Source organism: Oncorhynchus keta, chromosome 1, assembly GCF_023373465.1.
Source record: "Oncorhynchus keta strain PuntledgeMale-10-30-2019 chromosome 1, Oket_V2, whole genome shotgun sequence".
NCBI lineage: Eukaryota > Metazoa > Chordata > Actinopteri > Salmoniformes > Salmonidae > Oncorhynchus > Oncorhynchus keta.
The window spans coordinates 43,632,811-43,776,989 of NC_068421.1; the positions used below are offsets into that span (position 1 = coordinate 43,632,811).

Here is a 144,179-nt window from a genome sequence, read left to right on the forward strand (position 1 = left end):
AATTCACTGATCTTCTGAAGCCTTCATTTCTGTAAACTTGAAGGAGAATGTGTAGTGTTTCCTCTTATGAACATTTTTTTACAGCTAACCATATCATAGCGGAGTCCTCCGATGACTGGTCATTTTTTCCAAAACATTTTTAAATGAAATCTACACTGAAAGGTGCAGTCAGTTGTGTAGTAAAGTATTGTTAAACCATCTCAGTGCACACTTGTTCATTGGGAAGATTTGAAATTGACAAAGAAAGGGATTAGGATCAGATAGAATGGCCGACAATGTTTTTACAAGTTCCATGTTACCTGGAATTTAAGTAGACGTTAAAACATAGTCAATTCTCGAGAAAGTCTTAAATCTCGCAGAAAATGCGAGTTATCTGTTATCCAAGCCTGAGACTGGGTTTGGTCATTTGGAAATTGAATTAATGAGAAATACATAGGAAGTTTATGCTTCGTAGATTATTTGGAGATAACAGCATTTTCTTGTGTATCTCCTGAGGTACAAAGAGGCCCAACCTACTTTTTGACACGAAACATACCGGAGTAAAAGGAAAGACACCTTAATAGAAAATGACTAACGGAAAAGTGAAAGTCATCCAGTAAAATACTACCTGAGTAAAAGTCTTAACAGTATATGTATATATACACACTTAAGTATCAAAACTAAATGGAATTGCTAAAATATACTTAAGTATCGAAAGTAGGGGCTGTGGGGCGACGCACAATTGGCCTAGCGTCGTCCGGGTCAGAGAGGGGTTGGCCGGTAGGGATGTCCTTGTCTCATCCCGTACCAGCGACTCCTGTGGCGGGCCGGGTGCAGTGCGTGCTAACCAAGGTTGCCAGGTGCACGGTGTTTCCTCCGACACATTGGTGCGGCTGGCTTCCGGGTTGGATGCGCGCTGTGTTAAGAAGCAGTGCGGCTTGGTAAGGTTGTGTAGCGATGAGACAAGATAGTAGCTACTAAAAACAATTGGATACCACGAAATTGGGGAGAAAACGGGGTAAATTATTTAAGACATCATTTACAAACTAAGCATGTGTGTTTAGTTAGCCCGCCAGATCAGAGGCAGTAGGGATGACCAGGAATGTTCTCTTGACAAGTGCGTGAATTAGACCATGTTCCTGTCCAGCTAAACATTCAAAATGTAACAAGTACTTTTGGGTGTCAGGGAAAATGTATGTAAAAAGTACATTTTCTTTACAGATACTACTTAAGTACTTTAATCTCTAGCTCTTTCAGTGGTGTACAGTAACATGTAGCAAATCATTACTCGAAGTAAAGCTATTCTAATGTTCTAGGCAGTTTTCGTTGGGAAAAGTCACTTGACAACACTAAACGTTAACTCTTGTCTTTTTAGAATATAATGATGAGAAACACCTGTCAACTGTAGAAAAGTACTTAGGCCCATCGCCCCATGGTGCACAGGTCATTAATGACGGCAGCCTCTAGTGAACTCAACATTGGGCAGTTTTCTCCACTTGGTTCCAGGAGTAGCCGATCTTTCTGTGGAAATAAGTTATTCAATTCCGTTCATTCATTTCCAGTCAATGAAATATGGCCGAATGTATGAATCCATAGTTTAATATTTGACACCTTTTCTCACAGTACACACTGATAATACTACATGTATATGCAGAGCTGTGTGTGGTGAGCCAGGGGATGAGTCAGTGGGTTTTGCACAGACAGACAGACAGACAGACAGGAGGCAGGCTTTACAAGATTGATTTATTAACTAGAATACAGGTCCACGTAAGGCCTTGCTGTATACACCATTCCTATTGAGACAAATTACCATACTCTTAGCAAATAATGACAGCATTTTTTTTGTGTTGACAGATTTTTTTTTAGTTTACTTCCATTTTATCTTTTATACAGGTTAACTTTTTCCCCATTATTTCATTGTTTTTTAATCTTCTTGTCTTAAATACTGAAGAGTGGTCGAGCCACCTCCCTTGCCTGGGCAAATATCATGCACTATACCGGGCTGGTCTCTTCACCATTCACAAAATTGTTTCAAAAAAACATAGTTTTTTTTTTATTATTAAAAAGAAAAAAGAAAAACAATTCTATCACCATTGACTAAAGGGCAAAGTGTTAGACCCCCTAACATACAAATAAACAACCATTTGAATATAGTTTGCTTGTTTCTCATTTTAACTTAACAGACCATCTCTCACCATTGTTGCAAAAAATAAAGAAAAAAGAAAAGCCACAAGATCGCAGAACCAAAGTCACATTTTTAATACCATAGTTTTTTTCCTCTCCACGTGTCGCTTTGCTTCCTCTCTCCCCCACCTTTTGTGTTTTTTAGTTGTTGCACAGTCTTTGGCTGCCTCACAGTCTGTTCAGTATTAACACATTGATATACACAGGGAATGCCACTGGCCGGCATTCAAAAGTACCAGAGTTTGCACAACCCCCCTTCCTCCCTCCATCTCCCAAATAATGATCCCATTCACCTCTCCCTCTCTGACTCACTCTCCATCTGTGAAAAGTAAACCTATAGGTAACTAAGAGGATAACTGTGGTCAGGTCCAGTTTACATTATGTGGGGTAATGACCGTGAGGATAAATACATTCTCCACTATAAGCGACATGGTCTTAAGTGTCGAGTTTACACTGATGTCTGGCTACTGTTGACAGCTCAAATGACATCAGTCCTTCACACAGACAAAACAAACGTCATATAGGTAGTGTATGATAGGTCATTGGGTTGGCGTCAAGGTGTAACTCCAGTGATCGGAAGGGAGGCCTGTCAGTCAAGACAAATGGGAACTGGAGAGAGGTGGAGACAAGCATGAGTGTGTAAGCAGAGGGTCAAAATGAAACAAATTACATGACCTTGGATTCACTCAACGTGCGCGAGTGCGCACGCACACACACACACACACTCTAGCGATCAAACAGGTTTCTATGACAACCACAGACAGAACCATTGGAATTCCGCAGTCATCAACACAGATGAATAGATGGTCTGTTCTGCTCCATCCCGGAGCGCCTCTCTGGACTAGGGAACGGTGCCGTTTCAAAAGAGGGCAGGGGTACCAAGTGGTGCCAACCAGGAAGTGGGACACCAATAAACACAGGATGGCATTGAGGGACTATCAACACCACTGGCTGCGTTTCAATACTCTGAACGAGCTTCCTCATCTCCTTTCCTTTGTGTCCTTCCCGGTCATAGTCAGCTGAATGGATCTGAACCGCTATCCTGAGCCAGCCTCGGTACAAAAACACATGACTAAACATCACCACATACCGCCAACTAGCAGAGCCCAGATGGACACTGGACTAGTCACTGGACTGTCTGCATCATGGACAGCTGACATGAAATGTCATCATACGCTCCTTCAACACCACACTCTGGAGAGTATATACATCTGTAGCAAAGTGCTGGCACCCTAGCAACACAACAGATATGAGCCTCATCCACAGGCTAATCTCAATGCAGTTTATATGGCTTTCATAGTATAGACTCTCCATTTACGTTATATACAAAGAATTCCTATTGGGCTCAATATGTCCCATTTGACTTGACATTCAATAGGTAAATATGGGGGATTACGCATGTAGAAAGATCTAATATTACACCCAGGGGGGGAATGGTGTTCCGCCCATGCAGTGGTGGGTGAGGTCATAGCTGCAGTAACTATGTCATCCACCAGATGGCAATGGCGTGTTCTCAGTGAGGTGACTACACAACTTCACAACGCATTAGACGTGGTGAGAAAGTGTTGGCGCACTTTGCACTAAAGAGGATCCCAAAAGTGCTCTGCAGTCTCTCAATCTCAATAAACTTCAGAGATCTCTACACTAATGATTCTCCCGCTCTCTACCATATTAGAAGCATGTGCACACATGTACGCAGACACACACACACACACACACACAAAGGTCATGCCCCCCATGTCTCTCCAGGATTCCAAACCCTTCATTGGTAACAGGAGGAAGTATGAATTCCCTGCCACCACTTCCCAATGCCTCCTGGGATCCTTATGGAAATCGTTATGGTTGTTCCTCTTGGCATTCCGTGTCTAATTGCCTAAATGCTTTTCAGAGTCCGTAAAGTGCATCCCTGAATCCCACCCCTTCCAAATCCCAATCCATATCTCAGTCCTTCCTACCTCTCCCTGACAGTTATTCCCACCCTTCACAGAAAGCACATGGGCCAATAAGAAGTAAGCATTGATATCTGACAGGAGGGACTTGCTGTGTGAGAGTGCATTCTGATTGGTCAGTCATCAACGGAACACTCCAAAACTGATCCACAGTTTGAAAATCAAAAAATGGAAGCATAGGGGGGGGGGGGACTAAAGAGGAAAGGTGGAACAACAAACATCAGGAAGAAACAGGGAGGGTAAAATATATCCTCTTTAATCAAAAGAAAAACAACAGTCTTCCAGCGTTGCCTGGAGGCTCAGGGGCATGTGTCAGAGGAGAGAGAGCGGAACGGAAGGAGCTCTCCCAAGATGCCGAGGGTGTGAGACCACCCAAAGTTCCGTGCTCTAGCCTCCCTGCAGATCCAGTTAGTTGAGACTTTTGTTCTTGGCATTATCTCTGGCTGTAGCAGACACTGAAGCGAAGGGGGTGGGGTGGGGTGGGGGGGTTTAGGAATGAGTCTATTGAAGTGGAAGCTGGTCCATGGGGGAGAGGTGAAGCATGCCTCTAGTCCATTTCCTGGTAACAGTGGTCAAATAAACATAGAGAAGCTACTGGTCAGGTCCTCCCTCCACCTGGACCCAGGATCAACCTGGGAGGACAGGGCAGTCGCTGGCAAACCACAGCCCCATCGCGGTGAGGAGTGGGGGCGAGGAAAGTGGGACACTGGGCAGTGGTTTTAGAGTCCAGCTAGGAGGTCCATATAGTTCAATGTCCTCCCACACTTCCCCCACAGATACCCTGCCTGGCTACAGTCAGCAGTTCTGAGGTCCCTTATGGTTGGGGAGGGACATGTACACGTGGTGTTTGTGTGTGTTGGATGGGGAAAGAGGGAGGTACTCTCTAAGGCAGTGGAGAAGGGGGCAGAAGAAATGGTAGCGGGAGAAGAGTCAATAGACTACAGTGGTACGGGAAGACACATGTTGTACTAGTGGCTCAATAGTTCCTCTTTCCCACCCCTTCCGTGCGTAGTGTGTGTGTGTGTGTGTGTGTGTGCGTATATCTTTAAAATGCAAATGGGGTTGGATAACCCCCTCTCCCAACAGTTTTCCCCTATATGTACTGCATCTCACTCACAACCTCATCTTCTCGTTCGCTTTCCCTCTCTCAAACCCACTCTCCTCTCGTTCCCTCCATACTTCTCACCACCCCTTCAAAATCTCGTCCACTTACAATCTTCTCTCACCGCTCCCTCATACCTCTGAATCTCAAACTCTTTCCATCTCGCTCTCAAATCTCTCTTTCCTTCCATCACTGGTTCACAGCATGTGTTGTTCCGTGGGGGTGTGATGGGGATGCAGGGGGGGCAGTAGGGCCTGGATGGGGGACTGGGGGGTGTGGGGCGGGGAATGCTGGATCTGGGTATGGGGCGGCCCGTAGTGTGGGATGACGGGCGGCGTGGCGGGCATAACGTAAGGGGCCGGGGCCGGTGTGAGTGAGGGAGAGTTGTACGCCAAGGAGGAGTAGGCAGAGGTTCCCCCGTGGGAGGAGAGGGTGGCTGTGGGGGAGGCGTGCCCGCCAGGGGTGTCAGACAGGGGCTGGTTGTAGAAGAAGAAAGCACACTGGTGGATGAAGGACTCGATGATTGTCTGGTAGGTTCGTGTGGCCGTCAGGGCGTCCATGGTGGTGAAGTCGGGCCGCATCAGAGTGGGCCAGAAACAGATGGACAGGTTCTCACTGGTCATCAGGTTCAAACGGTTATTCTGACTCACCCTGAGAAAGGGAGGGAGGGTTAAGGGAGAGATAGAGAGAAAACAATGTAAGTTGTTCAAGAAATCCTAAAGTAACAATCTAGAAATCTAAACTCCCCAGTGTTTGTGCTATGACTCAACTGACTGAATATAAAGCTGACTCTAAATAGAGCCAGGGGTGTAGCTGACAGGGTGGAAGGTCAAAGGTTGCGGGGTGGACGACTGTTACTGTGGTCAGCATGACTGTCACCGCCCCGTCACTGAGCCACTCACTTGTTCAAGTGATTGATGACGTATTTGAAGACGTCATAGTTCTCCCTGGGGAAGCGGCGCAGGATGTCCTTCATGGCGTGAACTCGCTGATCCCGATCGTTGATCTCTGATCGGGGCGAAAGGAGACAGGAGAGGTTAGAGAGAAAGAACGAAAGCGCACACATGTGCAGGGGCAGGGGACGCATGGCACACACTGAGACAAACTGAAATCACAGCTGAGAGCCAGAGATGACTCAATGCATAGCAGTGATCACACACACAGAGTGAGAGTGGGTTGTGCTGAGCCCAATGATAGGAGTGAGTCAGACAAGCTGATATCAGCACTCCCAACACAGCCAGTCTTATGTTTCCATGTGAGCGAGGCAGATGGAGCCACACACACACACACCATTTCACATGTTATCCAGCTCCTTCTTCAAACCATGTGTTCACTTCTTCTGCAGTCTACAGGGTCATAGGCAGAGTTCTGCAATCCATCCTGGAAGCGTTTATTTTCTAACTAGTCTTTAAACGGTGTGTGTAGAGTCTCTCTCCTGCTGCAGGGTTTCATCAGGGTTTCGTCACGGCTCAGGGGCCTCGCGCACACACACACACACACACACACACACACTGAATGATGACCGCCCTCCAGAGTAGAGGTAAATCTCTGGGCCGCGACGCTACACCTTAAATCTCCACGACAACAGATTACAAAACGCAATGGGAGTGAAAGAACAGAAAGGAAAGAAGTGTACTTGATATTCTAACATTCTGTATGACTTTTGTTTGTCTTGCTTCACAGCAAATTTGTGCATCTTCCATTGGAGGAGGAGGAGGGGGACCATACTCGTTGAATTTCATAACACTATACTAACTATATTGCACCATGGTGTAGCTGGAGGACAGGTAGCTTCCGTCCTCATTTTTTTCACACCTTTATTTAACCAGGTAGGCCAGTTGAGAACAAGTTCTCATTTACAACTGCGACCTGGCCAAGATAAAGCAAAGCAGTGGGACAAAAACAACAAGAGTTACACATGGGATAAACAAACGTACAGTCAATAACACAATAGAAAAATGTGTATACAGTGTGTGCAAATGAAGTAAGGAGGTAAAGGCAATAAATAGGCCAATAGTGGCAAAGTAATAACAATTTAGCAATTTACACTGGAGTGATATATGTGCAGATGAGGATGTGCAAGTAGAAATACTGGTGTGCAAAATAGCAGAAAAAAATGAAGAAATATGGGGATGAGGTAGGCAGTTGGTTGGATGGGATATTTACAAATGGGCTGTGTACAGCTGCAGCGATCGGTAAACTGCTCTGACAGCTGACGCTTAATGTTAGTGAGGGAGATATGTCTCCAACTTCAGTGTTTTTTGCAATTTGTTCCAGTCACTGGCAGCAGAGAACTGGAAGGAAAGGCAGCCAAAGCAGGTGTTGGCTTTGGGGATGACCAGTGAAATATACCTGCTGGAGCGAGTGCAAGGGATGGGTGTTGATATGGTGACCAGTGAGCTGAGATAACGCGGAGCTTTACCTAGCAAAGACTTGGAGCCAGTGGGTTTGGCGACGAATATGTAGCGAGGACCAGCCAACGAGAGCATACAGGTCGCAGTGGTGGGTAGTATATTGGGCATTGGTGACAAAATGGATGGCACTGTGATAGACTGCATCCAATTTGCTGAGTAGAGTGTTGGAGGCTATTTTGTAAATTACGTCGCCGAAGTCAAGGATCGGTAGGATAGTCAGTTTTACAAAGATATGTTTGGCAGCATGTGTTGAGGAGGCTTTGTTGCAAAATAGGAAGCCGATTCTAGATTTAACTTTGGATTGGAGATGCTTAATGTGAGAGTCTGGAAGGAGAGTTTACAGTCTAAACAGACACCTAGGTATTTATAGTTGTCCACATATTCTAAGTCAGAACCGTCCAGAGTAGTAATGCTAGTCGGACGGGCGGGTGAGGGCAGCGATCAGTTGAAGAGCATGCATTTTGTTTTACTAGCATTTAAAAGCAGTTGGAGGCCAGGGAAGGAGTGTAGTATGGAGTTGAAGCTCGTTTGGATGTTAACACAGTGTCCAAAGAAGGGTCAGAGGTATACAGAATGGTGTCGTCTGCGCAGAGGTGGATCAGAGACTCACCAGCAGCAAGAGCGACATCATTGCTGTATACAGAGAAGAGTGTCAGCCCGAGAATTGAACCCTGTGGCACCCCCATAGAGACTGCCAGAGGTCCGGACAACAGGCCATCCGATTTGACACACTGAACTCTATCTGAGAAGTAGTTAGTGAACCAGACAAGGCAGTCATTAGAGAAATCAAGGCTGTTGAGTATGCCGATAACAATACGGTGATTGACAAGAGTCTAAAGCCTTTGCCAGGTCGATGAAGACGGCTACACAGTACTGTCTTTTATCAATGGCAGTATTGATATAATTTTGGACCTTGAGCGTGGCTGAGGTGCACTTGTGACCAGCTCGGAAACCAGATTGCATAGCAGTGGGATTTCAAATGGTCGGTGATCTGTTTGTTCACTTGGCTTTCGAAGACTTAAGAAAGGCAGGGCAGGATGGATATAGGTCTAACAGTTTGGGTCTAGAAGGTCTCCCCCTTTGAAGAGGGGGATGACCTTGGCCGCTTTCTCAGACGCTTTCTCAGAATCTCAGACGATACGAAAGATGTTGAACAGACTAGTAATAGGGGTTGCAACAATGGCGGCAGATAATCTTAGGAAGAAAGGGTCCAGATTGTCTAGCCCAGCTGATTTGTAGGGATCCAGATTTTACAGCTCTTCCAGAACAGAAGCTGTCTGGATTTGGGTGAAGTAGAAGCGCGGGGGGGGTCCTTGGGCCAGTTGCTGAAGGGGGTGTGGAGCTGTTGGCCGATGTTGGGGTAGCCAGGTGGAAAGCATGGCCAGCTGTAGAGGAATGCTTATTGAAATTCTCAATTCTCAATCAATTTATCAGTGATGACCGTGTTTCCTAGTCTCAGTGCAATGGGCAGCTGGGAGGAGGTACTCTTATTCTCCATGTACTTTACAGTGTCCCAAAACCTTTTGGAATTAGTGCTGCAGGATGCAAATTTCTGTTTGAAAAAGCTAGCCTTTGCTCTCCTAACTGACTGTTTGTATTAGTTCCTGACTTCCCTGAAAAGTTGCATATCGCGGTGACGATTCGAAGCTAGTGCAGTACGCCACAGGGTTTTTTTGTGCTGGTCAAGGGCAGTCAAGTCTGGAGTGAACCGAGGGCTATATCTGTTCTGAGTTCAACATTTTTTGAAAGGGGCATGCTTATTTAAGAAGGTGAGGAAAGTACTTTAAAAGAACAACCAGGCATCCTCTACTGATGAAATCAATATCCTTCCAGGATACCCGGGCCAGGTCGATTAGAAAGGCCTGCTAGCAGAAGTGTTTTAGGGAGCGTTTGACAGTGATGAGGGACCCATTACAGACCCATTACGCAGTGATCGCTGAGATCCTGGTTGAAAACAGCAGAGGTGTATTTAGAGGGCAAGTTGGTCAGGATGATATCTATGAGGGTGCCCGTGTTTACGGATTTGGGATTGTACCTGGTAGGTTCCTTGATCATTTCTGATTGTAGGACGACCGGGGTGTAAAGCATATCCCAATTTAGGTCACCTAGACGATAGATGGGGGGAAATCAATTCACATATGGTGTCCAGGGCACAGCTGGGAGCTGAGGGGGGTCTATAACAAGCGGCAACAGTGAGGGACTTATTTCTGGAGAGATGGCTCTTTAAAAGTAGAAGCTCAAACTGTTTGGGCATAGACCTGGATAGTATGACAGAACTCTGCAGGCTCTCTCTACAGTAGACTGCAATTCCGCCCCCTTTAGCAGTTCTATCTTGACGGAAAATGTTGTAATTGGAGATGGAAATTTCAGAATTTTTGGTGGCCTTCCTAAACCCGGATTCAGACACCGCTAGGACATCGGGGTTGGCGGAGTGTGCTGAAACAGTGAATAAAGCACATTTAGGGAGGAGGCTTCAGATGTTAACATGCATGAAACCAAGACTTTTGTGGTTGCAGAAATAAAAAAACGAGTGTGCCTAGGGACACACAGGGCCTGGGTTAACCGCTACATCACCAGAGGAACAGAGGAGGAGTAGGATGAGGGTATTGCTAAAGGCTATAAGAAATAGTTGCATAGTGCAGTGGGGGTAAACCTAGGCATTGAGTGACGATGAGAGAGGTTGCATCTCTGAGGCACCAGTTAAGCTAGGTGCAGTCAGACCAGTCGTGATGGATCGGCGGGGCTCCGTGTTGACAAAGGGTCCAGGCCAAATGGCAAGAGAGGTATTGTAGTTGGTGTACTTTGTTTGCTAGACGGGAGATGGGCCTAGTTCGAGGCTAGCTCGAGGCTAACTGGTGCATGCTTTTCGACAAGGGCGTTAGCCACAGTAGCCACAGTAGCCACTAGCTGCGAAGATCTAGTGTAATGGTCCAGAGCTTGTGGCAGGATTCCGGTGATGTAGTGGGGAAAAAAACAAGTCCGATATGCTCAGGGCTGATATCGCTCTGTGCTGACTGGCAGGTGTTTTCCGGGCTAAAGCAGCTTGTGGAGAAGCTAAAGGTAAAGTCCACTAGCAGTGGCTAACAATGACTAAATAGCTAGTAGCTAATTAGCTGGCTAGCTTCTGATGGAGGTTACAGTTATAAGGTCTAAAAAATAGCAGATCCGTACCACATTGGGTGAGGCGGGTTGCAGGAAGGTATATTTAATTCGAAAATGGAAAAAAAAGAGATCGAAATAAAATGAAATGTATACAAAAAATACAATATTTACATGGGACGAAAAAAAACATGTCTTACTGCTGCGCCATCTTGGATGGGTGCATTGACTTCAATACGAAACCCAGGAGGCTCATGTTTCTCACCCCTTCCATAGATTTACAGCAATTATGACAACTTCCGGAGGACGTCCTCCAACCATTCAGAGCTCTTGCAGCATGAACTGACATGTTGACCACCCAATCACATTATCAGTGAATGAATCTGGTACTGAAAGCATAAGATACAGCTAGCTAGCACTGCAGTGCATAAAATGTGGTGAGTAGTTGACTCAGAGACAGAAAGACAATAGTTGAACAGTTAAATTAAATTCTTCAAAAATGAAAAGCAAAAGAGCTTTATAGTTGTCTTTTTTTCACTTTCACTTACTTTGCTAGTGAATGCAGCGAGCTAGTTTAGCCTATTCAAACACCCGGCTCAAACAGAGAGGGATGCTGTTAGCTAGCTGGATATCCAACACTGGAACACTTCCAAGTCAAGGTAAGCTTTTGTTTTATTCATTTATTGGAACAAGGGCCCACCGGTGTAACTGATAAACTGCTTGCTGTTGACTGTACTGCATGATTGTAACGGGTTTACTAACGCGTTAGTTCTCGTAGCTATGTTGACCATGGCGTTAATATGGTGACAATGTAGGCTGTGAAGTTTTGGCCTGCAAAGTTTTTTTGTCTGGTCACAGAAAACTGATGTGTTGTACACTGAAGTCCACAAGCGAAGGGAAAAGGTGAGAAGAGGAGAGCAGGTAGATGCGAGAAGGAATTATACAATGATCAAAAGGATCATGCTGTTTGTATGTGGCTGCTATGAAAGTGAATTGTTTTTGCGTGTGATCAGGGGTGTATTCATTCCGCCGATTCAGTTTAAAAAAAAACATCTTAAACGGAAGCAAACGTAAACGAAACTTGGATAAACATACTTGCTTATGTCCAATAGAAACTCTTGTTTGCAACTGTTGGACTAATGTTTACACCCTAGATCAGCTAGATGCAGGCAAGAGAGTGCAAGGCGGTATTGAACGTGTCAATGTCTGTCACCTTGATTCCTCACATTTCGCTTGACCTGTGCACCTAAGTTGTAAACTTTCATTCATAGGTTGTAGCAACCTCATGATGGGTATAGGGAGAATTTGACTATCATGTAGTGGCTTAAACCTATTGATGTTACATTGAGCTGGGTGAATGGAATATGAATGGCAGACATCCAACATGCTGTATTAGAAATAAGGCCATGATCAGAAATTAAATGTAAAAAAAAAAAGAAAAAGTGTCCTCCCTTATCTTAAACAGCACCGACCACCACTGGCTTCTTCATAGAGCAAGGACAACCCTAATAACAGCCCAAGCACTCCCCCAAGCCTCTTCCCAGCCCAGCACCCCTTTCTCTACCCCCCCTCCTCGACCCCACATTTCCCCCAGCCCCCTCTGTCCCCTCTCCCCAGACCCATGTCTTACTGAAAGCCTCCACCAGTTCGATCTGATGGCTGTAGGGCACCAAGGGTTCTGGCAGCTCAGAGAAGAAGGCCTTCATGGCCCCGGCCACCGTGTTGATAGTGAAGTCCTTCTCCACCAGGTCCAGGTTATGGTCTAGCAGAGAGACAGAGAGCGAGGGAGAGACAGAGGTTCATGAGAATAAGACACGGAAGAGACACCTAATTTAGAACATGATCTACAAGAGACAACAATATGAAACGCACACACAAAAAGGCCCGCCTTAAACTCGTTCGTTTCACTGCTATAGTATCACCCCACCTGGTGATGGACTAAAATACCTGACTAAACAAACCACAACACCAGCACACAATAAAAGTTCCGTATATCTTAGTCCCGTATATCACTGCTTATCCCGTTAGAAGGAACTGCACCCAATTGGCTCCAGCTCCTCGGTGAGTCTCTTTTATCCAGTGTGGCAGGTCAGCACAAGGGACCACATGGGAGAGAATGGGAATGAGGTCAGCAGCACCAGAAGCACAACTGCTGATTAAAAACTATAAACCAAGAGTAATCACAGGCGACGCCCGTCCCACTTGACACGGGGCTTGTTGATCAAAACACAGAGAAAAGAGTGTGAGAGAAGGAAGGGGTGAAGGAGGGGAGGAGAGAAGGATACAAATATATAGACTGTTAAAAACCCTTCTGATTACTCTCTCCGATCTATGACAAATGTGGAGGAAGAGAGGCGAGGAGATGGGGGGAGGAATAGAAAGTAGGGGGATTGATTGTGGAAGAGTTTAGACAGATAGCAATGGTTGGGGAGAGGGGATAAACGAGGAAGGATGAAAATAGGACCTGTTGTGTGCATAACAGAGCAGCTTCAGTGATGACACTGGTCCCAAGTCAGTTCTCACCCAGTAATGCCTAGTGCTTCTGATTCAGACCTGTTCTCAGACCAGGCCTCAGAGTGAGCTCCAGATCTCAGTGCTCCGGTTTAGATAAAAACAGCCGACATAAGGAGAGACGAGACGAAACTAGACCGTTTTAGAATTTTGTGTGGAAGAATAGCTGACTAAAGACAGGGCATTCAGATCAAGAAGACGAGATGGGCAGTTGAGACCGTTTCCACGGTAACAGTGAATCTTCACAATGACTTGGATAACAACTTTGATACAAAGTTGCCACTTGTTATATATAGCACGGTGTTGTAGTGAACAAGTATCATAAAATACATGCACCAGAAACAGGGCACACAGACTTGTCAGATAAATATCAGCAAGCTAGGCTTGCTAACGGCATTAAAACAGCTAGCCAGCGGTTTGCTTGGCTAAACACAGAACGTCAGGGCACTGCTCTCTAATTGGCTAAACAAATCCGTCTCATGCCAAGTCTTTAGCTAAGATTTGACATGTTGAACCTTGGAAACTCCAGCAGCTGACATGAGAAGTTCTAAAACTAGTCTGGTCTCGGCTGTTGTATCTGAACTGGGTGTGTGGTTCTATCGCCATGGGTTACCTTTGCTGTAAAGGGTGGCTAGGTGATAGCTGATTGGGTGCTATGGTCTACCGGTGCCGTAATTTCACTTGTAATTGTATTGTCACCTTGGTCTAGGGTCCTGTTCGACTGGACACAGGATTTCGCTTCTGATTACCTCAGGCGGATTCAGCCTCACCGATTTCTCACACACACACACACACACACACACACACACACACACACACACACACACAAGCAAGCATGCTTCATTAACCAAACCAATCTGGGAGGAAATTAACGGCCCACACCACACATATGCATGTACACACACACACGCTACGGTGTTAGGAAGGCCTCTCCTTCCTGCATATCCATGATACAGATGCTCCCAGGTTAATTAGGTGAATCCATTGGACAACAGGCTTCTGGACAGATACAACACACTAACACTGCACCTCCATGGCCTGTTTGTGCCTAGGTATACGTGTGTGTGTGTGTGTATTGGTGAGTGTGTGTGTGTATTCGTGAGTGTGTGTGTGTGTGCCTGTATGTGCATAGGTCAGTACGTGTACATAGGCATTGGCCACGGGTGGCACGGGGTCTGACGACCCTACAATAATTACACTCAGTCTGACCAGGCAATGTTTTTCCACTCCTCAATTGTCCAGTGTTGGTAAGCACGTGCCCACCGCAGCCGGTTCTCGTTTTTAGCTGATAGGAGTGGAACCCGGTGTGGTCGCCTGCTGCAATAGTCCATCCATGACAAGGACTGACGAGTTGTGCTTCATCAAATGACGTTCTGCACACCACTGTTGTGCTGCGCTGTTATTTGCACGATTCGTGCCATTCTCCTTCGATCTCTCATCTACGAGCTGTTTTCACCCACAGGACTGTCACTGACTGGATGTTCTCTGTGTGTCGCCCCATTCTGAGTGAACACTTGACCAGCGTGCAGGGGTGCACGTCCAGGTTTTTTACCCTTACACGACACAGCGGATTCCAACTATCAAAGCTTGATGATTAGTTGATTATTTGAATCAGCTGTGTAGTGCTAGGGTTTAAAACTAAAACGTGCACTCCTTGGGGTCCCGAGGACAGTTTGGGAAAGCTTGCCATTGACACTCGTGGGTTTTTAAAAAAGCCCAGGAAGCCGGCCGTTTCTGAGATACTGGAAACGGCATGCCTGGCACCGATGATCACACCACACTCAGTTGCCTAGGTCACTTGTTTTGCCCATGCTAATGTTCAATCGAACAGTAACTGAATGCCTCGATGCCTGTCTGCCTGCCTGCTTTATATAGCAACCCACAGCCACATGACTGTAGGAGTGGAGCTTTTTCGTGAACCTAATAAACTGGCCACTGAGTGTAAGGCATATTGTTGACAATTCATATTGTTGGTGTGTTGAATGTCTACGGTCAAAAAGAGAGGGTCTGGTAACTCACCCTGGTCAAACTGCCTCTGCATGCTCTCCATCTCTGACTTGTTCCCACTCACCCTGTAGATCCCTTCTGTAGTGATACCTGAGAGAGAGAGCGGAGAGAGAAGCAAGAGAGAGAGAGGGAGGGATTCAGTACACTTTATCCACTTGATGCATTCAACATGACATTTTATCATCAATCCAACTCACAGTCTGAACACACACACACACACCGATAAGTACCCCTATATATCCTCTGCATAAGCAGCTCCAATAGAGTGCTGTTAGAAGCCGTGTTCTATGCAGAGATTGTGTGGTAATGAAACAACAGACACATTGGAGAGTCTATTAGTGGCCTCCCACCGAGACAGATCATAAGCGCCATCAATGAGACTCATAAAGCACCAGGGCAGGCTTGCAGAAAGTGTTCCGGTGCTTTCTGTCCTTCTGGGGCTACTAGAGTTCAAGATCCATAAAAATGACTTAATGAACTCTGGTCCCATGTGTTCTATCATCTCGCTCTTTCTCCTCTCTCCTTATCATCCTCTCCTCTCTCTGCAATCCATGCCTTTACCACAGTCATGGAGAGGACAAGGGTGTGGAAAGGTGGTGAGTGAGAGCGCTAGAGAGAGGGAGGCGGGAGGGAGACAAAGACAAAATCCCGAGACAGGGAGAGGCGGGAGGAAATGAGTCTCTCAGTCAAGACGAGCAGCATCGATCCCCTCCTTCTGCCGATCAATTATCCACAAAAGCTTTTCTAGCCAGACTCCAGGGGAACAGGGGATGGAAAGCGAGATGGAGAGGGGAGGAGGGAGACATGGAGGGAGTGGAGGGAGAGAAATAGAAGAGAATAGCAAAAGGAGAGGAAGAGACATACTATATAATAATACATGCCATTTAGCAGAGGCTTTTATTCAAAGTGCAAACCCTTTCCCATTAGTGGCCCCAGCAGGAATCAAACCCATGACCCTGGCGTAGGGCTGTTATGGTGACCGTATTACCGCCACTCACGAGTCATGACCACAGTCAAATTGCACGTGACCGCTGAGTCATAGCAACCAGGCTTCTCCAAAACCGCTGATGGTCATTAGTAGCCTACCAAACATGCTAACGGCCAGTCGCTAATGGCCTGTCGCTAATGGCCTGGTACTCAGCGCTCCATTGTCCCTCTAATCACTCCGACATCAATGCAAATTCAATAGAAAATCAAATCAAACACTTCACGAGAGCCCTGGCATTCAGAGTTTGAGTGGAATGGGATCACCTGTTGCTCAGCGAGAGACAGCTCCTCATAGCCGGTTGAGGCACGGGATTGTGTTCCTATAAACCCACGTTGCGCAACATTTCTATAAACTATGCTAGGCAATTGTGTGAGAAAAAAAAGAAAGAAGAGTTTTGATCGCCTCTATTAAAAAAGAGGATCTCATCAGCTTTCTGTAAGCTATATAACTATATTTATTGAGAAACTTTCCTAATATTAAGCACATTGCTTCACTTTAAAAATCGGTGTAGACTATCTGGCTGGCATGAACATGAACGGCAGGAAAAGTGTCCTCCATTGGAGAGGCTCCGGGATGCTGGCCTTCTAGGTAGAACTGCAAAGAAAAAGCCATATCTCAGACTGGCCAATAAAAAGATTAAGATGGGTGAAAGAAAACAGACACTGGACAGAGGAACTCTGCCTAGAATACCAGCATCCCTGAGTTGCCTCTTCACTGTTGATGTTGAGACTGGTGTTTTGTGGGTACTATTTAATGAAGCTGCCGGTTGAGGACTTGTGAGGCGTCTGTTTCTCAGGGGCAGGGACTGGGAGACTAGTCAAGTTTGAGGGAAAGATGAACGGAGCAAAGTAGAGCGATTGAGGACCTCAGACTGGGGTGAAGGTTCATCGTCCAACAGGACAACGACCCTAAGCACACAGCCAAGACACAGGAGTGGCTTCTGAATGTCCTTGAACCCGATCGAACATCTCTGGAGAAAACTGAAAATATCTGTGCAGCGACTCCCCCCCATCCAACCTGGCGGCACTTGAGAGGATCTGCAGAGAAGAATGGGAGAAACTCCCTAAATACAGGTCTGCCAAGATTGTAGCGTCATACCCAAGAAGACGAGGCTGTAAACGCTGGCAAAGCTGCTCCAACAATGTACTGAGTAAAGGATCTGAATACTTATATAAATGTGATGTCTGTTTTTTATTTTTAATAAATTCGCACAAAAAAAACAAACATTTTAAAATCTTTTTTACCCCCTTTTTCTCCCCAATTTCGTGGTATCCAATTGTTAGTAGTTACTCATCGCTACAACTAGTGCACGGACTCGGGAGAGCGAAGGTCGAGAGCCATGTGTCTTCCGAAACACAACCCAACCAAGCCGCACTGCTTCTTAACACAGCGCGCATCCAACCCGGAAGCCAGCAGCACCAATGTGTCGGAGGAAACACTGTACACCTAGCTGCCTGGTCAGTGTGCACTGCGCCCGACCCACCACAGGAGTCGCTAGTGCGCGATGAGACAAGGGTATCCCTGCTGGCCAAACCCTCCCTAACCCGGACGACTCTAGGCCAATTGTGCGCCACCCCATGGGCCTCCCGGTCGCGACAGTCTCTGGTGGCACAGTTTTAATTAATTAATTTTAGAATAAGGATGTAACATAAATGTGTAAACAGTCAATGGGTCTGAATACTTTCCAAATGTACTGTATGTCTATCTACATACAGTGGTGGTTCCTCCTCTAAAAGTGTGTCATACTGCGGCACACCCAGCATTCTGTGGCAGGTCATTTAGTTCTCAGCAATTTCTTCTGTTACTGCAAGTTATTGCTAGTTTGACCACCAGAGGGCATCTTTGAGAAGCATTTGATAATATTCCGTATTGGCATTACCAGAGAATTTAAAACCTTTTTTGTAATAACATAGTACATGGGATTGATTAAGAAATTTGGTTTAATTAATTTGATTCATATTATGGTGTTTCCATTCAGAGAAAATAGTCAGTTTGTAAATTTGGGCGGTTTCGCTCTCGGAGTGCAAACTGGACGTTCGGGCCAAGGAGAAAGGTTGATTTGAGCGATCTGGCATTAACGGCAGTCATCACCCAAGCTAATGTTGGCTAGCTACTTCCAGACACAAATGAGACAACTTTTTTTACAACCATTTTACTCGCCCTAGCAGAGCTGGTAAGGCCGTCGTTTTGAAGTCATCGCAACAAAACAAAAATAGCAATCCTAATAGCATTTCAAATCGGTGGCTTTTGTCGAGCGATGGGCAACAATGCTTCGAGGGTGGCTGTTGTCTGTGTGTGCAGAGGGTCCCTGGTTCGGGTCCAGGTAGGGGCGAGGAGCGGGACAGAAGCAAAACTGTTACACGGGCATAATTTCAAAATCAGGATAATCTCCTCTTTGTAATTATGTAAGTTTGGGCAGCGTGCTCATTTGTCATCGATCGCCAGACCAGAAATAGTCAAACGTTTATTTTTCCCATACTTTTTCATTACGCAGACATAAGCACAGTTGACACCATCGAGGTGCGGATGTTTACTTTTACACAAGTTGTTTCTTTCCAGTTTCGTCTGACGAACAGGAAGGATTGTAGTGGTAAAATAAAAAGGGATACATTTTTTTTTATGGAATTCTAAGCATCACTCCAGTCAAAACGGGCTCTGCGAACGTTCGATTCCATTTAAGCCGTTTTTCAGCCTTGGGTGAATTTTGACTTGTTCGATTGTAGCCAGATAGCCAGAGTGAATTTACAAAAGCACCCAAATGTCCATTGAGAAAGCACAACGACCATACCATTTAGCTAAGCTAAGAATGGCGAGAATAATCAAGTCAATAAACATTGGGTAGTTAGATAGCCTATAGGCTAATATACTGGTAAGTTTGATGTATAACTACTAACGTTAGGCAGCTAGCTAACATACCGGTACATACTGCTGTAATGATATGCTATGTGGTTCATTCATAATGATAGCTAACAAATTGTCAGCCAACGTTATTTGAAAAGTCATTACATTATTACATTGTAACACCCCTTGGTCATTGGGCAAATCTGGTCAGTGATAAAGGGGGGTTTTCAAACCTAGCTCGGCTATTAGACTATTCTTTAGTAAAGGTTGAATAGTCAGTCTGTTGTTCAGCTATTAGCCCTCCTCCCCAACTTGCAACAAATTGCTGTTCCCATCTCATTCCTTTCCCTTTTCCACACATCATCATTCTGCTCCGGAGTGGCTTGCCTGTGGGCGTGCTGGCAGGATATGGCAGCATCTTCGGTTGTGCGTCAAGAATTCTGCATACAGTAGCACGTTTCTATGAAGGTGTGGTTACTCACGGGCAAATTGTTATATGCAATGGAGGTACATTTGTGTCTTTTGTCAAGAGGAAAACCTTTTTCATTTTCAATCAAAAATAAATTGTTCTGAAAGCAACTTTTTTCACAACACAAATTAAGTCAAAGCGGACACCTACGAAGATGGCATCTCAGGTAAACAGCACTGGGCTGTATTGAAGATGGCATCTCAGGTAAACAGCACTGGGCTGTATTGAAGATGGCATCTCAGGTAAACAGCACTGGGCTGTATTGAAGATGGCATCTCAGGTAAACAGCACTGGGCTGTATTGAAGATGGCATCTCAGGTAAACAGCACTGGGCTGTATTGAAGATGGCATCTCAGGTAAACAGCACTGGGCTGTATTGAAGATGGCATCTCAGGTAAACAGCACTGGGCTGTATTGAAGATGGCATCTCAGGTAAACAGCACTGGGCTGTATTGAAGATGGCATCTCAGGTAAACAGCACTGGGCTGTATTGACGGATCCTGAAATTACATCTGCTGCTTTAGATTGAATGGTCATATCTCAGTTATTGTTTTTCATATCTATAAAAAAATCATCTGTTTTCTTTACTTTCAGAGAGCGAGTTGACAAAGGGGTCGAAAATGTATATATTGCCAGATGTTCACTCTCTGAGGAACAGGCAGTGGAAGCTTTATTGCTGGCAAGTGTCCATAACCAGAACTAATTCAACTGTTCTGTGTTCTTTTTCTCCACCTCTGCCTGTCTTGTTGTACATGGAACCGGTCTCACATGCGTTAATTAAAAAACCCTTTAGATGTCAGCTGCTAATTTTCAGATTTACACCACATAAACACAGCCATTTTCACTATCTGTTGCTGCCAAGTCCTGATTTCCCTGGGGGTTAGCCTTGCAATAACCAAGTGGTGAGACACATAGCCCTCTATATTTAAGTGTTTCAGGTACACTCCGATAGGTGTCAGCGTCACATACAGTATCTTCTATTGTTTGTCCCCAAGTGTCTGTTTTTCAGCATAAAGCTCTCCGTAGCCACTTAGTGTGGACACCAGGTGAGACCACACGCAATAACAGTCTCTTCTTCACTTCCTCCCTGTCTCTAAACCCTCTAGGTTATATCAGCTGTTTTGGTGAACCCCTCCCGCATCTGAACTGGCTGACACAGAGGGCACAGCATGATCATAGGTGAGATGTCACTTGGTCGGGTCAACAGGAACTATTATTAAAGAGATGCTTTACATTGAAATACAGACAGATGTAGGAGTCCCAGAGTTAATGATCCAAGGTCAGTTTTTGCATTTCACCTCCTGATTTAAGATGACTGACCGTGTAAGAATAAAAAAACAAAACTAGGCTTAATCATGCTCTCTCGTCTGCAGGTATGTTTTGATGTGAAAGAGGAAGGCAGTCCCGTCCGTCATTGCCACCTCACCCGCTCTTAAGATAACCCTCGGGACAAACTGGGTGCCCAAGGCTGGTTAGGAGACACCACAACTGTGATGAACAGAGAGAATATTAGGGTAGCACTGAATCATACGCTGTCTGCCACTGTTCTTACCGCTTTCCCTTTGTCTGCTACACCGCTCTCCCCTTCTAGTCTTTCTTCCTCCTTTTATAATGCACACCATATGTGCAATGAAGTACATATTGAACTTGTATTTATAATATTACAATTATTATAATTACAATGCATTCGTAACACCTGGATAATTTCCCCCTTCTGATGACCAGGTGGCGAATCGCATCTCTGCATGTCTGGCAGACATATCAGTGTGGATGACGGATCACCACCTCAAGCTGAACCTCGGCAAGACGGAGCTGCTCTTCCTCCCGGGGAAGGACTGCCCGTTCCATGATCTCGCCATCACGGTTGACAACTCCATTGTGTCCTCCTCCCAGAGCGCTAAGAACCTTGGCGTGATCCTGGACAACACCCTGTCATTCTCAACTAACATCAAGGCGGTGGCCCGTTCCTGTAGGTTCATGCTCTACAACATCCGCAGAGTACGACCCTGCCTCACACAGGAAGCGGCGCAGGTCCTAATCCAGGCACTTGTCATCTCCCGTCTGGATTACTGCAACTCGCTGTTGGCTGGGCTCCCTGCCTGTGCCATTAAACCCCTACAACTCATCCAGAATGCCGCAGCCCGTCTGGTGTTCAACCTTCCCAAGTTCTCTCACGTCACCCCGCTCCTCCGCTCTCTCCACTGGCTTCCAGTTGAAGCTCGCATCCGCTACAAGACCATGGTGCTTGCCTACGGAGCTGTGAGGGGAACGGCACCTCAGTACCTCCAGGCTCTGATCAGGCCCTACACCCAAACAAGGGCACTGCGTTCATCCACCTCTGGCCTGCTCGCCTCCCTACCACTGAGGAAGTACAGTTCCCGCTCAGCCCAGTCAAAACTGTTCGCTGCTCTGGCTCCCCAATGGTGGAACACACTCCCTCACGACGCCAGGACAGCGGAGTCAATCACCACCTTCCGGAGACACCTGAAACCCCACCTCTTTAAGGAATACCTAGGATAGGATAAAGTAATCCTTCTCACCCCCCCCCCCCTAAAAGATTTAGATGCACTATTGTAAAGTGGCTGTTCCACTGGATGTCATAAGGTGAATGCACCAATTTGTAAGTCGCTCTGGATAAGAGCGTCGGCTAAATGACTTAAATGTAAATGTATAATGAACTTCTTTCAATAAAAGCGTTTCACATTCTCCACTGGTTGAAATTAAGTATCCCATTGAAATACTATCCCGTGTCCTCAGATTAATGCAGATGTAGGGAGTTAAATATGCACAGTTTTTTTCTCTGTAGATCTAAATTACAAATCAATCATGCTTCTAGTCTATTGCATCGTTACAATGTGTAATCATTGATGTCCCAGGCGCAGACGTGGTTAACACCGTTGAAGAGTATAATTGTAATACATACATGCAGACACAGCATCACTCAAATAATGGAGTTTGAAAAATAATGTCTCCGAAATTTATACCCGAATTTGCCATTCGCACCTTTATTTGCCAAGGAAGAGTACATGATCAGTGAATATATTCAATGTACAGGCTACAATGTGCGAATGTGGGCTACAATGTACAGGCTACATACAATGCGTGGTAATAACTGCAGCATATGTGTATATAGGACGTACATCCTTGGCACAATAAAGTTATTATATTCTACTCTATCCATAGGCTTCATTAATGCCATTCAGACTTGAAGTTGATACAACAACTGTGATAGCTGAGGTTCATAGATAAGTTCTGAACTAATATTCATACCAAACGTTTCAGGGTCCATATAGAGATCGGCTACATACTGTAGCTAACTACACATCCATAGGCATACAGTTATTTTTATCCTCCACTACACAATAAGCAAGTAAATAGTTAGCAGGCTGTTACTTCAGCTGCATTGCAAGGCAAGCTCACACAATTGTACATTCAATTTGCAGTAAATGCTTTAGCTAGCTAGATTCTTTACATCCACTATTTCACAAGACAACAGGCTGGTTTGCTGGTTTTCTCAGGAGTCCCTAAAACATTAAACAACACAAATTACAAATTCATTCTCCTAACACTAGATAGCTGGCTAATGTTAGCTAGTCAGATAACTTGCTAAATAGCGATTTTCGTAAATGAACTTTATGACAAAAAAATATGCAAACGTTTATCTCTACATTAAGTAACATATTCCTCTCAATTGTACATTTTTTTCCTTGACTAGTTATGACGTTATAACAACTTACATCTGGTTCCACCGCAATGTTTTATCAGCCATCTTTGTTGAAGAACGCCACATGGCAAGGGTGGCTTGATCCAAAATGTGTCATTGGAACCATGCGATATGATTGGTCATATAAAAACCTTGGGACCCAAATGCATAATGAGTGCTCTAACTCCCCCTTGTGGTGGTCTGGAGCAATGAGGCTGTGACGCTGGGTACCTCTAAGTCCCGCGGTGCAAGCTCACAACTTTTAAAGGAAGAACCACCGTAGGGTAGCAGGCTCTAAGGTGCAGGATTGAGTAACCGGGTGGTAGCCGGCTAGTGACAGTGACTAAGTCCAGGGCAGGGTACTGGGTGGAGGCCGGCTAGTACCGGCTATTTAACATTCTGATGGCCTTGAGATAGAAACCGTCTCTCGGTCCCAGCTTTATTTCGTTTGTGTAAAGATAAGATAAAAGTGAGAATATTCAGTTGAGTGAGAATATTATCACTTGTGAATGATGCCCAGCTCGAGCAGTCTAAAACCAAGAAAAAGTGAAAGCCCTATTTGTGACTTTTTCAAAAAGCATAGTTGCGTGCAACATGTAGCCCAGCCCATAGGCCTATATGTTTTGTTAAGGTTTGTATCACAAAAGTGGCCAAATAACTCAAACGTAACTTATAGGCCTAGGACCCCTGGAACATATTTGGAGAGCCCATAGCCTACAGAGTGCCTAGTGAAATGTGTTCTTATAAGAGGATCCCAGCTTTCGTGATGCTATATTTATTGCTAAACAACCGATGTAGCCTGCTTGGGATTTTAAAATCGTAACCACACGTAACCTCCATTTGCTATTCGAGTGCAGGCTACGGATTCATTTGGTTTTTTGTGGGCCGTATTCGACACATACACTGAGTCTACAAAACATTAAAGGGATAATCCACCCAAAACTACAAATTCCTATTGTTAAGAGTGTTAAACCGTGTTAAATAGCACTAATACGTGACAACAATATTTTTTGGTGAACAAATGTTTAATTTTGTTGTTCTAACAAGGTTGGTAGAAACATGTGAATATCATTTTGGATAAATTTGATGCAGCTCAAGTCTACTACAAAAACCCACACTTCTACTGTATGTTCACTCGCTCCCTGGAATGGCTGGCTGGCTAGCTAGAAAATATAGCTACATACAATAATACCAAACTCAACATGAGCATGTGAAGTAGCTAATTAGCTGTAAAATTGCCTAAGCAAACTGCTCTATCAATTTAGGAGTCCAACTTACCAAGTTCAACTTGCAGTTTGTCTCTGCCACAGAGCTATAAAACAGGGTCTCTGCCCTGAGCGAGAACAACATTACCTTGCTTTCCCACAGAGATCATTTTGAGGGGATGGCAACCCCATTAGGAACGGATCGCGTGATGATTACTTTGGCAACAGCGTGACGCAGCATGACAACGTGAATGTGTTGGGTCGACAGTCAGTCGGGTGAGCCGCTTCTCCATTCATTTCAGAATTTGATTCCCATCTCCTCCTTTCTATAATATCTCCATTTCCTACAGACACGGCCCATTGCGACAGAGGCGAATTAGCTACGGTGTGTTCCTACGCGATATCCTGATTTTCACAGGCGGACCACTTCAAAGTTAAATCACGCCAAAAATTAGTAGCCTGCCAAACTTGCTAACTGCCTGGTACTCAGCATTGTATTGTCCTTTTAATCACGCTAGACATCAATGCAAATGTGTTAGAAAATCTAATCAAACACTTCATGAGCGCAACGTTCATAGGCTATGCAATTGCGGGAGAAAACGGAGGGATGGCCTCTTAAAAAAAGGATCATCCCATCAGATTTCTATAGGCTAGGCCTACTATATTTACTTCACTAAGATTAAGCATATTGCTTATCTTTACAACAGGAGTATAGCCTACTTGGCTGGCATGAAAATGAACCAAGGGAAAAGCATCCTCCATTTGCTTTTTAGGTACATAGATGACATGTATTTCTTTCCCACTGCCCCTGTTGAGACAGGTGCATGATAATGGTCCCTTCTAAATCGAAATTTCACAAATATTATTTCGTATACGTAAAGACAAGATTAAATCAAGAATAGTCTGATGGGTGGCAATATTAGCCCATCACTTGTGAAGCACTTGTGAAGCTCAAAAAAATAAAGGGAACACTAAAATAACATCCTAGATCTGAATGAATGAAATATTCTTAATAAAAACGTTTTTCTTTACATAGTTGAATGTGCTGACAACAAAATCACACAAAAATTATCAATGGAAATCAAATTTATCAACCCATGGAGGTCTGGATTTGGAGTCACACTCAAAATTAAAGTGGAATACCACACTACAGGCTGATTCAACTTTGATGTAATGTCCTTAAAAGTAAAAATGAGGCTCAGTAGTGTGTGTGGCCTCCACGTGCCTGTATGACCTCCCTACAACGCCTGGGCATGCTCCTGATGAGGTGGCGGATGGTCTCCTGAGGGATCTCCTCCCAGACCTGGACTAAAGCATCCGCCAACTCCTGGACAGTCTGTGGTGCAATGTGGCGTTGGTGGATGGAGCGAGACATGATGTCCCAGATGTGCTCAATTGGATTCAGGTCTGGGAAACGGGCGGGCCAGTCCATAGCATCAATGCCTTCCTCTTGCAGGAACTGCTGACACACTCCAGCCACATGAGGTCTAGCATTGCTAATTGCCTATAATTTCCACCTGTTGTCTATTCCATTTGCACAACAGCATGTGACATTTATTGTCAATCAGTGTTGCTTCCTAAGTGGACAGTTTGATTTCACAGAAGTGTGATTGACTTGGAGTTACATTGTGTTGTTTAAGTGTTCCCTTTATTTCTTTGAGCAGTGTATTACCACTTGTGAAGCATATAATTATCACATGTGAATGATGCTCAGCATAAGAAACTGCCTTTTCAAAATAGTCGCACACCTCATGTAGCCTAGCCCATAGGCATATATATTTTGATACGGTTTGTATCATAATGAAAGAGACCAAATAACATCTTGACATTAAGCATTAAGAGGTGTAGAGACTAACTGGCATGCATAAGCAGCGCGTGCATTTCAAGTTTGGGGAAGATCATTTTCATTATAAAAATGCACCTTTACAATAAAAGCATTATATTCATAATCACATTTGTGGTCACTTTTGATAATGTTGTTTTCCCGCTAATGGAACATTTGTGCTTATAGCCTACTGCCATGTGCGCATTGATGTGCTTATAATTTGAAGAAATAGCCTAATAGTTTATCAACATGAAACTAAATGTTCTGATCTGTTGCACCAGCCACATTGCATAAAGAAGTTTGATGGGCTTTATTGCATCCCATAATTGTCCGAGACTGTTTGGAATATTTATTTCTCACACAGAATAGGTCAACTTTTGTACTATGTGGTATAATAGATTGACATAAGCTAGTGCTTTCGCTGATCGTTAGGCCTCCTCATTTTGTGGCTGACAAAAGTAAATGTGGACAGTTCTTCCAATATCTTCAATATGCACCTCAGAACTGGATAAGGACGCGTGCAGTTGCGTCCCCGATGTGTCATTCTTCACTTGTAGCCTTTGAGAAAGACCTGATCACGTGATGAGAGCCATGTGAGTGAGATGCTTAGGAGCACGCATCACTCAGGGAGAAGGGCACAACACAGCACTCCGGGCACAACGGCCACTGGTGCATTAAGGCCAAAAAGGGGATGCCGCTGTGAAATTCGAGGCATTATCAAGTGCTTGTCAAATTGTGAATGAGAGACTGATGAAGTGTGTACAGGCTGCGCAAAAACCCCCAAAGCAGAGCTCATGCCTTTCAAGCAACTTTTTCAAACCATCATTAGAGTCGCATCATGAAGCCTTATAATGTATTAAAAATCAAAACATATAGCCCAACGTTTGTAGAACAACTAAAGTTAGATTAATAACTAAATTAAGCATATAGGAATACCTATTTCTTTGTTAACAGCTCAAAACAGAATAGCCGCATGCCTCGGGAAATGGTTTAGGAAAAATAGCTAAATAAAATAGAAAGGATATGTTCAATTGTATTCTTCTTACTTTAAAATAATGCCACAGAAATTATAGTGTAGCCCACAGCCATATCGCATAGTCAGATCAGGACCTAACATAAGGACGACTCAGAGTACGCTATCCTGTTCTTCTGAAATAGACTACATTTTCTTCATATCATGTTTCCTTAGACCTGACTAAAATAAATAGATTTACTGTTGTGATGTAGGCATGACAATCACCTGCTTACAAAATGCAATGACCGCCACTGCCCTACTTTGGTATGCTACCGCCACGCTCTTACCATACAGAGCCAGAGTGAGGTAACAAGGACAGGGGAGGAAGGGGGAGAGAGATATAGACAGAGGGAGGATGGTAGTGGAAATGCAGAGGTCAGAGAGCGTGATGTCGAGATCAACTTCCATCACCTTATTTGTTCTGAGAGCAGCTCTGGACCAGTTTCCTTTCCTCTGCAGCGACCGGGGTCAAACCAAACACTAGCACTTCCTGTGAACAGCTCATCTACATCCTGTCTTGAGCGACCATCTCCTGCTTCTACAGGACTATCCCATCTCATAATCATGACATATTTTTATGACATTTTCTTCCCCTCATCTCTCCCAGTCTTTTTCCACCTACAGTATATCAGACACCATCAAGTGATGTCCCAAACACAAACATGCCAACGATAAGCATTAAACTGAGAATGTGTGAACAGCTCTCGCTCTCTTCCGATCACTCATTCATCATGACAAACACACACACAGAAGAGAGTGGCAGTTGGCTCCGGAGGCGTGTTGGCAAAGCATCTCCGACACGGGTCAGACTGATCCTCAGCCCAGATGTGGGGTTTGTATCAGGGTCTCATTGCCGCTGGCAACAAGCAGCCGTTTTTCCATAGGCCATCACTGGCTGCTGCCCTTTATGTCGCTATGGAGCTCGCTAGAACAAGGAGACGTGCCCACGCATGCTAACGCGCATTCATCATCTCAATACACACAACTCACTGGGCGGGAACAGAAACCTTACTCTGTATGGAGAGAGAGAGAGAGAGAGAGCGAGAGAGGGTGGAAGAGAGAGTCATATCAGAGGAAAAGAAGTAGGGGTGCAAAAGGAGAGTAGTAGGGGAAAATGGATCGAAAGGGAATAGGAGTGTCAAAGGGGTGAGAGGGATGGAGGTAAAGAGGGAGGACAGAGGGAGAGACTGTTGGAAGACGAGTGGGGGTGGTGGGAGCGCCCTTACACAGACATTGAGAGGGGGGTGGAGGAAGGATAAGAGGATATGAGAGGAGTGGGCAGCTCGGACAATAACGTAAGGCGGGTATGTATTTTTGGTATAGGGTGAGGATGTAGGTCTGATCCATAACGTCATTTATCCCCCTAACGCCCTGGACACCTTTAGTGTTACAATCATAGGGCCGTCCTCTGCCTCTCCTCCGTCACACTCAACAAAAGAGGGGGGCACAAGGAAGTCACAGGCCCATGTACACATACAGACTAGAGGTTGACCAATTAATCGGCATGGCCGATTAGTTAGGGCCGATTCAAAGTTTCATAACAAATTGGTAATCTGCATTTTTAGATGCCGATTATGGCCGATTACATTGCACTCCATGAGGAGACTGCGTGGCAGGCTGACCACCTGTTATGCGAGTGCAGCAAGTTGCTAGCTAGCATTAAACTTATCTTATAAAAAAACAATCAATCTTAACATAATCACTAAGTTTACTTCACAGAAATAATAAGTAATACCTTAATAAGTCAATTGGAGCTCATCGCAGTAAAAGTGTTGGTACGTGATGAACAACAGGCTCTGGACACTAACACCATTGAATGTCACGATGCCGTAACGAACAAAAACATGAATGTCACTGGCAACATCATCCTTAAAATAGCCTACGTGACTTGGAAAACTGGACGGCACACTTAAGTTGGAGTCGGAGTGTGTGTGTCAGTGTGTGAGTTAGAGCAGAACTGGGTTTCACAGTGAGAATATTCCCATTTATTGCTAGTGTTTCTCATGTAAAACATTTGGGTGTGTCGCCATCTGAGCGAGTTTGTGTGTGTGCATATTTTTGTGCATGCCTTTATTTATTCATGCGCGTGTGTGTGTGTGTGTGTGTGTGTGTGTGTGTGTGTGTGTGTACACTGACTCCATAGTGAGAGTGTAATCAGAGGATGTGGCTAAGGGCTGTGCGTTGTGTTGCTGCAGTGAGTTCCTCCTCCCACCCGGTGCACACAGAGAGAAAAAAAAAAGAGCTGAGCTTGTTCTAATTTCCTGCTCTGTGATATCGATCTGAAGGAGGGAGCTATAGGGCAGAAAATTACCACTACCCCTGAACACAGACAGAGACATTGGCATCACACAGGAGAGCGAGCGAGAGAGCGAGAGAGCGTGTAAGGAAAAGAGACAGGGGTATAGAAAATCTAAGCAGATGAGGACAGTGGGTCGAGAGAAGTGACTAAAAGAAAGAGACTAGATGGAGAGAGGGTCAAAACGAGGACACAAGGGAATCTGCAGGGGAAGAGAGGAAGGAAAATGGTGGATTAGGTGAAAAAGAGAGGGAGGCAGGCAGGAGGGAAACCAAGGAGCTGGTGTGTGTGTGTGTGTGTGTGTGTGTGTGTGTGTGTGTGTGTGTGTGTGTGTGTGTGTGTGCCACTCCACTCTGCCCCCTTGTGGTAGCTATATGCACTCAGGTAGGCATGGGTGGCAGCGAGCGCCTCGCTGGCGCCCTGACTCAAGTGCGTATCTCTGGCCCCGTTACCCGCACATGACAGCGCAGAGGGCGTCTGACTTTAATCCCTGTGTGGGAAAGGTTTAAAATCAGACAAGAGATTACCCAGGAATGCACCGCCAAGAATGTCAATGAGGCATGTCATGGCTTTTGCATCCTCACACAAACACAACAACACACAGAATACTGTGATCTCGATTTAGCATTCTACAGTCAACGCTCTCATTCGCGTCATGAAATCAGTTTCCTTCTAGAGTGTCAAAGATGTTTCATATAATAACTCCCCTGTGTATTCAGACCCGTCACTTCAACCACCTTCCCGAGACACACACACATACACACACCTCCTAGGGGGCTTGAGTAACAGCTGATGTTAGGCTGAGCGAAATGCCCCTTGTGGGCCCAGGGCAGTGAGGTATTATGGAGGGGCATTAGAGCAGAGTGTGGCAGCAGGGTTAACTGAGCACAGGCCCATCTGTGCACCCAGTTCCACAAACAGAGAAAGACAGACAGACAGACACACAGAGAGAGAGAGAGAGAGACACACAGACAGACAAACAGAAATATACACAACGGTCAAGGAACCTGTGCCAGGTTCATCTGCTCCACACACACTGTCAAACTCGTTCACACATCAATAATCACGTGCATGCACACACACACACACACACACAAACCCAGAAGCACTGCATAAAACTATCCCTCGTACAGAACTAATGCAGACCACACAGCACAACGAACACTGCTCCCAGGAGGTTTCCAATACAACAGAGGTCGCTTCCCAAATAATACCCTATTCCCTACATAGTGCACTACTTTTGCCCAGGACCACTGCTGACTGTCACTATGGCCTCCTAGAGCGCCACAGGCAAACACGAACAGCAGAACAATTCCAACAGAGAGAGAGAGAGGAAGAGAGAGAGACATCCTGCGCTCTTATCACAGGAACAGGCACAGCTCTGACTTAGAGAAAACTACAGAAGCTTCCTCAGGGGAGAACCACAGTCCCACCAGAAACTACTGATAAAACACTGACTGGGGATTGATAAGAGAGGGAGAGGAATAGAACGAGATAAAGAAGGAATGGAAAGGTAGAGTTATGTGGGCTGAAAGTGAAAGCTGTGAAAAGCAGAAAGAGCGAAAGAGAGTGAGAGAGAAAAAAAAATGCAAAAACCTTAGAAAGAAATTGAGAAACCTGTCCAACCAAAAACAGAGACCCAGCAAACATGAGCCTATGCCTTCACTATGTTGAATCACTAAAACACTACAGAAAAATAAGGAACAGCACGTCAGAAATCAGCTCGATGTAATTGAAGAATCCACAAACTAACCACTTCTGTGAAAATACGAAACAAACAACAAAGAGTAATTGTACATTTCCTCAGTGAAAACAATGTCCTGAGCAAACGTCAAATTGGCTTTTTACCAAATTATCGTACGACAGACCACACATTCACCCTGCGCACCCTAATTGACAAAACAAAACAAAGGTAAAGACTTCTCATGATTTGTTGATTTCAAAAAAGCCTTAGACTCAATTTGGCACGAGGGTCTGCTATACAAATGGATGAAAAGTGGTGTTGGGGGAAAAAACACATGATATTATAAAATCCATGTCCACTGCTGTTAAAAAAACATTGACTTCCACAGGTCCGTGGGGTGAGACAGGGATGCAGCTTAAGCCCCACCCTCTTCAACATATATATCAACGAATTGGTGAGACCACTAGAACAGTCTGCAGAAGCCGGCCTCACCCTACTAGAATCTGAAGTCAAATGTCTAAATGTTTGCTGATGATCTGGTGCTTTTGTCCCCAACCTAGGAGGGCCTACAACAGCACCTAGATCTTCTGCACAGATTTTGCCAGACCTGGGCCCTGACAGTAAATCCCAGTAAGTCGCCAGGACCACAAATACAAATTCCATCGAGACACCGTTGCCCTAGAGCACACAAAATGACTATACATAGCTTGGCCTAAACATCAGCGCCACAGGTAACTTCCACAAAGCTGTGAACGATCTGAGAGACAAGGCAAGAAGGGCCTTCTAAGCCATCAAAAGGAACATAAAATTCTACATACCAAATAGGATCTGGCTAAAAAAATACTTGAATCAGTCATAGAACCCATTGCCCTTTATGGTTGTGATGTCTGGGGTCCGCTCACCAACCAAGAATTCACAAAATGGGATAAACACCAAATTGAGATTTTGCATGCAGAATTCTGCAAAAAAATATCCCCGGTGTACAACGTAAAACACCAAATAATGCACGCATAGTAGTATTAGGCCGATACCCGCTAATTATCAAAATCCACAAAAGAGCCGTTCAATTCTACAACCACATAAAAGGAAGCGTTTCCCAAACCTTCCATAACAAAACCATCACTTACAGAGAGATGAACCTGGAGAAGAATCCCCTAAGCAAGTTGGTCCTGGGGCTCTGTTCACAAACACAAATAGACCCAACAGAGCCCCAGGACAGCAAAACAACTAGACACATAACTCATGAGACACATAACTAGACACATAACTCATGAGAAAACAAAAATATGATTACTTGACACATTGGAAAGAACTCACAACAGAGCAAACTAGAATGCTATTTGGCTTTAAACAGAGAGTACACAGTGAGAGAGAGAATACCTGACCCAAACTTAAGGAAAGCTTTGACTATGTACAGACTCAAGTGAGCATAGCCTTGCTGTTGAGAAAGGCCGCCAAAGGCAGAAATGGCTCAAGAGAAGACAGGCTATGTGCTCACTGCCCACAAAATGAGGTGGAAACTGAGCTGCAGTTCCTAACCTCCTGCCAAATGTATTAGAGACGCATATTTCCCTCAGATTACACAGATTCACAAAGAACTTGAAAACAAACCCAATTTTGATAAACCCCCATATCTACTGGGAGGAATACCACAGTGTGCCATCACAGCAGCAAGATGTGTGACCTGTTGCCACAAGAAAAGGGCAACTAATGAAGAACAAACACCATTGTAAATTACAACCCATATTTATTTCCCCTTTTGTACTTTAACCATTTGCACATTGTGACAACACAGTATATACACAGACACATATGACATTTGAAATGTCTTTGTTCTTTTGGAACTTGTGTGAGTGTAATGGTTACTGTTAATTTTTATTGTGTACCATCTACTTCACTTGCTTCGGCAATGTTAACATGTTTCCCCATGCCAATGGGGGAGAGAAAAATAGAGAGACAGAGAGAGAGAGAGAGAGAGAGAGAGAGAGAGAGAGCGACAGAGACCTTGTTGATATTGAGGCTTGCAGCCTTTGCTCTCTGAACAGTACTATGGAATGAGCACAGGAGTAAACCAATAAAGCCACCGCCTCCATCTATATGCCATTATATTGATCTCCTCAATAGTCTCAGTAATCAATAGCATCCACTCAGAACAATCCAGCCTCCGTGTAATGCGTGGAAGCTTACCCGTTGCCTCAATATATCGGATGCACTTGTCAATGAAGAGCGGGATGGGTCGGTCAGGTGTCACCACGTTGGCCAACGGCACGCCAAAGTAGTTGCTTTCTACTTTGGATATGGAATGCCTGGGCTTGGGCCGTGGTTTCTAAGAGAGAGAGAGGGGGAGAGAGAGATGAGAACGGTGTTATCCTTTCTGTTCGTCACCCATCCAAGGCATCGATGGATTTTTAGGCCATAGATATGGACACAATTTTAACACACACACACACACATTACCACACTTTCATTCTTTAACATGGGCATCGAACTGTATCAACCAGCACGGCACACATACGCACCCATGCAGTAGATTCTTCTCAAGGCCCACGCTGATAGGAATGTACGATTCCCATCTCTAGCTGTGGGTGTGATAACACATCTTCATTCCACTTTTCACCTCTCTATGTTTTCTTTATCCTCTGCACTCTTTCCTCTCCGTTGTCATGCTCCCTTTCGACTATACTGCATTCCTCGAACATTGTCCCATCCGGAACACAATCATCGCTTCTAGTAAGCCGCTAACCTACTGCTGTTATCAGCATTCCATTTGATCTTAGAAGCTACTTCTGTGCCGTTCAAGCAGTAACTCCACTTGTACGGTGCACTTCAATGGTGTTCAGTGGGAATGTGTTGCTGTCCCCGAGAAGCGAGAGAGCAGGGCAGCATGATACTCAGAGTGAGCCTAGCCTCCTTGGCCGGGCCCTCTGCTCCAGTTACACCCCCCCCCCCATTACTTTACCCACCACCACTGACCTGCCCACCACCCTACATTCCCCTGGCTACAGTCACAACACAAAACTCTGCTCTGCTTTTTTTCTCCTTTCTACTGAGACAGGATGTGGCCAACGCTGAGAAGACAACAGACCTCTACCACACAAGGAAAATAATACACGTCCTTAATAAAAATAAAACAAACTTTTAAAAAACACGAGACCAGGGTTCCATCAATGTCTCCCTCTCTCGCTCTCTGTGTGCAGTGCTAGCGGCATATTAGAAAGGAACTAGGAGATGCAGGAATTTAAATTATTCCACTTGTCGGCTGAGGAGGTTTTAAAAAGGCTGGGGAGAGGAAACGTTTCTGGCGTCTTGGTGGGGGGGTGAACAAAAAAGAGAGAGAGAGAGAGAGAGAGAGAGAGAGACACCTCTGCCAAGTCAGCCGGCCACAGCCTGAGGTAAATGTATTTGAACAGGGAGAGAGGGTCAGATAGTTTCCACTGTGTACTCACTGCTGAGGCAGCCAGGCAGACAAGACTGGCTGGTTCTACCCTGACCTCAGATCAGACTTACAGGGACACTCTGTTTATTATACTGACCAGGCTGGTTCTATAGCGACCGTCACCAATAGAGTGACAGCTGATCTGGGAACCTGATGAACTTATGGCTCCCATTAAGTAATAAAGGCTTTAATGTACGTGGAGCGGAGACACAGGCCCCAGATCAGCCCTAAGTGTGCTCTGGGGAGTCGCCATCTTAGTCCCCAGTAAGCAGTTTTGTTTTATTTGTTTTGGTGGTTAAATTAAGTTCCCCCTATACTGGTTCCGCCAACCAAATTCACTCTAGATTTGTGATGTTACGGAGCATCGTTCAGGACATACAGTATACAACTAAACACGTGTATAGTTTATGGGGTAGAGAGACATCACTACTGTGTGTGAAAACATAAAATCTCCCCGCCCTCCCTACTGACACCCATGGTAATTATCACCCACACACAGCCAGACAGGGTGGTTTGTGTCTCTCTCCCCCAGCCAGTCTAATCATATACACTGCCTTCGCTCCCACTTAGGTGGCACTTTACGTGTCAGCCTCTCTGTGTGAATGAGAGGTATGGCAGGCAGATAAGACTGACGGTGTTGGGTCAAATCTTTCACCGCAGAGTCTGAGGGAGGGAGGGGAGGCTGACGCCCATGTATGAGTCCTATATTCACTGTATTCCCGCTTCATCAGCAGGAAGGTAAAGAGGGAGAGAGAGAAAATCGGGGAATGAGGGAGGGAAGGAGAATGTGTGGGAGGAGGAGAAAATAAACCCAGGGCATGTCCCACTAGTCTCTGGGCATGTTTTGGTGCCGCACAGTTGGATCACTCGGCTGCCAATCGCTCTCTATTCACTTAATGAACAGCGCACCTCGAAACAGAGCATTTCATAAAGCCATTGGGTCTACTCTGCACAGATCTACTCGTTTTTAAAAACAAGCCACACTATGGGACTGCAGCTAGGCCTGTGGAAGTAACAGGTTTGTAATTTGTAATGAGTGAGTGGGTAAGAGCCAGGGCTGCTTTAATCCAGGATAAAACAAAACTGCTGTACAGAGAGACAGTGTGGAGGGGGAGAGGGGGCGGTATAATAATTCTCTCTCTTTTTACTGTAGTTAATGACCTCATTCGGGTGACCAGTGAAAGAAATGTCAAACTAAGCCGGCAAAAATGTACCTTCGGTTTTACCGGCGTTCGTGTCAAATTATAATGAGCCGTGTCAGCACAGATTCCAAGTTTGAGAATTGTGTCCGTTTGGGGAATAATGGACAGCACACACATAACCACTGACAAAACACACACACACACACACACACACACACGCGCATATGAAGGGAAACATTACACATATACACAACTAGCCATAGCCTGAGCGTACACTGTGCTCCCGATTCATTAAAACAGTTTCTCATGAGCTGGGTGACTTCAATAGCTGGAGTTTCTCCGCTTCAACCCATGATTGGGCTAGTTTGGAGGACCACTGCGAAGCAGGAGAAAAGTAGGCCCACAGAGCGAGAGAAGGCAAGGCTGATTTAAAGAACCTGGAAGGAAACCCAGACCCTCTACAGCAAGTGAGACTCCAATGAGATGGGCTCCGGTGAGCAGAGACAACACAGAAAACCTGTGCATAGCTCATGCACGCACACAGGTGAGGAAATACACACGCCAATAAACACTGAACAGTGCATTAGGAACACTGTTGCTAGGTAACTTTGATAAAAAGGTGGTAGGTGAAGACAAAACCCTATTAAAACAGATGAAAATCATCAAGTAGTCTATAATAGATTGATCGAGATTGTATATGAAGTCAGCCATAGGGTGAAATCTAAATTAGTCACAGCAGTTTCTCTCTTTCTCGAGGTGCTCTAATACAGTATGTGACCGGTATAAATAATAAAAACTGAAAGTGTGAAACCTGATGTGATGTTGATGAACAATAGACACAGACACAAAACAGACACTGGGGCACATACCTTTGTGTTTCTGCGCAGGCTTCTGAGGATGTTCCTCCTCTTGGGGTCCTCGCCCTCCTCGTTAATGGAGTTGTCCCCTTTGTGCGCCCCGCCCAGCTCCTCTGGTGCTTTGGGAGGCCCCAGCTCGTCGTCACTGCCGATGGAGAAGCTAGTGCGGAAGCTGCTGAACTTGCCCAGGCGTTTCGAGCGGTCGCGGTACAGCCGCGGCTTCACCCCCAGAGCAGACATCTTCCGCCTCCGCTCCAGGGAGCTGCTGTCAGCCTCGCTGTCCGAGCCATTGCCCCCGCCGTTAGAATGCTTGTTGGCGTTGCGGATGGTGATGATCTTGCCCTGAGTGCTGTCGTGGGGCACCGAGTAGATGCTCTCCTCCTCTGTGGGCCGCTGTTTGGTCACGGCATCCACGGGCTCGGCGTAGTCCGAGGGGTCGTAGCCACCGTCGCTGCCCGGCGCCCAGGTGACGGCAGGGGGTAAGGAGCGGCGGTTGGTCCCTTGCTGGTCCATGTAGGGCCCCAGGTTGACTTTCCGAATGGTGGGCTTGGGCCGCACCTGGGGGGGGACCTTGTTGTTGAGCTTGCTCTCGAAGGTGCTAATCTCGGAGATGACTGAGAAGGCGTCGCTGGACTCCAGGTCGGGGAGCTTGAAGCCCCCCAGGTGGGAGGTGAGGGTAACGTCAGGGTAGGGAGGCGAGGGCTCCACGTCCTCCTCAGAGTCTAGCAGGGTGTTGATGGGGCTGGGGGAATTGCAGCGGGCCGGGCTCATGCTCTCAGTGGTGCAGGCCTCTGCTACATTATCGTACATGTGTGTGGCCTCCACTATGGTGCGTTTCTCCACAACCTCCTTCAGGAAGGGCTGAAAGAGGTCTATCCTGTGCAGGCCTCCCACCACCCCTCCAGGCCCACACACTACTGTGTTAAACCTGGCCTCGATCTCCCGGGCCAGCTCCTCCCCCTGGCTCACCTGCTCCCTGGCCGCCTCAGAGTCCGACAGCTCAGCCTGGCTCTCCCCCACCGCAAGCAACTGCACGGGAATGATGTCCTGCACCTCGCACAGGAACGCACACAGGGTCTCCATGGACGCCTTGCGCCTGGCAGAATACACGGCAATGTAGCCGTGCACCAGCCGACTTTTCCTTAGGGCAAATGAGGAGTGGAAGGAGAGCAGGGAGAGGTCGATGGTGTGCCTCTGGGCCCCCACCGTGAGCTCTAAGAGCACGGACGTGCCACTGCTCAGGCTGGAGGCCGGCCGACAGTGCTGGGGCAGCAGGAGAGGCGAGAGGAGCTGCTCCACGTCATAATCGTCGCCACACATCAGGCACATGACTATCCGCAGGTCTGTCTCGGGGATGGGCTGGGAGTGAGAGTCTCTGAAGGAAGGGGGTAAAGGAGGGGAGCTGCTGCCTATGCTCCCAGGGGGCCTACGGCATTCTAACAGACCTTTTAACACCTGGTTGATCTGCTTTTCGTTCACATTGCGTCCATAGCCCACCCCAGGGGAGGCAGGGTCTAGGTAACCACACTGTAGCTTCCCAGCAACCTGCTGCCCCTGGAGGATAAGTGTGTGGGCTGTTTCCCCCCCAATGTCCCTGATGGACCCTACTCCCCGTTTGGTGACTAGGAGCAGGTTCATGGGCAGCTGAAATAGACTGTTTTCCCTTCGGCCTAGTGTGGACTCTCTGAGCTTCTCAATGCTCTCCACAATGTAAGATAGTGACTCCTTAGAGTTGTAGAGACACAGGACGCCATGGGGGGTGAAGGTAGGCGTGTGGAAGGAATTGACCGGCAGACGCACGTTACCCTCTATGGGCCGGAGAGACAACTCATACATTTTCCCATCCAGCACGTACCGGTCATCATTGGTGCACAAAGCCCTGATCTCATTGGCCAGTTCTCTCCCCAGGCCATCTTTACCCAGAATGACCAGGTTTATGCGATCTGCGTTCCCGTCGCCCGGTTTATGGCTATCGAAGAAGGAGTATCGAGTGGGGAACTTGGAGGCTAGAACCTGTTCAATCTTACAGTCCACACAGTGTGGGCTATTTGGGCAGGTCTCCTTGGTGGGGTGGTAGACAAAGTGGATATGCTTGAGTACCAAAGCGTCCCTCTCTGCCTGCAGCTTCTGCAGGGCCTTGAACCTCTGCTCCTCCCCTAACACCTCCTGGATGGCCCCCATCTTCTCCTTACTGGGCTTGGCGTCTACCTCCAGCTCATAGAAGAGCTCTGAGTACTCCAGCAGCAGCTCCTGGAAGTCCTCCTTGGCTCGGTCAATGATCTCCTTCTGGTGCCTGTTGTAGATGTCTAGGTACTCTGGTTCCTCGAGCCACTGATAGAAGTCTTCATTCATGATGAAGCTGCGTGCCTCCTCCCAGGGTTTGCCTGCCGTGATGAAGGGAGAGGCACTGAGCTTCTCCTTGAACTCCCACCTCATCTCCGCCCGTTTGCGCTCATTTTTCAGGTGCTCCAGGTGGCTCTCGTAAATTGTCTCGGCCACCGGGGTCTCCAGGAGATCCTGGGGAATCCTTTCATCCTCCATGTTGTCTATGTGTGGCGTGGTCTCCCAGGGGGTGTCATCCAACACAACGAACCAATGGGAGAAGTCTTGCTTGGTCTCCAGAACCTTCTGGACCCCGGACCAGCTCAGGTGGTCGATCTCATCCAGCTCAGGGACTAGGGAACCCAGTGCCTGAGGCAGGGTACTGAGATAGACCCTCCGCCTTCGCTCAATGTGTTCTTGTTTGAGCCTGTGGACGTGCTGCTGGAAGAGCTTCTTGGCTTTCGCAGTGCCCTCCAGGAAGACATACTCCTTGTACTCTGAGGAGGTCTGCATGCGCCGGTTTATGTTGGGCCACGTCTCATTGTGGTTTTTCACGATACGGCTGACCAGCCACTCATAGCGGTCTTTAGCCGAGGCAATCTGCTGGCTCTGCTGCTTCAGGGCCTCAAAGTACGGGATGATCTTGGGTTTGCCCCGGCCCTTGTCTATCAGCTGCACCAGGGTGAGGAAGGCCAGGTCTACGTTGACGTTGGAGCGTGCTGACGTCTCCACCACCTGGAGGTTCTTCTTGGCCAAGGCAAAGGTGTGAGAGTCCTTGATGTAGCGCTCCACCCCCTCGTCGCACTTGGTGAGCACCAGAACCACTGGCTTCTTGTTCTTGGCTAGCTGGTTGTAGAGATTAGTGATGAACTTCATCTGGTCGTCAAAGTTGCGGTTCATGCCCCTGCTGACGTCCACACAGAGGAGGAAGCCATCCACCATAAGCTTCCCCTCTGGCATCTGCTTCTGCTCAAAATCCTGCTCCAGCCCTAGCTGGTCCGTGCAGAAATACATCAACTTCTCTGCAGAGGCCAGCTTGTTGGAGGCAGCCCTCTTGATGTAGGGCTGGAGGGCTGTGGAACGGTGTGGCTGGAACGTCTGGTCATCAATGAACTCTGTCTGCTCCACCACATGCATCCTGCACTCTGGCCCCTCCTCCAGCACCCGCCCAGTTTCCCCCCAGAACAGGAAGTGGTCATTATTCACCACACGTCCCCCGAAGTCGCTGGTGCTTAGCACGGAGGTGTGGTCCAAGTAAAAGTCGTCTGCGCTGGGGCGGACGAAGCGGTTGCACAGGCAGGACTTGCCCACACCACACTGCCCCTTCTCCTTCTCTGTGCCGGACAGGCCCACCACGACCAGGTTGTAGGTGGGCGCCTTTGCATCTTGCTTTTTTGCCATCATCATCGAACGCAGACACTCATCCTGCCATGCCCACAAGCTCTAGGGAGGAGGCTGCCGGGCGGTCTTTCCATGCAAAGATTCTTACTGGCCTTGGGTATGACCCTACAAGAGAAGGAGAAAGAGGGAACAAATATATAAATAATGAAGACTGTGGGAAAGATTCAAGTCATTATTTGGAGGGTGTTCCATGTCTCATTTAAATTCCCACATCTTTGCTGTGTGATGTTAATGTTTAATATGTGACCCCATTTCACCGCTGAAAGTTTCCTGAAGAGATTGGGGTCAGAAAGCTGTTGGAATGCTACACCTTAAGACAACTGCAGTACAGTCACTATTAACTGACGCATTCCTTCACATTTAACTTCTTTTTGACATTCTACTACCCAGCATCCTTAAAGTAGTTTCCTTATGGCTTGTTTGGAAAAACGTACAAAGCAGAACCTTATGTAATGATACATAATTATCTCACATCTAACAGTGTTGTCTAAGCCAGCAGCAGTTCTAAAAGACGTGATGATATAGTTCTCGCAAACACACAAATCCACATACAGAGAGAGAGACCCTAATTGGGCAACTAGGGAAGACCAACTGCCTTATAAAAGGCTGCATTCAATGTTGGCTGCTTTCCTCTATATAAAAAAAAAAGTGTTTTCTTCTGGTCCTGAAAAAAATAAAAATAAAAGACTCCGCGGACAGACTGTAATAGCTAATTATGATCTCAAATTGCACGTCTCGTCACATTTGCCGAGATGTAATAGCGGTTCAAATTGGTATCCTGCCGTCTGGAGATATCACTTGCAGATGTTTCTTTCCATGCCCCGCACAATGTTCTCAGAGCAAAAAAAAGTTCACAGCCACACAACATATCCTATTGGCAGAACACAGGCCTACAAATCATAACTAGAGCTACAATGGGTAGAACTGAATGAGGGAGATAACATTCATGCCGTTTCGATAGGCAGGCCCTTTCTAAGCAGTCAGGCTCGCATAGACAAAGGCCCAAAGCACTAGACAGCTGTGTACAGTAAAAAAAAGACCCCACACCCAGTTTACAGTAATTCATCCATGTATTTAGTAAACACATTAAAACCACTGTTAATGATGAATGAATGGGGCTTTTGAGGCAGGGTTTGGAGAATACGAAATACCCACTGAATTGATTTAGTCAGAGAGTCAGTATGAAGAGAGAGAACTATCTGCAGAGAAAGAGAAGAGTTCAAAGTCCATCTCTCTCTCTCACAGAGACAGAGACGAATCCAGACACTGTAGATAATATGCACACACACACACACACACACACACACACACACACACACACACACACACACACACACACACAGGACGGTTGTAGGTTTAATAGTAGAAAGGGGACAATAATATAAGGGATTCAAAAGTTACTGTGCAAAGCTAGTTCCATCTACCCAGACTCTGTTCACTGTAACACTACAGCAGCGCACGCCTACTACAGTAGGTGCATCACCAAGTGGCAGCACAAAAGAAATCCATATCAAAAGGAATGTCTTGTGTTTTGATATTTGCAGAGTAAAACATGCATTCAAAAAAAAGAAAAAAGGGGGGGGGGGGGGCTGGCTGAGAGATCCAGTACACACAGTCTGTGTAACGAAAGGAGTCTGTGCCTGGGCTGCAGGTCGATAGCGGGCTGGTTGGTGATAAGACCTGGGCACCCATGGTTAATTCATTGCTCTTACATCCCGCTGCAGGGCTCTGGACTGGCCAGCAGTGATTAGCCGGAGATCAATGAGCCCTTCACATAGAAAAGAGAGCAGGAGAACACTTTTTTTCCTTTCTTTTTGAAGACGCTCTTATCCAGAGCGACTTACAGTAGTAGTGCATTCATCTTAAAGCTGGAATCTTTAAACCGGTGAAACGGCCACGTCTGTTTACATCCTTGCACACGAGATCGCAGTGCGTATTGTGCTCTGTGTTTTTCAGGAAATGCAGCACAACAATCCTCAGCTCGGCAACAAAAACAATAACAGCGGTGGTGGTGGGGAGGGGGGGGGGCCTGGGGCGCCGTTTCCCCCCCACTGTGGATTACACATTTAAGACCGCTTGGTGAGACAACCACATATCACAGTCGTAGTAAATACATTTCTCCCCAATAAAGAAGTTAACAGCAAAGACAGTGCTCGTTGGAAAAGACAAGTGAATTTAATTGTGTTTATATATATTTTTGGAAGATGGGCAGGGACTCTGCTGTCCTAGCGTCAGGGGAAGCTTGTTCACCCATCGGGGTGCCAGGGCGAGGGCTTGGACGGCCAAGAGACCAGAGGTGGCAGAACGGAGTGCTCGGTTTGTGGTGTAGGGCTTGAGCATAGCCTGAAGGTAGGGAGGGGCAGTTCCGCTTGCTGCTCCGTAAGGTCAAGCAGCCAGTGGAGTGTACTTCCTGAAATGCAGGGCTGTGCATTGCCTCAGTCTCCTTGGTCCCCTTAAAAGACGCTGCATGGTCATTCCAATGTCTACATTGGCTGTGCAGTATTTACGGTGATACGGCCTCTGCAAAAGTCATGGAATTCATACATCCTGCGCTTCGGGGAGCAGCACAAAGCTGTTGTGAAGAAAGTTGTCAAGGAAGTGAGTTTGGGTTTATACAGGACCTCCGCCCTCACCTACCGTCAACTAATCGGATCAATGTGGAGCAATGAGGAGTCCTCCACAGCGTTTCAAAGTTTGGGGAGGTGCACAGCGATGTGATACGGAGCTCAATTTGGCTTCTGCATGCCTCCGGAGGCTACGCAATTGTGTCATACTCTCCATACGGAGCCTCCGACCACATTTTCAGGTCAAGCATAATTTGGCATTTAGCCATGCCCACAGCAGGGCCGTGCTCAGTTGATAGAATGTTCGACAATACTGACAGGGCATAGAAATTGAGAGCATAGACAAAAGCATTCCATGTGTAATAAAGAGCCACAACCATTCTATATTTGATCCGACTTCCAGTACAATGCCATTATCATCGTCAGCGGGGTTAACTGGACCTTTACCGCAATACGGACCAGCACCAGTCCAGACTGCCGAGAGCACCCGTCTCAATTAGTTCCATATTAAACCGCTTTGAGCTGAGCCTAACGATAGGCTTAAAGGACAACAATGCTCCCCTGCCTGTCTATTTACCCCTTGAACTGGTTCAGATCAGAGGCATCAGAACCCATTAGATAGACAACCGTCATTCCATTAGATGTACAGTATTCATCAGTCCCTCATGTTATGTTACCACTGGTAATAGTAGAATTCACACGGATGACCATTTCTGGGCTGACCTGTTCCACTGTGTGTGGTAAACAGGTGGCCACGGAACACCATCATGCAAATCTTGGCATGTCGAAAAATTAAAAGGTAGGGTATGGTAAATATAAACAGGGATCTGAAAATGGTTCGCTACGCGAGGGAGTTGCTATTGGTATGTTTTATAGTAGGGCAATTTAGGGCAATTCTACAGTAATGGAATTGTGCTGAAATTCAAGATTTTTCACTTAAAATGTATGCCATACAAAAAACATTGAACTAATCACACAACTGTATGCACAAAGACATTACATTACATTTAAGTCATTTAGCAGACGCTCTTATCCAGAGCGACTTACAAATTGGTGCATTCTCCTTATGACATCCAGTGGAACAGCCACTTTACAATAGTGCATCTAAAAGGGGGGTGAGAAGGATTACTTTATCCTATCCTAGGTATTCCTTAAAGAGGTGGGGTTTCAGGTGTCTCCGGAAGGTGGTGATTGACTCCGCTGTCCTGGCGTCGTGAGGGAGTGTGTTCCACCATTGGGGAGCCAGAGAACAGTTTTGACTGGGCTGAGCGGGAACTGTACTTCCTCAGTGGTAGGGAGGCGAGCAGGCCAAGGTGGATGAACGCAGTGCCCTTGTTTGGGTGTAGGGCCTGATCAGAGCCTGGAGGTACTGAGGTGCCGTTCCCCTCACAGCTCCGTAGGCAAGCACCATGGTCTTGTAGCGGATGCGAGCTTCAACTGGAAGCCAGTGGAGAGAGCGGAGGAGCGGGGTGACGTGAGAGAACTTGGGAAGGTTGAACACCAGACGGGCTGCGGCGTTCTGGATGAGTTGTAGGGGTTTAATGGCGCAGGCAGGGAGCCCAGCCAACAGCGAGTTGCAGTAATCCAGACGGGAGATGACAAGTGCCTGGATTAGGACCTGCGCCGCTTCCTGTGTGAGGCAGGGTCGTACTCTGCGGATGTTGTAGAGCATGAACCTACAGGAACGGGCCACCGCCTTGATGTTAGTTGAGAACGACAGGGTGTTGTCCAGGATCACGCCAAGGTTCTTAGCGCTCTGGGAGGAGGACACAATGGAGTTGTCAACCGTGATGGCGAGATCATGGAACGGGCTGTCCTTTAAGACTACTTAACAATTGACACTTAACATTTCACAAAAACACATTTACTGAAAGAGCTGTGTAGACGCAAGGTTTGGTAACAGAATGGCAAAAATCTCACTCAGTTTGTGTGTCCACGTTTTCCAAAAATGAAATATCTGCAGAATGAAAGATGTCTGCAGAAAGAATGAGATGTCAGCTATGACATGACCTTGCCTTTGAAAAAAAATTGGTTATGGAACTACAGTCAATGAAGTGGATTTAAACCCGGTAACTGAATTGCGTTAATGAAATTTCATCACGGGTCCCTGATCTGTAAAATCACAGAAAGGCCTAATTATGGATATGAATGTCATTCTCTTCAGGTGATGTACCCTACACAAAAAAGGTACAAATATGCTATATCTTCCTTTTGATATTCAGGTTATATTCTACACACTGGCTATTATTTGAAATGAGCCCCGCACCAAAACCAAATTTGGTTGGTCCGAACCGGACTAAATCAAATCATGTACTTTGATGCTCGAAATCTAACTCAAACTACAGTACAGGGCTTTAGATGAACCTTTTTAGCCACTCGTCCTTCGGAAAAGTAGGAGAGATTTTTTACTAAAAAAAGTGGCTTGTCCCCCCCTCCCCACCAGAAAACAGGTCTGTGACACCATGGACCAAAAAGGTGACAGAATTGTGTTGTTACCTTCATTACTATCACTGGTATTGAAATGGAAGGCTGCTGCTCTATGATCCCATGTTTAATATGTCCTGAGCAAGGCACTTAACCCCCCTCAAAGTAAAATACTGCACTGATAAGTCTACTGTAGAAAACGCATGTGGTCCGTCAACCCTCCATCTAGAAAGCTACTGGGTGGGCAGGGCTTTTTTAGAAAACTCTGCTCAAACACACCAGAGTCAGCTTATCGAGATCCTGTTGAGCGGCTGATTTTTTAAAATATTTTTTTTTTTACAACGTTGTGTGTTCGAGCAGGACTGGAGCAAAAGCCTGCACACCCAGTAGCTCTCCTGGAATATATTGGAGGATGGTTGGCCACCCTGCTACATTACAATTACAACCAAATACTTGTTATGTCTTCATAAAATAATTCCTTCATTCAATGAACCAGGAATCAAATGGCTAAGGTGAGTGAGGTAGCTAACTAAGATGTTTGTCTATTTGTACGGTTAAAATATTCAGTGTTCAGGGGAGATCTTGACAGCATAGGTTACTTTGTCAATTAGGCTATTCCAATACTTACATGGCCAGTATTGAATAAAGGAGAATCCTAGCCAATTTTGAGCACTTGACTTGTTTTTACAAGCGGAGTATTACAACATTGTTTTCATCAACTGCATTCATTAACATTCGTTGGCCATTTGCGGTTATGCCAGTGGAATAATACATGCTAAAAGTCTAAATAGTTAGCTAGCGAGATAGCCAATTCAAAACATAGTGTAGTTTGGCTAACTAATCTAGCAATAATTAATAAACCAACGTTTAAAAACGTGGCTATGCTCGCTTTGATCTCAAAAACACACCTCGCAACTGCATGATTGAAAGACCACTCATGCCTGTCAATGCAGGCCTACAATAATTATACTCCAATGCACTCTGCAGAGATTGGGTGGACAGTGAGCAAAACGTCGCATCCGGAGGAGTAGCCCAATTGTTTGAGAGTCATTGTTTTTATAACTTGTCCAATCGGACAATTTAAATCTAGAAACTGCTTGTCCAACTATTTCAAAATTGTAATTATTTATAAAAAAATTAAAAAATGTTTTCTTGTCCAATCGGACAAGCATTAATGTTGAGCCCTGCAGCACAGCAATATTCAGTAAAGTAGAGTTCAGTACAAATAATGTGCTCGAAATACAACTGTCGATATTAGTTGGCAGGGGTCTTCAACATTGTGTTTTGATGCATTTTTGTTACCTTTTAAAACTTAAGCCGAAAAGACGCCATCAACGGAGCATCAATTCACATAGACTGCGTAGTGTATGCTAACTTAATTGTCACTAGAATCGATCATAAACAGTTGTATTTGTTATGTTAGCTATGTAGCCCTTGTGAATTATTGTTGCGTGTTCCTCTTGTCTCGCCTTACATGTCCTATAGGAGCCACCGTACCTGCCTCCTGTTATGTTGGCTCAAGAATGTGAGGCGAGTTGAGGCTAATACACCCTAGCAGTTTATAAAATAATTTAGCTAGTCTCGTTCCTTCTACATACAGTATTCTATTTTCTGGCAAATTATCCGCTGACTTTAGCAGCATTGCTTCCGAGACGTGAGGACAAACAAGACTTGCTGTCTAATTTGAAGCGCGTCACGTCAACCAGCGTGTGAACGCTCGTTCACGTGCATAAAAATAAATAAAAGGTTTGTGCTTTATTCCGCTAGATATTTTCTAAGACCCATTTTCCAGCTGTTTGACCAGAAATCAAAGCCTTTAATTATTCCTAAATTTTGAGATGGAAAATGGTTGAAAAATATTTACATTTCTTAAAGATGGACTCTTAGCTTTCATTTGACATGCTCCTATAAAATACGCCACATTGGTGCTCATTGATCCTTTCACGTGGAAATGACCAGTAGCAACATGCTGGAGTGCCATGAAAAGGGCTACATTCACAAATAACCACGACATCTGCAGTGACCACACAGATTAGCAATGACCCACATGCGCTAACCATGTAAACACACACACACACAATTTTATTTGTCACATACACGTGTTTAGCAGATGTTAATGTGGGTGTAGCGAAATAGCTCAAAAAGTGTAGTAATATCTAACAAAGCACACAATCTAAAGTAAAGGAATTAAGAATATATAACTATTTGGATGAGCAGCAGAATTGGATACAGCATATACATAATGCAGTAATGCAAAATATGTAAACATTATTGAAATGACTCGTGTTTCAAGTCTATGTATATTAGGGCAGCAGCCTCTAATGTGCTAGTGAAGGTTTTTGGTCTGATGGCGTTGAGATCTATGTTTTTCAGTCTCTCAGTCCCAGCTTTGATGCACCTGTACTGACCTCGCTTTCTGGATGATAGCGGGGTGATCAGGCAGTGGCTCGGGTGGTTGTTGTCCTTGATGATCTTTTCTGGCCTTCCTGTGTCATGGAGGGCAGGTAGTTTGCCCCCGGTGACGTGTGGGGCAGACCGCACCACCTTCTGGAGAGCCCTGTGGTTGCGCCGTACCAGGCCTACCAGTTTGAGGGTTTAAGGGGCCAAGTCAAATTCATTCAGCCTCCCGAGGTTGAAGAGGCGATGTTGCACATTCTTCACCACATTGTCTGTGTGGACCATTTCAGTTTGTCAGTGATGTGCACGCCGAAGAACTTGAAGCTTTCCACCTTCTCCACTGTGGTCCCGTCGATGTGGATAGGAGCTTGCTCCCTCTGCTGTGTCCTGAAGTCCACAATCAACACTTTTGTTTTGTTGACGTTGGGTGAGAGGTTATTTTCCTGGCACCACACTCCCAGGACCCTCACCTTCTCCCTGTAGGTTGTCTCGTCATTGTTGGTAAATCAGGCCTACTACTGTTGTGTCGTCTGCAAACTTGATGATTGAGTTGGAGGCCTGAATGGCCATGCAGTCATGGGTGAACAAGGAGTATAGCAAGGGGCTGAGAACGCATCCTTGTGGGTCCCAAGTGTTGAGGATCAGCAGAGTGGAGGGGTTGTTTCCTACCTTCACCACCTGGGGGCAGCCCGTCAGGAACCAGCAGCATTCCATCTCAACTGTTGTGAGACCGTTAACAACAAAGATCAAGGAAAATAGACCCTGACACGTTAGCGTGCTAAATGACAAAATAACTGCCATTGCCATAAACAATTCAGAAAACGGTTCCTGGGTAAACAGCAACTATGAAATACATCAAACTACTGCCTAGAGGCTTTAGCCTTAACCTTACCCTGCAAGAGTACATACGACAAGATAGATTACCAGACTATCTGTAAAAGGGAAAGAATGTACAGCGCTAGCAATATACTATCCAGATTCAGTTTGTCCAGCCACCGAGTGTTCCAGTGCCGCCTGAGGCCCTCGCTGTGTGTCTAGTGGGCATGTCCTGGCACACACTCACCGCTAGCCCCTGGCTGAAGGGAATAGGTTAGGGTCTACATTCCATCTACCTCCGACCCAGAAATACATGCAGGGGGGAGCGGGTCGGCCTGGGGGGCGCTAGGTCAGAGGCCTGGTCATGTGAGCTGTTCTCCTTCCCTCGGGGATGACGTTGGGACTAGGCCTGGAAAGGCGCATCACTTCTCCCATAATCAGAAGCACAGGAACGATAGGGACCAGTGCTGCAGTGGCCACCTGGCCGTGAAGTTTACCAACACGCGTGTCTGAGGGCAGCTGGGGGGGGACTTAACGAGCCACAGGATCCAAGCATTCCAATGGTTCATTACAGGGCGTTAGCCAGAGACTGTCAACAAGGCCTGACTTTGAGCCGGCGTCTATTGGGTCTTCTCAGGCCTGTCAAATAACCCATAGCCCTGAGAACCAACCGCCATGAGAACTAAGACAATGTTAGCCTAAGCCTATGTATGCAAGGCATACATTTTATGAGCTGTGCCTGATTTGTTAAGATGGGGGGTGGGGGAAGAGACTTCACTGTGCACATTGAGTTATTCCAATATTTCACACTAGAAAACTCTCGCAGTGGTTTCTGAGAAAGAGCTGTCGCTATTTTCATATATCAGGGGACCGGGGGTTGTCACTGACAATGCCATATTTCATAAAATAATCATAACCTCTGTGATGGTGATGATGACAGAGAGCTGTAGTAGAGGTAAACCCCCCTTACTGAGAATGATGCCTTCTCTGGGCCCCATCTCTCGCTCTCTCCCACAGCCTGCTCTAATGCACTGCTAACAGCCAAACTGCTCCATATCCATCCGTCTTCTACCCACGTTCCCTTCTCTCGCTCTACCGCTCGTCCTCAATCTCTATCTTTAACTTGAACTCAGTCGTCCCCTCCATACATCTCTCTCATCGTATCCCCTCTCTCTCCCTCCTCTCCCGCTCTCTTTCACAGGAGGCCTACCCTCCATTAGTGAGGGCACAGGGGAGGAGAACTCTCACACGGACACCACTTCCTGCCTAGGCGAGGTTCTCTCACAGAAGAACGGATGAAGGGAAGGAGGGAGGGGGTGTGGAAAGAAGGGATATGCATCTGCATGGTCACGGATTCTCTCCACACACACGCACTGTAATACATTAATACAATGACGCAAGCAGAAATAAATTAAAAACAGATCATTAGCCTCTTTCACTAATGCAATGAATCCCGCTTCCATTTACCAACAGGAAGTGTACACACACACACACACACACACACACACACAGATTCTTTCACTAATGCAGTGTACACACGCTAACAAACAAACCAGACTACTTTTCCAAATATAGCACACACAAAATTGTTCCTAGTAAACAAACATGTAACACTAAAACTCGGCACAAGTCATGTATTTACTAATTCCAGAGGTCACCATTGTCATGATATTATCTTAACAGGCAGTCACACACACACTTGACGCCGATGTCATTGCAGTACACACACACACACACACCTCACAGGGGCAGTAAACCAGGCAGGATGGTCAGACCGCAGGTGGGATTACACAAACTCTGGATTACCAGGGACTATAGCATCTTTACATTTCCTTTATCGCAGCATGTATTCGTACGATGCTCTGCTCACGTAACATCAAGCCAGAGATCTGCTGCCCAAATCCCCTTAGGATGCTCTGTCAAATCACTGGATACACACACACACACACACACACACACACACACACACACACACACACACACACACACACACACACACACACACACACACACAAAAAGCTCTGTAACGCTTTAACGCTCCTTAATAAAACAGGCCTGTAGTACATCAAATCCTGGCAGGGTTCTCTGTGGAGCTCTCTGCAGCGGCTTTTCTCCCAGCTAGCAGCTTGTTTACCAGCAGAGTACTGTGTGACCTTCGCCAGGCCAAAGTCCAGCCGCTATTTCATTGGGTTTTACCCTGCCATGCCCTGTCACACAAGACACCACACTGAGGTAATGTCCTTTTCCTCCCTGCCTGGGGCATGAGAGACAGAGTTGGTGTTAGGGCAGGCCACTGTGTTCTTATGTAGCAAGAGATGGAAGGAGGGGGAAAGCAGAAGGGGGGAGGGGGGGCATAGAGGAGAATATTGCTTTGTTTTAGAACAGGAGATAAAATAGGAAAGAGCCCTAGAGAGAAAAAAATTGTTTGGTTAAATATGTAGAGAAAAGTAGAGAGGAGGACGAGGGGGAGAGAATGACTGTTGCACAGCAGGAGGGAGAGTGGGAGGGATAGAGGAAAAGGAAGGTGTCGTAGATTGGAAAGATGGAGCAACCATTGTTTGGTTAACACAGAGAGAAGCAGAGAGCAGGGCTGGGCGAAATGGCTTCAAACTCATATCGCCATTTTTGCAAACTTACGGGTGTTTCACGAGAGATCGATTTGTGTTATGGTCTCTCTAAATAAGCGTTGTTGTATAATTAAAAAGGTCAAATCCACCGCATTTCAAAAAAAGTCAACAATAATCTATTGAATTCAGAGCTCGTGTAATTATACCTAGGCTGAATATATTTCCACAACCTTAAGACCCAGTAATAATTTAATTATTTAATCAAAATACTTATACCTGCTTTTGTTTTGTAATAATCACTGATCTGGCTTTCAGGTATGCCTTTAAAAATGACATTTTTGTTACACGTGTAACCAGAACCATGTATCATGCTCATTCACTAATAATGTAGCAGGCGTTATAGAACATTAACACAATCTCTCCAGCACAAGCCAACGTGCTAGTGAGTAGCCAGCTAATATTTACATTTCAACCAACTTGGATCTAGGTATAATTTCACAATCTCTGAATTCGGTGAGCAAGGCAAAACCGTTGACTAGTAATGAACACACCCTTCTGTCCGTCTCCAACTGTTTGAACAGCGTGCTAGCCTGTCCACTTTGTTCAGATGTTGAAATCAAGTGGCCCATCTTATTTCTCAGAATGAGAAGGAGTTGCCAATTCCATCATTATTTTATGCTTATTGCACATTTCTTAAACTGACTAAACAGCTAGTACAACAAGCTTTGTTTGACTAAAATGCCGCTAGCGTAACGTGGTACTGTAATGCGCGCACAACAAACTGAGCATTCATTTTTCAGAGTCAATGTTCATTGGAACATCTGTTTTAGTAGTATCTGCTCTGCTTGAAATTTGACGAGTTGAAACATAACCTTTCGGTGTCCGTATGACCGATCTTGTTGGAACAAACCTCAAAATGCAAATAGCGAGTTGAAACTGGGGCAAATGGGAAGGTGCACAGCACAGAAAGGAGCAAACGAGACGAGACCAAAAAGACAACAAGTGGACAAACGCTCAATAACTAAAAATACAAAAAATTATTGGATTCTGCAATACAGGCATCTGGAATATCGAACAAAAGAAAATTCAAATGAATCGAATTCATTCGATAAACAAATTATTTAAAAAATATATATAATAATGGCCCAGCCCTAGCAGAGAGGGGGGGAGATTTTTAAGAGCCTACTTGAGAAAGAGGGGGAAATGAGGGGGAGGCTGAGCAGATCAAGATGGTGTCACCGAGTTTAACCCTTCCAAAGCATCATGAGGCCTCTCTGACAACACAAGCCAAATGAAAGCGTCAGGAACATGCACGGTGACAGCTATTAATCCCACCCACACGACACGTTCCACACTGACGAGGCCTTCCCTCTCCGGCCACACACCACGTCGGAGTCAAGGAGTGCCAGGGCGAAAGCGTTGACTTAGCCACGAGGCGACTCCCTACAAGGACAGCCCGACAACCTTCAGCTGACAATATCCCACTGCATACCGCGCCTGCTAAAAACATGCTACCCACCATCCTCTGGGTCAGTGTGCGTTTAAAACACAGTGTTCCTATTTACTCAAATTTGCCCGTGCCGACATGGTAAGAGAAGTTTGAGCCACAACAACGTCAACAGCTGCAAGACATCAGCAGGTCAGAGAGACACGGCTCTCTGTTCTCCGGGATAAAGAGTTATTTGTGTGCCCTCGCTCTCTCTTAGCAGAGCTGCGTGTCTTCCTGACTAACCCTACAACCCCAGTCCCTGTCAGACGAGCAGGGAGGCTGAGCTGGCATTAGCACATCGGATCTCACTCTGGAGTAAAGGGGTTGTCAGCCAAACGCGGTGTGAAGAGACACCGTATTACAGCCACTGTCCCAGCCAAACTCAATACAGAGTGGAAACAAACCATGCACTACACAGACAGATGAGTAATAATAAACACAGGCATGCATCTTTCACTCACCCAGCCACATAAAACAAACGTGTAGAAAGGACACACACACACACACACACACACACACACACACACACACACACACACAGAGAGAGACAGAGAGAACTGTAAATATCCCAGCATCCCCCTCCTCCTTTGGGGTAGCTATATCTCCTCATCCAGATGCCAGTCACCCACATGATTGTCAGAGCTTTGCAGGCTAATTGCTTGTGTAATTGGTCTGACAACACAGGTGTTGTAACTTTATACCCCCCCATTCACTGAGGCTCTGCTTACATCAGAACCACTGTTAAAATGCTGACATCAGACCTGCTGATCCACATCTAAATGCTAACCCAAACTATTAGCAGCAGAGATGTCGAACTGAACCAGAGTCGAGGCTAATGAGAGCTGTCAGGGCCATTTCCCAGCCGGTTCTAGGAAAGAAAGCTGCTGAAATATTATGATTAGCTTCCTGCCAGAGTGACTTGTATTGCTCGACAGTTTTCAGAGAGTGCCCATTCATATTCCCCACAGTACACGCACAGCTGCTATCTAGGTTAGGGGTCTTACTCAGTAGTAATCTGCCTGGACCTGCAACCTACAACCTTTCGTGGGAACCAAACAGGTGTTGTGAAGTCCTGGGGGAGGCTTTAAAGAGTAACACCAATGAGAAAGCTCTGTACCCAATAGCTATAGCTAGGGGACAGATGGCCTTCACGCGCAGATTCACACATACACTCATGGCACACCATATGCTCCAGCAAAGATACCAGAGATTCACACTTGCTCACACACAAGCCCCCACATTAAACTATCATGCCCTCTACTTAAAATGAGAGCTTTTTAGATAGTGTTTCATCAAGAGAAACATTCATGCACTGCTGAATCCCGGGTGAAAGTAAGGCGGTACCGCGTCCCGGCAAAAGAGATAGGCTCATGTTTTACTGGTACGGTATACCAGCACAATAATTGAAACGAAAATATCAAGAAAACCGGAGGCTATTTTAACATTATTTACCATGACCGTGTGTCAGAGGCATGAAAAATTTGAGAATGGATTTGAAAACGTGTGGTATAACCTACGCTCCAAAAAATGCGATGCGGTTTCGTCGAGAACACTGATGTTTTGCAAAGGCATAGATGAGTGGCTGCGCGGACAGCAGTTGAGGCATTTATTCGGGCCTTATGACAATCTGCAAATATCATGACACTTTTTGGTGTTTTGTGTCTCTTTCCATTCACCACTGTTTGGAGGCTTGAAGGTAGGAAGTGGATGAACGTGCGCTGCTAGCCTGGTAAAGGAGCCCTTTGAAGTGACTGTTTGACAATCAGATGAAAACGTCAAAAACAGGTTGTGTTTATGCCACAATAAAAAGGTCATGCATTTTAAAAACTGAAATGACAAAATCTTTGACTAGGCCCATAGAGATGCTATTGAATTAATAGGGATTCTAAATATTACAAAAAATATATATATATGTGTTTAGGCCCCATGGCTGGCCCACCCATTAGACTGACGCCTAGGGCGCCATTTTCCGAGCTAAACTGACTACGAAGCATCTCCAGCAGCACCTCACATTCATTTAGCCCCGAGAACAATCATAACTCCTGTCACCCAGTGGCATGAGGGCTATTTAGGTGAGCGCTGATGTGTCGCCCCATGATAAGCAGTGCCCACTTCGCCAAAGGCAGGGGAGCAAAATATTTACATTGTCCATTCCCAGCACGCTGTCGGAAAGACTCAGCGCTCCGCCAACACTCCATCAAAATCATTTAAAAATAAATGTGGTCTACATTAGAAAGAGTAGGTAGCCTGTGTTTTTTTTCTGAAGACCATAGACCAAAAATGTACCACAGACATAATACCTATCGTTAGCTTTATATTTTTTAAATATATACATTTTTTAAGTGTCCCAGATAATATAAAAGGCTTCTATAACAAAACTCTTGTTGCCTTATTCTAGATGCAAAAGCTTTAAAATGACCACACATGACGTGACTGGTCAACATGGGGATATCGATTCTTCTCTACAATCCTTCTGAAGCTGAGCTGCGGCCTTCAATATTAGACAAAACATTTACTTTGCTATTCTGTCCCTATTCATTGAGATTCTCTTTTCAAGAAAGTGAAAATGTTTCAAAGAAGACAGCTTCTTGGGAAGCACTTCTGGATGCATAGCCAGCAGTTGAGGCAGAAAATGTATCTGGGTCGATCGAGCCTCTGTTCGGGAGGAAAGGTAACTTTTGAAAGTGCCATGCTTAGATTCATAAGGATGTATACAGCAACTGTTTCGTTGCAAACAAGAAACTCTGGTTTGACATTGGAGAAATATGTCAAGAATGACTTTCTCTGTCCATTCTTCCACAAAACTTATTTTCATTATCCACTTTTCTTTTGAGACTTTTCTCTGGATAGCAAGCTGTTTTTCATCAATCAACTATTCTAGTTTAGCGGGGAGGCATTTTTTGTGTGTCTCGCCTAGGGCGGCAAAGCGCCTCTGTAAATAATGCCACCCTAGGTTGCATTTGCTTTTTGGTAGGCAGTCATTGTAAATAAGAATTTGTTCTTAACCGAATTGCCTAGTTAAATATAAAAAATACAATTTAAATTATAAAGTTTACAGGACAGTGCCGTACCAGGAAGAAATGTAATCTACCCCTGCCTTTCAGCATCATTGCACACAGAAGACACACATGCACACAGAGGCCAGGAATGCTAAATATCCTAAACAGAAACGCAAGGTGAATGAACGGAATTTTAGACGTTGGGAATTACATATTACCTCATTCATGACACTTCAAAGAGGGAGGCTATAAATAAGGTAGGGTAGGTAGCCTGTCGTTTAGAAGTGGGGTTCAGGATTGATCAATCACCTGTACACATGGTAACTCTTAATGTGTCCCTTCTAGTACATCATGTGTATAATTGTTCTTTACCCAGTTGCGTATCCTAAATACAGTAACGGAAAAGAGGAAATGTGTCATCTTTGTCAAACTCGCCAGACCCTCAACGATCTTGCCACGGTAGGTCAATTTCTTAAACTTGTTACAAATTGACCTTATCGGCAGAGACATATTTAGAAACATGTATACTGTGAGATCCCGCGTTAAATTGATACCCGTCTCAAAATAGATTATTATTAAAGTTTGATTCATTCACAAATATTCAGCTGTTTTAACTCAGACGTGGTGTCTTGTGTGTGTGTGTGTGTGTGTGTGTGTGTGTGTGTGTGTGTGTGTGTGTGTGTGGGTGGTCTAGGAGAGGACACTCAGAGGCTGTATCCAAGAGGCAGAAATGATAATGGTCCAACGTGTTCACTAGAGGTGGTGCTTAAGAGATCATGAGTGGCTACAATTGAATTGTTAGTCTGGTTCAATTGCATGGTTACACAGGGTGTGATTGTGATTACAGGTGCGGGGAGGGGGGGGGGCTTTGGACACTGCCTTGCGTTTCAACTAGACAGCGAGCTCTTCCAACAAATCGTGACACTTGTGAAATGGAATACCATCAAACTCCGGGAGCTCCAAGATCTTCTTGCCTGACAAAACATGACTTATTCGGAATGTGTACGTTCCCGTTGCTTATTATTAATTTATTATTCATGTAATCACATCAATATTTATATTAATATTGTTTGTTTAAGGGCCTCCCGGGTGGCGCAGTGGTTAAGGGCGCTGTACTGCAGTGCCAGCTGTGCCATCAGAGAGTCCCTGGGTTCGCGCCCAGGCTCTGTCGTAACCGGCCGCGACCGGGAGGTCCGTGGGGCGAAGCACAATTGGCCTAGCGTCGTCCGGGTTAGGGAGGGCTTGGTCGGTAGGGATGTCCTTGTCTCATCGCGCACCAGCGACTCCTGTGGCGGGCCAGGTGCAGTGCGTGCTAACCAAGGTTGCCAGGTGCACGGTGTTTCCTCCGACGCATTGGTGCGGCTGGCTTCCGGGTTGGATGCGCGCTGTGTTAAGAAGCAGTACGGCTGGCTGGGTTGTGTATCGGAGGATGCATGACTTTCAACCTTAGTCTCTCCCGAGCCCGTACAGGAGTTGTAGCGATGAGACAAGATAGTAGCTACTACAACAATTGGATACCACGAAATTGGGGAGAATTGTTTTTTTTTTTATAAAAAAAAAAATTCAGGTCAGCGACATGTACAGTGGGGAGGACATGTATTTGATACACTGCCGATTTTGCAGGTTTTCCTACTTACAAAGTCTAATTTTTATCGCAATTGTGAGAGACGGAATCTAAAACAAAAATCCAGAAAATCACATTGTATGATTTTAAAGTAATTAATTAGCATTTTATTGCATGACATAACTATTTGATCACCTACCAACCAGTACAGACCTATTCGTTTTTCTTTAAGAAGCCCTCTGTTCTCCACTCATTACCTGTATTAACTGCACCTATTTGAACTCGTTACCTATATAAAAGACACCTGTCCACACACTCAAACAGACTCCAACCTCTCCACAATGGCCAAAACCAGAGAGGGTGTAAGGACATCAGGGATACAATTGTAGACTTGCACAAGGCTGGGATGGGCTACAGGACAATAGGCAAGCAGCTTGGTAAGAATGCAACAACTGTTGGCACAATTATTAGAAAATGGAAGAGGGTTAAAGATGACGGTCAATCACACTCGGTCTGGGGCTCCATGCAAGATCTCAACTCGTGGGGCATCAATGATCATGAGGAAGGTGAGGGATCAGCCAAGAACTACACGGCAGGACCTGGTCAATGACCTGAAGAGAGCTGGGACCACAGTCTCAAAGAAAACCATTAGTGTAACACACTATGCCGTCATGGATTGCCGTGAAGTCTGCCAATGACCATCTGGATGATCCAGAGGAGGAATGGGAGAAGGTCATGTGGTCTGATGAGACAAAAATATAGCTTTCTGGTCTAAACTCCACTCGCCATGTTTGGAGGAAGAAGAAGGATGAGTACAACCCCAAGAACCCTATCCCAACCGTGAAGCATTGGGGATGCTTTTCTGTAAAGGGGACAGGATGACTGCACCGTATTGAGGGGAGGATGGATGGGGCCATGTATCGCAAGATCTTGGACAACAACCTCCTTCCCTCAGTAAGAGCATTGAAGATGGGTCGTGGCTGGGTCTTCCAGCATGACTACGACCCGAAACACACAGCCAGGGCAACTAAGGAGTGGCTCCGTAAGAAGCATCTCAAGTTCCTGGAGTGGCCTGGCCAGTCTCCAGACCTGAACCCAATAGAAAATCTATGGAGGGAGCTTAAAGTCCGCATTGCCCAGCAACAGCCCCGAAACCTGAAGGATCTGGAGAAAGTCTGTATGGAGGAGTGGGCCAAAATCCCTGCTGCAGTGTGTGCAAACCTGGTCAAGAACTACAGGAAACGTATGATCTCTGTAATTGCAAACAAAGGTTTCTCTACTAAATATTAAGTTTTATTTTTCTGATGTATCAAATACTTACGTCATGCAATAAAATGCAAATGAATTACTTAAAAATCATACAATGTGATTTTCTGGATTTTTGTTTTAGATTCCGTCTCTCACAGTTGAAGTGTACCTATGATAGAAATTAGACTTCTACATGCTTTGTAAGTAAGGAAAACCTGCAAAATCGGCAGTGTATCAAATACTTGTTTTCCCCACTGTATCTGTGTCAAAACCTTCCAATTGGAGATATGGTTCAGAACTACTTCAAAACAGCTTGAAGACTTTCTTTCACTTGAGGTAAAACGTAGGTTGCATTTTTTTTGTCAACTGTGTTTCAAATAAACGATTGAGATGGGTGGAGTAGGCCTAAACCTATGGTGCATTATGGATTATTTTCACCTCAAAACATACTTATTTTGAGGTTCTCTTTCAGCATTTCAGCTTGTGATAATGAGAGGTCGTGAGCGCTGAAAATGGGAGCATCCTGGGGGATTTTTACAAGAAAATCTAAAATTCAACAACAAAAGAAACATGTGTGAGAGCAGCATAAAATGTGTAATTTTGTTGAAGATATGAATTATGCCACTGTAAATTGTATATGTTTGTTATTTCTCCGGGTTGCAAATAATTGCCATGGAAGCTATAATATTTCAATAAAGAGACAAAAACACACCGTATATTAGTGGAAATTGTGTGGTGTGATGCACCGTGCTGCCTCCCATCAAAAATAATAGTGCACGTGAGTGCACACACAGGAGGTCCCGCACCGGGAAGAAGTTAAAATCTACTTCCACCACTGCCGGAGACCAATTAAAACAGAATATGGAGGATATGGGGGGAGAGAGAAGAGGGAGAGATTAATGAGAGGGGAAAAGTACAGCAGAAACACTAAACATGTTGCTGGTACATGTGGCAACACTGCCAGGTGCTAGCAAACATATAGGGGGTTGGGTGTGTTATCATGTCAAAATGTTTTTTTTTGTATGTATGAGCTATGGGCGTCAACATGGTCGCCTGGACAACTGCCACCCCGCGTCACCTTCTGCTGTCAATGGAACAGGAAGCAATAGATGCACCACTTCCACTCCAACCTCGACTCCACACAGGACTAATAGAGCCTGCTGATGGAGTAATGCAGCTGGTCCACAACACAGAGCAGGCCCAATACATGACGTACCGGACACAGGGAGGACGACGCCGGGGGGGAAAAAAAGAGAGCAAGAGGAGATGCATAAAGAAAGTCGGCAAAACACAGAGGGAGACGAAATGAGGAGGAGGATGACAACGTGAGGAGGAGAGAAAGGGAGCATGAGGGTTAACACTTAGCATTTGTGCTTGGCTAATGGCACCCAGGGCTACTTAGGGCTCGTGCACTACAAAAGCCTCAACGTGGAGGAAAAACCCTGAACCAGGGACAGGTGTAACCGCTCTCGCACCCTCTCCTTCTGATGAATAACACAGCAGAGGCAGTGGGGGCGGGGACCTCACAGACAGAGAAGAGAGGGACCCACGCCCTAAATCACTCTGCGCTGCCGAAAGATACACGCCATGCACAGAGAGAGAGGAATGGGGGAAGAGAAAGTATTTACGGAGAGCAGCCAAAGGAGGCGATGAGTCACTCTGCAGTGAGTAAAGCAAATGACACAATTGAAAACACCTGAACCTGCAATAGTGTCAATTAGACATAATTACTTTTTACTTGTTGCCACAGTAACCAACTCTTGGTGCAAAGGCAGATGGCTGCAGATGCTCACCCCCCTCCCCTCTAGCTCTCTCGTTTCCCCTCTCCCTAGTGTGATTCATGTAGGAGGAACTAAAAAGGCAAACTGATAAACAGCCTATTTCCCTGCTTTAATAACCCCTCGTTACAATGGCATCCTCTTCTCAGTTCTGTAAAACACACGAGACCTGCAACTGGCTAAGCTTGAAACCCAGAATGATGAGGTCCTATGTGTGTTTCTCCTGCAGCCTAACTCGCTCTCCAGTATATGTGTGTGTGCGCGTGCACACACACACACACACACACACACACACACACACACACACACGTTTATTTTGCGGTCTGACTCTCCTCCAGTGTGAGCAGATACGGGAGGAAGCTGACGGGCCCGGGGGCAGACAGCAGTCCAGAGGTTGGAGGGTTACACTTGCTCATCCATTTTAAATGAGCCTCCAGACAAGAGGAGGAGCACGGCCATTAGAGCCCCTGCTCTGCTTCCTGCATTCTCCTCCTGCTGGTCCAGGGTTGAAATTGACTTAGATCTGTCCACTGCCCAGCTGACCCAGCCCCTACCCACAACACACTCAGAGGAATGTTGCTCGCTGGGGGTTAAGGGTCATCTCTGATGTGGGGTTGGGTGACGGTGTTATGGGAGGCTCTCACTGTTATGGACTAGTAGGCATCGTACATGTCAGGGACCCACACTACTAACACTAGCCTGGGTGCCAGACTGTTTCTGCTCTCTTGCCAACTCCTTATGAAATTGTCACGCCGTGTTTGGCTTGGGAATTATAATGGAGTCGGCAAAAACACAAACAGATCTGAGACCGGGCTATACGAACACCTCATGTGTGAATTGTACAATTACCAGGAACAAATCAAAGATCACCTCTATCCTCTCCTCTCCCCTCCCCTCATGACCATGGCAGTTGGAGGCCACCAGCTCCTGTGAAACAGTTCTACATTGCCTGTGCAAAAACCACACTCCTCTGCCAAGGGGTGCTATGGAGCAGAAGAGGTAGGGGGGTTAAACCAGTGAAGCGCAGACAGCACCCCCCACCACCCAGCCAAGAAGGCTCAGTCTGGCCTGTCCTCAAGGCCAGTCTCAGCATTATTTTACAGCTGCCTTGATTGTGTTGATCCGTGTGGTTTAGAACCCCACCCGTTGAATTTGTTTGCTTAGAGGCAGCATGCAGATGCCAACCCCCCTCCTTCTCCCCTCAAACCCCAGTCTGTGCCTCATGACTGGCACTGCTGCTCCCCGCTACCTCATTTACCAGGGTTCTCGCCTCGAATTACCGGCCAATTAAGCAGAGCCTACAAGCCCTATGACATCAAAAGGCTTCTGGAATGGAAAATAAATGTCGTCGTTGGATGGCCTAGGAGGTTTTTACTATCCTGTACTCGACTAACCAAACAAACACAGATATAACCGCATCCTCTGCAGCCACTAATGGAAGACCACACAGCTACTCCATCACCGATGTGACGTCACCTTAGGTAGAGCACACCTCTAACACAAACATCTGGGGTCTCCACCAATAAGCGCTCTAATCCAGGGGCTCAGATATAGGAGACGCCGGGCTGTGAAAAACCACCTCACGCACACACCCTCCAATTCCCTGCCATTGTCTAGTTCTCTCCATCAATGAGCCCTGGCTACGGTCATTATTGTGATTGTCATGTGGTGGGAAATAAGGATTACACTGTGGTTGTCTGCTCCGCGGCGGGGGACTTTAAGGCTCTCGCTCTCTCCATGGGGATCGGAGAACAGAGGGAGCGCGGAGGGGGGGGTTGAAGAGTCAACAACTTCTGGATTTTTCTCTGAGATAAGGAAAATACGTGCAAGCGCTCCGTAAAACTTGACAGGCACACTGACCAAACGACCTTGAACGGGTTCATTCATAGCGCCGGCTGTAGGAGGGGGAAGAAAACAAGCAAACGTGATAAAATCTCAGAGGGGGAAAAAGGTCCGGATAGGAACAAATAAACAAATTAAACCTTCGCTCCCACTGCACTCTGGAGACGAAATGCTATGAATGAGAGAAGAGGGAAGGAGGAAAGAAGGTTTTCAAAGAAACTGTGTGAAAGACACACAAAAAAAAGATAGTGTTGAGAGACCAACTGGAAGTCTTCTCTAGAGACCAAAAACCAGCTAATACACATAACATCAGTGAAATGTTCTCATATGCCATCTCAAATGTTCCTAGAATTTTCCAACTATGTTTTACTGGCTATGGTAAATGTTGTGTTAACCAGAAGTGAGGCTGGCCAATGTCCCAGGAGGGCCACTCCTCTCGTGTGGAGTTCTCCAAGGGGGCCACTTAGCCTGAGAAAAACAACTAGAAACAAGAGAGAAGTGAAAGAGCCAAGCTCAATAAAACCAAACATGTTGACTCAAAAAAAAAAAAAAAAAAAAAAAAGCATATATAGTGGGGCAAAAAAGTATTTAGTCAGCCACCAATTGTGCAAGTTCTCCCACTTAAAAAGATGAGAGAGGCCTGTAATTTTCATCATAGGTACACTTCAACTATGACAGGCAAAATGGAGAAAAAAAATCAAGAAAATCACAAAAAAAAAAAAAAAATAGTTCCTACTCCAATAGGCACATCATATGGGGTTAGCCAAGGAAGGCCAAAATACGCAGTATTTAAAAAAAAATATTTATTAAATAACACGCTGCTGGCTTTATGTAGTGTTTTCAGAGAACATGGGCGTCTGACCATGAACAAAGCATCTACCTGATGAACACGCATTTTCAGTTAAGGCTTGCAAAAAAACAACAACAGCCAAAGCATTTGAAGCCAGCCCTGTATGTGTTCAATCAAGCCCTTATCATAATAATAATATAATAATAATAATAATAATAATAATAATAAATGCCATTTAGCAGACGCTTTTATCCAAAGCGACTTACAGTCATGTGTGCATACATTCTACGTATGGGTGGTCCCGGGAATCGAACCCACTACCCTGGCGTTACAAGCGCCATGCTCTACCAACTGAGCTACAGAAGGACCACAGGGGCATGCGAACAGGGGCATGCGAACAGTCTACCAGAGTATGTACAAACGCAGTGGTTAAATTGGGATTTGGGAGGTGGGGGGGGAGAAAGTTCTGGTGATAAAAAAAAAGGCCATTCTACTCCAAAATGAATGAAAATAAAATGATGCAGAGATCTAAAATATAAATTCCCCCTTCGGAAATGAGCCCAATTACATATTGGTCCAAATTATCAGGTGTGCTATTCGGCAATAAGCATTATCACCTGCCATCTGATGCAGCATAGCAGCCAATAAATAAAGAGGCTGATGGTTGGTTACCCATGACAAACATTAGGCTCTGGTTGCTAGTTTAACATATTGATGACATGAATGTCGCCACTTTATTTTTCTCCTTTTGCCACTGGCACTCAGCCAACCAAGGATCATGTACTGTGAATATAATGTAGGCCTACCTATTACACCTGACCCTTGTTACATTAAACCCCGGTCACCCCCAAAAAAACCCAGAGAAAATCTGGAAGTCTCCAGTGAGCTCCGAAAATGGCATGAGGCCCCTGGAACTGGCCTGTGAACATTGGGTCCTGTGTTGAGTGTTGAGAAACATTCCTTCCGTAGGCTGATCTACATAGAAGAGGGAGACTACTTCTCTTGAAGCAGTCGCCGCCCCCCCCCCGCAAACATCACTTGTCCAAATTAACAGAGCATTAATCTGATCCAGCGGGTGTGACCCACAGGCCGTCACATGCTACTATAGATGTGACTGTGACAACAACAAAAAACGGGTCGTCAAGACACCCTCGGCGCGAGCAGGGCGGCATGTGAAGGCACAAACCCTCGCACAGAAGCGTGCTAACATTCTCACACAGTTCATATTTGCCAAAAGAAACTCCTCTCCCACCCCCCCCATATCACACTTTAAGACAGGAATGCCCAAACAAGTGGACCGCACTTGCTCTCCCTCACACAGGGAGCCGGACCTGACTACTGTGACAAATCCTCCCATTTCATCACCTTGCCTGGCCCTGGGGACAGTACATTCCCTCACAGTGACAGGAGTCAGAGCACTGGGAACACACACACACACACACACAAGCAGCTTAGCATACAGCATACACACACGGCACACACACGCAGCTTAGCATACACACAAGCACAGAGCTTAGCATACAGCACACACAAGCACAAGGCGCAGCCTGTGTGTGCGTTCGCTACCACAGAGATAGCGCAGAGGGGGCGTGTGTGTGGCGCGTGTTTGCGTGGGAGGGGGCAGGGGGACATATTCATATGAATGAGAGTGCATTAACTGAGACTCTGGTGGGGAAGATAAGGGAGCTTCTTTATTTCAGCCTTCTGTGTGTGTGCGCGCGCGCGCATGTTCTCTCCCGTATCCGACAGTACAAGGACAGGAGAGACAGAAAAACCGAGATGGAGGACTAAAAAGAGGGGGGAAATTACAAAAAAAAGGAAAGGGGGAAGAAACTAGGAGACAGGATGAAGGGAAAGGGGAGAGAGAAAGGGAATTAAAGGGGGGGGATCAAAAAGGGTAAATCTCCCTACTTTCTACAAAATACACCAATGAAGTCCTGGGAGCACCCTGAGACACTGTACCACTGCTTTATCTTCTCATTCTAGCCAATAGCATTCACTATACTTTACCCAACTGTCAACCTGGCCCTGGTGTCTCATCTCCCCTGATATGAACTGGACTTTGTGAGCAGGGGCACAGACAAACAGAAGACTGTGGTAGACAGACAGTTAAAATATTGGTTGGGTTAGCCAGAGATTAGCGGCCAATGGTAGCGTGGATGACTTTGTGAGTGTAAACAATCGCTTTCCTTCGTAGTGCGTCTGTGTGTGTAGGATTTGGTTAAACCGGAGTTGTCTGATGGGATTGGTGGAGGTACAGATGGTGTGTGCATAGTAAGGTCTTCCAAAGGCCCTCTGAAAGTTAACTTTCGGTCGCTCTAGGTCACACAATAGTCTATATGCCTGTATGTTTGTCCTACGCTTCCTGAGCAGAGTGGTGTGGTGTGTAACTGTGTGGATGATGTTAACAGAGTAACAGGCTAATGTGATGCTGGTATTTCTCACCACACTGAGGAAGTACTGAACAGACCTGGCCCCTCCCTCAAAAGGTTTAGGGCAGCAGGTAGCTTAGTGGGTTAGATCGTTGGGCCAGTAAGCGAAAGGTTTCTGGTGCGAATAACCGAGCAGACAAGGTGGGGAAAAAATCTAAGGATGTCTCCTCGAACAAGGCACTTAACCCCAATTTGTTTCAGGGGTGCCAAAATACTACGGGTGAACCTGCAAAAAAAGACATTTCGCTGCACGTATCCGGTGTACGTAACAATAAATCATCTTTTTTTCTTTCTTTCTTTTGCCATGAAACCTCCCCATGCATGTTTTAAAGTGCTGCACGGCAGGGATTCAGCGTGTGTGTGTGTGTGTGCTCGCGCGCATGTGTCCGCGTGTCCTTTAAAAGACGAACACTCGTGTAATAAGAGCTGAAGGGTGTGCTCTCCTTTTCAAAGCAATTGCACATGTGCCTTTCGTCTGACACGCGCGCACAAGCCCACCGAGTCAATGAATAGAAGGGAAGGAGGCAGGCTACCAGGTGCGGTGTTTGTGGAAGATACGGCTTTTGTCAACCTAAGCATTTCGAAACACACAGAGCTATCCCCCCACCGAAGTAGAGGTCACTGCTCTCCTCCTCTCCTCTCAGCGGAGCAGCACGTTCAGCAGGCAAAACAAAGCGGCCTCCAGCATCACACACATTGCTGAGTCTAATCAAGTAAGACCACAATACAGCAGCCCCCCCACCCCGTGCTTCACTGAGTGGTTATGTGATACTGTGGAGCCGTGGGAATGGTCTCCATCCTTAAGGCGAGGGTGAGAGAGAGAGCAAGAGAGAGAGGGTGAGAGAGGGAGAGAGGGTGAGAGAGAGAGAGAGAGAGGGTGAGAGAGAGAGAGAGAAGGGGAGCGAGAGGGAGTTGGATAGACAGAGAGAGAGAGAGAAGGGGAGCGAGAGGGAGGTGGAAAGACCGAGAGAGAGAAAGAGTTGGATAGGTGGTGCATGGACGAGACGGAGGAGAACGAGGACAGGAAGACTGATAGGTAGAGAAAAAAAAGGCCTCAAAAAAGAAGTGCGAGGTCATTTCTCCGCCAAAGCTCTGCGATTCATTCTGATGATGAAACTCAACAATGGATGACTGAAATCTCTGGCAGACAGCTAACGCATGTTCGGAGCGAGCACAGAGGCCACTCCTCTGAGACAAATTGACCGCAGTTTAAAAGAACAACAGCTAAGTTACAAAACACTATAGAATAAAAGAGACTGTCGCTGCAGAGCTTGTAATGACAATTTCTAAAGACAATCAGGGTCTGTAGGGGGAGAGGGAACGAAGGACGAGGAAAGGTCAGACCTACAGTACATTTTGGCCGATCCTCCAGCCTACATTTCCCGTCTGTTCCATCATTGACCATTTGGGACATTGGGATGTAGCCTCTTTCCGTATGATACACAGTGGGGGAGGGGAGAGCGGGGAATATGGACTGAGACCTACTTAGGCCTACAGTGGGCAGAGAGAGAGGAGAGCAGCCCCAGGGTCAGAGGGGAAAGGGGAATAGGACACTCACACACAGTGGGCAGTGCCAGGGCAGCCTGAGGGTCAGATGGGGAAAGGCAGGAAGTGTGTCACTAACAGGAGAAGCACTTCCACCATGGGCGGAGAGCAGGGCAGCCACAGCCCCAGGGGGCAGGATCACTGACAACACACTAAGGGTTAACGGCCGATACGGTACACACATCACTCCTAATACACGCACAGACCCCAACACAAAAGCATGTGTGATCCCATACAGTGGGCTTTGCAAACGGTGTAAATTCATCCAAACTGAAATGATCACACAAGGCTTGGTGTGGTCCCTAAATAGCCCTCCAATAGGACAACTATCCTATCAAAATCGATGACCTTCGCTGAACCAACATTTCAAATCATCCCCTCTCTCCACCTATGCATTCTAGCCCCTTGTGCTGTCCCGGCCCCCGTCCCCCGGCCCTCGTCTTTCTCCCTCCCTCCTCCTGGTGGATGCATCGCTCCATTCTCTCCTCCAGTCATGTCCAACTCCAGGCGGTGGGTGGGCGGCAACACCGGCAGTGATGGCGGGATGGAATTTGCGTCTTTTAACTCCATTAGTTCCGCCTCAGCCTGGGGCCTGTAGATTATGACTAATTAAGCAGCTTAACGTGGCTTAAAACCGCCACACAGAAAGGAGAAGAGCCTTATCTGTCAACCTGCTCAAAAGATTTCTTCCTTTTCTTCCAGTGGCAAACTACACAAATTCACTCTGCGTGTCCTTTATATGCCAAGGAGATTAGCTTCATGCAGAGGCGTCAGAGAGGGCAGACACTTCTACGAGACAACAGGAGGTGTGGATGTGCGCAACATGGCGGATCGTCCCTAGCAACCTCCCGCTTACCAATAGCGGTCTTCATAATAGCATCTCCTTTATCATGTCATATTTGACAACCAAGGCTGAGGCTACTACTCACCCCCAAAAGTTGTTAACCTTTGACACTGGAGGTGCATTCAGTTTGTGTCCTTATGAGACGCAGAACGTGTCACTAGGGAGCTCGGTCGGTGCTACAGGTAATTAGCTGGTTAGTGGCGGTTAAACAGCAGCCCAGCGTGGTTGGACGGCAGCCGCCATATTTCACCCTGGAGCCGTGGCAGCTTTGTGGCCGTCGCCGTTTGAAGGCACTGTTCAGACATCGGGGGGTCGGGGTTCACTTCAGCGTGTTTGCCATGCCAGAGCTCCTTCAGGCCAGCAAGGAAGTTAAAACATGTACACACACACACACACACACACACACACACACACACACACACGTGCTACCTCCATCACCGAGACAGAATGTTACATCATCAATGTGATTACACACCACTGGGCCAGGCAAGATTGCCACCGCCTCAGAAACTGGTCTGTCCTATTAACAGGGATATTTTGGGATTTTGGCCCTTTTATCTACTTCCCCAGTCAGAGGAACTTGTGGATACCATGTTATGTCACTGTCCAGCATGAAGAAAGTTATAAGTAGTTTCGCTATCCAATGCTAACTAACAGTACCCATAGCGCAATGACTGGAAGTCTATCTACCGACATGCTAAAAACAGTATCCGCTAGTTCATCTGACACTGGTGAAGTTGATAAAGGGCCTCATTGGCAAAAATCCCAAAGTATCCCTAAAACCGTAGTTCAACATTCACTGATCGGGATTAGAAGGCAAGAGTTAGTACGACTGACGAGTAGACTGTAGAAATCCACAGAAGTTCATCTGGGACGCTCCATTTCAACCTCTCACATGGAAGCGTTTGCCACCACGGAGAGAAGAGAAGAAATGTCCCGGAGAGATATTTGGCTGAACGAGACAAAAACTAAAAAAACACCACACAGGCCCACCTACAAAAAAAAAGGTAGAAATAAAACAAGGCGAGGTGGGAATGAGAGTGAATGAGATTTTAAAAAACTAGAGAGGGGAAAGGGAGAGAGCAGAAGAAAGGAATGAGGCAGAGATGGTGTCAGAGGCTGACGGATGTGGAAAAGAGAAAGAGGGACGTGGAGGGGATAGAGAAAGATCATATCTGATAGGAGGGATTTGCCCATTGCTGGAACAGTAATTCACTAAAGCCATTCTACTGAAGCCCATCAGTCCCGATCTGGCGCCAGATTAAACGACAAAAAACCCCATCCCTCCCTTGTCCTCCGCCTTGTCTTTTTGAGCTGAATTTGGGAGACCTCTTAACACACACATCCAGGAGATAGGATTGGACACCGCGCTATTGTTTCTATGATTTCCGCCCCAAGATTCAACACACTGATGGTGATAATAATAATGATGAGCGTGTATGTGCGTGGGTGAGATCTGAAGGTTCGCCGTGTAGAATCAGTTCCCCTCGCGTTCCTTCCCTCGCCCTTTTTCAGTTTGTGTCCTGCCCCGCAGGCTTTCACAGCATCCCTCCGTTCACTCGAACTACCTCCCAGTCAGTCACTCTCCCTCGCACTTTCTGTAGATCTCTCTCTCCACACACGCTGCAGGAAACTGTCGTGCCCCAGCTGTGATTACGTTGCATTATTTACCAGAGTACATCAGCCAGCCAGCCCCTAGAGTACAGCCCCACAGCAGTCTGAGCCATCAACAGCCCCCACAGCATGCAAAACAACCCCCCACCCTCCAAAACAACTCAACAGAAAATAGATGATAAAATAACAAAACAGGCAGACCTAGCTGTGCAGTCGTGGAAGCGGAGAAATGTCGTCATGGAAGGAGTGAGACACGACCGGCACATACTAAGCATGCTTTTCAAGGCATATCCGAACCTCGTCTCCATTGCTAACATTTACTAACTCGAACCCTCCCACTAAGAACAAAGTGTACTTGCCCTTCATGTTTTATTATTTGCCATGGCCATTAGTCGTCACTGCTCCTCTGGGCCATAGAGGTCAGGGTTTAGAGGTCATAGGATCCCAGTAAGAACCAGAGGGTCTTGCACAAAACGCCAATGCTCATTACGCCAAACATCACCACACACACATACACACACCAGCCAAAACAGTTTGGTAGAGTGTTTGCATATATTATGATGACATTTTGCAGTTTTTGTTCATTTTGGAGTTTTTATTTTGTATTTTGGGGGGTTGTTGGGGGTTTTCATGCATTTTCCCATTTAGAAATACTGCACCATCTACTGTAAAATTGCTCGGCTAAGATCTCCTCTGCAAAAAACATCAAAATAAAAGACAGATTTCTTGAGTCATCTTAGATTAATTCGGACTATTTTGAGGCTATGGCGTCTCAAAATGGACAAAGTACTATTGCGGCTTTTATCTCGTTTTTCAAGTGAATGTCTTTTAAGTGAGTATGCGAGCACACTCGTTCGGTTCGCCTAGCCGACTTCGGCTACCCACCAGCCAAACTGAAGAATGCTAACACCTTTAGAGTGCAGCCCAAACTTGACAAACTAAACAACAGCGAGCTGCTCCTCCCCCTCCACCACCACTTCCCGCCCTTACTCCGTAATTACATCCCCAACCATTGAGGACTGTCTCCAACAAACTCTGACCCCCAGGGATGGCGGGGAGAGGCCCCATGGACGTGTTATTGGGCTCAGTGCTCCATAAACTGGATGTGTGTGTACTCAACATTGCACAATTTTCCAGAAACTGCTCTGCTATGGCAACATAGGGACATGGGACTTTCTGGTAGAGGGCACTACAGGATGTAGAGATGACATAGCATGAGTATGTAACTACGTGCACTCAATGGCCCTCAAACCATCATAGAAGTGTAAAACTGAGTGTATGTGCACTAATGTAATATTCAGGAAATCTCTGGTTCAAGGGCAGGCTAGTCACAGAAAGCATGACTATATAAACCTCCACACAAACAGGCAACTGTCCTACACACAAAGCAACGTCACAAACTAGACCCGTTCATGTCAACACCCCCATGCAGATTAAAGAGAGCCTCATCTCTCCACCTCCCGCGCTCTCTTTTCGTCACACCCTCCCATCGTCAAACCAGTCAGTCACAGTGGAATAGAACAGGGTCGAGCGCATCCCAACCAGACGGACAGCATTCTGCACTGCCTTTAACCTAATTGGGTGACGAGGCCTCCATTGTGTTCCCCTGCACGGCCGCGACTGATCCAAGTCATGGTGTGGAATCTTGCTAGCACTCTGAGCATGCTCCCTCCACATTTCAAAACAACCGCCCCACAGAAATGTTTTCAATCTTCAGCCATGTTTCCCCCTTTCATCTCCATGACTTATGACATACAGCACATGACAATCAATGGTGGAAAAGAACCTCAAATAGAGAGTCAACATGGAGTTCTGGTCATTTTCCTTCTTTGAACCAGACAACGAGTACGTTTACATGAACACTAATAATTCAATAAATTGATTATGTCAGTAGGCTGGTAACGGCATTAACTCATTCTGCTTATCAAAATTAGGTTGTATTTGTCACATAAACGTGTGTAGCAGATGTTATTGTGGGTGTAGCAAAACGATTGTGTTCGAGCTCCAACAGTGCGGTAACGTCTAACACACAATCTAAACTAAAGGAATTAAGAATTTATACATCTTTGGACGAGCAATGTCAGAGCGGCACAGACTAAGATACAGTAGAATAGAATAGAATACAATACACACACACACACACACACACACACACACACACGAGTAATGCAAAATATGTCAACATTAAAGTGACTAGTGTTCAAATGATTAAAGTGGCCAGTTATTTCAAGTCTAAATATATAGGGCAGCAGCCTCTAATGTGCTAGTGATGACTATGTAACAGTCTGATGGCCTTGAGATCAAAGCTCTTTTTCAGTCTCTCGGTCCCAGCTTTGATGCACCTGTACTGACCTCGCCTTCTGGATGATAGCGGGTTGATCAGGCAGTGGCTCGGGTGGTTGTTGTCCTTGGTGATCTTTTTTGCCCTTCCTGTGTCATTGGGTGCTGTAGATGTCTTGGTGGGGGGTAGTTTACCCCCGCTGTGCGTTGGGCAGACTGCACCACCCTCTGGAGAGCCCTGCGGTTGTGGGCAGTGCAGTTGCCGTACCAGGAGGTGATACAGCCCGACAGGATGCTCTCGATTGTATATCTGTAAAAGTTTGTGAGGGTTTTGTTTTTTTAATTTCTTCAGCCTCCTGAGGTTGAAGAGGTGCTGTTGCGCTTTCTTCACCACACTGTCTGTCTGTGTGGACCATTTCAGTTTGTCAGTGATGTGTACGCCGAGTTGTTGACGTTGAGTGAGAGGTTATTTTTCTGGCACCACACTCCCAGGGCCCTCCCCTCCTCCCTGTAGGCTGTCTCGTCATTGTTGGTAAATCAGGCCTACTACGGTTGTGTGGTCCGCAAACTTGATGATTGAGTTGGAGCCGTTCGTGGCCACGCAGTCATGGGTGAACAAGGAGTACAGCAAGGGGCTGAGAACGCATCCTTGTGGGTCCCTAGTGTTGAGGATCAGCAAAGTGGAGGTATTTCCTACCTTCACCACCTGGGGACAGCCCGTCAGGAAGTCCAGGACCAAGTTGCACAAGGGCATGGTTCAGACCCAGAGCCTCAAGCTTAATGATGAGCTATGGTCGAATGGTACTATGGTATTGAATTCTGAGCTATAGTCAATGAACAGCATTCTTATGTAGGTATTCCTCTTGTCCAGATGGGATAGGGCGTGGTGATTGCATCGTCTGTGGATCAATTGGGGTGGTAAGCAAATTGAAGTGGGCCTAGAATATCCGGTAAGGTAGAGGTGATATGATCCTTGACTAGTCTCAAAGCACTTCATGATGACAGAAGTGCTTCAGGGCGAGAGTCATTTAGTTCAGTTACCTTTGCATTATTGGGTACAGGAACAATGGTGGACATCTTGAAGTGTGTAGGGACAGCAGACGGGGATAGGGAGAGATTGAATATGTCCGTAAACACTCCAGCCATCTGGTCTGTGCATGCTCTGGGGACGTGGCTAGGGATGCCGTCTGGGACAGCAGTCCTTCGAGGGTTAACAAGGAGAAGGAGAGCCCACAGTCCTTGGTAGCGGGCTGCGTCAGTGGCACGGTGTTATCCTCAAAGCAGGCGAAGGTGTTTAGCTTGTCCGGAAGCAATACTGTGTACGCGACGTGGCTGATTTTCCCTTTGTAGTCCATGATTATCTGTAGATCCTGCCACATATGTCTCATGTCTGAGCCGTTGAATTGTGACTCCACTTTGTCTCTATACTGATGTTTCTTCTGTTTGTGTTTGATTACCTTACAGAGGGAATAACTACACTCTTTGTATTCGCCCATATTCCCAGTCACCTTGCCATGGTTAAATGTGATGGTTTGTGCTTTCAGTTTTGCATGAATGCCTCTATCAATGGTTAGTGTAGGTTTTAATGGTCACAGTGGGTACAACATCTCCAGATATCTATCTTCCAGACAGACAAACACACTGATACAGTGACTGAGTTTACGTTGTTCGCGGAGGCATATCCCAGTCAGCGTGATTAAAACAATCGAAGCATGGATTCTGATTGGTCAGACTAGCGTTGAATAGTCCTTAGCACGGGTACTTCCCGTTTGAGTTTCTGCCTATAGGCAGAAGTTAAGTTGTGATCAGATTTGACGAAGAGAGGGTGGCGGAGGGTCTTGTAGACATCCCGGAAGTTTGAGTAGCAGTGGTCGAGTGTTTTAGCAGTGCGAGTACTACAGTCAATGTGTTGATAGAACTTCGGTAATGTTTTAATCAAATTTGCTTTGTTAAAATCCCTAGCTACAATAAATGCGCCTCAGGATATGTGGTTTCCAGTTTGCATGAAGTACAGTGAAATTATTTGAGGGACAGCGTGGTATAGGCTTGAGGGGGAATATACACGGCTGTGAATATAACCGACAAGAATCCTCTTGGGGAGGTAATACGGTCTGCATTTGATTGTGAGGTATTCTAGGTCGGGTAAACAAAAGGACTTGAGTTACTGTATGTTACCACAATCACACCATGAGTAGATAATCATGAAACATACACCCCTGCCTTTCTTCTTCTTCCCCGAGAGTTCTTAATTTCTGTCTGCGCGATGAACTGAGAACCTAGCTGGCTGTATGGACGGGGACAGTATATCCCGAGATAGCCATGTATCCGTGAAACAGAGTGTGTTACAATCCCTGATGTCTCTCTGGAAGGAAATCCTCGCCCTGAGCTCGTCAACTTTATTATCCAGAGACTGAACATTAGCGAGTAATATACTCGGAAGTGGTGGGTGGTGTGCACGCCTCCCGGGTCAGACTAAAAGTCCCCTACAAATACCTCTTTTCCACCGGCGGTGTTTTGGAACAGCCTCTGGAATCAGTTCAATTGCCCTGGGGGGTACGAACAAAGGATCGGATTCAGGAAAGTCGTATTCCTGGTCGTAATGCTGGTGAGTTACCGCTGCTCTGATATCAAAAAGTTATTCCCGGCTGTATATAATAACAAAAAATGTCCTGGGCTAATAATGTAAGAAATAACTTTAAAAAACAAAATACTCCAAAGTTTCCTAAGAGCGAGAAGCATGGCAGCCCTATCCGTCGGCGCCATTTAATCAGCATAAAGGTCAAAATCGAAATAAGCACACGCAGATTAAAACCGTTTTTTTCTGAGCAATCTTACAAATTCTTAGGACATGTAACTCCTTTTAAATCAGAGCTCCAGCCTCCCTCTTTTGTGCAAGTGAAATGAGTTCTGAAAAACTGAACGTATGCATCTTAGAAATAGCTCACATAACTTGATATATGTCCAAACTCAGAAACAAATAGGTCTCCCTTAAATAACATGGTCGCTGTTGTATAACATTTATTTTGAGTGCCATCAAGTAGCCTGATTTCAGACGTGTCCATGTAAAACAGGATGAAATCGTTCAGGCAAAGGACGTAAACATTTTAAAATCAAACTAGCTATTATATTCATCTGACTATCCACAATAAATCACATTACTGTGCGCATGTAACCGTACCCAATGCATATATCTGAGCTGTAGTTCAACTAGGTGCCCTTCCTGGCATGGGGTTGAACTCCAATGATGAACCACTTGCAATAAACAGTCTGGCCCTTATCTGCCTTCAGTCTTTGACCTAGAATCTACTCACTAATGTAATGTCTTTCTTGCTCTTATCATCCAAGTCACCATTTCTTCAGTTTTCACAAGGCTGTTACAAAATGGTGGAGCTCAAAATCCTCTAAACTACAAAAGGAAATTAACTGTGATGTAAGAGCTTTGGACCCTGGGAGTCCTGCTGCATCCTGGGGAATCAGGGCGATTGATGATCCACATCACCTCCCCAAACCCACAGCTAGCCTAAAGCGTAGGCCTTTTGGGGTTACTACCTTGGGGTAATAATGGATTTGATGTGACTGAATGTGTTGCGTGTTGCCACAAGATTGGCATCTCACAGCGATCATTCAAAATGTCTTCTTGGCCATATCAACAAAGAAGAGACTTCTTTGCACAGGTTAGCCTGAGAGACACTAAAGCGTGAGGGCAAGAGGGGAGAAAGGGGACAGTGATAGGAAAGAGACGGGAGAGAGAAGAGAGACCCCGTGTGAAGCGGTCGTAGTCGAGCGGCTCATGACTGCTGTCCTGGGAGCGCCCCATCCATCTTCTGGGCGGCGGCGCTTGCGGTTTTATGACAGTTTCCCCAGCTGGATAACACTGACATCATTAGCTAAGTGGTGGCGAGATGACAGGCCGATCGATAACGCCGGGCCAAGTCATCCTTAAGCAGAGGCCCGCAAGCCCTGGCCTGGACCCAGGCAAGATAAGGGACGTGTCGGCCGCTATATTAAAGAATGGCTATGAACATCCACCTTCTCTTATCCAGTCATGTAATAGCTATAACAACTCTGAGCGATAGGTTATGGAGCAGTAAGATGGTGGGGGAAGGTAAAGAGGGGTCAGTGGTAAAGAGGGGTCAGTGGTGAGGGTGTGTGGGTGTGTGTGTGTAATGGGTCGGGGCCAGTGTCACCTGTGCTATCAATCTAGATGTCCTTGTGATTGCTTTAAATAAATCATTATTTCAGCTTTCAAGACTTCGTTGACAACATATCAGCGTCCACTCCCTGGGGTCTCTGTACTCGGAGTTTAAATTCACCAGGTAAACAAATAAAAAAAATAACAGATCTTCAAGTAGGTAATAATTTTGAAGGTAAAAGTACCTTAAGTACCTTAAGCTTCCAGTTGGAAATGGATCCTCACATGACATCCCTACCTGCAAAATGTTATCTTTTGTATGTGTGCACTTAATATTCTGTGAGCGTGCACGCACAAATACATGTGTACGGGGCAATCCCATGATAACTTACTTTTACACTTTGAAAATGTATGCCAAGCAAAAACTTCTGATTCAAAAGATGAACAAACGATACACCTACAGCGCATTCGGAAATTATTCAGATCCCTTGACTTTTTCCTAATGTTGCATGTTACAGGCTTATTCTACAAATGATACAATTACCTCCCCCCCCTCAATCTACACACAATACCCCATAATGATTAAGCAAAAAGTTTTTTAGAAAACTGATATTTCACATTTACATACGTATTCAGACCCTTTACTCAGTACTTTGTTGAAGCACCTTCGGCAGCAATTACAGCCTGGAGTCTTCTTGGGTATGACGCTACAAGCTTGGCACACCTGTATTTGGAGAGTTTCTCCCATTCTTCTCTGCAGATCCTCTCAAGCTCTGTCAGGTTGGATGGGGAGCGTTGCTCCACAGCTATTTTCAGGTCTCTCCAGAGATTCGATTGGGTTTAAGTCTGGGCTTTGGCTGGGCCAATCAAGGACAGTCAGAGAATTGTCTCGAAGCCACTCCTGTATTGTCTTAGCTGTGTGCTTAGGGGCGGCAGGTAGCCTAGTGGTTAGAGTGTTGGGCCAGTAACCAAAAAGTTGCTGGATCGATTCCCCGAACTGACAAAGTAAACAAATGTGTTATTCTGCCCCTGAACAAGGCAGTTTACCCACTGTTTGCGGGTAGTCCATTGTAAATAAGAATGTGTTCTTAACTGACTTGCCTAGTTAAGTAAATTTTAAAAAATGAGGGTCATTGTCCTGTTGGAAGGTGAACCATTGCCCCAGTCTGAGGTCCTGAGGGCTCCGGAGCAGGTTTTAATTAGAGGTTGACCGATTAATCGGAATTAATTCAGGCCGATTTCAGGTTTCATAACAATCTGTAATCTGCATTTTGGGACACCGATTATGGCCGATTACATTGCACACGAGGAGACTGCGTGGCAGGCTGACTACCTGTTATGCGAGTGCAGCAAGGAGCCACGGTAAGGTGCTAGCTAGCATTAAACTTATCTTATAAAAAACAAATTAATCTTAACATAATCACTAGTTAAACTATTAATATCATCAACCATGTGTAGTTATCTAGCTTGTCCTGCATTGCATATAATCGATGTGGTGCCTGTTAATCTATCATTGAATCACAGCCTACTTCGCCAAATGGGTGATTTAACAAGCGCATTCGCAGAAAAAAGCACTGTCGTTGCACCAATGTGTACCTAACCATAAACATCAATGCCTTAAAATCAATACACAAGTATATATCTTTAATCCTGCATATTTAGTTAATATTGCCTGCTAACAACAATTTCTTTTAACTAGGGAAATTGTCACTTCTCTTGCGTTCTGTGTAACAGATTCAGGGTATATGCAGCAGTTTGGGCCGCCTGGCTCGTTGCGAACTGTGTGAAGACTATTTCTTTCTAACAAAGACAGCCAACATCGCCAAACGGGGGATGATGTAACAAAAGAGCATTTGCGAAAAAAAGCACAATCGTTGCACGACTGTACCTAACCATAAACATCAATGCCTTTCTTAAAATCAATAAACATTACTATATATTTTTTTTTAAACCTGCATATGTTGTTAAAATAAAGTCATGTTAGCAGACAATATTAACTAGGCAAATTGTGTCACGTCACTTGCGTTCATTCCACGCAAAGTCGGGGTATATGCAACAGCTTGGGCCGCCTGGCTCGTTGCGAACTAATTTGCCAGAATTGTACATAATTATGACATAACATAGAAGGTTGTGCAATGTAACAGCAATATTTAGACTGATGGATGCCACCCGTTAGATAAAATATGGAACAGTTCCGTATTTCACTGAAAGAAAACGTTTTGTTTTCAAAATGTTAGCTTCCGGATTCGACCATATTAATGACCTAAGGCTCATATTTGTGTGTGTTATTATGTTATAATTAAGTTGACTGAGCGGTGATAGGCAGCAGCAGGCTCGTAAGCATTCATTCAAACAGCACTTCCCTACGTTTGCCAGCAGCTCTTCGCAATGCTTCAAGCATTACGCTATTTAGGACTTCAAGCCTATCAACTTCAAGCCTAAAATCTAATAGTCAAAGGTATATGAAATACAAACGGTAGAGAGAGAAATAGTCCTATAATAACTACAAACTAAAACTTCTTACCTGGGAATATTGAAGACTCGTGTTAAAAGGAACCACCGGCTTTCATATGTTCTCATGTTCTGAGCAAGGAACTTAAACGTTTTTTTTTTACATGGCACATATTGCACTTTTACTTTCTTCAACACTTTGTTTTTGCATTATTTAAACCAAATTGAACATGTTCAATTATTTGAGACTAAATTGTTTTTATTGATGTATTATATTAAGTTAAAATAAAAGAGTTCATTGTTAATTTAGTATTGTTGTAATTGTCATTATTATAATAATAATAATTATACACACACACACACACACATATATATATTTGTAATTAAAAAATGGTCAGATTAAATCTGCTTTTTTTGGTCCTCCAATAATCGGTATCGGTGTTGAAAGCTCATAATCGGTCGACCTCTCTGTACTTTGCTCCGCTCATCTTTCCCTCGATCCTGACTAGTCTCCCAGTCCCTATCGCTGAGGAGTGGCTTCCGTCTGGCCACTCTACCATAAAGGCCTGATTGTGGACTCCAATCTCAAGTCTATTCAGTGGAAACAGGAGCTCCATTTCGAGTCTCATAGCAAAGAGTCTGAATACTTGTGTAAATAAAGGTATTTGTTATTAATTTTAAATAAAATGTGCAAAACTTTCTAAAAATCTGTTTTTGCTTTAACATTATGGGGTTGTGTGTGGGTTGATGAGAATTTATTTATTTAATTCATTTTATAATAAGGCTGTAACGTTACAAAACGTGGACAAAGTCAAGGGGTCTGAATAATTTCTGAATGCACTGTATATGCAGACGTCTACCTTCAACAATTGCCACTGAACATTTTATGAAAACACATTTACATGAGGAATAGTGCAGATGCAAAGTTTGGTAACTGAATGACCATAAAATCTCCCTCCATTTTTTATGTGAGCACATTTTTCCTAAAACTTAAATATCTACGCCGAGCTAAGATTCAAAGATGTCTGCCGAAAGAATGGGGCATCAGCTATGACATGACACCTCGAGTAGAAAATAAATAAATAAATCATTATTTTAAACTACAGTAAGTGAAGTGCATCAACACCCAGTAATAGAATGAAGATAACATAATGACATCATGGGTCCTTCATCTGTATTTTACAGAAAAGCATAATTACACTCAACAAAAATAGAAACGCTACATGTAAAGTGTTGGTCACATTTGTCACGAGCTTGAATAAAAGATCCCAGAAATGTTCCATGTCCACAAAAATCTTATTTCATGCACAAATATTTGTTACATCCCTGTTAGTGAGCATTTCTCCTTTGCCAAGATAATCCATCCATCTGACAGGTGTGGCAAAGCAAGAAGCTGATTAAACAGCATGGTCATTACACAGGTGCACCTTGTGCTGGGGGAAAAAAAAAGGGTGACTGTAAACTGTGCAGTTGTGTCACACAACACAATGCCACAGATGCCTCACGTTTCAAACGACCGTGCAATTGGGATGCTGACTGTAGGAATGTCCAACAGAGATGTTGCCAGAGAACACTGCCATGCTGGAGAAGTGTGCTCTATACGAATTTGCTGATGTGAAAGTCGTGAACAGTGTGCCCAATGGTGGCGGTGGGGTTGTGTTATGGGCAAGCATAAGCTACAGATAAAAAAAAACAATGGCATTTCTTCTATGGCTATTTGAATGCACAGAGATACAGTGACGAGATCGAGGCCCCTTGCTGTGCCATTCATCTGCCACCATCACCGAATTCAACATAATGCACGGCCCATGTCGCAAGTATCTGTACACAATTCCTGGAAGCTGAAAATGTCCCAGCTCTTCCATGGCCTGCATACTCAGACATGTCACCCATTGAGCACGTTTGAGATGCTCTGAATAGACACGTACAACAGCGTGTTCCAAATCCCAGCAACTTCGCACAGTCATTGTAAAGGAGTGGGCCAACATTCCACAGGCCACAATGAACAGCCTGATCAACTCTATGCGAAGGAGATGTGTCGCGCTGCATGAGGCAAACGGTGCTCACACATCAGACACTGACTGGTTTTCTGATCCAAGCACCTTTTTATGTTTTAAGGTATCCGTGACCAGATGCATATCTGTATTCCCAGTCACGTGAAATCCATCGATTAGGGCCTAATGAACTTATTTCAATTAACCGATTTCCTTATATGAACTGTCACTCAGTAAAATCTTTGACGTTGTTGCATGTATATTATTGTTCAGTGTATGAGTGTCATTCTCTTCATGGTGATATCCTGAATAGGTACACGGAGGTAGAAAAATGTAATATCCTCATGCTTGGGTATTATTCTACACATTGGCTGTTATCCTAATGAGCTCTGACCCCCAAACAAGACACAAATCTGTACCAATCATAGACGTCTATGTTTCACAAGTTTGGGCATCAGAGTACAGCACAGTAGTAGAGTGCAGTACATTAGAGTAAAGAAAGGTAGAGTACAGTTCAGTAAAGCACAGTAACGTATAGTTAAATACAGTACAATAGGGTATATTATATTATACTCTACGTGTGCTCTACTGTACTGTGCTCTATTGCAACTGTGGTTTGTGACTACTACACGCACCCTACTTTCAAACCACGCCAAACTGCTTCATGCCCCTAGGACCAGGCGACGCACAATGGGGGACCATGCCTTTACCTCCCACACCTATGGAAAGCCCTTCTAGATCATCTCAAAGCTGTTCGGACTGTTTGAGCTTGTAAAGGAGACTTTAAAAAAGAGGAACTGACACAGCACTGTTATATCCTATTAAAAAAGTGGCAATATTTAACGTTATGGGCGACCCGACCAAGAATCCACATAGAAATGTCAGTAACCGATCTGTAATTCTCATTAAAAGCAAGTCTAAGGAGCAGTATATCTGTTCTATGTGCACTATTTCTATGTGTCCCGTTCCTAAGTATTGTTTTTGTGTCTTTTACTTTCGGTTTCATACACAAGAACTGAAAATACAATATTTTTGCAGGAATCTCCTTGCGAATGATTTTGCCGAAGATTGTATCACCGCCGGGTTGGGCAACCTGAGCTTTTGCTATCTCATCCGCGATGGCGCTAGACGTTGGTCTTTGTAGTACGCATGCGCTTGAACCTCTGCCTCCATAACCATTGTAGATGTTACAATGATTTTCCACACTATACTAGCCTACTTTGTCACACACACGGAAATGAGGCTAACTATTAGAATGTTAGCAACCCTGAAGCGGCAGAGCAATTTCTGCATAGTGTGGCTTTACCATCTTCATATACACCCTTGGGACGAATAGGCCGCTTCTATTTTTGCGACAAGCAAGCACATAGATATGCTAATTTTCATGATGTTTTCATACATTCATAGAATGTCTTGAAATAACATCTAGTCGGGTATTTGTGAAAATCCTACAGTAATATGAATAGGGAACCCGCTGTGGTTTTGCGCAGTTAAGACACTGCAGTAAACAAAAACTAAAAACTTGCCAGTCTTGTCCAGGGCCGCTCTACACAGACCGGGTGCGCCATAACCAAATCACAGTTTGAGTACGCCCCTTATGCAAATAGGCCATGCCATACACGCATGTAACATTCAATTTGAAATTGCTGCTGCACTAGACTGGACTGTGTTTACAGGCAGCAGAACTTTATTTAGATAGTTGGTTTAGAAAGCAGTAGCAAATGTCAGAAGAAGAAAGCTTCATGTTTTTTTTCAAATACATAAAATACCATGGGAGTCTTATTTCTGGTTAATTTAAAGACCCATTGATCAAACAACCAAAAAAGTAGGCTCCATCTCCCTCGGTTGCCTATGCACGACAGCAACGATGTTAGCCTGAGCCAGATGAGAAGAAATGTGGCACGGGGGACGGTGGGTTAAGGGGGTTTTACTTTTTTGGTCAAAAATTGCATTGTGAATAGATGGGTAGTAGCAGCCTGCTTTGCCTCCTGCAGCCTGCCCCGAGTCCCATAACAATCCACAATTGAATGGGATTTACAGCTTGCTTTTTTTGAATGACAACTAAAGAGGTATGCTAACAGTCGTTCAAGTTCGATTAAATGAGTAGCTTAGTGCGTCACATTTCTTGGGGAATTTTATTAGTCATGCATTGACTGCATCCATTTAATTCTGCCAACAGTGCCTTACTCTGCGTAAATGGAATTTTGAGTCAAATATAAACCATTTTAAAAACTCTTATGGAAGTTGGTTTTGAAACAAATTGCGAATTTGATTTTAAGACCAGTACTCCAATGACACGTTTCTTTAATTTATGGAAAGTTGTTAAAATGGTATCAGTTCCACTTTAAGACTCATCTCCATAGGCTGGCCTAACCTTCCTCCTTGACTTTGTTTCTTCCATGTTGTGGTCAGATATATTTGCTTTGTTTTTTTAAAACGATTTTTCGATGTTATGCCCTTTGAGATTATTCTTGTATAATGAATAGAACTTTACAAACGTAATAAAGTGTTTTAGGTCTACACAGTCACTGGTATTATCAGGCTGTATCACTAATTACATTTGCTCTGACTCAGTACATTTAATTAGCTAGCGACTAGCATTAGTGGCTAACAAGACTTAAGCGGGACGTATCACATTTAACAACGCAAGCTTTCAAGTACAAACCCCAACTAGTCCATGCAGCAATACTGGTATATTGGAAAATACGGTATACCGCCCAGCCCTATCAGACACAAGAGAAATCTGATTGCCGATAGATACCCAGCACCTCCGCCCATGATACTAGCCAGATGGCCACAACAAGATAACTAGTGTAGCTAGCAACATTATAATTAAATCTCAATGGATTAATTTAATGAAGCAGCTGCTGAGCACCAGTGAAGCTAGCTAACTAGGTTTTGTTACTGGTAAATGGTAACGCGAACGGTTAAGCGAATGTTAACTAGCAAGCAAACTGGCAGTGGCAGTGTGGGATAATGGAGAGTGAATTTAAGTATTTCAAATAATCTTGCAAGATATTGCTTTACCAAGCTGGCAACAGTAAGTCATATAGTTTCTAAACCCAGAGGCTCAACATTGTGGGACTTCCGGTAAAACTTGTGTAACAGACCAATCAGGCCAGGCCGGGGTTTGTGAAGTCAATGAGTGAAGTGAAAATTAACAACTAGGGAAGAATTTCTCTCTATATCTAAAGGCACAATCTAGATTCGAGACAATATTTTTAAGTAGCTGAGCATGTTATTACTCCAACCTCATGAAAGTGACAAGCCATGACGTCGCCTACAAGTGTGATTGGGATTTCTATTGGAGAAACAGTTTCTGCCCATCTTCACATGTACGGTCTTTGATTAAGTGTAGTGTGCATTGTGCTGCACTTACCAGCCCATTCGTTTCATATGAAGTGTGTGTGTGTGTGTGTGTGTCTGCCTTGTTCAGTTAACAAGCTAACCTTAAGACAATATTTCTTCAACTAAGCAAAGTTTCTTAACTTGTGGAAGGGCCTCCCGAGTGGCGCTGTGGTCTAAGGCACTGCATCGCAGTGCTAGAGGTGTCACTACAGACCCGGGTTTGATCCCAGGCTGTGTCACATCTGGCCATGATCGGGAGTCCCACAGGGCGGCACACAATTTTTACTAGTATGTTTTAAGACCCCCGCGCCTCCTATCTGTGAGACCAGAAATCAAAGCCTTTGCTTATATCACATTTTTTCGATGGAAAAACATATCTAGGCCTTTATTTCCCCAAAAAGACTGCTTTCATTTGACATGCTCCTATAAAACTTCACGTTGGTGCTCATGGGTCATTTTACATGGAAATGACCTTCAACATAAAACACAAAGTCAAACTTGGTTTGATATGAAACCTGTGTGTGCCCCTCACCTTCCAGTCTGCCTGGGCCAATGGGGAAGTGGTAAAGGGCAACATACTGGTCATGAGAACTCCCGAAATGGCATCCCACACTAACGCCTTGTGACAAGGTGGTGCCCTTCCACTGTCTTGAACCACTGCTGACACTAATGTAGCACCACGATTCTACGAAGAGATGCGGAGTGCTGGAGGGAGACAGGTGGGGGCGGGAGAGAGAGAGAGCGATCGAAAGAAAGAGCTACGCTCAGAAGAGTGGCTGTTTAAGGCCTCTAGTCATCTGTGGGCTCTTTTCCCTCCTCTCCTGGCAGCTTATCAGTAGGTGATTAAACCTGTCACCTTTAATTAGAATATGGTGGAAGTGGAACAGCGCGCTCTCTCTGTGCTGCAGGTGTAGCGACGTACCAGACAGTTAGAATAAAAGACAACGCTTCCTGCGGTGACAGCACATAAGAGAACCTGGAATCCCCTCAGATGCTGGGAACAGATAATACAAATTAAACCTCAGTTAAGGTCATGTTCTAGAAGGGTCTATGGATTTCTATTGACTCGGGATCTACTCCAAAGCAGGTCTCCCCAAACTCAGAAAGCACATGGGACCGATCCCCCGTTGATTGTACTAAATCTCAGAAAAGGAGGCCCAATTCCACACCCAAAAGTCCTATTCCAGTGTTTCCCCTATATTCATTTTGCAGCGGTGGGATGGTCAAATGTTTTCAGTGTAAACTTAAACAACTCAAACCAGATTTTAAAATATGTAATAAATATATTGGAGCGATATTATTTTTTAATAAGATCTTTTAAGCACATGCAGGTACACACACACGTGCTCCGGGTTAGCCTGCCTAACTCCGTGTGGGTGGAATGCGCCGAGAGCTCTTCTCCTGATCTCGCACTCCACTGTGCTCCTGTGGGTCTCTAGCCTCTCAGAAACAAAGTGCCCCAGATAAAACAGCTGGCTCAGTCGCTCACAACCACAGATTTGCTGTCAATCGGGCCAAAGAATGCTTCGGAAAAGAGACGTTAGAGAACTCCCATTGGATGTCTGCATCTCTGGTCCTGCCCATTGTAGTTCAGAGCCCTCATCTTAGTCGCCAGCATTACTCATAGCCTCGGCTGAATGTGCTGAGTAATCCCCTGTGGCCAATAGCCAGACAGCAGGGTTACTGACGGTTGCCATTGATTGCTGATCCCTTGGCACAGAACTGAGGGGGCACATACCAGGAACACAGCCTAAAGGGACAACTGTGTCTTACATCATTGGAACAGCTCACTAAATGTGCATCTCTCTGTCAGTCACTTCCCCCCCCCTCGCTCCGAGTCTCATTCCCTCGCTTTTTACTCCTTTCGGTTCTCTTTCCTTGTTGACTAAATCCTGCATTCTTCCCCCGTTCCATCACTCCTTTTTCTCTTGCTCTCGTTTCTAATCTCCTTCATTCCCCTTTCTCCCTCTTGCAATTGTATCTTGTCTCGAGGAGCACTGCAGCGAACAGTGGCCCACATCCTGGGCCTCCATCTCCATGGTCACCATTCATCTAAACATCATGGCCCCCTTTTGTCACCCAGGACATGGCGGGCAATTCAAACTGCCCTCACAAAGGCTGATAACCCCTATTCACACAACAGCTCACCCATACCTTTCACTGGAGCGCTCCAATAGCAGTATTTGTACCGTTGGTATGTACCATCTTTGCAATTCAGGGAGGGGTGGGGATTTGTGATCGATAAGAGGAGACATTGCATCCACTTTCTCATTGGTGTCCTGTGAAATATTTTACAGGCTTATGGGAGTACAAGGATTTCTAGGAAACATTGCGTATATAGGCTTCTGCAGGACAGGACTAGTTATTGTTCAAGCCCATAAAACCTTGATATGTTCCCCTCTGCTGCAATGGAATCAGTTGTTCCCTTCCCCAACTCTGGCCTTGACCACTCAAAGGCAACAGAACAAACTGACTTTGGACCAGCACAAGAACCTGGAGTCCTTTGTAAACAAGCTATCGTCATCCATAAAAATCAGCAATTCAACACATGCACACTTTCTAATGGTTCAGATAAAAATGGTCTCTTATTGCCGTTCCCCTGCCTTATACTCGGGTCTCAAACAAGGCAGCCATTCAGAAGCGAGCCACTGTAATCTAGCCAACAAATTCTATAGCTGCTGTCTATAATTAGCTCTCCTATCAAAACACTGGCTTCCACTTTCAATCAAACTTTTCAACATCACTTTTCCTAGTAAGACACAGGGACGATTTAACAGCTCTCGCTCTGTGAAACATTCCCACGAAATATGACGTCTCCCTAGGCTGGCGGGAATGTGAGATCTGTGAATGAACAGGTGAAAATTTCGTTCAGAGGCAAGGTGGTTTGAGAAACCAGTGTTTCATCGTCACTTAATGAGATGTGGCATGGTTACTGTTGGATAGATTTAAGGGTTTTAGTGGCCAATATTTGTATTTATTATGCATTCCCATACATTGGCAGCAGCTACTCTTCCTGGGGGTCCAGCAAAAATTAAGGCAGTATACCTTATAATACACTTTTTTTAAACCGTAAAATACGTTTTACAACAGATTTCACAATACATGAATTGTGTGCATTGATTTTGCTTATAGCCAAATTGTGATCCGAACACTACATGATGTTAGTCTTTACCGAAGGCTGGACAATAGATGTTAGACCCGTTGATTGGTTATTGTCAGAACCAAAGGGACTGAACGTGCATGGCTGTATGGGCTAGCAGATGGGGAAATGAGGCCTCAGAACGAGTGGACCTCGTTATTTACAGCATGTATAGTATAAGCCTTGAACAGCTTTTACAGGTGTATTGTGATGGTCAGGACCTGCTAATAAACAGGACGATGGCGAAAGGTGGAGAGGTGCCCTTGCTCCTAGAGAAGCTGAAGACCTCTGGTGCTCCTCTCCCCTGACACGTGTGACGAGGCCCCCGTAGAACTTTTTTTATCACCGTCTGTATCGACCCAAATCAGTACGTCCCAGGACTTGATGTCTATGACATGGCCTGGGCCCTCCGCTGTGTGTGGACGAGGAGGCGGACCAAGGACTCGCGGCACAACCTGCGGCCCAGGGAGGGGCAATGGCGAGCGGGTACAGGAGAGCGGAGGGGCCTGCTGCTCGAGCAAATGGTACCGCTGTTTGTGAGGGACGCGGCTTCCTGGTGAGGTGTGTCTGTGCCGCAAAGGGCCCAATCAGGCGGAGACCAGGAAGTACTGACTGCTAATACGTTACCTGGGAGCAGAGAGCCAGGCTAGCTGAGTGGCAAAACCAAAAGCGGGTTTGTGATCGGTTCAGTGGAAGAGCAACTAGCCAAAAGAGTGCAGTTCAATTCCCGGGGATAATGTAGCCTGTGACCCTTCCTCAGAAGAGTAGATCGATAACTGGATAGAATGTAGAATTGAAATACGGGTAAAGTATTTAGAGTATTACCATATAGCAGCTCCATGCTATTGGTGGTGTTTGCATGAGTCTGACACATGGGTTTGTGTAGTGTCCAGTGAGTCTTTCCTATGAGGTTTATTGAGATCGAGGAAAATGTTCAGTCATCCATTTTCCGATATAGCAGGCCATCGTAGACCAACACAGCAGAATATTATTCTACACGTCCACCTTTACTCTCCTGTCTGGAGCAGGTTTTGGAATTTGCCTCAAGGAGGAAGTGAAATCCACATATACAACTCTGGCATGACCAATGATGCAGTGTTGAGAGCCTGCTACAGTGCCTTCAGAAAGTATTCATACACCTTGACTTATTCCACATTTTGTGTTACAGCCTGAATTTTAAAAAATGATTAAATTGTTTCCTCACCCATGTACACAAAATACCCAATAACAAAGTAAAAACATGTTTTTAGACATTTTTACAAATGTATTGAAAATGAAATACACAAATATCTAATTTACATAAGTATTCACACCCCTGAGTCAATACATGTTAGAATCACCTTTGGCAGCGATTACAGCTGTGAGTCTCTCTGGGTAAATCTAAGAGCTTTTTGCACACCTGGATTGGACCATTTTCTAAGCTCTGTCAAATTGGTTGTTGATCATTGCTATACAACCATTTTTTTATTCTGTACATGGTTCCTTCTTTTCACTCTGTCATTAAGGTTAGTATTGTGGAGTAACTACAATGTTTGTTGATCCATCCTCAGTTGTCTCCCATCACAGCCATTAAACTCTGCAACTGTTTTAAAGTCAGCATTGGCCTCATGGTGAAAATCCTGAGCGTTCTCCTTCGGCAACCGAGTTAGGAAGGACGCCTGTATCTTTGTAGTGACTGGGTCTATTGATATACCATCCAAAGTGTAACTAATAACTTCACCACGCTCAAAGGGAAATTCAATGTCAGCTTTTTATTTATTTTTACCCATCTACCAATAGGTGCCCTTCTTTGTGAGTCATTGGAAAACCTCCCTGGTCTTTTTGGTTGAATATTTGTTTGAAATTCACGTAAATGTTTTACTTAACCAGGCAATGACCTTACAGATAATTATATTTGTGAGGTACGGAGACAAGGTAGTCATTCAAAAATCACAGTTATTGCACAAAGAGTGAGTTCATGCAACTTATGTGACTTGTTAAGGACACTTTTACTCCTGAACGTTTTTAGGCTTGCCATAACAAAGGGGTTGAATGCTTATTGACTCAAAATTACACCTTGACATTATGGGGTATTTTGTTTTGGACAGTGATACAATCTAAATTGAATCCATTTTAAATGTAGGCTGTAACAACAAAATGTAGGAAAAAGTCAATGGGTGTGAATACTTTCTGAAGGCACTGTGGTTCCTCCTCTGACCTCTAAAACTTTCTCTCCCTCAAATAAAACCAAAACTGCTCCTCTTCACACAGAGGGAGGAATGAGAGCTTAATCCCTCCCACCATCCATCCATCCGGAGACTGAGAATCTTGTTTTTAATGAAAAGCACTATACAAAATAAATCTATTAGAATTATTATTCCTGCTCGGACTCCACTACGGGCCCCCAGCACAGAGCAGGTCAAACCCTTCCAGCATTCCTTTCTTAGCAGGCGCTCCATATCACAGACCCCGGGTGGTGGGAGGTCAACTCAGATCCTACTATCTGACAAGGGAGCCTACCAATTCATTACTCAAACGGACTGGAAGTACTAGGAAGTCGAGAGGCTATAGTGTAAATGTGTGTGTGTGTGTGTGTGGGGGGGGGTGATCATATTAGGAAAGTTCTTGACACCCATGCCAACAACTCCATAATGGTGTTGTCATACTTGCTGTGTAAAATGACTAATACAGTACTTCAATAGGCCTATTTAAAAAAGTATATAATAATAAATCGCCGAATGATAAGAAATAGGTAGGCTGTGAGGAAGCTGGTGGGAGGAGCTATAGGAGGATGGGCTCATTGAAACGGAACAAGTCAAGCATGTGGTTTCAATGGTTGATATGTGCTATGCAATCCATTCATTACAATGAGCAAATCCTCCTATAGCTCCTCCCATCCGCCTCCACTGATTGATTTGTCAACCACAGCCTCTCTTTTGATCAGGATTTGTTTTTGTTTTATAGCAGTGCAAATAACTCTCCTCTCCAAAGGGCAAACTCAAACACACACGTCGTAGTTCGATAAACTTTGGACTACTTGACCTTAGCCGAGGAACGGGCTAATTTCAACTCAATTGTCTGTGGTCACCAAATTCCTCTATTGCGCAGGCCTGTATAATGTTACATAGCCATCTGACTATTCCTCGAAACAAAACGAATGAAATCCCATATTAACAAAACATGGCTGAAGAACTACAAAACAGTCCGACTTAACTCGGACCTCTGAATGCAAAGAGATTGGTTTAAAAAAAAAACAGAAAAATCTATAGGCCCGAATAGCCTACAATTCACCAAAATGTGTGAAAGACTAGACGTGTGTCTAACTACAAGACCGTCTCGAACGTGATAACTGGCAGACATAAATACAACAGTGACAATTGACAGAGTGGAGAACAGGAAAGGCAAACCGTGGCTGTTTGTCAATATGTCAGAGAGCCTTTACACCCGTAGAGGAAACAGTTGACAAATTCACTGCTCCATGCGCTGAGCGATGTTTGATAGCGTAGTACACGATACCACACGCACTCCAACATAGGAGTGGCCACAATGCGGACTTCACTCATTCTCAGCGCAAGCACAAATGAATGCCTATTTATTAAGGGACATGTCATCCTATCTGTGTAGTTACATTATTGGACGAAATACTTGCTTTTGTAAGACACTTGCATCACAAACGATGATGGGTATGGTGCGCAGTCTATATTCCATTTTGAAGTTCAAAATTAATGTTCACTGAAAACAGAAAACGCACGAACTCGAGACATGCAACTTGATAGAATTGGAAAATGTAGACTTGATTAAAATAGGTCATAACACTTCGATGGGTAGGCCATAAAAACGTCCTCCCGAAACCGTTCAGTTTCTGTAGGAAACAAATATCAAAACATGGTGACGGATTAAAAACATGCCTTGCACTCCAGCCGCCCCTTACTAGTGGGATACTATGGGCCTATTGGCATTATGCCGGAAGCTTTGAAATAAGACTAACTGCCATGTAAATAAAATGTCGAAATGGCGATAGGATAGTCTAGCCTATAACCTATTACGCAGTACCTAACGAATATTATGCGTCTTAACTCTTTTGACATGGGCCTTGACCGATACTAGTGCAAAATTCTCCCTGAATAGAGGGGAAATGACAGATCGTTAGGTGATGTAACGTAGCCAACCATAAGACCTGGTTTTATTTGTTATTCGTCAAAAAAACATTAAACTTTCTCGGCCCACAACATAGGGCTATTACGCATGGCATGGGGACACTATATTTCCAAATTGCTTTAGACATTTTCGCCAATGAATGCTACCTTCTGTCCAGTCACATGTAATTGTGAACAAATGAATGAAAAACAATAGAACACTGCCAGTAATTGGCACAGATGAAAAACGCTTTGATAATGATATATTCTAAAAGTACACTTATTGGGCACATTAATTAAGATTAGAGATGTATTTTACGCAAGAGGGTTAATTCTCCCAGAAGAGCTTGGCCTGGCCTGACCAAGCCCCAGTCCACACAGAAAGATTGCAAACCCGTTTGCTACACATTTTTTCCTTGTCTGAACGAGATTCACTTATTACCCCCACTTCACTCCCAACTACCCATTTAAACCTGGAAAACAACTGTTATACGGAACATTGTTTTCCTTGCCACACCACACCATCATAGTCAGTTAACGTAAATTGATTTCATTTTTGAACCGTTTAACCAAATAAAACATTGGCTAAATGAACTGGTACATACCATAGCATTCCTCCCTCTTCTCTCGTTCACTCCTTTCTCTCCAACGTTCTCCTTCGCAACTCGCAAAAACAGCACTTCCAAACGCCTCGAGAATTTAACAAAGAGGAAATTCTACTCCTCGATCAGTCACATAAATATCGACATTCCCCTTTTGAACACTCGGTATATTTTTTTTTACCCTGAAATCAAGACTCCATTTTCACAAGTAGCCTATTAACTTTTCGGTGCCATCTGCATGTGGGAGTTCCTCTTCATGCCTTTTGACACAAAACACCTAAATTATCTCGAAAAAGGCAATAGAACTTCAATTTCTTGTCCCCTGGATGTTCGCGTTAGGAAAGAGGGGCGTTGAAAAGACTTGAGTCGTTGTGTTTTGCCTCTTGGTTCACCACGTTGTTTTGACCAATTGTCATTTCCTTTGTTGTGTCCAATATACAGATATGCCCATACGCGTACACATCGTATGCGGTGTTAGTTGATGCGCAGTGCTCAATTGATAATTACAACCCTAAATGTTGTGTTTCCCATGAGTATCGCTTCACAGACTGCCCAAATGTATGACCGTGTGTAAAGTGTATTTTTTTCAGCTTCCCAATAATGGCGGCCCGGCCCTTCTCCCGAATATAGCCTCTCCTCCTCCGTCCTATTCCGAGAGGATAGAGAGAGAGCTGTAGTCTCGCCCAGTGGCGCATGGACACAATTACAACACGCTCATTATGTTCCTAAATACAATAATTGCTTATATTCTCCTAATAATTAGTGAGTCATCATAATTCGTTTTCATTTTTTGCTGTATTAATAATATACTTTTTTTTAATTAAAGGGGGCAATCTGCATTTTCTACATCCATTTTTGGATATACCAATTGATTCTTGAAGAATTTAGCTTTTATATATATATATATATATATAAATGCCTCAGGAGCTCAGTTTAACTGTCAGACCCCATCAGGATACAAAATATAAGCTTGTTATACTACAATGTTTGTAAACAAAGTACATGTAAAACACTATAACTCACAAAACGTGGTCAAATTACACCAAGTATACAAAACATTAAGAATACCTGCTCTTTCCTTGACATGATCAGGTGAAAGCTATGATCCCGTATTGATGTCACTTGTTAAATCCACTTCAAACCAGTGTAGATGAAGGGGAGGAGACAGGTTAAAGGATATTTAAAAACCCTGAAATAACTGATACCTGGATTGTGTATGTGTGCCATTCAGAGAGGATGGAAATATGTAAGTGCCTTTGAATGGGGTATGTTAGTTGGTGCCAGGCACACCGGTTTGTGTCAAGAACTGCAATGCTTCTGGGTTTTTCACGCTCAACAGTTTCCCATGTGTATCAAAAATGGTCCACGACCCAAAGGACATCCAGCCAACTTGACACAACTGTGGGAAGCATTAAAGTCAAGGTGGACCAGCATCCCTGTGGAATGCTTTCCACACCTTGTAGAGTTAATTCCTGATGAATGAAGGCTGTTCTTTGGAAAAGGGGAGTGTGAAACTCAATATTAGGAAGGTGTTCTTAATGTTGGCTATACTCAGTGTATAATTTTGATATCATGGACAGTTGGCCCTTGCATCCACAGCTCTGTCTATGAATTGTAGAGTGGTTACATTTCCCCAGCCTCATCCCTCAGCTTTGGCTAAAAACAGGGTTTCGGGGGAAAAACCTTTGTTATTGTTTCAACTGCTGATTGCCCCATTAACTGCACATGCCTTTAATTGATAGAATAATTAGGAAATGAGGTCAATGCCATTTAGGACAAGAAATTAGATGCAACTTGCAAGAACTGGAAAAACACTTCCAGCAAAATTTGTATTTAAAAAAAAAAAAATGTCTGTGCAATTTTAATAAATCTCCAAGAATTAACCCCAACTTTTGCAGTGGAACACATGTATCCATGTTCGTCAATTATAGATATAACCCATTTTCACAGTATCATGTCAGTTATGCATTCACCACGAAAGTACTCCGTTAAATAGCATACTTGTATTGCATTTGATGTATTTGACATAAAATGCAACGGATGTCTAACTTTACTAGCTTCACTGACTTCCGTGCATAAATCATTTACAAATCTTACTTCCCAACATTAACTAATCATTTATCTGATCCAGCACACAGGGAGAATGGGAAAGAGAATATTATTATTTAGCCATTCAGAAAATCTATAAACTCAACAAGGTTATTCCCGGTCCTCTGGCTCCCCAATGGTGGAACACACTCCCTCACGACGCCAGGACAGCGGAGTCAATATTCCGGAGACACCTCCTCTTTAATCTTACTCTTAAAAGATTTAGATGCCTATTGTAAAGTGGATGTTCCACTGATGTCATAAGGTGAATCAATTTGTAACTGATAAATTGTAAATGACTTAAATGTAAATGTAAACTTTTTCATGCCAATGGCTGAGAAGAACTTTTTCACCAGTCGTCCTGATTATAACACGTCAGCTTAAATACTATGGCCTTCCCCAAGAGTACACGACTAAATATGATTGTTGTTCTACTATGCCTGATGAAGACCTAAGGGTGGAAACGTTGTAAATAAATATCACCTGGGAGCATGAGCAGCAGCGAACGGAATTTTCCTTTCTGTTTTCCATGAGTTTGCCTACAACTCCTGCACCTGTGGAAGGTACCTGGATGGCTTATGTTCTTCAGCTTTTGTTCTACAACTCAAAACGATGTTTATTGGCTTGGGGACTTTGTTATGCATTGAATCTGTCCCTGTTTCTCTCTCTCTCACACACACACGCACACACGCACGCACACACACACACACCCACCCACCCACCCCCACACACACACACACACACCCACCCACACACACACACACACACACACACACACATCCAAATCCGGCTGTGACTAACTGATCGTTATGTATTCATTTGGGTGTTGGATAACTTTCTTTATTGGCTGAACATTTTATCATAATTACTTTGCTAAATATCCTAAAACAGTCCACATACTAACAGTGACTCTTGATCTGTGTATTTTAAATGTTTTAGGTGAACATCCTCCATTTAAACAAAGTTGAAAGTACAGCATTCCGAGTCAACAAGCCGCTTGCTGTCCAATCATATTAGTCAGTGAGTTCACGGCAATATTTGCACGACCCCAGTCACACCGAGCAAGACTAGCAGGGGTCAAAGTGCCATTCCTAATTTGTCCCCGTTTTTTCATTTTCTCCTTCACCACTGAACTACTGCTGGGACACTCACTGCGACAAGCTGGCCCAACTATACCGATCTCTCTGACCAAGACCTTTCTGAACGATGTTTGGTTTTTAACCAGAGTATAAATTGAGGAAATGCTCTGAACTGTTTCATCTGCTCCTATTCATTTCAAGCCACAACAGCCTTGGAAAACCTATTGGAAAACAAGACAGCAAAGCAGCCTAACGAGAGAGAGAAGCTGCCCTGTTTTCTACTTGGTTTCCCCTTTACTCTCCCTATCCCATCTCAACTCGCTCTGCAGCTGAAATATTTCTGGGTCCCAGGGGCACGCACATTCCTCCCACTCACAGTTGTGCAATCCCTGACAATCACCGCCCTCCCCCTTCGGCCTCCCCGGCCTAATGCACAGCACAGCACAGAGGAGCTGTCCAAGCTGTCTGGACAATGTTCTGCAGCGGATCGGCTACCCACCAGACCAGTTAACAAACCCAGGGGCCGTGATTTTGCAGAAGACAGCCAAAGGGATGTAACATAAATGTCAGACTCTCCTTTCTGTTACTGCTTGGTGTGGGATTGGGAACAAAAGTGTATTCCTTGCCTTTGGTGTGGAAGTCACAGGCTGTGAAAGACAACGTGTGTTTTGTTGTTTTTGCTGAGATTTAGGGTTATGCCCCAGTCTTCCTGTATAATGGCCTATGTTACACCCTGCAAATAGGCCTTGTGGTTGAAGGCATGATGTCGGAGAGTTTGTCATGGATGTTTCATTTGGACTGTGGAAAAATGTAAAAGTATTATGGTTTCTTTCCTCTGGGATTTAATATGGTCAACAGAAATCAATGATAATGGAATAGGTCAAAATGATATGAGACATCTTGATTAGGGAGTATGGCTAGACAGTACACTGTCCTGCTCTCAGCACACATCAAAGCTGCAGACTAAAGTCAAATCTAGACTTGGTTTCCTCTACTGTAAATCACTCCTCTTTCACCCCAGTTGCCAAACGAACCCTGATTCAGATGACCATCCTACCCATGCTAGATTACAGAGAACTCCTCGGTAAACTGGTCATCTCTGTATACTCGTCGCAAGACCCAATGGTTGATGCTTATTTATAAAACCCTCTTAGACCTCACTCCACCCTATCTGAGACACTTACTGAAGCCCTCATCCTCATACAACACCCGTTCTGCCAGTCACATTATGTTAAATGTCCCCAAAGCACACACATCCCTGGGTCGCTCGTATTTTAGGTTTGCTGCATCCAGCAACTGGAACGAGCGGCAACAAACACTCAAACTGGACAATTATCTCAATCTCTTCATTCAAAGACTCTATCATGGACACGCTTGCACAGTTGTGGCTGCTTTGCTTGATATATTGTCGTCTCTACCTTCTTGCCCTTTGTGCTGTTGTCTGTGCACAATAATGTTTGTACCATGTTTTGTGCTGCTGCCATGTTGTGTTGTCATGTGTTGCTGCCTTGCTATGTGGTTGTCTCAGGTCTCTTTATGTAGTGTTGTCTCTCGTTGTGATGTGTGTTTGTGCTTACATACAGTTGAAGTCGGAAGTTTACATACAACTTAGCCAAAGACATTAAACTCAGTTTTTCACAATTCCTGACATTTAATCCTAGAAAAAAACTCCCTGTCTAAGGATCAGTTAGGATCACCACTTTATTTTAAGAATGTGAAATGTCAAAATAATAGTAGAGAATGACTTATTTCAGCTTTTATTTATTTCATCACATTCCCAGTGGGTCAGAAGTTTACATACACTCAATTAGTATTTGGTAGCATTGCCTTTAAATTGTTTAACTTGGGTCAAATGTTTTGGGTCACCTTCCACAAGCTTCCCACAATAAGTTGGCCTAATTTTGGCTCAATCCTCCTGACAGAACTGGTGTAACTGAGTCAGGTTTGTAGGCCTCCTTGCTCACACACACTTTCAGTTCTGCCCACAAATTTAATATAGAATTGAGGTCAGGGCTGTGTGATGGCCACCCCATTACCTTGACTTTGTTGCCCTTAAGCCATTTTGCCACAACTTTGGAAGTATGCTTGGGGTCAATGTCCATTTGGAAGACCAAGCTTTAACTTCCTGACTGATGTCTTGAGATGTTGCTTCAATATATCCACATCATTTCTCTCCTCATGATGCCATCTATTTTGTGAAGTGCACCAGTTCCTCCTGCAGCAAAGCGCCCCCACAACATGATGCTGCCACCCCCGTGCTTCACGGTTGGGATGGTGATCTTCAGCTTGCAAGCATTCCCCTTTTTCCTCCAAACATAACGATGGTCATTATGGCCAGACAGTTCTATTTTTATTTCATCAGACCAGAGGACATTTCTCCTAAAAGTATGATCTTTGTCCCCATGTGCAGTTGCAACTGTAGTCTGGCTTTTTTTATGACGATGTTGGATCAAGTGCTTCTTCCTTGCTGAGCGGCCTCACAGGTTATGTCGATAGAGGACTCGTTTTACTGTGGATATAGATACCATTTGTACCCGTTTCCTCCAGTATCTTCGCAAGGTCCTTTGCTGTTGTTCTGGGATTGATTTGCACTTTTCACACCAAAGTGCATTCATCTCTAGGAGAAAGAACAAGTTTCCTTCCTGAGCGCTATTACGGCTGTGTGGTCCCATGGTGTTTATACTTGCATACTATTGTTTGTACAGATGAACGTGGTACCTTCAAGCATTTGAAAATATCTCCCAATGATGAATCAGACTTGTGGAGGTCTACAATTCTTTTTCTGAGGTCTTGGCTGATTGCTTTTGATTTTCCCATGATGTCAAGCAAAGAGGCACTGAGTTTGAAGGTAGGCCTTGAAATACATCCACAGGTACACCTCCAATTGACTCAAATGATGTCAATTAGCCTATCAGAAGCTTCTAAAGCCATGACATAATTTTTTGGAATTTTCCGAGCTGTTTAATGGCACAGTCAACATAAACTTCTGACCCACTGGAATTATAAGTGAAATAATCTGTCTATAAACAACTGTTGGAAAAATTACTTGTGTCATGCACAAAGTAGATGTCCTAACTGACTTGCCAAAACTATAGTTTGTTAACAAGACATTTGTGGTGGTTGAAAAAAAGAGTTTTAATGACTCCAACCGAAGTGTATGTAAACTTCATATATACAATTATTTGATCATATATATTTTTATTTTTATTTATCCCAGACCCTGTAGGAGGCCTTTTGGTAGGCCGTCATTGTAAATAAGAATTTGTTCAAAATCAAGCACAGTGGTAGCCTATATTACATTTATCCATTTTTGTTTTAGATAATTGGATTCCTCATAGGATAGATAAATCAACTCACAAAACTTTTTTTTATCTAGGCAAGTCAGTTCAGAACAAATTCTTATTTACCCTGACCAAACCTGGACGATGCCGGGATAATTTTGCGTCCCAATCACCGCTGGATGTGATTCAGCCTGGATTCGAACCAGAGACTGTAGTGACGCCTCTTGCACTGAGATGCAGTGCCTTAGACAGCTGCGCCACTCGAGAGCCCCCATTTAGCTTGAAGTGATACTTTATCAACATACTTAAAGTGATGTCAACTAAATGTATTAAGGGTGCATTCGTAAATTCACTCTGGCTATCTACTCTCATTTCAAGGCGCTCTCGTCTGTGTGCCAGAGCGCAGAATTATTGATGAATTTAGGAACGCTCAACACCAGTTGAAAATGGCCGGTGTCAGTAAACGTCAAGCAATAAAAAAAATCGTAATTCAATTGTTGCCAGCAGCACAGTTAGTCACCAACACTCTGGATAACATGAAAACAGCCTAACCAGTTGGGGCGAATAATAGTGCGGTGTTCTCTCGTTTGTGTCTAGACATTTAGCTTGGGTCGTTGTGAGGTCAGAACGCTCGGTTCAACCCTACTCTTCGACCTGTTCGTCCAGTGTGCGCTCTGAACACCCCGAAATTACGAACACCCAGAAAACACTCTGGCACTCCAGATTGAATTTAGGAACACACCCTAAGTGATCATGCCGGAGAAACCGGTATTTGGAGGATATATTGGCACGGGTGTTGTTAGGCCCTAGACTTCCCTTTCTAGGGAGTTTTTCCAAGCCACCGTGCTTCTACACCTGCATTGTTTGCTGTTTGGGATTTTAGGATGGGTTTCTGTACAGCACTTTGACATCAGCTGATGTAAGAAGGGCTTTATAAATACATCTGAATTGACTTTGTCTCGGACCGGCAAACGTGCCAATACACTGGCTTCGAGGGCATTATTACTTTTATACAAAGTTGTTACCAAACATAATACAAAGGGGTTTACCAACATATTGAAATAACGATTGCAATATTTCCATGAACGTTATTGTGACAAATTTATTCATACTATTTAATCCTTCCACAATATGTAGTCCCGACACAAATCGAGGGTTGCTACCCAAGCCGGCTGGTCGTTCGTTCTGTTGCCAAAGACTTCTCTTTGTTCTGCATCTATGGATACGACCCAGTCGTTCATTCTGAATGTTCCATTGCCATACTGGCTGGCAATGTTCTTAACCCTTTGCTTGCTAGCTAGCCAACTACGGGTAATTTACGGTCACGGCAAAAAAGTGCAGCAAAGTAGCCACATTTGTTTAAACTGTTTTTTTCTAGTGACATTTATTTGGATACATCCATAACAATGAGCGAATGAGGCGTGGAAATGTGCTCAATCGTCAGGATACTATTGTTCAGAGGAGCTCGCCATCAACACAGCTAACACAATCACTTCAAACCGAAGCCTGAAAGACTGCAAACAACCTGCACTTCGTTGAGTTGTACCTTTTTTAGTTGTTTATATCCATAAAAACGATGCCTGCTGAGAAACGCTGCCCGACACGTTCATTACTGTGTTGCAAATGTCGGAGACAGACTGTAAGGTTTATACAAATCTCCCCTGTTGAAAACGAATGTTAATCTAAAAGGAATGTGAGATCATGTCTAGATGCTTTTAATAGTGGATATCAAATTCATAAATAATCTGACTGGGTTGATGAGGTAGTGGATCGCACAGTCAAATGGAACAGAGTAAATAGGCAATTTAAAAGTCAGTTTTAGCTGGTGCTAACTTGTGGAATAGACACAGACTGGAATACGGTGGTAACCTATCAGAATTCAGGAACTGATTTACCCGTTATATAATGTGCCGTAAATTACAATAAATCAAAGTGCCTGTAAATTATTTATACTGCAAAATTTGCACTTCCCCCTTCTGATTTAAAAAAAAAACGATTGGCCAAACCTGAGCCAAATATTCATGTGACTGGACCTCACGAATCTGCAGTTGACACAATAAGCCGGAGAGGGGTGCATGATGGTTCTTGTAGGGATATATAATTCCCTTAACTTTTAAATCTAACGATTTTACTGGTCGAATAAAACTCAATTTCCCGCAATGCCTTGCGCCGTTAGCTTTTCCTGTACATCCTGCTCGGTAAGATAGCGGGCAATCGGTCGTCAAAACAATTCTGGTCATTTGGAGAATTTATGAAAAATCAAATAAAAGTCACCAGGCTAAGGGAATTTCTATTTGTTTTAAAACAACTGACTCAAAGAAAAGACAATGGTATGTTTGCAATTGGGTACATTTTGTGGCCAATTACTTTGCTCTAACGTTAACATAACCGCTAGCTAGCCAATGTCGGTCGTCAATCTCTCCTGTGAAATGTATGAGAAGCCTATAAAGTATAGCTAGCTAGATATCGTTATATATTCTAATTAAATAAACCTAACTAAATGAATCGATTAGATACATCCGGCTCTAGATTTTTATTTTTTACGAAGCAACTGCCTGGCTTGCATTTGTCAGTAACGTTAGACTAGTTAGCCACCTAGCTAGTTAACATAGCTAGCTATATATCTTGACCTGGAAGGGTGTGGCTCGCTAACGTTAGATTACTAGCTAACGTTAGGTGTTGTAAAGGAATGCGAATCTGTCAGCACACTCTTAACCAATCCATGCTCAGAAATGAACTGTTATTGGTGTCTGTTATAGTTGTAGGTTATAGGTGAAACTGATGATGCATGAGTGGTGAGAACAGTGAATCAATCAAATAAAATGTTATGGCACATGCCCCGAATGCAACAGGTGTAGGTAGACCTTACAGTGAAACGTTTAACGTTACTTACCCGTAGTTAGATCTGAGAAGCCATATTCAAGACAAGGCTAGCGAGCGTTCATTGTTTCCTAATGTTCACATTAGAAATTAAGTGTGTAGAACTTTGTCTCTCCGACAAGAAGAACGGGAAAATCAAGTTCTATAGCTACATTACATTCAGGCCTAGTCTAGCTTGGCTATATGCCGAGTTCATTATGTTGTGATGTAGCTAGCTAAGTTACTATAGCAGGGCTCTCCAACCCTGTTCTTGGAAAACTACAGTCCTGCAGGTTTTCACTCAACCCTAATCTAGCACACTGGTTGATAAGCTGAACAAAGTTAGTTACAACTGGGGTTGGAGCAAAAACCTACAGGAGGGTAGCTCTCCAGGAACAGGGCTGGAGAGCCCCTGTACTAGACTGCAGAGCATTTCTCACTCTTCATTATCTCTCCTCCCCTCTGCTCCTGCCATACAGATCCGCTTCATCCTTATTCAGAACCGAGCAGGGAAGACCCGACTGGCCAAGTGGTACATGCAGTTTGATGACGACGAGAAACAGAAGCTGATTGAGGAGGTGCATGCTGTGGTGACTGTCCGTGATGCCAAGCACACCAACTTTGTGGAGGTAAGGCAGAAGGATCTACTCGATGCCATGTCCGTGCGTTGGAGTCTTTGTGTGCCCGAATGTAGGCTATTTGTTTCTGGCAATTGTATTCGTGGTCACTATCTGGCCATTCTAGCAAGGCTGTAACTCAAGGTCTGGAACTGCATTTGGCATACTGTTTACTTGGCTTTACAATGACACGGCCTAAATCGTAGCACACATTGTGACACTGAAGAGGCGGTGGATAATAGGCTATATTTTCCACTGACATACTGTAACCCTAATTGGTTAACCAAGTTGAATTCGATATGCTATTAATTATTCTCAAATGAAAAGCACATATTGAGACACTTGTCTGTCTTGTCTTCAGTTCAGGAACTTCAAGATCATCTATAGGCGCTATGCTGGTCTGTACTTCTGCATCTGTGTGGATGTGACAGACAACAACCTGGCATACCTGGAGGGCATTCACAACTTTGTGGAGGTATAACGTCACATTAACTCACCCGTAGACTGTTTATTACGATGACACACAATGTGGGAGCTGTTTCATGTCAATGACTCTTTGGCAGGTTATGTGAAGGAATATGGGCTAATCAAATCTCCACATTCATAGCTGAATGATTAAGCATGTTTTATTGGTAAATGATTGTATCCATGTGCTCCTACAGCTCTTTTAGAATATAGGGTGTGTTCATCAATTCAATCTGGAGTGCAGGAGTGCGCTTTAGGCGTTCGTTAAATTCGGAGCGTTGTCAGATTGTCTGTTTGTAAATTCTGAGCGTTTCGCTCTTGGAGTGTTCAGGAAGCACACTGGACGCTGTGGCCGGGGAGTAGGGTTGACCTGAGCGTTCTGACCTCACAACGGCAGTCAAGCACCCAAGCTAACTGGCTAACGTTGGCTAGCATGCTACCTCCGGACATAAATGAGAGAACACCCCACTCTAACCATTTTACTCACCCTAGCCGAGCTGGTTATCCAGAGCGTTAGTGACTAACTGTGCTGCTGGCAACAATTATTTAATGATGCTTTTTTTGCCAACGTTTACTGACACTGGCCATATTCAACGAGTGTTCGTATATTCATCAGTTATTCTGCCCTCTGGTACACTCAGACGCGAGTGCTCTGAAATCGGCGAAGATAGCCAGAGCAAATTTACGAACACACCTATAGAGTACCACAATATGAGTCATAATACCCATAAAACCTAGCAGTCAAACAGGGCAATAGTTCCAATCGTTTTCCCACCATTTTTAGAAACGCAGTATTGTTTTTCCTTGGGAATAGTGTTTAATACACAGGTTGACAATAAATGTGGCTCAATTCAGTTGTTTTAGAGTCCCTGCAATAAGAGCTACGATGCTAATGTTCTCTGGGTGTCACTGAGTAGACTGATACCCCATGTCATTGATCAACAATCCATCGGTAAGGCTGTACAGTGAAATAAGTATGCCCCCTGTGCAATTCTAAAGAATAATACATCCAGTGAGATTAATAGCCTTTTGTTGATTTTATATAACATTCCAACCTTGTTTAGCATGATCTATTCAATTATGGCATAATTCTCTACTTGTAATTCATTTGCATCACTGTCAATGACATACTTTTATTTTGAAGGCTAACCAAAGTCCACTATTGTGGCTAATCCTTGTGGCTAGCTTCACATAGATGGGTCCGACCACCATCAATCAAATAACCCTCATTAAAAGACCAATCTTATTTTAGATGATGATACCTAGCTATATAGTTAGCTAGCTACTGAAACAGATTGTCGTTTTGCATCCATGAGCTAGCTAGCTTTTCTTATGACCAGCACTGTCGGTGCGTGAGACAACTTGACCAGCGTCATAACATACGTATCGATGAATCGTTGTGACATATGAAATACGGGTGTTAGTGTAATCAATGTGTAATAACCACGTAAAAAAAAATGTATGAACGTGTTAAATTATTATGTGACTTGCAGTCATATTCAGTTCATGATTGGTCAACAAGCTTGTGTGTGTGTAACCTTTTTATTTGACTAGGCAAGTCGGTTAAGAACAAATTCTTATTTACAATCATGGCTTCCCCCGGCCAAAACCGGACCACGCTCGGCCAATTTTGTCACGGCCGGATGTGATACAGCTTGAATTTGAACCAGGGACTGTAGTGACGCCTCTTGCACTGAGATGCAGTGCCTTAAACCGGTGTGTGTGAATTATTTGACTGTACTAGCGGCCTTAAGCATTATAAAATGTTTAACATCGGGATAGTTTTTTTTTTTGCAAGGGAAAATATTGGATATCGGTGCATCACTAATTTTAAGTATTTCTAAATTCCCCTGTGGAAAAATTGGAACCATTTCCCTGACCTCTAGGTCTTATGGGTATTATGACACCTCGACTGGGGCTCTATTTTCTATGCATTCTTACCCAGTGTAATACGCCTCATATAGAGTCTGACTCAACGCAAAAGTAAGGCCAAAACATCAAAGTGGGGGAAGGACAAATCTCTGTTCGTTCATATTCCCAAAAAGCATTGCCTGAGTGGCTTTCCTCTTGGGGTCGAGGGGAAATGGCAGAACAGATCACACTGTGCTCCTTGTCCAAGGGGCAGGCGGAATGTGGCCTGTGAAAGAAAACAGCTGAGATTCCTGACACTCGGGTTCAAGAGCACCGCGACCTGGAATGCTGGACTTCCTCGGGCCCTTAAATGATTCCCTATATAGGCTAGTGCACTACTTCAGACCACAGCCGTGTACTATGGATTACACTGTATCCTAGCTATGAATTAGACTAAATAGTTAATGTAACAAAACCTGACCCCCGTGTCGTCTTTCCCCCCTTTAGGTGTTGAATGAGTATTTCCACAACGTGTGCGAGTTGGACCTGGTGTTCAACTTCTACAAGGTAAGAGTAAAAAGTGTTGTTGATTTTTAAAACCACAAACACTCTGTGCTAAGAGGAAAAACAGAAAGGAGCTGAAAAAACCCGGGGGAGGTGAAAAGATATCATTTTAATTTATTTTCTTTCATTGCAATGGGGAGGTGCTATGGCAACGAGGATGTGATGCGTAATTACAACAATCAGTCAACTAGGCTCATCCACATCAATTTGGTGGGGATTGGTTTTCCTCTGCCAGAAATGTTAAGCAATTAAGACTCCTCTGATGACTGCCCTTTAAGCAGTTATCGTGTCAATTACGTAAGGCATTTCTGAATATTCGCCCACTCGCTGAACCTTAAAGAAGCGCAGCCCACGCTAAAAGTTGCTGCGCTCTGTGATGTCTTCGGATTCACGAATAAAACAGAAAGTGACATGATGGCAAACAGCTTGCCTCAACATCAACCCCCTCTCTATTAGATCTAGTGCCACAGCAGTAAGGCCTACGCACTGTTAGAAACACCCATTTACGTAATGAGGTGGAGATAAATCTGCAGGATCTATACAGTTCTCCCAACACTTCCGTTTTTATTAGATTTTTTTAAAAGCTGTGTGCGCACAGGGAATTTGACCAGTGCAGTAGGCTGACCTCTGACCTAACCTGTGTGTTCTGTCCCAGGTGTACACGGTGGTGGATGAGATGTTCCTGGCGGGGGAGATCAGAGAGACGAGCCAGACCAAGGTCCTCAAGCAGCTGCTAATGCTCCAGTCCCTCGAGTAGCCAACAGGGCAGCCATCTTGACCAGTCCATCACCCACCCACCATCAATGTCACTCTGGAAAGGACCCCCTCTCATTTTGCCATCTTCCACCCCTTACAGAAACCAGGGGCTTATTCACAGAACGTTCAGATAGAAATGCAGGGTATAGAACAGACATCGTTTTTGGTCATGCAGAATCGGTTCAGCTCTACGCATTACATTTCGATCTGCAACAATGAGAACGTTTCAACCTCTTATGCCCCAGAAAGGCTGTATTTTGGTGCTGCAGATACAGCCCTTATCATTTCATTTCTTTACCACCAGTTCAAGTAAAATCATCTGGATGAGTATATTTGCAGCACTGAAAATAAATGTTCTCTCTATGCCCTGTCTCCAGCTGGAGGCTGCACTTACGGCAGTTATATTAAGGTTGCCAGTTATTCACCTGTACATCCCGCCATCAAACCTATACTAGTGGAGAGAGGATGGGTTTCACTGTTCTGGCAACCCCAGTGTCACTACAGTAGCTAAAAAATACATTTAAAAAGCATAAGAAAAACCTTGTAAAACTGCCTGTGATATCCGTCTTCTCTGGGAGAATCAGTTTGAGCTGAGGAGTGACTAAACCACCGCTACAAATGCCCATCGACGCCGTTGACCTCTCGTGGTGGTTCACAGTTCAATGGAGTGCACTTTCTAAGTGTGCTGTTGAGAGGTCTGGTAATGGCAACCTGTGCAGGGTTGCATCTACTCTCTGTGATATTACATAGGTGGTCCTCCGGTCTTAAATAACTGTCAGTATCATGTCAGGTTGTATATCAGACAATGCGTCTCCACTCCACATAATGGTGCTCGTTATAGTCCCAACCAGATATGTTCAACTTTAAACACACACAAATACTTTAAGGGAAATTATACAGTGATATATTTTAAGTAAAGCAGTACTGTGAAGTTTGTTTTGTATGGTGTACATATATACAGTGTATCTTATGCATAATAGTGTGAAACCATTGTCTATTCCAGGCCTTTCCCCAGCTTCTCCTGCCTGTCTCGTTGTCAGTGTTTTAATACACCGATCTGAATTGGGGGAAATCCCATTAATATTCCCTGGTCACCTCATTCGTACCACATAAATAGGGAGGCCAAATGATATGACCAAAACCTGAGGCAGTTGTCGAGTAGGTCTGTGACAACACCGCCTTGTATCTCGTCCCTCATTGTAACCATGTCCAGTCTTGCACCTCCCCAACACATCACAGGTTTCACATGTTACTATTATGGTTTAACTTTTTCTTTTTCTTATTTTGGATTTAGTGCGATGTACTGCTTCCCCTGTCTGTCCTGTGTGAGATTGTTGAAAGATGTGTTGGGGTCTCCTGTTGCTAAACTACCCAGTCAGTGTATATATAAAAAAAGTACTAAATAAAAATGTTAACCTGTGCTTTTTATACTGTGAATGTTTGAATAACATTCAATTTAAGTACTGAAGTTGGAAAACGTATAATTTGTGATTAGTGCCATCTAGTGGTATTAATCCAGTCTAGCTTTCACATTTTGGAATCCACCCTCTGAGGTCATTCTAGCAGCCTCCCAGTGAACTATAAAAAATCAATATATCCACTTCAGCTACATTAAACGCACTCTGCCTGTTACTCCATCGACCCTCAGACAATTAGACAAAGCTTTTACCATATGAAGTCTCCCGAAAACTAACCCTACTCTGACTTCTGTGGTGGATAAGCAACCAGGTTGACAATGATACACACACATCAAGACAATCTGTAATAAATCTATTTCGCCACAGAGTTAAAAAGCTACATTTATTTAGAATACATCTTAAAACGAACAAGCTACCCTTCCCTGCCCAAAAACAATCCAATACACAAACTGAAAGTGTATTTACAGCAGAGTATTCAGATGTACAGTAGTTCCTAAAATGATTCCCTCACATTGGTTACTAAGCAACAACTGAGTCTGCTCCGTTTCGAAATGACAGGAGACTGAAGGAAGTTAGTAATAGGCTAATGGCCATGTGATTAAGTGCTTACGGTGCATTCAATAGAATACACAAGACATTATTGAGGCCAAGGTTCAATGGTCTTAGGGGTCAAGCAGCATGGAGTGCATCACTACCGTCGTGAGACATGACTGACTGATTGCCGTCGGTCTGCACACTCACAGGGGCTCAGGAAGTCACAGTAATTGCCAAGTGTTACATCGCCCCTTCAAAACAGCAGCAGGAAGCTACAAACAACGAGTCAAAAAGAATTGACAGAGTGAGTCATTTTACCACAACCCTGGAGAGGGAGAATAGAACAGGAGGCTTGGGTCAGTCGATATCGGGAGAGAAAGGACAAAATCTCAGTTGTTCTTTAGTAAGGAATGATTACCTCTCCAATTGCTCTTTTTTTTATTACAGTATATATTTCAATTAATACAATTTGTACAATTCTATAGATACAGTATATAAACAAAACAATCTCACGTAAAAGTGCACTTGCAGAGGAGAAAGAAAAGTAACACCAGTTAAAAAAAAATCTTTCCACAAAATGGGACCAGTCTTTCTTGGGTTGATGATGTCACAGCGGCATTTTGATAGCCATCTTCTCAAGGCTGGTTCAGTGTAACAGATAAACTGCTCTTAGTGGAGTCCAAACAGTAGCATTGCTTAGGAATTAAGTAAGGGTGCATAAGGGCCTGCAATTCGTTAAGGGCCCGAAATTCTAAATGTTTTTGTCTTTCATAACCTGATTCTATATGACAGTCAGGAAATGATAGGTGGAAGAGGCAAAATGTAAGACATGTAAAAACAAGAAGTGCAGTTGAATGCAACAGACTGCAGCCTGGCCCTGTAACCTGAATATTTCCCACTAGTGACACTGAAACCAGTCAAGCTTCCTGTTACCGTACTTTACATGTGAACTCAGAGCAGCAGAGAAATGAAGAGGGCAGAGATAGGGTTACATTCTTAGAGATAACCTCCCCACCCCCAGGGCGCAATAGAGCCTGAGATTGAGACGGAGTGTAACCCTTACATGGCAAAGGCAAGCAGTGACATTAGATATGCAGCTGATAAATGGAGAAAAACAAGTGGTCATTGGAGTCCTTTGGAAAACCATAAGATTGAACTGAAACCTTACTTATCCTTGTGCTATGGACATGACCCGTAGGCCTTTGAGTACCTTATGGAGTGAATCGATTTCCCTTTGGGAGGTGCTAGTAGTGACAATTGTTTTTGTTTAATTTAAATCAAACCTTGGACAAGATTAGAATAGAATCAATGCCATTTATACCCAAAGTCAAGTTACATGTGGTAACATTTAGACCGGTGGAATCAGTGACATGTGCACATCTGAAGCCAGGAGAACAATCAGGGGAAAAGGTTGGACAATAATTGAGGAAGCATTCACAACTGACCCAACAACCTGCTCATGCTTGGGTGTTGGTGGTAAATGGCTCTTTTCGGGGTTGCAGAGTAGTCGAGTTAGGGTTTGGGAGACTTAGGTTTGCCTGGTTATCAGAAGGTGAATAGCAGGCTTGATAAGAAGTACTGTTCAGTGCAAACAAAGGTTAAATTCAGCTTATAAGAAACAGAAATATAATAATAGTGAGTGATGTGTAAAACACAAGAACTTGTCAAACAACCTGACAGTGCAGTCTAACAGGCTGCGTATGAATGAGGAAGTTGACTGTGTGTTTTGCAAATCATCCTTCATGAACTTTCAGTTACAGGTGGTCTGTGTACTGTGTGTGCGCGTGCGTGTGCGTGCATGCAAGCGTGTGCTGATAAAAAGAACAAAAGGGTAAAAACGGGACATCCCCTACCCACAACCCCTGACCCTGACAGTCATCCCAGATATTGACTGTCTTATGTTCCCAGCACAGTTCACGCCACAGGGTCTCCCGGCCTAGGACCCAGGAGCCCGGGTAACCTCCCTTGGCAGGAAGTATAGACTCTTACCAATGGTCAGGGGTTGCAGGTCATCTTCATGGCGACTGGTCCAGGTATGCTGTAAGTGTGTAAGGGGTTGCAGAAGGGAGAGCGGGAGGAGTCCTGCTAGAGCTGAGAGGTATATAAATATTACACACACACACACATACACATATATATATATATATATTTATTTTTTAAATAAATTATTCTCTAAAGCCACATTTAATCTAAGCATAGCATGGCAGTCTACTGACCTTTAGGGGGCGTCCTGTGAGTGTGGGGTTGAAGGGTGGGGGTCCGGCCCCTAGCAGTTACACTGCTGCTTGATCTGTGCGGCGGAACCTCTGGGCTGTCTCAGCTGCCTCAGAGAAGAATCTCCATACTGGATACCTGAACCCATCCGCTCTGGGTCCAACTCACCTGACACACATATACGAAGAAAGACAAGGACACACACACACACACACACACACGCGTGTAAACAACATGAGCAAACACACAGACATCCACATACACACAAAATCAAACAGACACACATATCTCATAAGTAAACACGTGTACTGTTTACCTGACTCCATCTTGTTGAGGATGGTGCGGGCAGTTTTGAGGAAGGCCTCCTCCACGTTCTCCCCTGTCAGAGCACTGGTCTCAAGGAACATCAGCTCTGTAGCAGTCAACACAGTCAGTAAAAATCGATACTCCCGCTCTAGGAAAACCAATACAGGCCTAAAAGCCGGTGGAAACTACTATCTTAGAATAGGGAGTTGGCTAAAAGGGGAGAAGGGAAAGGGGAGCGATGGAGTGAGAACATGAAGGGGGAGAGACAGTTGTGAAATGAGGGGGGGGGGGGGCTGAGTAGGGGTGAGGAGTGAGAGATGAGACAGCTACCGTTCTCCTGTGCGAAGCGGGACGCCTCGAGGAAGGTGACCTCTCGGTCCGCGTCCAGGTCCTTCTTATTCCCGCACAGGATGATGACGATGTTGGGGCTGGCCAGCGTCCGCGCGTCTGTCAGCCAGTTGGTCAGGGCGTTGTACGTCTCCCGGCTAGAGGACGGAGACACGCCAGAACGACGACGACAGACAAGATACAGACGGAGGGGAAAACGAAGTTAAATCACACGAAGCGTTTCATTAGGACAGGAATGTTCAGTAGGATGGGATGGTACTTTTGAAAAATCAGTGTATTGAATTGTGTGTGTTCCGTACAACATAAGAGGTGAAATACAAGAAGCACTTATGGAGGTTGTGGACTTCAGGAAACAGCAGAGGGAACCCCCCCCCCTATCCACATCGATGGGACAGTAGTGGAGAGGGTAGTAAGTTAAGTTCCTCGGCGTACACATCACAGACAAACTGAATTGGTCCACCCACACAGACAGCATCGTGAAGAAGGCGCAGCAGCGCCTCTTCAACCTCAGGAAGCTGAAGAAATTTGGCTTGTCACCAAAAGCACTCACAAACTTCTACAGATGCACATTCGAGAACATCCTGTCTGGCTGTATCACCGCCTGGTACGACAACTGCTCCGCCCACAACCGTAAGGCTCTCCAGAGGGTAGTGAGGTCGGCACAACGCATCACCGGGGGCAAACTACCTGCCCTCCAGGACACCGACACCACCCGATGTCACAGGAAGGCCATAAAGATCATCAAGGACAACAACCACCCGAGCCACTGCCTGTTCACCCCGCTATCATCCAGAAGGCGAGGTCAGTACAGGTGCATCAGAGCTGGGACCGAGAGACTGAAAAGCAGCTTCTATCTCAAGGCCATCAGACTGTTAAACAGCGACCACTAACATTGAGTGGCTGCAGCCAACACACTGACTCAACTCCAGCCACTTTAATAATGGGAATTGATGAGAATTGATGTAAAATAGATCACTAGCCACTTTAAACAATGCTACTAAATATAATGTTTACATACCCTACATTATTCATCTCATATGTATACGTATATACTGTCCTCTATATCATCTACTGCATCTTTATGCAATACATGTATCACTAGCCACTTTAAACTATGCCACTTTGTTTACATACTCATCTCATATGTATCTACTGCATCTTGCCTATTCCATTCTTTACAATCACTCATTCATAAATCTTTATGTACATATTCTTTATCCCTTTACACTTTGTGTATAAGTTAGTAGTTTTGGAATTGTTAGTTAGATTACTCGTTGGTTATTACTGCATTGTCGGAACTAGAAGCACAAGCATTTCGCTACACTCGCATTAACATCTGCTAACCATGTGTATGTGACAAATAACATTTGATTTGGAGGTAGAGATGATAGACGTTGAGAATATTAGCGGTTTTCAAAACGTACACTTTTCAATATATACCTCTATGGGCTAATGTTCTTTTTGCTCCAAATGAGAAAGGAGGCACAGAAAATCATCCCTGCCTCTCCCCTCTTCAAGGACAGATGGAGCCTGATTACCAGCTCCCACCTCCTAGAAACTTTTTTTGGGGGGTGAAATCACCCGTCACCATGGTGACCACATGCTGGTGTCCATGGCAACGTGAGAACAGTGAGCAGAAGGAGTCAGACTAATGTCCCGCAGCTGCAGTGAGGCGGCTGACCCATGACGTCAGCATAGAGCTTAGCGATGACGACCCCTCTGCCTCGGTGTAGCTCACACCACACCACATGCTTTTCGGTCTCTTCTATTCCTTTGACCTGAACCATGTTGATACACGGCTCCCTCTTCTCTCCCTTCCTCCCACACTTTGCTTCCATCTCTCTCCCTCTCCAACATATTCTCTCCCCCTCCCCGCTCTCTCTATTCCACACTCCCGTCCTTCTCTCTCTCCCCCTCTCTCTCGCTCAGTTGACACTGTCTAATGGAGTTTTGCTTTCCGGGCTGCTGCAGTCTGCCTGGAGACATTACTTTATTACAACCCTGTCACTCTGCATCACACACTTTATTAAAGCTCTGTCACCTAACATTACACCATTCACTCCATCTTGATGATGCGAAAGGCAGTGAGTGACATGGCAACTCTGGGCTGACTAAATAAAAACTCTTGGCTTGGTGCTGCCATCCACCTCGTCTATCTCGGATTCCGCGCTCCTGACCGACTCTCCATGGGCCTGTTGAAATTCAACATCTCTATTTGGTCTGTCTGTGCTCTGTTGTCTATGCTGACTCCCACATCCTCTGCGTGTGTACAAGCGACCAGTGAAACCAACGTGCTTTTCTCATGGGTCTATCATTGGTTCACCTACCTTGTAATGTCATAGACAAGCAGCGCCCCTGCCGCTCCACGGTAGTAGCTGCGAGTCACAGACCTGGGGGGAGGGTAGACAGACAGCACCGTTAACCAATCACAGAACCAGAATACAATCGGTCAACCAATGAGTGCACGGGTCAGAGGTAACGGCACCTCTGGGTAACCAATGGGAGGTCATTACCTGAAGCGCTCCTGTCCAGCTGTGTCCCAGATCTGTAGTTTAACAGTCTTACCCCCGACGTTGACCACCCTGGAACCAAACTCAACCCCGATGGTGTGGTTGGAATCCTGCTTGACTGCACAGCCAGAGACAGACCAGGAGAGAAGCCACAACCGTCACTGTACTGTTTGTCTCCTATATATTTTATTCAAATATGTGGGTTTTTCCAGATGGCTGGTTTGTGAAAGACAACCTTGACTGAAAGGTAAAACACCTAATAGTGTGACTGCCTAGTTATTAGGCCTAAGTTGCCAAGACTTCACAGAAACATTTCCTGGTTAATTCCCAGAGTCACAATGCTGATCTATTTTGTGCTGGTGCGTTGTGCTTGTTCAAAGACCAGAACAGTTAGCTTCAGAAGCCTCATCAGCATATCAGAGGGTTGGGGAGCTACGGCCTCTCCCAGGTCCAGAGATTAACACAGTCAAAGCCCTTCTCCCACACTACTGACAGCACTGGGAGTTAGAGGTCTTCATCTCATTTACACATCTCTCTCTCTGTGTGCATATGTGTGTATAGACATGTATTCTGAAAGTATTTTGACTTTTTACACATTTTGTTGAGGGGAAAAAAACTATTTAACCCATTTTAGAATAAGGCTGTAACGTAACAAAATGTGAAGTCAAGGGGTTTGAATACTTTCCAAATGGACTGTATGCATGTGCGGGTCAGTGTGCAGAGATGCACGTCACGTTTCTATATTATTGTGCATAAACAATGCATGTGGGTGTTGTGTATTTGCAGGACAAGGGGGAGACCAGCATTGGCACTACTTACATTTGGTCTCAATGAACTGGTGCAGGAGGCAAGATTTCCCTGTTCCAGCACTGCCAATCACCAGGAACTTAAACAGGAAGTCTGAAATGAGAGAGAGCGGGTACAGAAATCAAAACAACACCAGCAGCTCAAACTGCTGAGACTCATCCTTAAGTCTCCCCGTGACTGCGAGCTGCTCCCTGTCAACAGAGCTGCCAACGGTCCCAAATTACCCGGCTAATCACTACCTTCATGTGAGTGTGACCGCATGTTAACATTTATGTTAATTTGCTAAGCGACGAGCTAAAAGGAGGACGGGGTAAAAGACTTCTAAAATTAACAATGAGAGAGGTTGTGTTGTCAACCACCGACAGGTGTGACCCAGAGATTGAGTTGTATCATCCTGTCGGTCTCAGGCTGTGGAACTAACCCCGATTTACCTCAATGAAAAACCAAGCTTATCTGTTTAGTGTGGCTTGTCTCAGGGTGTACGGAATAAATAGCAACAGTGATAGTCTCAATGTTAACAGTTAAGAGGCGACTCCGAGATGCTGGCCTTCTAGGCAGAGTTCCTCTGTCCAGTGTCTGTCTTATTTTGCACATCTTAATCTTTTATTGACCAGTCTGAGATATGGCTTTTTCTTTGCAACTCTGCCTAGAAGGCCAGCATCCCGGAGTTGCCTCTTCACTGTTGACGTTGAGACTGGTGTTTTGCGGGTACTATTTAATGAAGCTGCCAGTTGAGGACCTGTGAGGCATCTATTTCTCAAACTCGATATTCTAATGTACTTGTCCTCTTGATCAGTTGTGCACCGGGGCCTCCCACTTCTCTTTCTATTCTGGTTCGAGCCCGTTTGCTTTGTTCTATGATGGGAGTAGCACACAGCGTTGTACGAGATCTTCAGTTTCTTGGCAGTTTCTCACATGGAATAGCCTTCATTTCTCAGAACAAGAATAGACTGATGAGTTTCAGAAGAGATGTCTTATTTTCTGGCCCTTTTAAGACTGCAATCGAACCCACAAATGCTGATGCTCCAGATACTCAACTCGTCTAAAGGACGGTTTTATTGCTTCTTTAATCAGCACAACAGTTTTCAGCTGTGCTAACATAATTGCAAAAGGGTTTTCTAATGATCAATTAGCCTTTCAAAATAACAAACTTGGAGTAGCTAACACAAGGTGCTATTGGAACACAGGAGTGATGGTTGCTGATAATTGGCCTCTGTACGCCTATGTAGATATACAGTTGAAGTCAGAAGATTACATACACTTAGGTTGGAGTCATTAAAACTCATTTTTCAACCCCAACCACAAATGTCTAGTTAATAACAAACTATAGTTTTGGCAAGTCGGTTAGGACATCTACTTTGTACATGACACAAGTCATTTTTCCAACAATTGTTTACAGATTATTTCACTATCACAATTCCAGTGGGTCAGAAGTGTACATACACTAAGCTGACTGTGCCTTTAAATAGCTTGGAAAATTCCAGAAAATGGTGTCATGGAGTTAGAAGCTTCTGATAGGCTAATCAACAAAAATAGAACTGTTTAGCCATAATGACCATCATTATGTTTGGAGGAAAAAGGGGGAGGCTTGCAAGCCGAAGAACACCATCCCAACCATGAAGCACGGGGTGGCAGCACCATGTTGTGGGGTGTTTTGCTGCAGGAGGGACTAGTGCACTTCACAAAATAGATGGCATCATGAGGAGAGAAAATTATGTAGATATATTGAAGCAACATCTCAAGACATCAGTCAGGAAGTTAAAGCTTTGTCGCAATGGGTCTTTCAAATGGACATTGACCCCAAACATACTTCCAAAGTTGTGGCAAAATGACAAAGTCAAGGTATTGGAATGGCCATCACAAAGCCCTGACCTCAATCCTGTAGAAAATATGTGGGCAGAACTGAAAAAGTGTGTGCGAGCAAGGAGGCCAACAAACCCGACTCAATTACACCAGCTCTGTCAGGAGGAATGGGCTAAGATTCACCCAACTTATTGTGGGAAGCTTGTGGAAGGCTACCTGCAACGTTTGACCCAAGTTAAACAATTTAAAGGCAATGCTACCAAATATTAATTGAGTGTATGTAAAACTTCTGACCCACTGGGAATGTGATGAAATAAATCACTACTATTATTCTGATATTTCACATTCTTAAAATAAAGTGGTGATCCTAACTGACCTAAGAATTTTTTACTAGGCCTAAATGTCAGGAATGGTGAAAAACTGAGTTTAAATGTAGTTGGCTAAGGTGTATGTAAACTTCCGACTTCAAGTGTACCATTTAAAAACCTTTTTTTTTTTTTTTTTTTTAAATAAGCAGTTTCCAGCTACAATAGTCATTTACAACACATTCACTGCATTTCAAACTTTGGGATCACTTAGAAATGTCCTTGTTTTTTAAAGAAAAGCAACATACATACATACATACGAGGAGGAGGCGTGATGGTGCTTTGCTGGTGACACTGTCAGTGATATTTTTTAGAATGCAAGGCACAGCTCACCAGCATGGCTACTGTATCCCAGTATTCTGCAGCGATACGCCATCCCATCTGGTTTGCACTTAGTGGGACTATCATTTATTTTTCAACAGGACAATGACCCAACACACCTCCAGGCTGTGTAAGGGCTATTTTTTAACCAAAAAGGAGAGTGATGCATCAGATGACCTGGCCTCCACAATCACCCAACCTGAACCCAAATGAGATGATTTGGGATGAGTTGGACTGCAGAGTTAAGAAAAAGCAGCCTACATGTGCTCAGCATGTCTGAACTCCTTCAAGAAAAGCATTCCAGGTGAAGCTGGTTGAGAGGCCAAGACTGTGCAAAGCTGTCATCAAGATAAAGCGTGATTACTTTGAAGAACGTAAAATATATTGTGATTTGTTTAACACTTTTTTGGTTACTACATGATCCCATGTGTTATTTCATAGTTTTAATGTCTTCACTATATTCTACAATGTAGAACTAACAACCACCGAAATAACTAGTCAGGGAGAATCTAAAATTCCTAAAATATCTTGGCCTGGGGGCCAAGTGATAGCATAAGAACACAACATAAGCCATGGATGGAAAAATACATAGAATTGCAGGACATTAGCTATAACTGCACATTTTGTCTTATAGCCCCATAACAAAGTGTGTAGAACTGTAGGAAATTAGCTTTAAAAAAAGAAGCCACATTTGGAATGCAGCAATTGGCCACGCCCACTACCCCTCCCCTAACTTTGCCACCGCTGCTGAAAAAGATCCTAGGGGAAACGCTGAGCTGGCTACATGACAACAAGTGTATAGGAATGGAGGTAGTCTATTCACAAATACTCTATGCATACCGACCGGCCCGAGTACATCTGCACAATATAGATGGGTTACACTGGGCAGCTGCAAAGTTCTGGTGAAGTGTTGGACCGGGTCTGGTACTTGACCCGTCCTACACACACGACCATTTGGCTGAGGCCCTGATGTGTGGGACAGAGAGCGGTCCAAAGACGGTCTTTGTGCTGTGACCACAGATAGGGCAATGGCCATTTGCATGCGCAGCCCAGGGTTCCACCAGGCCATACAAGGAACAATGGAGTATCTCTCTCACACACACACACACACAGGAGTGAGTCAAGCTGCAGGAGAAACACACAGGGGGCATGGCCCCTCATGGAGTTTCAAGCCTAGTTATTTCAATTACATTTCCAACTCTTGTCAGTGCCAAACTTTTCTCCTCAACTTTCTGACCGATTTGCAGATTAGATGCTATTGACCACTCTGCTGCTAGTATGCTAATCAGCTAGGCTACATGTGCCGCTGTACCAAAGCAGTCCAGTCAAATACAGAGTCAATATGGCAACTGGAGTAAATTACTGATGAAAGGAAAGAGCAGGGGATGAGATTGATCGTTTGTTCTTCTGTGACATTTAAAACACAGTTCTCCTGCAGCCAGCTCTTCTCCAACCCATAAATCAACCACGGCCTATGTATACTAGTGTGTGTGTGTTGTGTTTACTCAACCAACATAACCTTGAGGCCACATTCATAGGTAGGTACCCACTAGAGGCCTTATCACACCTTGTTTTCTGTCTCTCTCAGCAGGCACACTTATCAATGACAACCTGTCTGCGAATGTACAGGATGGAAAAAGCCTGTCTAGGTGTAGTTGAGGCATATTGCATTTACACCATAATAACAAGTATTTTGTTGTGTATAAGCGATAGTGAACCATGGGTAGGTTTTGGCAGGAATAAGAGCATGACCTCACACACACACACCTGTTCTACAGTCTGCCCTTCAGTCCACCTGCTCTGAATCAGACCCCCGTGTCACCTCTGGAGCCAAGCCATATAATCTGTTACAGTGCTGGGCTTCATCTGTGTGTGTGTGTGTGTGTGTACGAACTAAGTCAGCCTCTCACCTAACCGAGAGACTATGTGATGTGTTTTGTGTCAAGTACAGTAGGCCCATTCCTACTGTACTTTACATGCCAGAGTGAATTAGTGAACGCAGCTTATGCTGCAGTCTGTTTTGTGTAGTCACGTGGCTCCCCTGTGTCACTGTTGTTCTGCCCTCCTTTATCCCTTCTAGTACTTATGGGGGAAAAAAAGACAATCAGGAAATCAATGAAGACTATTACAGCTGTTGTCTATATAACATTAGTGTAGAGCACTCCATTTCTAATGTTGACCTGCTGGTGTAGCATTTCAGAGAGACATAAACAGAAGAGAGTAAGGAAAGATGAGATAATTATCGAGTGAGGGAGGACAGATGGAGCGAGACGTGTCAGCAGGGGGTCGAGCAAGCTGCAACAGGAAAGAGGAGAGTATGCATGGTGTGCTGTAGCAAAAACCAATCCATTCACCACAGCCACACCATAAGAAAATGAATAGGCCTGGCTACAGTAAAACAACAATCAGCTGCCACTGGACACCATGTCAAAAGCATGTTCACAAAGTTCAAATGAATAAGTAAGGATAAAGATTCCAAGTGAGTGGTCAAAGGAAGATAAAACTGCAATTGTTCCATTGGTGAGAATAAAAAATATTGGTTTGTTAGTAACAAACCAATGTAAATGTATTGGATTGGCCCCCAAGGAAGTGTGTATGTAATGGACCAACAAACACCTAGCTTGTTTTGATTTTAAAAGATGTAGGTTACATTGTTTAAAAAAAATGACATTCATGAGATTGGATTAATGTGGTATAGAACTAACAGAATCCCCATTCTACCTTAAGAGTCAAGCTAGCATACCCCCCCCACACACACACACACACATACATACATACACAGCTCATGTAAACATGCACGCACACGACAAAAGATGTTTGTTTTGGGATTTCTACAGTTCTGAAAACCAGCCAGGCTTTTAAACCTCTTAAAAACGAGTGTTTACATGCACACAATAATTTGATATTAAACTGATTGTCAGTAGGCAGAATACGCAATAGTAATGTAAACGCCTAACTCTGCTTAACTTAAATCGGTGTACGGTCAAAAAAACAAAGTAAGCATACACCGATTAAAACACCTGGTTTTCTGAACAATCTTTCAAATTATTAGGACAAAAACACCTTAATCTGTGTTCCAGCAGTGTATTTGATCTGAGCATCTGCTAGCACCAGCTGAGCGAGCCTCCCTCTTTAGCGCAAGTGAAGTGTGTTCGGAACAACTTAATGTAGGCGTCTTAGAAGTAGTTTTCACACAAACATTATACGTCCGAACTCAGAATCAAGTATGCTTCCCAAAAATAACGCGGTAGAACATTTATTTTGATTTCCGATTTTTCTGCATTTATCAGAGTGACTTCAGATGTTCCCATGTAAAACAGAATATGAGGGAAATTCTTATTGCAAAGCAAGTAAACGTTTTAATCTAACTAGCTACTATATACATCTGACCAATCATGTAATTCCAGATAAGATCTCATCGGAACTGAAGAAAAATGTTACAAGCCAGTTGATGGCGATGTTGTTATCTGGCCCCTAGGGCTGTGGTGTCAAGGCAACTGCATTAGATCAGGCTCTTACAACCCTGTTCCTGGAGAGCTACCCTCCAGTAAGTTTTCACCTGATTACGTTTATCAACCAGCTAATTATTAGAACCAGGTACGCTAGATTAAGGTTTGGAGTGAAAACCTACAGGATGTTAACTCTCCAGAAATATGGTTGGCGAGCCCTATGATAGATACAGGTCATTAGCAAAAAAGGCAACACTGCGTAACTTGACATGTTAGTTAACCCCACCACTTCCAACTTTTAAATCGCAAGAACACATGGCTAGCTAGCTAAATCGGAAGGGGGTCGGTTAAATTAAGCCAAACGACTGAAAATAAAGCTTCTAGTGATTACTACGCTTATTACCGTAAACTAGACACACACTTTTTTGATAGCAACATTTCGATATAAGTTACTTGACCAACTTCCTCTGCGAGTCCCAACCAATAAAGACTCCAGATGATGTGTCCCAAAGCTACTTCTTGGCCCTTTTAGGAAGCACACCACGCTTCTCTCTACCCACTCCTTCTGTCTACACGAATCAGTGTTGATTTCAAGACGCCTAATGGAAATGACGGTGCTGAATGCATCTGCAAACACAAACAAGCGTCATGACCCAAGCAGGCACAGCAGAAGTTATACACGTAACGTTAGCTAGCTCAGAGACGGAAGAGGAAGCGAGACAGCCCACTTGCTGTTTTTTCTGGTTTAATGAAAGTCAACGAACTAAGTAGACGAGCTCCAGCTGCTCTTCCATTTGTGTCTATGGGAGACCCACCCCGTTAAGTAAACCGGAACTGATCATTTTTGTTCAACGATAAACAGCCTGAGCGAACTATCTTCATTTATCCACCATCTTTGGCTAACTAGCTAGCTAGCAGGCTAACTAAACGTACCGTATGTTTCAGACATGTCGGCCCCCGCTTTAAAAACGATGGACTTAGACGGATTTTCTTAGTTGGTGTCTTCGTACCGTATGCGAAGGATGTTGTGTTGTTTTTTCGTGTTTCCTAGAGTAGCAATTACACCTCCCTTTAGATTTCTGACTTCGCCACACCGTTTCCCTTTCCTCCTCCAACAACAGAAGCACACGTACGTTATGACGTGTAAATGCTTACGTCATTACGTGATTTTTAAAGACATAATCCAAATATTTGGGAATTAGAATACTTAATTTAATAGGATCTCTATAGCATAATCAGAGTCGTCTCGTAAACCGGAGACTATAATGAGAGAGCATAGACAACTTTAGCCGGGGTACCAGTCTGTTTGAGTTATCATTCCACTCCTTGTCATGGTAAACAGTTTCTTTATTTTGGTGAGTAACGAAAGTATATTGAATCCAGTCTCATAACAAATGGGTCAAGAATGTTGTCTATGGACAGCAATTATTATTAGTGATTCAGAATGCTTTGAACATTAAATAAAAACTCAAAATTCGACGACTTTGTTACTTTGTGATTTTTGGGGATAAAATGTAAAGAATGCAACATTTTTTAAAACATATTTTTGGGGTGGTTTGACACTTTATTCAGACAGTAATGCAATTAGATGGGGAGTCAGGAAAATGGGAGAAACAATGGGAAGGCCAGTAGGACTGCTCTGCACAGGAAATACTCATATTAATGGTTGATGTCAAATGGGTAAACAAATCATAGATTGCATTTCCTTGTCCATAGACTGCTTTCGAGGTAAGGACACAAACATTTAGTAATTTTGGTGAACTTTCTCATTAAAATAGGAAAATCCTGCTTGCTCTCCAGGAGGATTGTCCACCCCTGATCTATGTTTCCCAGTGTGTGTTTGAAAATGTTCTTGAAATAACAATTCATTTCTCAATCCCCCAACCTTAAAAAAAAATCTAATGAATATCAGTATTCAGGTGGTATATGCCAACTTGTTGAAGATCCTTTCCATCATCTTACTCTACATAGACACAATATATGATGTGTTCATGAGTTGAGTCCCCCTACCATCTCTGCCTAGCGTGTGCACCATATGGCCCGGAGCAATGAATATCTAAAGGTTATTTGTAGGACTTATTCAAAACTGTCCATGAATGGTTGCAAAAAAATAAATAGCCTCATATATTTCATTTCAAAGACACAAGTAGGCATATCAGACATTGGTCAAATTGGGAAGATGTGGAATAATAAAATACTGTAGGTGTTCTTGCTGACTCACCACACAAATTACCCTTTATTTGAGCTCTTTGTTAAGAATGAGAATTGTTCAACTGATCAGACTAAATAAAGTAAATTGATAATAAAATATCCTGATGACAAATTTGCCCCTACACCTGAACCAAATTTTCATTCCCACTATCCTTGGTAGCTAGCTATGTGTGTATTTTTATGGGATTATTCAACTGTGAAACATTAATACAAATAAAATGTGCCAATTAAACTATTGTATTGTTTTTTAATGTTTGTGCGTGATGAATACGATTAGTGATTAAGGCAGTAGCCTAACCTGTTTAGATGAGTAATAAAGGTTGTAGCCGAACCTAGCCTGTTATCGTTAGCAAGCCACTAGAGGAAATCATTTCTGCCTAAAGTAAGATATAGAGATTTGAAACCATATTTGCTACCATGTCTAAGAGACAAAAACTACCCGGAAGATAATTTTTTTTTTTTTTTACAAATGAGAAAAGAGGCACAATCTCACTGGTTTAAATCCAGAGTCCCATAGGGTGGCGCACAATTGGCCCAGTGTCGTCCGGGTTTGGCTGGGGTAGGCTGTCATTGTAAATACGAATTTGTTCTTAACTGACTTGGCTGGTTAAATAAATGTGTTTTTAAACAACTGTGGGGTCGTGCCATGTGCGATAACAGGTGTCATATTATTAGTAGGACACTTGGTATCCTACTGTAGGCAGTTGGCTGCATAGTGATTGCAACATTGTAACTCTCAGATGCAGAGGTTAAAGTAAACATAAAAATACATCCCTGGTGCGGGACCTCCTGTATGTGGATGCACGTACTAAACATTTTTATGGGCCTAATCATGAAATGACATATAGAATTGGAGCCTATTTCTTCCTATTCAAAAACGTGGTTGGCCTACTTGTTTGACAAACCCAGTTATTCCATCCATAGATGTTGGTATAGCCAAATCGTCTAATACTGTCACATTTTTCTGCTTCGGTAGGTGTCTGTCTGGGTGGAAAGGTCACTTTTGAAAGTGCCATGCTTAAATTCATAAGGATGTCTAAGATGTTATTATTTGCAAACCGCTGTTGCAAACAAGACACTGGTTTGACATTGAAGAAATATGGTAAGAATGCCTATTTCTCTGTCCATTATTCCCTGAAACTTCTATTTCCATTATCCACCTTTCTTTTGAGACATTTTCAGGCCAACATTTTATTTTGATTGCAAGATGTTTTTCCCCAATCAACTTCACACAGAAATATAAAAACAAATTGAATAGAGACATTGGTGATTTTATTAATGGGGGCAAACGCAAGTGTGGATTGAATCTACTTTACTACATGCTGTCAAAAGTCTACATTCTGCAATTTGGGCGGAAGTAAAAGCCACCTAATTTTGTTGACAAAATTGTACATAAAACAGCGCTACCGTGCTACTCTTTTCACAGTTTTATCAACTCAGCGGATAACGTTATATCTCTCCATTCAGCGCCACTCTAATCTTGAGGGGCGTTTCATTAAAATGCGCATTCAACACTCTTGGTCCCTTCAATGTGCCGCGGTTCACACCGCTATGGAAGGACAGGACAATGATACAGGTTCCAGTCGCAGATGCTCCGATTTCATAACGATTTGAAGTAGCTTACAGTTGAAAAGTTCACGCACTATACAATGGACTTATACAAAATAAAAGCAGTACTTTTTAATGCGTGAGATATGAGGTGTGCCGTGTGAGGGTTAGAAGACAGTTAAATGCGTGTGTCTCACGGCCAATGCGTGAGCGTTGGCAGCTCTGCATTTAGTTGCAATAGCTGGCCACGCGATGGCAGGCACAGGTAAGGGTTTGTGCCTGAAGTATATGGAGCTCGATCTGAGAATTATTAGACCAAACATTGACAGGCCTACGACAAGACATGACATTCCATTAAATATAATATGATGATATGACATGATATTAAACCTGAATTAATCATAATACTTTTGTCATAGAATATAACTGCTCAATGTTTTCTTTAGTTTAGCTTTATTTAACTAGGCAGGTCAGTTAAGAACAAATTCTTACTTTCAATGACAGCCTAATAACTGCCTTGTTCAGGGGCAGAACAACAGATTTGAACCTTGTCAGCTCAGGGATTTGATCTAGCAACCTTTCAGTTACTAGTCAAACACTCTAACCATTTGGCTACCTATCTATATCTAGCTGAGAAGATATTCTCTAGTATTGTCATTATATGATCAGTCTGTATAGTGTTCCATAGGTTTGTGGTTAAGTCTGTTTATGTACTGTCTTTTAGTCTTTCTGTTGTCTTTATTTTGCCAGGAAGTCTGGTTGTGTGTTAGGAGGGGGGTTGGGTGTGTGGACTTGCAGGGGCTGGCAACAAGTTGACTATTCCTCCCTTTTGAAAAAGTTGAACAAAGCAATGTCTTTTGAGCTTTTGATGAAGAATGCCTGCATTCTCATTCATCACCTTGCCATACTGTCTAGCGCGCACACACAGTCTTGTACAGCTAACCTTGTGGTGGGACACAATTCAGTCCCATTCAAAATCCTTAATTCCGTAATCCCTAACCCTAAACCTAACCCTAACCTGTACCCTTATGTAACGGATGTGAAATGGCTAACTTAGTTAGCGATGGTGCGCGCTAAATAGCGTTTCAACCTGTGACGTCACTTGCTCTGAGACCTTGAAGTAGTAGTTCCCCTTGCTTTTGTGGAGCGATGGGTAATGATGCTTCGTGGGTGACTGTTGTTGATGTATGCAAAGGGTCCCTGGTTCGCGCCCGGGTATGGGCGAGGGGACGGTCTAAAGTTATACTGTTACAACCTTAACTAACCTTAACTCAAAAACCTAACCTTAACGCTAACCCTAAACCTGACCTTAGCTCCTAACCCTAACCCTTAGGCTCAGTGTGTCAAATCAGAGGGCCTGTTGTCTGGACCTCTGGCAGTCTCTATGGGGGTGCCACAGGGTTCAATTCTTGGGCCGACTCTTCTCTCTGTATACATCAATGAGGTAGCTCTTGCTGCTGGTGATTCTCTGATCTATCTCTACGCAGACGACACCATTCTGTATACCTCTTGGCCCTTCTTTGGACACTGTGTTAACTAACCTCCAGACGAGCTTCAATGCCATACAACTCCTCTTCCATGGCCTCCAACTACTCTTAAATGCAAGCAAAACTAAACGCATGCTCTTCAACCAATCGCTGCCCACACCTACCCACCCGTCCAGCATCACTACTCTGGACGGTTCTGACATAGAATATGTGGACTACTACAAATATCTAGGTGTCTGGTTAGATTGTAAACTCTTCTTCCAGACTCACATTAAGCATCTCCAATCCAAGATTAAATCTAGAATTGGCTTCCTATTTCGCAACAAAGCATCCTTCACTCATGCTGCCAAACATACCCTCGTAAAATTGACTCTCCTACAGACCCTTGACTTCAGCGATGTCATTTACAAAATTGCCTCCAACACTCTACTCAGCAAATTGGATGCAGTCTATTACAGTGCCATCCGTTTTGTCACCAAAACCCCATGTACTACCCACCACTGCGACCTATATGCTCTCATTGGCTGGCCCTCGCTTCATATCCGTCGCCAAACCCACTAGCTCCAGGTCATCTATACGTCATTGCTAGGTAAAGCTCCGCCTTATCTCAGCTCACTGGTCACCATTGCAGCACCCATCCGCAGCACGCGCTCCAGGAGGTATATTTCATTGGTCAGCCTCAAAGCCAATTCCTCCTTCGGCCGCCTTTCCTTCCAGTTCTGTGCTGCCAATGACTGGAACGAACAGTTACTAGTCCAACACTCTAACCACTAGGCTACCCTGCCGCCCCATTTTGCTACTTTGCACCCCAGTACCGCTACTTGCACACTCATCTTCTGCACATCTATCACCCCAGTGTTTAATTTGCCATACTGTAATAATTTCGCCACTATGGCCTATTCATTGCCCCCCTTATCCTACCTCATTTGCACACATTGTGTAGTCTTTCTCTATTGTATTATTGACTGTATGTTTGTTTATTCCATGTGTAACTCTGTGTTGTTGTTTGTGTCGCACTTGTGTCGCTTTATCTTGGCCATGTCGCAGTTGAAAATGAGAAGTTGTTCTCAACTAGCCTACCTGGTTAAATAAAGTTGAAAATATATATATACATTTATACAGTGGGGCAAAAAAGTATTTAGTTAGCCACCAAGTTCTCCCACTTAAAAATATGAGAGAGGCCTGTAATTTTCATCATAGGTACACTTCAACTATGACAGACAAAATGAGAAGAAAAAAAAACAGAAAACCACATTGTACGATTTTTAATGAATTTATTTGCAAATTATGGTGGAAAATAAGTATTGTGGTGCCCACAAGAACAGTTAAACACGTCACACACACACACACACACACACACACACACACACACACACACACACACACACACACACACACACACACACGCACGCACGCACGCACGCACACACACACACACACACACACACACACACACACACACACACACACACACACACACACACACACACACACACACACACACACACACACACATTCAAAGCACAGAATGGAGGGGAGGACCGCCCAAGGACAACAGGTGATAAATGACAGAGCCCTCCACAACCACTATTTCCCCTGGTTCCTCCCTGCCTTTGTTCTGCGCTGTCAGATTCCCCCTCAGCCTCCCCAGCCCTGTTTAAAAGACCACTTCACTGACATTAAAGAGAGAAGGAAGCGCAAGGCACAACGCCGTGTGGGGGCACGGATGTTTTCTTAAGGTGGTCTCTACTCGACTGCACACTTTGAGGTGTGGGGGGGGGTGAAAAAAAATGCATGTTTTTTTCTTCTGTGGAAAAACCTCTGGAGCTCTACTGCACACCCTGTCTCTTATCTTCTCTCCCCCTCTCCCTGTTCTCCTATCTCAGTGCTGTCTCCAGGGCCCGGATTAAGAAATCACAGGTTTCCTGACCATTTAAAACAATGTTGTTGTTTTTTTTAAATGTTCTGAGAATGAAAGTGAAAATGTAGCATGTTCTGGGAATTTAAATGGTTAGGTTGCAGGAATGTTTTGAGAACATTTGACTTTAAACCTGGGAGGTTTTATTAACGTTCTGAGAAAGTAATTTATTTGATCATAGATTATTTGGAGGTAATTAAATAATGTTCTGAGAACATGTCTCAATAAGACGTTTAATAACATTGCTAGCTTAGGTTAACTGTTTTGTAACTCCAAGCACAGGTACAACACATTTACATTACTCATGTTTTCTTGTGTTTAAAAAAAAAAAATGGAAAGTCATCTTAGTGTTTCGAGAATAGAACCACGAGGAAACCTGCAGAAAACGTTATGCTGAAGTACTGAAATTCCCACAGAAATACGTTGTTCCTTCATGTTCTCTGAACGTTCTGAGAACACAGTACCGGTGCTTGGGTAAAATCACCGTGAAAGCCAAGCTAAGCCAATAAGAAAGCCATATTACAACCTTGTGATATTTGCTTTGTTTGCTCTATAACCCATTCGTTCATACGCCCCCGTGATATACAGTAAGGCCATGACAACAAACAGTCACACAGTGGCAGAATATGCTTAGTTTAATACTCTGAAAACAAACCTACAGATAACAAAAACAATTTAGTCCAATCAGTGTTGCTAAATATCATGTGGCTGTCGATGATACTGATTTCTGTCTTTGCGTGTGTGAGTGTGTGTGTGCGTTAAACTTCAATCGTCTCAGGCCAGTAGCACAATATATTAATTTATGGTTCGATCAGAATCACCGTCATAATCATTGGCCAGTACGGAGAATTAAGTCAAAACCATAAGTCCAAATCCCCATCTCCATCCATGGTTTAGGAAAGGGACAGTTTAGCAAGCTAGCTACTGCAGGACATCAACACAAGTATATCAGAAACAGACACGTGTGTCTGACAATGATGATGTTTTGCGTAGGATGTGATTTGATTGTGTGAAGCCAAATCCAAACTGGCCTCCTTTGGGGGGTGTTTTGAGCGCCAGGACAACCCACAGTTGAGCTCAGCTCAACACTGATGATCTATTTATTGGGAGGCCAAATGCTTGCTGGCATCAATCATTTAAATTCTACAGCGGCAACATGTCATTCTCTTCTGTTCCAGACAGCATCAGATACATGGGCTACACATATTGAGACAGAGGTGCACTGTTTCCCTCACTCAGATGATTTCTCCAATGAGATTCAGCCACTTGCGAATTGATGTAAAATTATGAAAACACAGAGAGGCGAAAGATGAATGATTTTATAATTGTTTATTTTATTGGTCAAACATTTGGGGAAGCCTGGCTTCCCTTGGCATCCATGAATACACGCCACTGTGAAAACATGACTTTAAATAGAACCACGAGGAAACCTGTAGGAAGTGTTATGCTGAAGTATTGAAATTCTCCCAGAAGAACATTGTTTCTTAACATTCGAAGAAAAATTGGAGAACATTACTTTAAATATAAACACGAGGAAACCTGTAGGAAGTGTTATGCTGAAGTATTGAAATTCTCACAGAAGAACATTGTTTCTTAACATTCAAAGAAAAATTGGAGAACATTACTTTAAATAGAAACACGAGGAAACCTGGTGGAAATGTTTTGCTAAAGTATGTAAATTCCTACAGGAGAACGTTGTGTCTTAACGTTCTCTGAACTATGAGAACATTCCCAATTGTCAAACCAGTTGGAGAATATTCATAGAACATTACCAAAAATTACATCAAATTTAACCATGTTTGAAATTTTAGGAAACGTTCTGTTAAAGTAATGTAATACCAAAATTATGTTATTTTGTGAAGTTCCTTAAATGTGCTGAGAATGTTCCAAAGCCAAGCAACTGTCCTGCACCATTCCCAGAATGTTGTGGGAAGGCTGTATGCAAAAAACCATAGGATGACGACGCTCTCACCAAGCTCTAAGAAACATATGGTTCTCAGAACATTATGTGATAGCTGGGTATGGTTCTCAGAACATTGTGTGCTAGCTGGGTATAGTTCTCAGAACATTATGTGCTAGCTGAGCATGGTTCTCAGAACATTATGTGCTAGCTGAAAGGCCCCCTTCAGGCTCAGACAATCACACAAGATCCATGGTGTTAACACCAATGAGTCATTTTCCACTGTAGAACCACAGTGAATCACCCCAGGTGAGCTTCACAGAGTACTTGGCAGACATGGTTATAAACAACAAGGTATACATTTCATTAGTCATCCCAGCAACACAGTGAAACACCTGCTGTTTATAGAGAGACAAAGTGGTGGTGGAATAAATATCTGTGATATGTGCTTTGTATATGTACACACATTGTACATATTGTGTGTACTCTATATTGAAAACATTGTCAAAGCTCTGAGCTCTGGAGGCAGTGTGGAAAGGAACAGAAGGACTCAAATCAAACCTATTTGCTGTCAGAGTAGTGAGTGGAGACACCATTAGGGGTGAGAGAATAGAGCTGCTCTGAGTTGCTCCGATGGGGTGTATTTACCAAGCCTTCTGCTTGTGTAACACTGCGGGTCAGTGTGGCGCCTATCTACTCCACCAGCTTCATCCACGGAGGAGGCCACGGAGGAGCATAGAAATGCGAGGAGAGGAAAAGGACACCTTGGCAGAGACAAACATCTTTGAAGAAGAAATGTCGCAAAATGAAGAGCGTGCATTCCGTGGGTCACTGTAAATTGGATCGTTCAAACTTAAAGCCCGTATTGTGAATCTGCTGTCCTCCATTTCTAGTTCAATTTTTCTATAAGCCTACCATTTCACCACTGAGGGGTTACAACTTGAAAGGCCTTGGGCCTTAGCGTCCACGTCACCTCTCTTTCTTATGTACAGAGCTTATCACCGCTTTATAAAGGTCTCCTTTAGAAAATAGATTCCTTATCGCCTTTATCTCAATAAGACTTCCTGTTTAAATAAAGGTGTAATAAAAGATTAGAGGTGGTTTATGCTTGAAGTCTGTGGCAGGAAGCTCTGCACTGCCAGAGCTGCACGTGGGACCCTGCTCTAGCAACAGGATCAGAATAGGTAGGGTTCTGGTTATGCCTCCATACTGATACCCCCCCATTGATGCTTACATTTTTATTTTACCTTTATTTAACTAGGCAAGTCAGTTAAGAACAAATTCTTATTTTCAATGACGGACTAGGGACAGTGGGTTAACTGCCTTGTTCAGGGGCAGAACGACAGATTTGTACCTTGTCAGCTCGGGGATTTCAACTTGCAACCTTTCGGTTACTAGTCCAATGCTCGAACCACTAGGCCACCCTGCCGCCCCAAGAGAGTTCGCACAAGAGAGTCGGGCTTTTGATTAGAGGGCCTGGCACCTGGTTTGAGAAGGTTGTTTTTGGTTGGACACGCTGCTATCTGGCATCTGATTGGAGAAGCTGGTTTGAGAAACTAGCTTCTACTTTGATAATCTGACTTTTGGAGAGAAGGTCACCTTCTAAAAGTAGAATTTCGGTAGAGTCACAACAGGGAGAAACTATGCTGTTGATGCAAGGTTTCCAAAATAGGACCAAGGCACCGGAACCTACCCGGAGATCTATTGTATTTAAACAGGAAAAGCCATGTTTATTTTGCCAAATTTGAATAATCTGGACTTTAATCTATTCCTTAGATTTTTCTATTGGATCCTTTTATGTGTTTTGGGGGGCTGTTAATGGTCCACTGAAGAGCACTTCTTTATAGATGATAATCCACTGAATATGTAGACTTGTGTTTAAGTGGAAAATAACAATACTACAAGAAGAAAGGATAAATGTGTCACGCCCTGACCTTAGTTATCTTTGTTTTCTTTATTATTTGGTTAGGTCAGGGTGTGACAAGGGTGGTTTGTGTAGTTTTTTGATTGGCAGCCCCAATCATTTTTTATTTTTTATGTGTGGGGCACATGAGGAGATTGCATGAGTCAGGTCAGAGACCTGAGCCAACTCCTCGTGCTTACTGTGGTGAGCGTGTTACTGGTCAGGCACCTTGTTATGCGGTGGAGCACACGGTGTCTCCAGTGCGCTATTCTAGCCCGGTGCGCTCTATTCCAGCTCCTCGCATTGCCCGGGCTAGAATGGGCATCCAGCCAGGAAGGAGGGTGCCGGCTCAGCGCTCTTGGTCTCCAGTGTACCTCTTTGGACCAGGATATCCTGTGCCGGCTTTGCGTACTGTGTCTCTGGTGAGTCTACACAGCCCAGTACGTCCTGTGCCAGCGCCCTGTAAACATCCAGCCAGGACGGGTTGTGTCAGCTCTACACTCCAGACCTCCAGTACACCTCCACAGTCCAGTACGCCCTGTTCCTGCTCCTCGCCCTCGCCATGAGGTGCGTGTCCCCAGCCCGGTACCACCAGTGCCGGCACCACGCACCAGGCCTACAGTGCGCCTCGGCAGTCCAGAGCGTCCGGCGACAGTACTCAGTCCAGAGCGTCCGGCGACAGTACTCAGTCCAGAGCGTCCGGCGACAGTACTCAGTCCAGAGCGTCCGGCGACAGTACTCAGTCCAGAGCGTCCGGCGACAGTACTCAGTCCAGAGCGTCCGGCGACAGTACTCAGTCCAGAGCGTCCGGCGACAGTACTCAGTCCAGAGCGTCCGGCGACAGTACCCAGTCCAGAGCGTCCGGCGACAGTACTCAGTCCAGAGCGTCCGGCGACAGTACCCAGTCCAGAGCGTCCGGCGACAGTACTCAGTCCAGAGCGTCCGGCGACAGTACTCAGTCCAGAGCGTCCGGCGACAGTACTCAGTCCAGAGCGTCCGGCGACAGTTCACAGACCGGAACCTCCAGCGACGGTCCCCAGTCCGGGGTCTCCAGTGACGGTCCCCAGTCCAGAACATATGGCGGTGATCCACACAGCGAGGGTCCCCAGCCTGGGGCCTACGGCGAGGATCGTGATACAAAAGCGGACTCAGAGTAAAGAAGGGGGGATCGTCCAGAACCAAAGCTGCCACCAAGGTTAGATGCCCACCCAGACCCACCCATATAGGTTTAGGTTTGCGGCCGGGAGTCTGCACCTTGTGACAACATGAGGCATCGTAATTTACAATGTAAACAACAAGTGTTGTTGCGGTCTCTCGGTCTCACCCGGAGTTCCTGCTTTCCCTTCTGGTTCAGTAAACCCAGTGATCCTAGGCCATGGCCGGCAATGGGTTCAAGGGGGCATTGATGTGAGGGTTAAGGAGGCACCATAGGACAGTAGTGTGAAGGGTACAAAGGGGGCATTGATGTGAGGGTTAAGGTGGCACCATAGGACAGTAGTGTGAAGGGTACAAAGGGGGCATTGATGTGAGGGTTAAGGTGGCACCATAGGACAGTAGTGTGAAGGGTACAAAGGGGGCATTGATGTGAGGGTTAAGGTGGCACCATAGGACAGTAGTGTGAAGGGTACAAAGGGGGCATTGATGTGAGGGTTAAGGTGGCACCATAGGACAGTAGTGTGAAGGGTACAAAGGGTTAAAGACAACACACAAACCAAATGGCAAATTTGATAGAGTAAGTGTACCTTAATAGCCCACGTAACCATGATGCTCACGTCCATCTTTTGGATTCAAACAAAAAGAACAAGAACAAACATTTTCCGGTGTTGAGGCGACCCTCCGCTAAACACATATTTCAAATAGTTTTAGTACCTTCTCGGATAAGTGATCATACTTTATGTAAAATTAAGAGATGAATGTGCTAATATATGTACATGATAGCATATTTCACGGGCATTAATGAATTACTATTTCTTGCCAATTGAAAATATGGGTTTTTCATGCTTGGAGTCATGCTTGCATGTCAATGTCACTCAGTGGCAACATAACTTGGTGAACTACAACAAGATAACATACAGTATTTCACGGCTTACATCTTTGAATGCATTTAGTCTTATTTTCCTGTTAAATTGTTAAACATAGATGTCATTTTTGTAAATTTGACATTTTTCTCAGGTGTGCTTAAATTAAAGGGTACAGTAGCACAAAAAGCATACCCTCTTTACAAAATGTAAATGTCAATAAATAAATCTGGTTCAATATGATCAATAATATTGTAGTCTATAGTGTATACTTATATCCCAAATTTGTGTACATTTTATTAAAAAATGAAACAGAAATAATATCTAATTTACAGTCAATATCTGTTAGAATGACCTTTTGCAGCGATTCCAGCTGTGAGTCTTTTTGGGTAAGTCTTTAAGAGCTTTGCACACCAGGATTGTTCAATATTTGCACTTTATTCTTTTTATATTCTTCAAGCTCTGTCAAGTTGGTTGTTGATCATTGCAAGACAGCCATTTTCAAGTCTTGTCATAGATTTTCAAGCTGATTTAATTCAAAACTGTAACTAGGCCACTCGGAAGCATTAAATGTCATCTGGGTAAACAACTACAGTGTATATTTGGCCTTGTGTTTTAGGTTATTGTCCTGCTGAAAGGTGAATTATTTGTCTCCCAGTGTCTGTTGGAAAGCAGACTGAACCAGGTTTTCTTCTAGGATTTTTCCTGTGCTTAGCTCTATTCCATTTATTTGTATCCCCCCCAAAAACCTAGTCCATGACAATGACAAGCATACCCATAACATGATGCAGCCACCACTTTGGTTGAAAATATGAAGAATGGTACTCAGGGATGTGTTGAATTTGTCCCAAAAACATAACACTTTGTATTCAGGACAAAAAGTTTATTTCTTTGCCACATTTTTTTTCAGTTTTACTTTAGTGCCTTATTGCAAACAGGATGCATGTTTTGGAATATTTTCATTCTGTACAGGCTTTTATTCTGTCATTTAGGTTAGTATTGTGGAGTTACTACAATGTTGTTGAGCCATCCTCAGTTGTCCGGTTCCGGTTGGAGCGAGCGGTCGCATTCGCACTTCGCTCTGCAGGTTGTATAACTTTTTCATTACATTTCATTATAGTACAACGGTTGATTTGTCTAATCTTAGCAATTCTTCTTAGCTAGCTACATAGCCGTCCTTGTATCAGAGATAATTGCATAATTATCGTATTTCGTCGCCCTAACGTAGCCTTCACTGCTATTCGCCCAGGAGCTAGCTAACGCTAGCTAACGCACACAGATTAGCATCACTGTAGTGCTATTCACTCAACTGTACGACTTGATTAGTTTACTGTTAGCTAGCTACATAATCTTAGCCATTCTTCTTAGCTAGCTACATAGCCGTCCTTGTATCAGAGATAATTGCATAATTATCGTATTTCGTATTTCGTCGCCCTAACGTAGCCTTCACTGCTATTCGCCCAGGAGCTAGCAACGCTAGCTAACGCACACAGATTAGCATCACTGTAGTGCTATTCACTCAACTGTACGACTTGATTAGTTCAGTGTTAGCTAGCTACATAGCTGTCTTTGTTTCCAAGATAATTGTGTAGTTTAGTGTGTGTAGCCTTGGTGTGATTATCTTAATTCACTGAGGTTCGCTAGCCAGCTATTTGTCGTCCTTAACGTAGGAGACTCTGCTAGCTAGCCAACAGCTAACAGCTAACAGCTAGCCAACGTCTACTGAATAGAACTCAACAACCCGGTCGCATTCACAGGTAGTATCACATTTTGTTTCGAATTCAATCACCGGTCAGGGAGTATCACATTTTCATTTCATTACAGTACAACGGTTTGATTTGTTTGATCGTAGCTAGCTACATAGCCGTCTTTGTTTCAAAGATAATTGTGTAGTCTAGACCGATTTCCTAGGTTAGCTAGCCAGCTATTGTCGTTCTTTTAACTCAACGTAACGTAAACAACACTGCTAGCTAGCCAGCTAGCCCCCGAATAGCAGCACTGTAGAATTATTACACTCAACGGAACGACTTGATTAGTGTAGTGTCAACAACGCAGCTACTGCCAGCTAGCCTACTTTAGCAGTACTGTATCATTTTAATCATTTTAGTCAATAAGATTCTTGCTACGTAAGCTTAACTTTCTGAACATTCGAGACGTGTAGTCCGCTTGTCATTCCAATTTCCTTGCATTAGCGTAGCCTTTTCTGTAGCCTGTCAACTATGTGTCTGTCTATCCCTGTTCTCTCCTCTCTGCACAGACCATACAAATGCTCCACACCGCGTGGCCGCGACCACCCTAACCTGGTGGTCCCAGCGCGTACGACCCACGTGGAGTTCCAGGTCTCTGGTAGCCTCTGGAACTGCCAATCTGCGGCCAACAAGGCAGAGTTCATCTCAGCCTATGCCTCCCTCCAGTCCCTTGACTTCTTGGCACTGACGGAAACATGGATCACCACAGATAACACTGCTACTCCTACTGCTCTCTCCTCGTCCGCCCACGTGTTCTCGCACACCCCGAGAGCTTCTGGTCAGCGGGGTGGTGGCACCGGGATCCTCATCTCTCCCAAGTGGTCTTTCTCTCTTTCTCCCCTTACCCATCTGTCTATTGCCTCCTTTGAATTCCATGCTGTCACAGTTACCAGCCCTTTCAAGCTTAACATCCTTATCATTTATCGCCCTCCAGGTTCCTCGGAGAGTTCATCAATGAGCTTGATGCCTTGATAAGCTCCTTTCCTGAGGACGGCTCACCTCTCACAGTTCTGGGCGACTTTAACCTCCCCACGTCTACCTTTGACTCATTCCTCTCTGCCTCCTTCTTTCCACTCCTCTCCTCTTTTGACCTCACCCTCTCACCTTCCCCCTACTCACAAGGCAGGCAATACGCTTGACCTCATCTTTACTAGATGCTGTTCTTCCACTAACCTCATTGCAACTCCCCTCCAAGTCTCCGACCACTACCTTGTATCCTTTTCCCTCTCGCTCTCATCCAACACTTCCCACACTGCCCCTACTCGGATGGTATCGCGCCGTCCCAACCTTCGCTCTCTCTCCCCGCTACTCTCTCCTCTTCCATCCTATCTTCTCTTCCCTCTGCTCAAACTTTCTCCAACCTATCTCCTGATTCTGCCTCCTCAACCCTCCTCTCCTCCCTTACTGCATCCTTTGACTCCCTATGTCCCCTATCCTCCAGGCCGGCTCGGTCCTCCCCTCCCGCTCCGTGGCTCGACGACTCATTGCGAGCTCACAGAACAGGGCTCCGGGCAGCCGAGCGGAAATGGAGGAAAACTCGCCTCCCTGCGGACCTGGCATCCTTTCACTCCCTCCTCTCTACATTTTCCTCCTCTGTCTCTGCTGCTAAAGCCACTTTCTACCATTCTAAATTCCAAGCATCTGCCTCTAACCCTAGGAAGCTCTTTGCCACCTTCTCCTCCCTCCACCTCCCCCCTCCCTCCTCCCTCTCTGCAGATGACTTCGTCAACCATTTTGAAAAGAAGGTCGATGACATCCGATCCTCGTTTGCTAAGTCAAACGACACCGCTGGTTCTGCTCACACTGCCCTACCCTATGCTCTGACCTCTTTCTCCCCTCTCTCTCCAGATGAAATCTCGCGTCTTGTGACGGCCGGCCGCCCAACAACCTGCCCGCTTGACCCTATCCCCTCCTCTCTTCTCCAGACCATTTCCGGAGACCTTCTCCCTTACCTCACCTTGCTCATCAACTCATCCCTGACCGCTGGCTACGTCCCTCCCGTCTTCAAGAGAGCGAGAGTTGCACCCCTTCTGAAAAAACCTACACTCGATCCCTCCGATGTCAACAACTACAGACCAGTATCCCTTCTCTCTTTTCTCTCCAAAACTCTTGAGCGTGCCGTCCTTGGCCAACTCTACCGCTATCTCTCTCAGAATGACCTTCTTGATCCAAATCAGTCAGGTTTCAAGACTAGTCATTCAACTGAGACTGCTCTTCTCTGTATCACGGAGGCGCTCCGCACTGCTAAAGCTAACTCTCTCTCCTCTGCTCTCATCCTTCTAGACCTATCGGCTGCCTTCGATACTGTGAACCATCAGATCCTCCTCTCCACCCTCTCCGAGTTGGGCATCTCCGGCGCGGCCCACGCTTGGATTGCGTCCTACCTGACAGGTCGCTCCTACCAGGTGGCGTGGCGAGAATCTGTCTCCTCACCACGCGCTCTCACCACTGGTGTCCCCAGGGCTCTGTTCTAGGCCCTCTCTTATTCTCGCTATACACCAAGTCACTTGGCTCTGTCATAACCTCACATGGTCTCTCCTATCATTGCTATGCAGACGACACACAATTAATCTTCTCCTTTCCCCTTCTGATGACCAGGTGGCGAATCGCATCTCTGCATGTCTGGCAGACATATCAGTGTGGATGACGGATCACCACCTCAAGCTGAACCTCAGCAAGACGGAGCTCCTCTTCCTCCCGGGGAAGGACTGCCCGTTCCATGATCTCGCCATCACGGTTGACAACTCCATTGTGTCCTCCTCCCAGAGCGCTAAGAACCTTGGCGTGATCCTGGACAACACCCTGACGTTCTCAACTAACATCAAAGCGGTGTCCCGTTCCTGTAGGTTCATGCTCTACAACATCCGCAGAGTACGACCCTGCCTCACACAGGAAGCGGCGCAGGTCCTAATCCAGGCACTTGTCATCTCCCGTCTTGATTACTGCAACTCGCTGTTGGCTGGGCTCCCTGCCTGTGCCATTAAACCCCTACAACTCATCCAGAACGCCGCAGCCCGTCTGGTGTTCAACCTTCCCAAGTTCTCTCACGTCACCCCGCTCCTCCGCTCTCTCCACTGGCTTCCAGTTGAAGCTCGCATCCGCTACAAGACCATGGTGCTCGCCACGGAGCTGTGAGGGGAACGGCACCTCAGTACCTCCAGGCTCTGATCAGGCCCTACACCCAAACAAGGGCACTGCGTTCATCCACCTCTGGCCTGCTCGCCTCCCTACCACTGAGGAAGTACAGTTCCCGCTCAGCCCAGTCAAAACTGTTCGCTGCTCTGGCCCCCAATGGTGGAACAAACTCCCTCACGACGCCAGGACAGCGGAGTCAATCACCACCTTCCGGAGACACCTGAAACCCCACCTCTTCAAGGAATACCTAGGATAGGGTAAGTAAGGGTAAGTAATCCTTCTCACCCCCCTTCTCCCCCAACAAGATTTAGATGCAAGTGGCTGTTCCACTGGTTGTCATAAGGTGTATGCACCAATTTGTAAGTCGCTCTGGATAAGAGCGTCTGCTAAATGACTTAAATGTAATGTAAATGTAAATGTCTCCTATCACAACCATTAAACACTTACTGTTTAAAAGTAACCCATGACCTCATGATGAAATCCCTGATCGGTTTCCATCCTTTCCGTGCAACTGAGTTAGGAACGACGCCTGTATCGTTGTAGCGACTGGGTGTATTGATACACCATCCAAAGGGTAATTTAGAACTTCACCATGCTCAAAGCTATATATATATTTTACTCATCTACCAATAGGTGCCCTTATTTGCGAGGCATCAGAACACCTCCCTCTTCTTTGTGGTTGAATCTGTGTTTGAAATTCACAGCTCGACTCTACAGATGATTGTATGTGTGGGGTACAGAGTTGATAGTCATTCAAAAAAACATGTTAAACACTATTATTGCACAAAGAGTGAGTCCATGCAACTTATTATGTGACTTGTTAAGCACATTTTTACTCCTGAACTTATTTAGGCTTGCCATAACCAAGGGGTTGAATACTTATTGACTCAAGACATTTCAGCTTTTCATTTTTAATAAAAACATAATTCCACTTTGACATAATGGATAATGGTGTGTGTGTGTGTGTGTGTGTGTGTGTGTGTGTGTGTGTGTGTGTGTGTGTGTGTGTGTGTGTGTGTGTGTGTGTGTGTGTGTGTGTGTGTGTGTGTGTGTGTGTGTGTGTAGGCCAGTGACACACATTCCCAATATATATCCATTTTAAATTCAGGCTGGAACACAACAAAATGTAGACAAAGTCAAGGGTTGTGAATACTTTTTGAAGGCACTGTATGCTCCTATTAAGCCCGGTTTGCATTGAAACTCATGGGATAGTGTGTTGATATCCCTAATATTCAATGAACCTGAGCTTAAATGTTTTTGTTGTTGTTGATTTTAAGTTGATTAAAACACACAAAAACTACAGTTGTGCATATTAGGCAGGTAGCCATGATGCCTTAAACAAGATTAGAAACCATTTGTAACAATTAGAAACTCCTGAACTCTCACCAAGACGTTTGGAGTGGACAGGTAGTCATTGATGCAGAGAATAATTAGATCAGGGATGAAGGATATCAGGGATAGAAGACCTTCAAGTGGTGGACAAAAAATGTAAACAAAAGAGAGAAAAGAAGATGACTATTGGACGACTGACTTCTCATGCATTTTGGGTCGGGATTTGTCATATTGTTGTCCTTCATTCATGCAGGACATGAAAAAAATATATATTGTCCACTACCTATGCCTTTTATAATCCAACAGTAGAGAGGGAGATTTGAAACTGTCTTCAGGCAGGCTTTAGGAAGACAAGTTGAACTAATTAACAAGAGTAGCAGGACAGAAAATGTGAATCAGCTTTCAGATAAATCGTTGAAAGTTGTGTGTGTTATGGTCTTTGTGCGTGGCGTCTTATCGACAGAAGGCCGGTGTGGGTGTAGGTTTACATTCTGACCGAGTAACAACACACCTGATTGAACCTAATCTTGTCTTGATTGAAGTCTCTGTTTAGTTGATAAGTTGAATCAGGTGTTTACTGGTTGGCAGAGTGCTACTTTCATGATGAATAGTAATCGTCAGTTTATTTTAAGAACTTTAAGGGAGATTATTAAAATCATTTGTACGTTTTAACATTTGGAAATGAATTAAAATGGACTGTTTAAGAGGTGGGCTTATTTGGAACACACATGAGCGTCCAAGTACACATTCAGTACCCGTTAAGCCTAGTCTGGACTTTTCACATATTTTATCAAATGTTTGGATGTCTTACAATTTTAAAAAAACATCACATGAGAGATTCATCTTCCATTTTATCTCCACTTTTCTTACAAGGAAGTACGGCAGTATATGTTAGTAATATCTCAAAAAGTTGTTGTTCTCTATTGCTAACCAACAATTCAAAAGATTTTAAAGTGGAACTGCATCCGGTGGTTTCGTTTTTTGCCTTGCTCCTCAAGAAAGTCTGGCGGCCATGACAGAAGCCAAACATGAGTTGGTTTTGGGGGTGTGGTTTAATGAGGGTGTTTCTTGAGGAGTTCTTAGCCACCACCAAGACAAACTGACCTTGCCAGCAGCTGCTTCCCCAAACTCAATCACAACGACAACAAAAAAAAATCTTGCAGGTTGAGTTCAATAACTACAGGCAGATGTATGGTGGAGATGCCGGAGGAAGCTCTGAATAGGTCAGTAGCCTACAGAGTTATGAGAAGATTGCAATTGCAGCATTTATGTAGATTTTCTAAAGTATGTGTTTCGATAACTTTCAAATGTAGTAACTGGTCCATGAAGAATAATCAACCCTTTACATAATGCCATAGAAGCAGTGTTTTGCTAATATAGTAATGTGAACCTTTCGTCTTTCATTGTAATTCACAGCTGATATAGACACTGTGACTATCGACATTTTGTCTGGTGGTAATGAGACTACCTTGGCAAACATCTCAGCGTGGTCATACCTTCCTGTGTGGTGTCCCGTATACAACAGGAGTTCCCTGATCCTGGTGCAGAATACACAAGGTTTTTCTCTCCCAATATTGACTTATACCATACAATTCAACAATTCAAGGTAAACGTTGTGTCTCGTAAAATTTGATTGCAGAGTGCCAGGTCTCTCTCGGTCTGTATTTTGTTTCTGTGAACACGTACACACATAGTCACTGTTCTATTACCAATGGCGGTTGGGATAGGTCATATCTGACACACAAACAGGTACTAGATTGAACAGGTCAGATAAAGCCTACCCAATTATGGTCTCCAGTCCGCCTGTGGAAATAGGCAGAGTTGAAGCAGAGTTCATCAGTGACATATGGAATGAAAAGGGTGTTTTCTATTACTGAACATGTGTGCTGTACTGTATTATTAGTATTCACTTCATTGTGGATGTGTTGAGTGGATGTGTTGAGTGGATGGGTTGAGTGGATGTGTTGAGTGGATGTGTTGAGTGGATGGGTTGAGTGGATGGTTGAGTGGATGTGTTGAGTGGATGGGTTGAGTGGATGTGTTGAGTGGATGGGTTGAGTGGATGTGTTGAGTGGATGGGTTGAGTGGATGGGTTGAATGGATGGGTTGAGTGGATGTGTTGAGTGGATGGGTTGAGTGGATGGGTTGAGTGGATGTGTTGAGTGGATGGTTGAGTGGATGGGTTGAGTGGATGGGTTGAGTGGATGGGTTGAGTGGATGTGTTGAGTGGATGTGTTGAGTGGATGGTTGAGTGGATGGGTTGAGTGGATGTGTTGAGTGGATGGTTGAGTGGATGGTTGAGTGGATGTGTTGAGTGGATGTGTTGAGTGGATGGGTTGAGTGGATGTGTTGAGTGGATGTGTTGAGTGGATGGGTTGAGTGGATGGGTTGAGTGGATGGGTTGAGTGGATGTGTTGAGTGGATGGGTTGAGTGGATGTGTTGAGTGGATGTGTTGAGTGGATGGGTTGAGTGGATGTGTTGAGTGGATGTGTTGAGTGCCGGGTCTCTCCGCATCTCATGCATCTGTGAACACATACACACACTGTTCTATTACCAGTGGAAGTTCGGGATCGGTGACATCTGACACAAACATACGCTATGTTGACGTTTGAACAGGGTTACCTAAAAACCTACCTAATTCTGTTCTCGCCGTCGGCCACCGTTGTGGAGCAGGCAAGAGGCGAGGCTGGAGGTGAGGTCTTTGCCAGAGCCCCGTTAATGTACATAGCAGCGTTGGTCAGCTCCTGGCCACTCATCAAAGATACTGGGCAGTCGCACACGCACAACACTGATTATGATATCAGTGGTGGTTATCATTAGCCTGGTGGAACCAGGCTGAACGCGGCATTCACCTTTCTAATTCACTTCGATCAGACAGGTTCCACCAGGTTATGCTCTAGACATTATATGCATCTAAGAAGTAGAAAGAATAAGCAACAAATAATATCTGTTTGCATAAATTGTTTCACAATTGGGTTCTCAACGGTATCAAAGTAACGAAGTGGTTTACCTTCCGTGTTTGTACAAATGATGAGCTTGTGAAAACTGTTGCTGTTGACAGGTGAAGGTTGCTGGCCGGATACTTGCCGACACATGGCTGACTGTTCCATTCATAGGAATGCTCACAGCGAGGGCTTGTCTGCATGATGCTAATAAGGTACCCCCCTTACTGGTCTTTTCTATGCTGCATGTACGGATTCAAACTGGACAGCTCTCAAACAACTGCAGCAGGCAATCTTATGAGGCGGCGTCGACCGGGAGAGTCTTTGACAGGGTGATATAATAAACAGCCAAAGTGTTTTTTTCTATTGCACTTCACAACCAAAATGACTCTACTAGTTGTATCTGCTTGGCTGGGGAATTAGCCTACTAGTTTATCAAGCAGGTTTTTTGTAAATACAACTTTTCACAAAACACCTGTCATTGTTGATGAAGCCGTCTGTGTCATCATGAGGGCCTGTCTTTGACATGGGATTCGAGGGAGACTGGCGACAGTAGGGGAGGTGTCACGAGGGTAGTTATGTCGCATTGCGCAGTTTGATTCGGAGGTCTTGCCTGGCAAGCTGTGAAAATAGCAAGTGAACAGTGAATAAAATGATTTTTTGGAGGTCGCTAAACCATTGCAATCACATCGCTGGATATGTTATGATGCCCACCTTTACTCCTTCTGGTAGTTCCCGGCATCCATTCATGACCAGGGGATCACTCTGGCACCCAACTGTGCACTTTGTCTAAAATAAAAAACACGGTCAACAACTATCATCATACCTCAATTATAAACATAGCTCGAGGAAGAACGTAATCTTGTTTGGAAGGTAATTCTATGCTTTATAGATGTAGACTGACTGACTCCAGATTGGATTAGATTCAGGCCGGTGACGCCCTTACACTCTGCAACCAACTGTGACATGTTTCGCTATGGACCTGGGTTGGTTTGAGTTTGTTGCTGCTAGTTAGAACACTGGTGTAGTCAGACATGAGTTAGCTAGTACCACCATAGCTGCATCCAATATTAATTTGTGCCCTAGACATGGCTAATGTGGCTAATGTGACTGTCTCGTCTAAATTACTCTCACTTAGAGTGACATGGAAATACGATGACATTGCTAAAGTAGTTCAAATAATTATACTGAACAAAAATATCAATGCAACATGCAACAATTTCAAAGATTTTACTGAGTTACACTTCATAGAAGGAAATCAGTCATTTGCAATACATTCAATAGGGCCTAATCTATGTATTTCACATGACTGGACAGGGGAGAGGCTATGGGAGGGCCTGAGAGGGCATAGGCCCACCCACTGGGGAGCCAGGCCCAGCCAATCAGAATGAGTTTTTCCCCCACAAAAGGGCTTTTTACAGAAAGAAATACTCCTCAGCACCCCCCCTCCTCAGATGATCTTGCAGGTGAAGAAGCCAGATGTGGAGGTCCTTGGCTGGCGTGGTTACACATGGTCTGCGGTTGTGAGGCTGGTTGGATGTCTCTGCCAAATTCGCAAAAAAGACATTGGAGGTGGCTTATGGTAGAGAAATTAACATACAATTCTCGGGCAACAGCTCTGTTGGACATTCCTGCAGTCAACATTCCAATTGCACACTCCCTCAAAACTTGAGACATCTGTGGCATTGTGTTGTGTGACAAAACTGCATATTTTAGAGTGGTCTTTAATTGTCCCCTGCACAAGGTGCAGCTGTGTAATGATCATGCTGTTTAATCAGTTTCTTGATATGCCACACCTGTCCAGGTGGATAGATTATCTTGGCAAAGGAGAAATGCCCACTAACAGGGATGTAACAAATATTTGTGCATAAATATTGAGAGAAATAATATGTTTGTGCATATGGAACATTTCCGGGATCTTTTGTTTCAGCTCATGAAAAATGGGACCAACACTTTATGTGTTGCGTTTATATTTTTGTTCAGTATAGTAGGAAACAACTTTACCATATTAGGATGTCGTAAAAATTTGGCAGCTTTAATATTGCAGATATATTGTAGCTTCCATCAATGTAATTGTCTGCATCCCTTCCAATCCCCCATATATTTTTTCACTTAGAAATGTATTTGTTTTTGAAAGAAAGCAAAGAATTTTGTCCATTAAAATAATTGTTAATGCTGTAAATGACTATTGTAGCTGGAAATGGCTGATTTTTAATGGAATATCTACATAGGCATACAGAGGCCCATTATCAGCAACCATCACTCCTGTGTTCCAATGGCACGTTGTGTTAGCTAATCCATCCTAGTTTATAATTTTAAAAGGCTAAAAGATCATTAGAAAACCATTGTGCAATTATGTTAGCACAGCTGAAAACTGTTGTTCTGATTAAAGAAGCAATAAAACTTGCCTTCTTTAGACTAGTTGAGTATCTGGAGCATCAGCATTTGTGGGTTCGATTACGGGCCATAAATGGCCAGAAACAAAGAACTTTCTACTGAAACTCGTCAGTCTATTCTTGTTCTGAGAAATGAAGGCTATTCCATGAGAGAAATTGCCAAGAAACTGAAGATCTCGTACAATGCTGTGTATTACTCCCTTCACAGAACAGTGCAAACTGGCTCTAACCAGAAGAAAAAGAGGAGTGGGAGGCCCCGGTGCACAACTGAGCAAGAGGACAAGTACATTAGTGTGTCTAGTTTGAGAAACAGAGTCCTCAACTGGCAGTTTCGTTAAATAGTACCCGCAAAACACCAGTCTCAACTCAATGTCAACAGTGAAGAAGTGCTGGCCTTCTAGGCAGAGTTGCAAAGAAAAAGTCATATCTCAGACTGGCCAATAAAAAAAAAGATTATGCCTAGAAGGCCAGCATCCCGGAGTCGCCTCTTCACTGTTGACGTTGAGATGGGTGTTTTGGGTTGGGTTAAATGCGGAAGACACATTTCAGTTAAAGGCATTCAGTTGAACAACTGACTAGGTATCCTCCCTTTCCCCAGTCTA

The 144,179-nt window shown here is 44.5% G+C and overlaps 3 protein-coding genes across 3 annotated transcripts; 1 reads left to right on the forward strand and 2 right to left on the reverse strand.

Moving 5' to 3' along the window:
• Positions 1-1,703: 1,703 nt before the first annotated feature.
• Positions 1,704-92,101, reverse strand: LOC118385905 (rho GTPase-activating protein 35-like). Its single transcript, XM_035773129.2, has 7 exons — positions 91,407-92,101; positions 36,719-40,534; positions 33,459-33,597; positions 15,258-15,335; positions 12,358-12,489; positions 6,117-6,222; positions 1,704-5,865 (listed from the first exon to the last, which is right to left on the reverse strand). The coding sequence occupies exons 2-7, from the start codon at positions 40,433-40,435 to the stop codon at positions 5,412-5,414; spliced, it is 4,626 nt and encodes a 1,541-aa protein (XP_035629022.2). The 5' UTR covers positions 40,436-40,534; positions 91,407-92,101; the 3' UTR covers positions 1,704-5,411.
• Positions 92,102-100,012: 7,911 nt separating this feature from the next.
• Positions 100,013-106,384, forward strand: LOC118385919 (AP-2 complex subunit sigma). Its single transcript, XM_035773164.2, has 5 exons — positions 100,013-100,181; positions 101,190-101,339; positions 101,689-101,802; positions 104,151-104,210; positions 104,863-106,384. The coding sequence occupies exons 1-5, from the start codon at positions 100,179-100,181 to the stop codon at positions 104,962-104,964; spliced, it is 429 nt and encodes a 142-aa protein (XP_035629057.1). The 5' UTR covers positions 100,013-100,178; the 3' UTR covers positions 104,965-106,384.
• A 365-nt stretch (positions 106,385-106,749) lies between these two features.
• Positions 106,750-120,183, reverse strand: LOC118385911 (ras-related protein Rab-4B). Its single transcript, XM_035773141.2, has 8 exons — positions 119,972-120,183; positions 113,113-113,193; positions 112,297-112,411; positions 112,111-112,173; positions 109,766-109,920; positions 109,446-109,541; positions 109,132-109,297; positions 106,750-109,006 (listed from the first exon to the last, which is right to left on the reverse strand). The coding sequence occupies exons 1-7, from the start codon at positions 119,985-119,987 to the stop codon at positions 109,182-109,184; spliced, it is 642 nt and encodes a 213-aa protein (XP_035629034.1). The 5' UTR covers positions 119,988-120,183; the 3' UTR covers positions 106,750-109,006; positions 109,132-109,181.
• Positions 120,184-144,179: the final 23,996 nt, after the last annotated feature.

What these genes read in the sequence shown, in the direction of transcription:
- LOC118385905 (XM_035773129.2), bottom strand. Translation starts at nt 40,435, where the DNA reads ATGATGATGGCAAAAAAGCAAGATGCAAAGGCGCCCACCTACAACCTG. An exon ending in CGAACTGGTGGAGGCTTTCA is followed by an intron (nt 6,223 to 12,357) that starts GTAAGACATGGG and finishes CGCCCCGATCAG; the next exon opens with AGATCAACGATCGGGATCAG. An exon ending in GTCATCAATCACTTGAACAA is followed by an intron (nt 5,866 to 6,116) that starts GTGAGTGGCTCA and finishes TCCCTTTCTCAG; the next exon opens with GGTGAGTCAGAATAACCGTT.
- LOC118385919 (XM_035773164.2), top strand. An exon ending in GCATTCACAACTTTGTGGAG is followed by an intron (nt 101,803 to 104,150) that starts GTATAACGTCAC and finishes TCCCCCCTTTAG; the next exon opens with GTGTTGAATGAGTATTTCCA. An exon ending in TGGTGTTCAACTTCTACAAG is followed by an intron (nt 104,211 to 104,862) that starts GTAAGAGTAAAA and finishes GTTCTGTCCCAG; the next exon opens with GTGTACACGGTGGTGGATGA.
- LOC118385911 (XM_035773141.2), bottom strand. An exon ending in GCTGGACAGGAGCGCTTCAG is followed by an intron (nt 112,174 to 112,296) that starts GTAATGACCTCC and finishes CCCTCCCCCCAG; the next exon opens with GTCTGTGACTCGCAGCTACT. An exon ending in CCTCAACAAGATGGAGTCAG is followed by an intron (nt 109,298 to 109,445) that starts GTAAACAGTACA and finishes TATGTGTGTCAG; the next exon opens with GTGAGTTGGACCCAGAGCGG.